Here is a 144,179-nt window from a genome sequence, read left to right on the forward strand (position 1 = left end):
ACCGATCAAATGAGTCAACAAATCAAGTTCCACACGTTTCGATCAACTAAAAACTGTTGAATGCTATATAATAAGATTTTTTAAATGATATATTATTAATTGTAGATTGAACCCTAAGAAAGGCCAAGTCTAAGATCTTTTCTGTAAGGTTTTAGATGTTAGGGGATTTTGTTATAGATGCGTACTCGGCTATTAGCGGGTACATTGCAAATTGATAAAAAATATGTGTCGAGATAAACGGGCGTCGCTCGCACCGCTGCGCGGCCAGTCATCGCCGGAGCATTAATCACGCGCGGCCGCCGGGAAATTTCATAAAACCAATTTATGGTAATGGACTGATTGATGACGAACTGGCTTCCCGCGCACTGCCTCCTCAACAAAACCCATTCATGAGCTCCGGCTTTCTTCGACTTTTCAGAAGTGCGTGGTGCTGAGGTATAAAGTCACACGTCTTCGAAACGGTATTCTTGTAAAACAGCATCCAGCCATATTAAGCTTCGAATTGCACATCTCTGAGTCCATGCACCGCTTTCAATAGAACAACACGATACGACGTCATTAATAAATTCATTCATAATTTAAAAATCTAGCCGGTGCATACATGTGCCAAAACATTTTAACGTTATAAATAAATATTTCGGTTTACCTTACCTCGTGAACATCTATACGAAGGCGCTTTCGTTATGTATTTATTAAATGAATAGGTTTGAACAACACCCAAGCTCTATTGATAAATAACAAATCACGAGTCTCCCTTGTATTTTTAAGATCGCAAAAGTTTCTTGTGCGTCAGAGCAGTTCATCAATAACTATATGAAGCCGGGCTCAATAATGTCTTCATCCATCATTCTCTGATAATGGCTCCGACACGCGACACGCGACGCGCGGCAACCCTTTCGGTTCCCCGCGCCGCCGCGCCGCCGCGCGCCCCTGTTCTTTCGCAAACTACCCGCCATTAGCCGCCAGTGCAGACCGGCACGGTACACTCGATACACACTCAACCTACATGTGCAGGTATGCACGCGACGGCGTAATTCGGGATGTTGATATCCGGCTGTAAAAAGCGAACCCCTGCTAACGAGGGATTCGTTTACTCTGTCGTAATGTTTAAGATGATATTCCGCGCGTATTGGTCAGGATGGCGGCCGGCGGGGGTTACGACAGTCCGGCGCGGAGGCGGCCGTGAAACAACAATAAAACATTTGAGCACGTCACGCCTCGCGCACATTCCGGACATAATAACCGTGGACAATATCTTACGATTTATAATGGATCTGTTTTATTGCGGCGCGCGACGGCTCTTTACGGCCCGCGGAGGAAAGCATGCGCACGCTTTATTGCCGCCATTTCATTTTTTATAATTTCACGGAGGCATAGGTGTCGAACCGACGTCGGAGTGCTCTTATTGCAAACGAAACGGACGGGCTCCGCGAGAGGCCGTTGCCGGGCGCCATTTGTAAGCAATTTACTTTGTTTACCGCGTACAAAAAACTTAACAGGTTGTACATCCGAGCCGGACAAAGGCCGCGAATTAAAAAATGCGGAGTGACGCGAATCCTTCGGTGAGTTCGTCACAATAGGCATCCGCGCGGCGAGCCTCGGCGGCTCTCGAAAAACATTTCGCACGCACGTCTTGCTCCCATATCAATTGGAATGTGACAATCAAAAACATAACAAAGGACCTCGTCTTCCACAGACACGCGGTTACAGAGATCGGCCACTTACACGGTTGCAAAAAACTTTACTGAATCAAATATTACGTTTGTAATATTTTAACGATATATTTGAACTCACACAACTGTAACGAACCATTTAGGACTACCCAATAGAACTGTGGTCTCAGATATTTAGATTGAACTTATAACACCAGAAATCTCGGTTTTTCATGTAGTGAAGTTAGAAGGAACGGATATAAGGTACTTAGGTATTATATTTTCCGGTCGTTTTCCTTTCTTCTAAAATCGCCTTTGAACGACAAAATTGCGTACGACTAATGACACTGATTTTTTGGAGCCGTTTCTATACTTTTAAATCATTTTATTTGAGGCCCTCAGCGAATTTTTAGCATCTATTTCCAAAGCAATTGATACGTAAACATTTGGAATGGCAGTCACCTGTCACTCATGGCTTAAAGTTTTTGTATTCCTTTACAATTACAGAATACCGGAGGCGTGTCCGTGTCAGCGTGTGCGTTTTGCATCAGATTATCGCTTCATCTGTTGCGATCGCCGATAATGATTCAATAAGCGACGAACAAACCGGCGAACGTACGCAATAAATATTCTGTGCTCGGACATCAGCCTGCGCACGCCGGGAACAGGTGACGCGGTGCAGCTAAACATATCAAATGACTGGAATTACAAACGAGCTAGGTTTCGGTAACAGCGGGCAGCCGCGAGCCGGCGGTCATTACGTTGTTACGCGCTCGTTAGTGCGCGGGGCAGTTCGGAGGCTTTATGTGGCCGCGGGTAACGCCCGCACTAAAATCATCTTAATATCGCATAAAGCTCCGGCCCGCGGGACAATAACCGGAAATATGGCGCAGATACCTGTAAAGGCGGAAATGACCGCGGAGCTTTTGAGACGTCAATAAAACCTATTCGGATGACGGCACGGCTAATCCGTAAAATGTAAAAGGTCGCTTCCGCAATTTTAAATGAAGTATTGTCGGTGAATGGGCCGGTCCGCGGGCGACACATGCGCGCGTAGAACTCAATTATTGTGGGCGGTTTCAGTTTAAATCGCCGCTCGAACCCCCGCGGCCGCAATAAAAACATTTTTTCTCCCGACGCACCCTCGGCGGAGCGTTTGTTGCGCGCGAGTAAAGCTCCTCCGTCGACAGCGGAGCACAATTCTGTTCACACGCGCGGCGGCTCGTCACGCCGCTGGCTCGCCTAACCTGTCGCCGATTACACTCCGCGCGTTTTTCCTCGTTAACGATGCACTCGCACCCGCTGTCGCCGCTCCGGACTCCGACGTAATTACCCTAATTAAACTACCTCGCCCACGAAACTCTACAATTTGCCATCGCATAATGTTGTTCAGGAAAAGGTTTTCCGAAACAAAACGCTAGTAAGTGAATACCAATTACTACTAACTAAAGTAAGCGAGGGTAGCCGTGCCGCCGGCCGCGACAAAGCCGCTCAAATTGCGCTGACTGCGGCGCGGCGCAGGGGCGGGTGATGTGAAAATTTAAAGCAAATCCCCGGCGCGGAGCCCCGGCCGCGAGCCCGGGGCACAATTACATTTTTTTCGGTTGCACGGAGCTTTCCGCGGCGGCGGGCGACCGTCCGTAATGGTCACCGTATTAGCGATTGTTAGCTCTCAATAAAGTATTTTCATGTTTTTTGCCACGAGCGCATTATCGAGCCGTGGGAGCGGAGTTGTGTAGGGTACTTTGAAATGATTTGGTGGCAAGTGTTATTGGAAGAATGACTGTTATTACGTGCGCGCGGTCGTTACTCGTGCTGCGCGCTAGACGAGCGTCGTTAAGGCGGCGGCGCGTTCCGCTCCGAACTATTTCATTAATACATTATTAACTGAACCTTCAACACGTCACCCCGGCGTGCTGCGTGCGATCCTACAGAGCTTTACTTATTTAGTTATTATTTATTTAATGCTGTCGCTAAATCGTGCTGAAATGCGACGCCGCTAACCTTTCAGGCTTTTACATCTGAAATTACCCTGAATACTGCCCCAGGGCTCGCGGGTCCGTAATCCGTTGAGCTTAAGCAGATGAATTTTAACATCCACACATACATACATCCACACATAGGAGTACATTACGACATCTGTGCCCCGACGCCGTCACAATCGACATTTTCAAAATTATTTTCGTCCGTATTTCAGTTCAGATTTATTCATATTATAATCCACACGAGATCATTTAAAGCCATCGCTCGTTAAGGCCATGAGAAGAATGCCAGGAGAGTCCAATTTATATTTGCATACTATACTACATTCTAAGGCGTACTTCAACTTAATGCTGCGAGAGGTCCAAACGCACCCTGATCTGAGTAGAGACTACAACAAACTCAAGCGCGTTCTTTATGGTCACTCTTACAATATTATTAATATCATCTAATCAGAGCAATTCAATCGCAGGCTCCATTATCACTTAAAATTGTTCACACTGTAATTGGATCTTTTCACAAGTCTTTGTTTAAAAAACTTCATTAATTTAGAGACATAGAGAGACATAGAGAATAGAGAGACATACGGTCGTTTTAGCCCACAGACGTTCACTGCCAGACATAGGTCTCTCTCAAAGATATCTATGAGGGGATATACTGTAATCGCCACGCTTGGCAGGCGGGTTGGCGATCGCAGTGTAGGGTTATGGTACGCAGAGGACGCTGCTACCCTTCCTTTAAAAACTTGTTTGTGAGTTGCGCCAATCCTATATAATCAATGCACAAAGTATCAATTGTATATAAGACTATATTCCGAGAATTGAACTCGCGACCTACGATCGCAAGTCTCAGTCCCCTACCGCTGGACTGCCGCTGCCCACAACACGGTCGTGTATTGTTGCCGCGAACACAGTCGCCCCGGAAAAGAATTGTTTATTTTATAAAGTTTATTCCTGGCGCTGACCTTATGTACATCCCTCTGTCTTCGCAAATTTGAAGAACAACAATATAATTTTTATATGGTCAGCCTCAACCTAAGAATAATCACGTAAAACAGTTAAATGGCACACTTAAATATGTTTCAACTGAGCGACTTTATATTCTTTTGTTTTAATATCATTTCGAGTTGATAAGGTAACAAAGTATAAAGAGGCTATTTACGATCGCCGGCGGCACTTACTGCGCATAAGTACTAACTAAGTGTACGAAGTGGCGGTGACCGCACCGGACAAGTTTATTTTTATTTGCACTCTGTATTTGCACAGGCTATCTCGACCGATTTTAAATATCATAAACGCAACGCGCACGGCGTGTTTGTGTTATAATTATGAGTTTGATTAAATAATAACGTTAGAGTCGATAGCGTCGCGCGGCGATTGCCGGCACTTGTGCTGTTTGCACATGTTTATCTAACAACAGAGGCGCGGCCGGCGCGGGCGGTCGCGCGATAAGCAGGGGGCTCCGGCATCGCCGCACACCTCCGCAAATCGTAATCCTCTCAGAAAACATTTCCAATTTAAAAAGAATTCCGTCCTCTATCCCTCCGCGGAGGGCACGCGCAAAAAATAAAAGGAAAAACTCAGCGACACGCGACTATACGTATACAGCTCCGACGGACCCTTCGATTCCTTACAGGTCGCCTCCTCCGAGAAAGCATCCATTGAAACTCCACTCGGGCCGTGTTAGCTATCTATTTAGTATAAAAAGGGTCGAGAATTTCTTAAGATCCTTTTTTATCCGGAGGTGGACTCCCATCCCCGGCCCCCACCCCCGGGTCCCCGCGCCGCGTACCTACAAGCCGCGCCCGACACTTGCCACATTTATATTTAAATGCACGACGTCAAATACAATCCATCGACATATGTACCGCGCCAATAGGTATCCATCAAAGCTGACACGCGGGACGCATTTAGTATTCAAAACCTACCTTGCTCTTTCTCTAAATTCAACTTTGTCGTAAAACAACCTTTCGACTGGCGCGGAAGGTGAAGAATATAATCGTTAAAAAGAACTTAACGTTACATTAGGTAAAGGACAAGTTAATTAAAGTTGGAACAAGTTAGTTGTGAATTTAAATTTATTAATTTTTAATCTGTTCTATATCATTAATATTCTATGTATGTTTAAAATTATGTGTTGCCAGTACAAAAATGTGAAATTAATAATCAACGAATAGAATAAAAAGTAAATAAGTTTAAAAGTGACGCAACAAGCTCTTGATAAAATTTCAGAATAATATTTCAATGAATAAACAAGGCGCGGACGAGTGCAAGGCACACAGCGCGGCCGCGAGCACCCACTTATGCGATATGCGGTGAATTCATTTTCATAATACACTTCTTACACCAAAATAACCTTCTGTTCGCGATAAAGATGTCCTTGATTTATGAATTAGATTTTGTTTTTACGCCGCGAAGAAACATAAATGCGCAAATATTAAATTTAAACAACTCGACACATAGCATCATGTATTATCATTAAAAAAAATAACTTAACATTCAGCAAGATTCAGTATAATTATAATTTAAGAAGGCGACACAAACGGACAAAAAACTATATTGAGTAGATTTGAAGAAATATAGTTACTGTAATATTTAAAAACAAACTTAGAAAAACATTAGCAGGTTTTAACAACGGTTAATAAATATAATACAATTTGTATGCTTTTAAGTAAATAAACTTTATGTGAGAAAATTCTTCAGGCCCAAGTCCCGACTCGTAATCGATTTTTGAATGAGAAATTGTGTGAGCGATTTCGGTTGGATCGGTTTTACAAAATAAAGTTCCAGCGATTGCAAAGGAAGGGAGCGCAGCGCAAATATTGCGGGGGCGGCCGGGCCGGCACCGCAATTGGATGACACGAGCGGCCGCGGGCGCCCGCGCGCTATTTCACTGGAATCAAGTTACCCAGGCAAATTCGATTTGAAGCCCTAAATAAACTTCAATCGGTATCAATTCCGCCCGACGATCAGCTTCAAGAATTCTGCGCAGCCCGGCCAACTTTCTACTTTCACATTATTACATTCAAACAGTTACTTTTCCTTTATTTTTTATCTATTAATGCAGGGGACGATGACATTTTGTTAACGGAAATGTGGCCCGCGCTCGCGCTTGTCACAATGACGTGGCGCGCTATTGCCTTTACGACGTCAGGTACGTGTCCTAATCCGAAACACCTGTGTACGGATTAGTGATAAGTTATGGTAATAGAAGCCCATTGTGGTCATCGAACATCCGGACGATGCGCACTCGGACAGTTGAGACAGCTTGGCTGCGAAATATAACGTTAACTGGTGATGAGGAATACGTTAATTAAACGCACTACGATAATGATGTTCATCACCGTAATTCGCCCTTTTTGAAACAAACACTCTTTGAAATTGTAAAATTCGTTAGCTCACACAGTAACTTCTTATATTATATCTATCTACAAATATACAATCAAACTTAAACTTGAAGGCGTCAACTGTGAAACTTATCAGATTATTTTCGGTCTCTTTTTAGTTTTTAATCATTTTAAATTTTAATTTTATAGTATGCTTGCTTACTATCTATTTTTCTAGGTAATGCACGCTGTGTCTATTTATACTTAAACATTTTGACCACCCTTCTGAAGTAAAATTTTGATTATTTCTAATGTAATCTTTTTTAGAGGAATCAAATTAAAAAAATATATCTTTAACCACACGTCTAATGGCATCTATGTCCACTGAGGATTTTGACATAACATCCAGATCATGCCTTTACTACCTTATAAATGACACAATGATTCGTTCAGAAACCGAAGATAGACGTACATCATTGAAATTGGCAGATTTATGTAAAGAACTCACTGTAAGTTGTACATACGCATACGTACATAGAAAAAAAATTCCTCCATCACATCTCGACGTTGGATTGAGAGATAGAAAAAATAGCACAATCCTCGCAAGCGGAGGGCGCGCCTGGGGATCGGTTAACCCACGTTACGCGGCGCCGCTCCCGGCGGACGATTGCGAATTTCCACAAAGAAAATAGCAATCAAAATTTGATTTACCGCCACCCGCGGCCGTACATCAAACCCCTCTAATCCGCGAAGAGAGAGCCGACACTCCGAGGGGATCCGGCGCGCTGCCGAATTGAAAATCCTAGCGGCACGAGCCGCCTTAAATATTTATGACCGGACAGAACTACACCCGGCCTATGAATAAATACGGAGCTCCGCGCACGCCCAGCGCTGGGCGGCCTCTCGGCACCCGCGCCTATTTGTTAAACACAACTTCGTGCTATCCTTACGTGCACCTTGACATCCCACAGTCTCTTGTGCATAGGCATTGGTTCGCTGTTTGGCATTAAAAACTAACCTAGAAAGAAAAATTATCACCTAGCCGAAACAGTCCTCAAACATGTGTACAAAGACTAGGCAGCACAGCGGCCGCAACGATCAGTTGATATTATGTGGAAAGCGACGCCGCGTATCGACGTAAGCCGAATGGAGTTTAAATAACCTTTTTGTATTTATAGCAATGAGGTTCTGCTCTTCATGAGAGTCAGAGGTAAGCGCCTCACCCCCACCCGCCCCCCTCCCCCGAGCCATCTCCGCAAAATATGTATCATAAGAGCGGCCGCCGCTCAATATTCAGTGGCATATAAAACCGGATTGGAGTTTTTGATCAGCAGCCGAATATTCAGTGAGCCGGCCATGTTACCTATAAATAAATAATGAATTCCGAGCTCGGATGTGATGCTATCGCTGTGAGCCGCGACTGATGGGTGTCCGCGCGCGGAGCTGTGTGCGTGCGCGCGGCCGTGTGCGGCCCGCATTCTTATACTCTCTTCCACGCGAAATGCTTCGCTAGCAGACCTGTCGCGTAATTATTTTTACAGCTTTGTTACAGAACAATAAACTCCTTCAAAAGCTGTCACCGACATCTCACTTTCCGTTTCTCTCAAATTCTTTCAACTTCAAATATTTTTATCATACCATCAATATACCGAAGATTATGTTATTAGCGTCAGAATGAGCCTAACAACTGTTCGGATAGCAAATGTGACAGACTTGAAAAGTACAGAAGAAAAACCTCGCCGACACTTTACATGTATATTATATATATTTATATAATCGTCGTCGTTTCAACCCATAGGCACCCACGAGCATAGGCCTAACTCAAAGACAGCACAACCGCCACGCTTGACAGGCGAGTTGGCGATCGCAATGTGGTATTGTGGTACGCTGGGGACGCTGCTGACCATCCTCTGGAAACTTGTTTGAGAACAGTGCACATCCGATATAATTAATGCATAATGTATGTATTATATATGGGACTATATTCAGGGAATCGAACCCGCGACCAACGATCACAATCACTGAGCTACCGCGGCTCGATATATTTACAGACATTATAAATTTTATAAACATTGAAATCTAAACGATCACATTACCAAGTGGTACTATCTTCTATGAAGTGATTTACAATGTAGCGTTGGCAACAGCGTGCGAATATTATCTGAGATCTCATTGTAAGAGCGTACACACGGCCCATAGAAAGATGTGCTAACTCGGTCAAATCAAACCTTATGCGCATGAAATTTTTATTCTTCTAGTGTTTACTGTGCATATTTCATATATATATTACCTCCTACCCTCTTGTATGCTGTTCAATTTTCTTCTATTTAGCATTATCCTGGTGTTATTTAGCATTTTATTTATTACACAGGTTGATTGGTTAGTTGTAAACGCTTGAAAAGGGTGAATGTATAGCTCAGTTCTCATGTTTGAATACGACAGGTTTTTTCTGCCAAAACAAAGTCCGCAGGGAGCGATAATTAGCAATAATTAAATTTGTAATGTGGTAATCCGAATTTTGAATACGCTTTTTACTGACTTTTAATGTGTAAAACCGTTGATTCTGCACAGGGTGTGAAATATGTTAACTAACAGCAAATACTCGTATGTTATATAGCGCTTCATACCTAAATTAGTTTAATTACAGTTTTAAGTATAATGTATATTACCCGTGCACTTGTGTGGCATTAAATCTTATCTGTAATGGTGTATTACACAAACGCACACAGCGACCGCGCCGCGTGGAAGAAACCACTTCGCCGTTCGTTGTGACGAATGAATTAATTAGCGAGGCAGCGGAGGCTCCGCGGGCGACACAAAGCGATGCGTCTGATCGTTTGACGCGTTCAATGAAACGATCGCTAATGATGATGAGTCGATGAAAATAAAAATCGTAGCTCGGCCTCAGAGAATATCTGCAGTAGGCGTTCTATTTTCAAAATTTGTTTTTTTTTTTTTAGTATATGTATGCTTTGCTAAGCAAAACATTGATATATGTAAAAATTCAAATATGTATTTATAGAAGGCAGTAGACGCGGCGTGAGCAGACCCTCCACAAGGAGGACCGACAACATTGTTAAAGCCGCGGGAAACCGTCGGATGCGGGCAGCGCGGGAACAGATATCGTGGCGATCTTTAAGGGAGGCTTATGCCTTGCAGAGGACGCCTATCTTCTGCCACGACACGTTGACACGACGATGGTAATGACATAGACCACTGCCAGGATCGGGCCGTTAATTTTATCGAGAAAAACCTGTCAAAAACCTCAATAATTATTCTTTCACCTCTAGTTTCACAATGTGTTCGTCACAAATCGTATATTCTTCACCAGGCATACGTATCTTCTATACAATCTTTAACACAATGATAAGCATTATTAATTAATCTTGCATTAACATGAGCTTTGAATTTTTACGCGGTTCAATTTAAAATCACTGCAGCGATTACAAAATTGTAATCGGAAGGTTATTCGCGTAACCCCGACGATTTATCTCCTCGGATGTAATATCTCCGTGCTTGTCCGGCTCACCAGGGACCCTATTAAGAACATAAATACCGCATCCAATTTTAATAATGTCGTCCACATATTCATGACACAAAACTTTGTCTCTAGATTTAAGTAAAAAACCTTTAAAGAATACATAAAGAAAAGTGGGAATAAAAGGGCACATGTCGGAGCGGTGCCGGGGCGGCATGTGTGCAGATACACAGCAATAAAATGATAACGGGCGAGAAACAAAACTCGCATCCCCCGCGCCGGAACTTTGCATCGAGATCGATCGGCGGAGGGTCGGGCGGCCGTGAGGAATGTCACATTAGGGAGTTTGCATGGGGTCACCGTAAGCCGTTTCCGATAAGGCCCCCGGCGCGCGGACCCCGGCGTCCCGGCTCACGTATTGAGCGCCGCTTATCTGCGAGGCGCACTCGCCGGCCTGCACGCGCCCTGAATAATGCATCGAGCGCTCGCCCCCGAATTGAAATTATTTTTCCATAACCCGCCTACACCTGTTAACTACGCCGCGCGATTGACTTTTAAATTAATATACTGACATTTTCGAATCGATTAGCTTATTCTGTTTGATTGACCGTAAAAACTGAAGTAGCCCTTTGCGCGGCGCAAATGGCACGGAATGCAAACGATAACTGCGACCGACGTGCATCCCCATATATCGTCGACAAGGGCCACTGCGGACCGGTGGCGTCAGGGAAACGCTGTGAAAGCAGTAAGTGGCCAGTCCGCTGCCAATAACATACCGCACGTCCAGGTGGGACGCTTCGACTTATTTCCATCATTTCTTTGAAATAAATATTAGTCGTTAACGATCTGTTAGAGCTGAGAACCGAGATGGGATGCGCGCCGGCCGGCAATCTTCTCGGAATACCTTATCAACTTTACAATAAGACATTTCACGACGACCGTCATCAATAAGTAATTACTAGTAATAAAACTGTTATCGCGGATCGCGTGCACTCGCGGCCGCCCGCGCGCGAAGTTTTCCGCGCCGCTATCGCCATCTATTGCAGAACAGCTAAAACCATTAAAGAACCATTTAAAAAGGTTCAAGTTAAATCCAGCGTGTCTGGAAATTAACTTACATAGGTAGAAGTAAATAGCTATGGCTGTTATTGTGAAACAGTGTTTACATTTTTAACACATTTTTATGTGATGAAACGTCGCAGCATTGTCTCCTGTATCTACAGCAAAACTGTACAACACGGAAATTTTAAAATTCAAATCATGCACAGCATTAACATTGTTATGTTAAACAAAAATACAAGCTGTCTGCTTCGGCTTACTGCAATGTAATGATGGTTTCGCGATACTTAGCTGTTACATTTATTGTCAATGAAAATCAATCGCACTGAAGTTTCCTTGAAGTTTAACAGATTCAAATTCCGAAGTAAAAATTGTGCACAATTGTTATTCAATTAATCAGTAAAAACCACAATTAAAGTCCAGTGAGTTGAGGGTTCCATAAAAAAGTGTAAAAAGCGATGTAAACATCAATTTGACGGCGAGTTTTGGGCAAAGTGTATGATCGAGGCGGGAGCGCGTCGTGTAGCGGCACCTGCACTGCCCCAATCGATTAGGGCGCGCAAAAACCCTCTCGCCGTCGCAAGATTGAGATCTCCGGACGCGTCTCCGCATGATAAATAATGGCTCCCCGCTCTTTGCGCGTCGAGGGTGTCACGCAAAAAAATGAATAAGGAAATTTACCTAATGGCTGCGATTCTTTATACTCTGTCTCCATTGTCAGAGTACAATGCCGTAATGGAGGGATGTCGTGAGTGGACGGCGCCGTAACGGAGGACTTTTCATTTCGTGCGCCGCATTGTTGGAAATGATATGCCGCGACACATGCGAGATGCGCGCGGGTGCCGGGCGACCTCCCCTTTATTTATTTATTTATTTAATCACACACACACACACTTCATTTTGGATAGGTGACGGTGATCACTTGCTAACGTTATGAGAAAGTGCTGAAAGAGCGCAATTGGATAATAACTAAAACCAGATTGGATTTCCCTGTAACGGCATCATCATTATCATTTTAGCCATAGGAATTCACTACAGATTCTCAATGGGCCATCATTCAACTTCTAATTTGAGGCTCGCGCGGCCTGATCTGGTAACATCCTACAGCTAACTCAGTTTTAGTTTTGCTACAATATTAATGTAAAAGAATTTACGCTGTAACGGGTTTTCTTTTTGATAAACTTTTGAGACTTATTGCATAGTATTTACAAGAGACATATAATATTTACTGACTAAGTGAGTACCAGAAAGTTAACCTAATGAAATTGTAACATCGGATACGTTTTCATGTCAACTGACAAACATCTACTACAAGGTGTAGGCCTGATCGAAAGTTCGCCACAACCTCCTCGTGCTCGTGCCGGTAGGTTAGAAACACAGTTAAGTATAATTATGGCCTAGAGAATGCAGGTTCCTTTGAAGATGATTAGACCATGTGTAACTCTACTTCGAAATGTTACGAAATAGTAAAAAAAAAACATTTCTTGTGGGGTAGAATGAAAAAATACTGGCCAAACGGTCATTGTAAATCAGGTTGTGTAAATGTGGCAACGTGGCAAGACCCGACTAGTACAATATTTTTGACGTTGATACGATTTGTCAACGATTGGTGAATTCAAGAAATCCGAGCGGAATTCACAAATTCTTCGTATGCCCACAAGCAGCTCTTCAAAATTAGTAAATCTTTTGGGCCAAACGTGTACTGTTTTACAGTTCACTGTTTGCATGTATAATCTCTAATTTATCAAGCAATGATTTATTGTATAATATTTACTGAAATTGAAAAAAAACTTGTAAAAAACCTATAACACTGTGAAGAATTTTTAAATGATAATAAATCTTGGAAAAGAACTGCTATTATGCTATTTGGAACCCCGAAGCTTAAAATTGACGGGCGCCACTATGTTCTCTAAATCCAATTTGATTCTGATTTCTATGAAATTGCGTTCTATTGGTATTCTTCTGATAACGTGAACAAATGGTCACGGCTAATGATTCTCAGTGGATAATAACATGAACAGGTTACTTTAAAGGTTAAACGAAATAATCGTTAAAAACACGCATATTGTAGGACTAAAAAATCCGCAAAATATGTTTTATCCGCCGCACACAACATTTTGTGAATCCGGCAACTGCCACCGCGCGGCAGGCGGAGGGCCCGGGTACAATGCTCAAGGGAGGTTTCTAGAGGCCTCTTTGCCATGTATTATTGTTCAACTTCAAAATATCTTTGATCAAGTAGCCGTTTACACGCACTTTTGAATCGTCAATTATTTTAGCATTATAAGTAGTAAGCCGGAATTCCGACCTGCACAGAAGAGCCGGTCAGAAGCTCAACAACTGTTTTTCTTTAAAACTTAACGTTTGATTTACACATACATGGGCATGATTAATTATTATATTAATCATGTACGCATACTCAGATCGATTAAGGATTTTTTTCAACAAATATCGCATCCGCATACAAATTCACTGTTAATTTATTCCTTTACTAAGTAATTTCTGTGCTAGTTTTGTCTTTATTATATTTGTTTTAGTAGTAAATTAGTCCTATGTTTCCAAAGGTGGACGTTGAAATCGAACAACGAAATTATCACTAACACTATGGATACAATGAATCAAAGCGTTTTAATACTAATTTAAACGAGCATAGAGACTAATGCTGACAAAATTAAAAAACGATTCAAAAAAGTCATTTAAAAAAAGCGATACGTACTCCGAGCCAGCGGTAGCTTACTGCTTATAATGTTAAAACGACGATTTAAAAGTCCGTGTAAATAATATCGACTTGAATAAAGATATTCTGAATTTAATTGAAAAAGGGAAGGCTAAAGCTGTCCCCGTGATGTCCCCTTCAGAAACATCGATGTCGTCTCAATGTAAGCAAGCCCTTTGCAATTACAAAGTTACAAGGCAAATACAGTTTCACCAGCTTTTCTCAAAATCCTGTACAGCGCCGCGGTTGCTTTCCCGCCTTGGTTATTTCTTGTATAGGACCATTTAAAGAGGTTTACATAGTTATTTTTATTTGTAGATTTATGTATAACCAAAGCCATCAAAAAGCTGTCCATGTCTACAACGTAATTGCAATATACCGTATTTTTCTTAAATCTATGTCTGTCCGCTTACATGTCTATGGAAGAAATAAACAGGGTTGTGTACATAAAACTATATTAATACCTTTTTATTATTTATTAATTACTGTAACATCTGAAATCACGTTACTTTGACCGTTTGCGTTTTGCGAAAATCCTTGACGACACTAGTTCTTCAAAGAACTAGAAATAAAACTAGAAATTCTTGAGATTTAAGATGTCGAGAAGAAAAATGTGGCTGTATGAAGAATAATATTTGGAATATCAGGGACAGTAATTCATCAGATACTGAAAGTGGGCCTTGTAAACCCTCATCAACTTAACGGAATTTTATAGTCACTATATATATTTATTGATATTTTACATATATGTGTATATATATATATATATATATATATATATATATATATATATATATATATAAGTATGTATATATATTACACTTATTGTTACTCTCAAGTGTCTGCAATAGAATAAAATATCTTTTGTTTTTTATAATGATAGATTAGCAGATTATTTATATTCTATAACTATTTTTAGGCATAAAATATAGGACCATTACCACAATGTTAATTACAAGTTTTATATAAAATACATAAAGTTTTTTTAATAACAAAAATGTTATAGCATTTAATAATAAAGTATGAGGAATAAATATAGGTGTCAAAAACCAAAAATATCTAACTTCCTCTCCCTGTGTAATATTTTGTTTTTTCAATGTTTTTTTTTTTTTAAATAATACCTAAGGCTATGTAAGCAATAACTATATATCAAGATTCATTTTCAACATTATAACAACAAAACCAATTTTTCCTTTTATAAAAAATTTTATTCAATTATTAATTATGTAACATGGCAGTGTGATGTTTTTTGATTTATGAATTTCTCTAAGGTATTAAGAAAATTTAAAATGTCAGTCAAATTGAATTACAACACAAACATTTAAATCAATCAACTTACCATGAACAACATCCAATATGAATCAATCCAACACTGCACCATCCAAAGTGAACACTATTCCAAAACATAACTTGCCGAATAAAGTTACACAAAACATTTTAATGCAGAACAAATAAAGAGCAAAAACCATGGTTCCGTTCATAGATCTCATTTGAATAATGCAAACAGGTTACTGCAATGAAATTCAGAAGGGCACTGCGGAGAGTCGGTGAGCACACAGCCCACCGAGCGGAGGATGAACACTTCTCAGGACGAATAAAATCAGAAATTCACAAACTCTATGCTGCTATTGGATAACAAACCGCGTACCCCTTTGCGCCTGTGCTAAAAAACGAAAGGGTTCAAAAACTCACCCCTTTTTTAAGCTCCCCTATGTTTTGCATCTCTTTCATTGAATTGGGCACCCTCTAAGGACCGATACAAGTAACTAAACAATTATTAACTTTATCACAATAATTAATTACATCAATTGAATCATTTATAAGAATATATGAAATATTAATATTATTATTGATATGCATATACAAAATATACACTATATCTACATATTTTGGAAAATCAAAAAAACATAGTTGAGCCTACCTTGAGCTTCTTAAAAATATATGTATAGTACGTCCAAATAACAATTAAAACTTATTAATACATACAATCTAATAAAAGTTGTTATTTATTTTAATAAAACAAATTGGAAGTATTCTCCCGCTGCTTTCAAAAGTATTATTTCGTATTACGCATGCCTTTTTTGACAGTTTCTCTAAAACTTGTTAACTGCCTCTAACTTTATTTTTAAGACTCCAAGTTATAATATGTAGTTTTGCAGAGAACTTTAAGTTTATTTTGCTATGATTACCCAGAAACAAATTAACTTTGTATTTATTTATATAACTATTATTATTTGTTAAGCTATAAACCGAAACGTTGTTATGTTCCTGCAAAATACAAAAGTTCATTGCGTATAGAAGTTTAATGAGCTAATAGTTCATAAAACAAAGTAGTAAGCAAATGTCCGTTATTAATATAGTTTTTTTTACAAATTACACTGAACTAAATATTTACCTACTTCATTAAAGACTTAAAATCATCACCAGCTCAGTGTGAAACGGAACGTTTTGTGAGTCTGACATCGTTTTATCGTTGTGTTATCTGTACGATTTAGGTGAAGTTTGCTGTCATAATTGTCTTGTCTTCATGGATAACTTCGTATCGAAGCCATAGTTTATTGTATTTATATTAGATTAAAATAAAATAGGAAAACATAAATTAAAATGACCTTGTATCATTTCGGCAATTGCCTTGCCTTAGTGTACGCGCCGTATCATATGGCCTACAAGTTTTCTGGCATGTACGTATTAACCTAATGTTTTAATATCAATATTAATGTTAAAAATTAGAACACCACACGTGATTCCCTTTCAGATCAGAATACGCAACGTTTTCGAAATGTGTCTACGCCGGAGGCCTGTACATATTCACACAGTTGTGCAAAATGTTATTACTTGCTACGTTCTTTCCCGATTCAGATAGCGGCCAAGTCAATGGGGAATATGATGTTTTACTGGTAAGTTAGTATCGTAAGGCGTACAATTGCCAACTTCTCACATACACATACAGCGTAATTTTTTTAAAAAAGTTATAAGCTATTTTTAACATTTAGAACTAGGAAATTATCAACTTATTTGATATTTTCAGGAAATCTTGAAAGCTACAGTAGATTTTGCAGATCTTTTGGGATTGTATTTTGCACTGAACTCAGTGCCAGGGAAGGGCCATGCAAAAATTCTCACGTCAGCCATTGGATGGGCGAGTGCAGAGGTGAGTTGTCCTGTTTACACTTATATGAGACTCATCTAAATTATTGTTTAGACTCGAATATATCTTATTAAATTGTTAAATAGACCAACATTCAAAAGGTCATTTAAAAAATTTCCCAAATTAAAAAGATACATACACTGTTAAAAATCATACACTGTTGATGTGTGTGTTATTATTACATAAAAATTTGATTTCAAAGTTGAATGCAGCTGCACATGTATATACGCTGGAAATAATAATAATTAAATTAAGTTTATATATAAAGGTGCTTATGATGCAAATGTATTTTGTATTAAAACAACTGCAAGTCATGTTTGTCAGAAGGTCATAAGTTTAATATAAGGCGGGAAAAAAGGCACTGAATTAATTGTAAAACATTGTCTCTGTGTACTAATGTTACAGTAATGTTATAGAACAGGGAATGGAATGACAAAAACATAATTACTGTCCTTACAGGTTGTAGTGACACGCAGTGTTCTGCTGTGGGTGGGAGCACGTGGATCAGAGTTCGACTGGCGTTATGTGCGGTCTTGTGCCGAATCTAACGTGGCTCTGCTGCAACATGCTGCCACTGCAGCCCTTGTATGGTTGTGGACAAGGAGTGATTTACCAAAGAAACATACACCCATAGTTATTTCTCTACTTGCCTTGTCTCCCTACAGAATGCTTTTAGAAGATGCTGTGGCCAGTGTTCTATCCTTAAGCGCATGGTCCTTGTTGGCTTTGCGGGCTGTTCATGCCTCTGCCATTGGACTTACAGCACTAGCAATGTATGCTGTGCTGGCACAACAAATTGGCATATAAAGCATAATCTAAACTCATTTTGCTTTCTGCATTGTGTGAAGAATGATTTAGATATACATTTTTATCAGTATGGTGAATGTTTTGAATGATAAATTATACATAATAAAATTATTGTTTTATCAACATTTGTTTACAATTATATCCCTCTTATACCTGTGAAGTTAATGTCCACATATTCACCAACCGTCCATTTTTTTATAAATATTTTTAGCAGGAACATATGTTTCTAATAAAAGCCTTTCTGTTCCTACTATCTATAATTAAATGGAGTCTGATAAGTCTATGAATTTTCTTTTTTAACTACTTGATAATAAAAAGAATCATGAATTGTTAATCTCAGAGCATTGAAATTGTTATCGATGATGTATTGATTTTGGTATTTTTGTTAACATAATGTTACTGTCCTGAAGCCAGTATAAGTCCCCTATGCCCGAAGCAAGATGTATCAGAAGAAGATTAAATATTTTACTTGCCTCTTTTCAAGGCAGTAGTGTTAAAAATTCCTTTACCTAATACAATATTTCTTCAATCTGAGTGTCACCATTATCCAGTGATTGTTAAATTTAATCCAATACAGGGAGTTGAACACCGATTGCTACTTATTTATTTCATCTTCTGGACTATAAGCATACAAACACATATTGGGTGATGCGCCATCTATCCGCTTACATCACAATCACTATTAAATTTTCGATTTGAACAAGTGTGTTTAAATTCGATAAAAAAATTAAATGTTTCGGTATTCAGAAAAATCAACAAAAATTATTGAAAGTAATGTTTGTTGTTGCCAAATATTCTCTTTACACAACTTTACACTTGTACAATAAACAATAATGATAAGTAAAAGATTAAAGAATATTTTAGAATACTATTAGGTGTTCTATTTACCTATAAACAAATGAGTATCCGATGCTATATCTTATTATTGTTTAATTCCTAAAGAGGTGATTTTTTTTAATTAAAATTAAATTTAAGCTTAATATGGCCTAAATATAAAAATGATGATTCCTAGTATACCAGTGGAATATTTTTTTTGGAATGGATTAAAAGAAAATTAATCTCCAAAAATGTACCTATGAAGCTAAATACATTGACAAATAAATGTTCATTTTATTCGAAGTTCTTCGTTATTCTGACATAATACCGACAAGAACGTGACCGATTTGACATTTCGAGATTTTTTTAACATTTACATTTTTTCTAACATGAAAGCAAGTTAGCAACAATCAATTTTAAAAATTAGTAAAAAATTCTAAATAATTAAAGAAAAACCAACCTGAAAATTAAATTTTTAATAATAAATTTAAAACTATATGTATGACCTCAAGGTTTTAATAAACATGTCAAATTATCATCTAAAACCACCAAATCTATTAAAAAAAGCTAAGTATTAATTTAGAAAATTTAAATGTTTTTGATGTATTCACCAATTAATTATAAAAAACCTTATATATTTTTAGTTCTTGTACTTATGATCTAATGTTTAATCGACTTTTAATTTATTTTTAAATATCGATTTGAACAGCTATCGCGTGTATGTTAAATAATCGATTCTATTACACATTCCTGCCATCGCATCGTTATCTATTATTGTATATTTATTTCGTTTCTCCACAGCGTTTGAGCGTATTTTTTGTTTATACGCTAGCTAAACACCGTTATCGGCTGTACACCGATTGAATACACACGACTGTCATTATCTATTGCAGCAACTTATTTACATTTGTGAAAGTAAATTGTGGAGTGGTAATTTACGATGGCAATGTGATACTTTTATGTGTTGTGGTGGTGCGAATGCGCGTCGTGGGGCTCGGGGCTCGCGAACTTTTAGTCGTGGACACGGATGATTCCCGCGTTTTCCTGTCTTGATAACCCCGAGTTGTTTACGCGAGGACGATTGATCTAAGTTTTCGTCATGCCAGTCATACGTTTGTCTTAGTCCGTGAACGCTATGTTATACTTGGCGTTTTGCTCTTATTTGTTGGTCAGTTGTGTGAGCGCGGCTTACAACGTGAGATGCGCTAACAGCTCCGAGACCGGAGCCTCTTTACAGCCCTCCTCAGATGGAGTGCAGGGTCGGTACACACTACTATGGTGCACGGAGGCGGACCAGAACGTTACCGAGTGGGACCTCTTCGTTCAGTTCTATGAGTCGCGGAAACCCGAAAAATGTCAGCATTACGATTTGAAGCACCCGCCGCCTCTCGGTAGACGACATTCTCATATAAGACAAGATGTACATATAGGCTCTAATTGTACAAACGTGAGTACTATTTAGTATAAACCACGTATTTCTAGTCCCGCATGCAGTAGTGTGTTTTATTTAAATAATGATTATGCAGAGGGTATTTGTTTACAAGTTTGTATTATTGCTTCAATTAGTCAAATAAACAAGACATAGTATTCAAATTTGCATGATTAGTAACTGCCATGTAATTATTTATTATGTTAAGTATAGAATTATATGTTATACAATTTATAATTGAGAATATTTCATTTTAATGAAAATAAAACTCTTAAGGTGTGCTTCTCGACATCCTTGGATCTGATATTCAAAGCTTGTTATGCTGTGAAGAGCACCCTCTTCCGAGGGCTGCGCAGCTCCGAGAGCCATGACTCCTTCCACTATATCACAAACAACTTCACAACCTTTAAGGATTTGCAGGCCAGTGTGCCTGCTGTCAAGATCTTCAACTATGAGTAAGTAAATATTTGCTCTACACTATCATTTGATTGCTAACCAAATATTTGTATGAGGAACATTAATACTAAAAATGGTATTTTCCTTTATTCTTATTTAATTATGTTAATTTACTTCTTATAAGCAGTAACCAACAGATGACACATAAGGTTTTAGTTATTCTGCCATAAGCCACATCTTTTTTTAATGCAAGTAACACTTTAGTTTTACACTATTTATTTAAATAAATACTTAATATTAAATGCTTATATAAATATTAATTACTGGTGTAACGATAGACCTCATTGCTAAAAGTGGTCCACAATAGATCATATAACCAGGAAAATATGTTTTGAATTTCTTCAGGTAGCCTTACATCACTATATAGATCTTGGTGTTGTCTACAATATTTTTTTGCTTTATTTTACTATCACCAACATGGTGTACATAATAAAATTTTAATTATCGATTATTAATTCCATTAAGCATATTTTATTAGTCTACCCAAGATGGTGCAGACAAATATTATAAAAATTTATTGGTTTTACAAACATGGTATTACTATAAATACTATACTTATAATAATTACATAAATAGTTACTTTCAAACATAAATTTAAATAGAACGATATAATATATAAGCACATGCATAGAATATACTGACTACATATAAACATTTTTTTATTGTTGATGTTTATGACAATTCTCTTTCTTCTATTTATGTAATTTTCTGATGTGTATAATAAAATGTTTTAAATAAAAATCTGTCTTATCTTATAATCTGTTTTATCCTATATTTCATTAATTGTTTGTGACTTACATTATAGTCTACTTTATTTTATGTTTCATCACTTTGCTTCTTGTCGTCTGTTTTGTCAGTGAACATAAGGTAGCCCAAGTTGACCAATTGACAAAATGGCCAAAATACCAAAGAGCAAAATTGAGTTGATTATTTTTTCAGTTGCCTGTAATTTATTTTCATAAAATTTAATAGAGTAGCACTTATCAATATCAAGGCATATTTTCATGTATAGCACACCAAATAACTAAACTTGTTTTGATTTTAAATGAAATATAGAATTTGTGTCGTAAAAATTTATTACTGTAAATATGTTGAATAAAATAGAGCCTATATGAGAATCTTGGAGTAAATCTAATTTCCCAATAAAAGAATGAGATGTATGCCCATTATGTATGTATGCCCACTACAAAACTGTATTCCTGTAAAAAGATTTTTAACCAGTTGAACAGGTTGGAAGTGTTATAACTAAATGATAAAGCTTCATACAAATGTATGTCATGAAGAAAAGTACCAATTTAGGTTTGCAAGTGATAGTATATGTAACTTGTCAGCTAACCAAGGTCTCATGGTATAATAATAAATTTATAATAGTCTACACTAGTATTTTCAAAACTTTTAGTGTCCATGTCTGATCTTAGCCTTCTTAAAATTCTTACGCCTCCCTATGTAACATATATAATTTTTATATTAAAGTGAAAGGAAGTCCACATTCAAATTGCACTCGTTAACAATTAAATTGTTCCTCTGTGGGTTGTGGGTATAATATGGGTATAGAGTTTATAAACCCATGTTGTTTCTCTCTGATTGTAAGCAAAAGGGACAACAAGTTTCCAAAAACCTTCAAAATCCATATTGTTCTATAGTTATTCTACCAGGATCAATGGTTTTGGGTATTTTATTTACTCATTATTAAGTCTATCATCTAACATTATGTTTTCAGTATAAGTTTAATTTATTTAAATTTACATTGTTGTTTTGTTGTTAATGTAATAGTCGCCTGACACAAGCTTCTTCCATCCTGATCCAGAGATCTCTTTCTCTGGCTGACCTTGAATCCTCCTAACTTTCATGATATCATCACTCAGTGTTTTGGCCAGTCCACCTCTAGGTTTGTTCTTGGAAAAAGGAATTCAGACAGCAGTAATTTTTGACAACCTATCTCTATGCTATTTGTGGTTTTAGTTATTGGGACAGTAAATGACAATTTTATATTGTAGGAAAAATACTGCATATCAGCACTAAGTTGCGAATTAGAGTTAATTGGTGCGGTAAACACTTTGTACAAGATTCGAACTAGTGTTATTGTAATATTTAGAACATTTACTTACTTCATATGTTAGATATGTTTAAATGTGAAATATGTTGTGTGTGGACAATGTGAAGCGGAAGATCCTTGGGTACAGGCAGGTTATGCTGAGGTCAAATGAGTGTAATTTGATGAGACGTGACTCGCGTCTTTTGTGTGCAACTATTTATGTTTAGCTGAAATTTCAAGTCGGCACCGAACCCATTGGACGGCGTCGCGCAGTACAAACACTTTGCGTTACTTCCGCAATTCATTTTAGGCTACGTGCAAGTCAAAAATTATTTGTCTGTCAAGATGAACAAATTCGCGTCGCGGTATTTGATTTGGTATTTATTGACCGTAATGTCACGTCATTTAATTCAACTTAGAATTGCACAATCACTACCGCGCTGCGTTTTGCAATCTTGACTTGATATATAATTTGCTTACAGCCGTTAGAAAGCCTATCAGCCTTGTCGGAATCGAAGTCGATTCGTGTATCACAGGAGACGCCAACCTCAATCATAACAACGTTAAAACTGAAACAATTACTCATCGGTCGGAATCTACGCATATCATGCGTTACGCGCTTAAATTTATTTTTATTCATCATCGGGAACTAGACAATATGAGAAAACGAAAGCGTTTTAATAAACCTGTTAGTAACCTTACGTCCACCTTATTCCAGTGATTACGTGAAAGCCACCTGGTTCCTGGGCCCCGTGCCGGCCGGCAGCTTCTCAATGTACATCTGCAGGCGCAACACCACACTGCCGCAAGAGGTAACCTATCTTATCTTCGAGTGGGGAATTGACTTTTACTAAAACAATTTCTGATTATTGATTATACTTGTGAGATTCTTTCTAGAGTTGGTAGGTCTTGAAGATAGTGACGACACGAGTACCGCAGTAGAAACACTTAAAGCTATGAAAATAATATTTAGCCAATAAAACAACAGAAAATTGTCAGCCAATCACAAGACGAGAAATATTGTAGAGCGCTGTCTTTTTCGTACAAATCAAAATGAGCAGTGTTTAATGCGCCGCTGACGACGACGTATGCTACTCCCGTATACTCGTATAGCGGCGCTTCTCGATACGATACTCAAAAAAGTCCCAGAGGAAAGTTTAGATTCCTCAACTACGTGTGATAGAAATACGTGATCACTTCGTATGCCGGTTCTTCCGCCACTTCGCCCGACGTTTTTCGAAATAGAAGTAATGTTGGTCATGTATAAGCAATAGTGGTCTAAGTTCGGCTTTTTCAGGCGCTCCTGAGTCGAGTTGGTTTGTCTGAGGGAGTCCATGGACTGAGTCATATATATATATATATATATATATATATATATATATATATATATATATATATATATATACAATTGCTATAAATGTGCTGTAAAGAAACTGTAGCTGAAAGCCAACCCTGTTCCACGAGGTGCGCGTTTTCCTGCACCATGATATACTCTTGTGGGGCTTGTGGCTCACATCACAATATAATAATTAGAGCTTCGATCGCCGGCAGATTCTTTAATGGTCGATAAGTACGCCATTAAGTCAATAATAAGCACGTCAGAAGCGACAATAGAACTTACACTTAGACAATAGAACAAAGCAATAAAACTTTATGTTGCGCACGCGGCGTCTATTGTGAACCCGTAAGGAGAGCCTTCCGTAACAAAGAGGTTTTACACTGAGCGTTCTCGAATCCAAGGTATATAGAATGATACTCAGGTAGAAGTGTAAGTCAGGTAAAAGAAATCGATGTGTGCACATTTAGCGGACAATAAGCTGCACCCCCGTACAGTGCACGATGGACCGGAACAGAACTGGTGACCGTCAGCCGGTGATATCCTCGTGAGAAGTCCGAGATTATCTCCTATTCACACGTGGAAACTCAAATTATGACAGCAATGAGAATCTTATAAACGCTAGCTATTAATTGAACGATATAATGTATTATATAAAGCTAGACGTCGACGCTTTTGTCCCACGTAGCTCGGATGATTTCTGTTCAGTGGCACATGAGCCGTAAGATCCCCCCTGCCGCCGCCGCCGCCCCCTCCCCCCGCACTAGCGGTACCGATGACATATGTGAGGGCACAGGCAGTCGCCAGATGCGGACAGTGACAATCTTTGGGGAAATCTTATGCCTTGCAGTGGGCTTTGAAAGTGCTCAGAGACTTATTATAATTCATCTAAGTTATTAAAAATCTTAAATGTAATGTTACTTGAACCAAATGTTATGTCTTAACTGAGATTACTGCTTTCTTTAACTGAACACTTATACTTTTGCTACTATTGTAAAGTAGTAAATGTATGTTTTACATAATCAATAAGATAAACAAAAAAATAATGTCATCCATAACGCGCGCTGGTTATCTCATGCAAATTACAATTTTCACGCTGTCGATGAATTGCGCAACAACAGATTAGACATAAAAACAAAGCCGCGTCAGCGATATGTTGGCTTCGCGGCCGGGTCCGAGACAACCTATCTGCTCACGATACTTAACACGTTGAACGCCATGGCGGACACCATGTGTCCGACAGCATACTGTCCCCTGGGGCCACACCATTTAATCGAAAATCGTCAAAAAATCGCCAAGGTGTTTTTTTTGTAAATATTGTCAGTAAAACCCTTAAAACTAATGGGCGACTTACGGAAACAGCGATTTACCCATTATTTTACTACGGGGCCGCGCGGGTCACGTGCCTTGGTAAAAACAGACGAAACACTGTCCGTTGGCTCTCTAGAGGCTTCTGAAGTGATCGAGGGCATGCGGACACATGGTGTCCGACGCGGCCTCTTGGACCCAACATGATGGCAGTCACATAGTGTCCGTCGCGGCCCACTGAACTAAACATGGTTTTTAGTCTGGCGTTCAACGTATTAAGGACCAGGCAGATATTTTTACACATTAATGACCGCAAAGAAATCCGCAAGATATACCCTTGGACACGCGTTTTGGGCAAATTTATACGTTGTAAAAACATCATAACTTTGTTATTTATGAAGGAATGTCTTCTGAAACTTTCAGAAATTGTGTAAAAAAATACATTTTAGGTATTTTTTTACTTTAAAAACACTTTGTACAAAATTGTAAGATAAGATTCAATTTAGGTGTTATGAAAAAAAATGTTTTGAAATACGATGTTTTTAAAGTATGACACTTCGAATTTCACCAATGAGATCGTTTCCTTCGAAGGCGGTCCACCGGTGGGACTTGTTAGACTCTTGGCAGGCCAACGATTTGACCATCAAGTTTAATGCAATGGCTGATGGTGTTAACACTTAAATACAGCAGGTAGGATACAATGTATTAAAGTAGATGACATAAAGACACGCGTTATTTCGTGACGGACGGAACGCGGAACACGAGAAAACTCGCGCGGTTCTTCATGTGTTAAGGAGCACACAGACAGACAGACATAGGGACACAGACTAAAGTTTTGTATGAGAAATGTTTTGCAAATTTGCTTTAGGCCTTGGCACGTGTATGGGCCTTTGCTCTACCGAGCTGGGTCAGTTGAAACTCGCGCGGTTTTTCATGTGTTAAGGAGCACACAGACAAACGTAGGGACACAGACTAAAGTTTTCTATAAGAAATGTTTTGCTTGAGCACGCTGTGCAACGACTCTTAGTAATGGGACGCATTTACATTTTAAAATATTAAAACAATCGTTTTAAAATGAGCCCAAAATAGTTTGAAATGGTTTACGTGTTGCAATTTTGTTTATTCGTATACGACATAAATATGTTTTGTGAACGCGTGACGCAATGTGACATTTCAAAGCTTATCATGATGGTATCTTAGGATGTAATTAATTCTGAAGTCAATCCATCATTAGATAATTATGTTTTTGGGCGATTACGTTGATTAGTGGTGACATGCGGCGCAGATATGTGGCAAAGAGCAAGGTGTGCTCGGGATTGCTCGTGATCCATGAGATGTTCGAGCAGCAGTAATCTGGCCACATAGCGTAGATCGATATATTTCGCGGCTCTTATATAGTCTTTAGAATTTAAATTTTAATTGAATACTTTTAAACACGCCTTTGATTGCACGCCAGAGAAAACATTTTCAAACTATGATCATTTTTTGTATCTAAAGCCGTAAGCCAGATGTCTTCTATTACGCGAGATCGTTTTTCTCTTAATTTTTTTTTATTTGACGTGGTCTGATCTTTCTATAATGTTCTATAGAGCAAAATTTTAATGTCGTGTTATTTATAAAGGAACATTACAGAACCTTTACTTATACGATGATTTTGAATGTGCATTTAACTTACGTGTACTGCTGGTGTACCTAAATGAATATATAGATGGTACCTAGAACCTTAAAGTTCTAGAGTGAAGACCTCGAACCGATAAAGTGAAAAGGTGACCTTGTAAAAGTATTCGGAAGACTCTCGTCGAAATGCAGATAAATATCTGCGGTTGGTTTCTGTGTGCATTACTCATTTGGACCTAATTTGTGGGTTGGATCTTGTATATTGTACTACTGGTATATATAATGAGCAGATTAAATGTAAGACAGTGCCAAAAGATCGTTAGTATGTTCGGTAATACTATGCAATGATGACGTCACATAACTGAAAATGTTTTGTGACGTCATTGCTCGTAGATGATATAGAATAACTTCAAAATTTAAAGAGCTATGTATTCACCAAATCGCAATAGACTAATGCAAGCGATGACCATTGGAGTCGAAAAGTTCTCGTGTGGCGAACACGAGACGCGGCGCGAGTAGACACAGGTCACAGGCGACAGCGATTTTCGAGGGAGGCTTTGCTCTGCGAAAGGCTCGCGTGTGGCGGGAAGCGCTCGCTTGTGTGCCTGTAACTTGAAAAAATTCTTGGAATACCTCATGACCTTGAGTGGATGGTTTAACGACACTCAAAAATTTTTTTATGGAGCGCCCTTCGTTTGTAGCTCGACAAACGAAGGCACAACAAAGTTTTGTCTTAGAATCTGGTTATGCCATGGACTTATTTATCATCTATGTGTTCTCCCGTCCCTGGTGGCGATCTGTTCGTGTACACTTTGCCTGAGGGAATCTCAAACGCTGTTCGTCAGAATATAAATGAACGATAATCGCGCCGACGGAATCTGGTCAACGCGACCCCGAGGCAAGAGGGCAAGCGATGCCCAACAAAACAAACTAAAAGATTAAATCGTAGCGTACGCAAATTCTATAAGGAAAAACTATGTTATTGCTTTGCTCTTTTGTAATTATTGATTGTACTCGTGTATAGATAAGGCGACGTGGGAAATTAACTGTATTTTCACTCGTCATCATCAGCTTATTTACGCCCAGTACAAGGCATAGGCCTCCCCCAAAATGTCGCCATGATGACCGGTCTTGCACCGCCCACATCACCGATCCACCTAGTGAAGGACCTTCAGCTCGTACTTCTGGAATACGGGCTCTGTTGTAGTTGTAACACCATTGAAGACTGTGATAATGGAGCAAACAGTGATCTAGGAACGGAGATGAGGGAAGAAAGATGATGCATAGGAAACAATATGAATGAGAATATAGATGATGGTGGAGGAGAGAAGGAGAAAGTGAAAAATAAAAGAATAAAATGAACAAAAATATTTTATCCGAATTGTAGCGTTCACACATGGCAAAGGGGAAGGAGATATCTCCAAAAAGAGAAACCATTTGTAAAAACCAAGGCACTTTCACATCATGACATTACTTTTGCGCCACTAGTCATATCTTATAATAATGTGTGATACACTCAATCTAAAATTAAAAGGTTTCACAAATGTTAAAATAGTAAGAAAACTTGTTTAATTAATTTGTAATGTTACATATTTAAAATGAATTATTGTTTTTACCTGTCCCTGCAGAGTTTTTACTGGCACAAGCTATTGGCATCTATTTTAATATAATAGAAAAAATAAATTAATGTAACATACTTCATTTTGATTGGATATAGGTGAATAAGCTTTAAAGTTTTTTTGTTGTTAAATGTGCCGTACATTTATCTCTTAAAAGCAGGGGTGACCAACTCGAGGCCCGATGAACACTTGCAGGGCAGTCAATATATCCATTGAGTCAATTTTGAAAGCAGTCTCGACCAATATAATTTTAAAAAGAAAAGATCAGAGAAAGAGATGTCAAATATCAGGACATGAACTAAGTTTATACACATATCAAAATATTTTTTTATATGAACATTGATTATTTTTTCGTAGTTCACCTAAAGTTAAACATTGTAATTAATCACCTGTATAATAGATGAATATAACAAATTTTATTTTTAGATGACTTGATCGTAACAAAGTATGTTGCAAGTTGCAGATGTGCATGGAGGTGACAGAGAACTGCACGCGCGGCCTGTACGAGATCTCGTGCCAGCTGCAGCTGCCGCACGGCCTGTACAGCATCCAGCTGGTGCACCAGGCGCCCTGGGTGTACGGCCGCGTCGTCGACGAGAGCGCCGACTACGAGTTCAGTGAGTTCCCGCCCATTTTAACGCCGATCACCTATAGACAGGTGGCCAAAGTATAGGTCTCCTCCAACGATATCTATGAGGGATATACTATATCGCCATGCTTGGCGTGGGAATTGGCGATCGCAACGTAATATTACGGCGCGTAGAGGACGCTGCTGTCTTAATTTGGAATTGTTTGTGAGCAGTCAATATAATCAACCTTTAAAATAATTTTCTAAATTTTAACAAACAAATGCTTGACCTATGCTACAGACAGTTCTACCAACCTGGTGAAAAAATAATGGTCGGTAGTTTTAAATGACAATTACATCTTACTTTTCGATCACATTAGTTAGTGCCCGTCTCTGTTAAACATTATTTTTTTTAATGGAATCAGGCGTTACCTTGCGGAAGTCCATCCTAAGTAAGAAAAGGACCAATATTTAGCCACTTCCGCACATGCAGTGGTAGTCGTGCAACAAAGTGCACCGCCCGCCAGTCCGCTGATAAATGCGTTAAATCACTCAACACGTGTTTCACCCCTCCACGGGTCATCTTCAGAAGTTATGTTACACCGATTAGTGCCAAACACAGGGTGAGCTCATTCCGTCACCGCTTTGTTATTTATATGCCAACTCTGCGGAAATCGCTAAATATTAGTCCTTTTCTTACTTAAACATCTTTTTGTTTTAAGAACTAACTAATATAGTATATATATAATCTTACAACACTCCCATGTGTTGAATCTAAATCATGTTGTAATTAAGAAGTTCATTAAACATAAACTAGTATAAAAGATCCTGTTATATTGCGAAGGCTTTTAAAGTGATAAAGCCTAGGAATAAATTGCTCTACCATTGTATTATCAATATTGTAAAACTATACGACAAAGAAACACCCGCCAGAGATTTTAGTTGGCTTTAGATCATCCAAGAATGCAATGGGGGGTGTTCTCAATGCTTGTACAGGTTTTATAAGTATTGTGTTTTGTATAAGTATCGTGTATGTACAGAGCACTTCGGGCTGGCGGTGGTGGAAGTGCCAGTGAGCACCGGTGACGAGGTGGGCGTGGGCGCTGCACGATGGGCGGCGGTGGGCGCGGGTGCAGCGCTGGTCCTGGCCGCGGCGAGCACGCTGCTGCGAAGGCGAGCTCGTCAAAAGTCACGCGCACAACCGACATCAGAGACGTACGTACATATATAATATATAACGATAGGAGAACCTTACTCTTGGCATAAGTCTCTACTAAAAATCGCTGGGAAGAGCGATGTTGCGATAGACGTGTCCAATGTTAATTATGTCTTCGGTCTACCTGGGGGGGGGGGGGCTGCACCGCGTCTACCGGGTCGTGGTAAATGGAGTCGAATGGTGAAACTTTCGGCAACACCACTTCCTTCGCAATTTCTATTTTCTGTGATCTTGGTTCTTCTGCGGTTATTCTCATTATTGTTTGCATAGTATCAAATAGATAACTTGTTTTGGTTGTGTGCAATCATTATTTATTATTACAACAGTAAATCAATGAATATGTAAAGTAATTATTTATTCTTGAACTGCATTAGACTGCATACTCTATAGATTTAACTACAATAGTCTATCATATCATCACCGCTATCATTTTAGTAGTAGGACATGGACCTCCTCCAGTAACATCCGCCGAATCGCTATTTTAGCAATCGGCTGGTGCTACCAGCTTCGCATCTTTAAAAGTGGTTTTATGTTAAGAGTCCATTGCGCACTGCCACCTCGAACACGCGGATACCGCAAATGCCACTTGAACAGCAGTGAGCGCCGGGTCAAAAATAGTATTTCCGGTTTAAGCAAGGAATAAAGAGGAATAAAAATTACTATTGATGGCCACGGGGAATTGCCTTCAAACGAATCGCTAAATGGAGTATTCGAGGTTATAATCGTAGAAGTTATGAATTTCTGATTGACATTTTCGTGTACACAGCTCTATATGATGTTTCAGGGAGGCGCCGGAGGGCGCGGAGGGCGGAGCCGGCATTCGCGTGCTGCTGCTGTACGCGAGGGACTGCGCGCGCCTCACGCACACCGCGCGCTGCTTGGCGGCGCTGCTGCAGCGCGTGGCGCCTTCCAGGGTACGCGCATTTACCCCCCGCCACCTCTATTTAGTACCTGCACCTGCTACCGACCTATTTATATTTACCAGTACTACACATAAGCTTAAAACACGAAGAGCAAAGTAGTTGCATATAAGAGGAAACATCTGTCTTATGTCTTTAGACATCAAAATAGCTGAAATATTAAATGTTTCCTCAAGCATGCAATCTTAAAAATGCTTAACTAAAAATTTGTTATTAATATGGTTCCAGGAGCCTGTAAGAGCCTAGGAAGAAGATATTGTTCTTTTCTTAATTCTTAGTAAGAGGCTGGACATTAACTAAACCCTGAGAGCGTCTTCGGCGGTTTCAGCTCGGGCCATCACGTTTCTCATTTCCTTTTATACACAGTAGTTTTATTCCCTTGAAATCGTGTGAAAAGTACTTTATTAGAGAGAGAGAAGTGAAGATTCTATCGCGAATAGGTCTCGAACCTTCTCTTTAGACATGTACGATAAGTGTGCGTGGTGTTGGTGCAGGTGTACGACCTGTACTCGGCGGAGGTGTGCGCGCAGGCGGCGGGCGCGCCGGCGGAGTGGGTGCGCGCGCTGGTGGCGCGGCCGGACGCGCGCGTCGTGCTGCTGCAGACCCCGGCCGCCGCCTGCCTCTACGCCTCGCAGCTGCGCCAGCGCGGGCACGCGCTCGCACGTGAGTACACGCACACACACTGACAACCGTACAACGGTCAGGCACGGCTTCGAGTGCCGGTCTGGCGTTGAAATCAGGGAGGAGACAATACCCTCCTTGATAGGCGGAGATGACAAACAGGCATTAATATCCCTTTGTAAAGAGATCGCCAAAAGGGCGATAGAAAGAAATAAAGCAAACAGAGTATAAAAAGATAAATAGATTAAATATGTAAAAAAAATAATTATAGAATAAGTAACAATGTAAAATTAAAATACAAATCGAAAAATGTAAAAAGAAAAAGTAGAAATGTAGCATGAAAGATAGAAAACGGACCGAAAAAGAATGTGAAGAATGAAAGAAGAGAGAGAAAATAAAAGATAATGTGAAAAAATTAAATGCTAATAAAATCTCTATCCCACCACAAATAGGGGAACGAAAGGTCCCCAATAGCGGGGGTCATTAAAAAAAAAACGGTTGTTACAAATAAGAATTAATAATAAATATAAAATTGTAGAATCCAGCAAAACCGTGAGAAGCGTGGCGATGTGTGGAAAGGAATGAGGCATTGTTGGCGAGCGTGCGGACTGTATAAACGGATAAAATAAATTCAAATGATGAGATGTTGGTAACTCATTAATAATTTTACAAAACTAGGTAACAGTAAAATAATATGCAGCAATAGATAAAACAAACGAACAAGCAAAACTGCCTCACGACACGAACTGTCAATATAAAAAGTAAATGTAAGTTTAATTTAAAAAACTAGACATTAATAGCAATTTGATAAAATAGCAGTGGCGTAGCTATGGTATTTGGGGCCTGGGGCAGATTGGGGTTTGGTGCCCCCCCCCCCACCCCTAAAGAGTCTAAATTCTATATTTTTATATTTTTCACATTTTGGTACAGTTTTTTATTTTTTGCCCATAAAATAGTGAAAAATCCGAAGCTCAATTTTGTTTTTTTCTTTAAAATATTAAAGAAATCAAAATATTTTTTTTCTTAAAGGGACATGATCCTCGCCCTTTGTGTATAAAACAAAAATGTGTTTCCAGAATTTTTTGAACCCTTTATGAACCCATCTTTCTGGTTTATACATTCATGTCCTTAAATATTGAACACATATATCTTCTTCTACATCTCATGAACACAGATATATGTTTTGTGATTTAGGGCCCTTTTAAAAAACACTTTGTGTTTTGCGAATGAAAGGCTTAAACACTGTGTATATTATAATTTGTAACCGTTTACTTTTTTTTTAATGTTCATATTATTTAACAACTTTTTTAGCACAAAAATAGTAAAATTTGATATTCTTTTTATATTATTTACTTTAAATAATGGTTTTGATTATTCTTTTAACATTTCATTATTATTCAAAAAAAAAATCAAAAAAATTATTTTCAACTTTGGTGCCCCCCCTGCTTGTGGTGCCTGGTGCGGCCGCCCCGCTCGCCACCCCCTAGCTACGCCACTGTAAAATAGTATATACTAAGTAAATACTGTGTACGTGTAAAAACGTGAGTGAAAAATAAACGTATAAAGCAGGGCTTCTTAAACTATGGGTCGCGACCCCAAATGGGGTCGCGTAGCAAAATTCTGGGGTCGAGAGATTTTAACGTGAAATATTTATATATACCATTTTATAACATCACTAGAGTTGGAGGAATACAGTGGACTTGCAGCGTCTAGACACGCGCATTTGTTGAGGGTTTCAAACTAATATAAATACAATTTTATAATTTTTTGTGCATAATTTTAATTTTAGATTTTTGCATGTTTCAAAACGAGTTCTAAAACTATATATTTTCATAAGTATATATATATTGTTACCTAATAAATTATCGTAAAATATTAATTTATTTTTCTTTTATATTTATATGGGGTCGTCAAGATACTCTGCAATCATAAATGGGGTCGTGAAGGACAAAAGTTTAAGAAGCCCTGGTATAGAGGTTTCAAACCGCCAACGGACATTTTGAAGGAAATTAGAGGAAAGAATGAAAGATATTGAGAAATAACAAATATGTCGAATACAATGTAAAAAACACCCTGTCCTGAAACGGGTTGAATGGGAGGCCACAAAAACGGAGCCATAAAAATATACCATGGTAAGAAAGTCAAGAGAAGTATGACAAACTCAACTATCTCATTGAAAGGTTCTATATTATAATGTGCTTGTAGGCTCTCAAACGGACAAGTAATGCATTGATTTGTTGTCAAAGAGCAATTGCTTTAACATAACAATCTTATTTATTATTATTTAACGTATTATAATTTCAAATATTAACTCAATGCCTTTTTACTTTGGTATCGATGCACCTCTAAATGCCTCTTTTGTCAAAGTTTGCCATCTTAATAGATTCCTAAAAGTATTGCCATATGTATTCATTTATAAATAGCCACTGTTGAGTTTCTGTCTGGAGGGTCAGCATTCCGAGCCAGTGGTAGCTAGGATGGACTGTCTAAACTAGACCTTTTTATATTTAAAGTATTGGAAAATTAAAACGCGTGTACATACCGTGCCTAATTGAATAAAGATATACTAAATTTGAATCTGCAAGTTTTATATTTAATTCAAATAAATACATTTAAAAAACTTTTAAGTTAAACGGTTTTTTGATACCCATATTGTGGTGGTTGTGGAGAAATATGTACCTAGTCCGCCATATTGGAACGGCGTCCATCTTGAATTTTAAATTTTGACATAATCATCGTGTTTTACTAGTGTAGCCCTTTCATTTGATACCCATATTGAGGGGGTTAAGGAAAAATATGTAATCCGCCATTTTATATCGGCGGCCATCTTAGATTTATAATGTTATTGATTTTATTATATTGTATTGTCATCTAAATTAAATGTGCGTACCAAATTTCAGATCAATCTGACAACGGGAAGGTGCTTAAATTTCAATTTCTTATTTTGACCCAAATAAATAAACAAATTCCGTACGGGTCGAACTAAATAAAACCGTTTAAAATATGTTTTCTCCATAGACGTCCAATAGGATGGGTTGATCCAAAGTGTGTTTGATAAAGAAGGGCCTGTAGCCATTTACAATGTTATGGTAAGGTAAGGTTGTTAATTAACTGCTGTGGTGGTTACAGTGGAGCAGCCGCTGCTGGGCGGGCGCGTGCTGCCCCGCAGCCCGCACTGCTCCGACGCGCTGCTGCAGCTCGCGCTGCGCCTCATGTGCGAGGGCGCCGCGCGCGCCGCCTACGCCCCTGACTGCTACCCCTACCGCAAATACTTTGTCGCCGAGTGAGTTGCAGCCCAGTATTATTTGCACTTAAATATATTACGGCACCAGAAAGTAATGTCATTTCTGTTGACATATCTTTCAGAAAAACCGATTGACTTGTTACTGCTCCGGCATTGATTTGTATACTAGATGGCAAAAGGTTATTGATAACGAAGGTGAATATATTATTAATTCGAAATAAAAACTTATTATAATAGTCGTGTGTGTAACATACGAAAGCGACATTACTTTCCGGTCTCCTAAAACATTGTATTATTTTACCTTACTGTCAATTGGCTAAAGGGACTATCCCTTTGGTGAGTGAGCAATCGATTAAAAATTTAAAAACACTTCAGTCTGTTTTTATTGTTTTTTGGTTATATCTACATATAACACTTTATTTAAAATCGCGGCATTTTAAATTGATTCGATATTGATTTCAAAGCAGAAATCAAAATAAATAAATAGCATTAATAGCCAGAGAAGACACTATGATAAAGAAATGAAACATGTTCACAGAATAACTGGCATCGAAGCGGACATGGTGCCGCTGGTGACGCCGCAGCGAAGGTACGCGCTGCCAGCAGCCACCGAGCTGCTTCTGCGCGACCTGGCCGCCGACACCGATGTGCAGCTGCAGCGAGAAGACTTGGAAGAACCACTACAACAATTCTCACAGTCAGTGGAAGAACTTCTGGACTATGTCAGGAAGAACCCGGACTACCTCAATGATGAACTGCTCTTCTTATAAGTGGTACACACCAGGAAATTGTGAACTTGACTGTGAAGTCTGGACAAATTCACGGCGCCGACTTTGTCACGAGGAGAATCTATACAAGGGATATGCATTATATTTTTAGTAAAATAGTTTTAAGTTGTAAATGATGATATTTTTAATTTTAAAAATAGAATTTAAAGTCGTTACAGTCTGACGTGACTATTGTCAGTGGTGGGGGCAAGATCTGTATGTGACTGAGAAGTACCCGCAAGATGACTCTCGGGGAATCCCCGGAGGTTCTTCCCGGAACCTTTCAGTGTTGAATATTTATAATTAGAAACATACTTGCATTAAACAAAAAGTTGACAATACAATTAGTAAATTTGTCCTGTTATGGTGACCCGTTTGTTCTGTTATGGTGACTTTCTACCATCCATATGGTATGTTCAAACGGTCATCTACATTTAAAGTGATATGCGTGCCTTCCGGATATGTTATCCTATTACCATTATATATTGTTGTTTTTGTCATCGACGCACTCGTCTCAAGTGGCACATTGACACTGACACATTGCTCGTGCAACCTGTGGCTGTTGGTGCCGAAAGGTTGTGGTGACCACGGTCCGGTAGACATGGTATGTGCTGGCCTAGTTGAAGGAGGGTCCGTACCTTGCAGCGGGCGACGATCGGTTGACATGAATGACTGAATTGTTATACAAAATTGCCGTTAAATTTATTTATAACTCTAAACCATGTTAAATTTGTTTAAATTATATCGATCTTCGTGATCCAACGCGGCAGCTTAGCACTAATGCAACAAACAGGGTGAAAACTTGTTTTACGGGCGACAAATGACCCGCATGGGGTCAAGGCTAATTTCAAATGAGAAACTTAAAACCCGTGAGACTTATTTAAGGGTCATAGTTGATACAGTTGTCCGCGTGTTAAGTTCTAGATGAGTTTTTTACTGTGTACAATCTTATTGATTTTATACTGTATACATTAGTGGAGACATTATAATAAAATATTTTTGACTACAGATTTTATGTTTACATACTATATATTGAATAATCAATGTTGTTGTACTATAATTAAGGGTAATTGTTAGAGAGAGAGAAAAAAATAAAAAGTATAGACTTTTCTATATTTCATTGCATTCAAAAAGGTTTTATTTACATTTTCAACAATCCAACCAATTTATGCAACAAATACAGTTTCCTAAAAATAAAATAACAGATTATCATAGTTTATATTATCTGTATAAAGTATATTTTAATCAAAGTTAAATAATTAAATATGTTTAATTTAAAAGTGATTTAATTTTTTAACGAGCACTGAATGTGGACAGATAAGTTTGTCAGTCGTTAGAAGACTGGGTGAGGCTCATGTCCAGCTGTGGACGTCCCACGGCTGAAATGATTATAATATATACAGTTATGGTATAGTTGTTGACTACAAAAATTCCGGCCATTATCATAGAATATATTCGAATACAAAGTAACCTAAAGTTGTTAAGCTAAGAAAATATAGAGGCGGCTTCAATTGATAAATTAACACAATCAACTCTATTCTGTTTTGTCACTCACACACTTCGCACATTTTAATGATACGCTTGTAAAGTGCTTCTCTTACGCCAGCTGTTGATGTTATATATTAAAATAGAATTTATATGCTACGTGTGTGTTATGACGAATTTATCCAAATGAATTTTGTACGTTACGTGCACAGATCGAAATAGTACACTTATAGTTTTTATGGCGATATCAAAACATGGCTTTCTTGTATACAAATTAAACATTAAATTGTTATTTTAGTAAACCAAATAACCATATAAATCTCTTGAATTATAGTCATATATGTGGAAAAATAATAATGAAAACAATGGTCAAATAACAAACTACTAAAGAAAATATGTATGTATGTCTATATATGTAAATATATATTAATGAATAAATATATGTGATGCCATCAGTTATTTTAGATTCAATGCTATTTAATGGTCACAACTTTATTTATTAAGAATGGCCAACAAAATCAACAATGACATTAATGACAGGCATCCATGCACTAGTTAATGAAAAACGAAAGAATTTTTGAAAATAAAAATCATATCAATAAATCTATTAACGTAAATATCTTTATCATATGTTGTAAATGTAAGCCATTAAAAGTATGACAGATGGTAATAATTCTGAATTTAAAGGCATGTCCTATTTTAATCAACCTAGAGGTACCTGCTAGTGTGTATTTGTACAGCTGCAAGAAACATTGCAGAGCTTAGATATAGAACAGGATAACTATATATCGGTAAACAAACCCTTTATTCACTTTTTGAGATGTAAATTGTGTAATGTGTCTAATGTAAGTACAATGTTAAAATAATAAATAGGAAGGAATCTTTGGGCTTAATATTACGTTTGGCAAAGTTCATTCTCCGAAGGCAATTGGCAAAGGATTTAACATGTGGACAGTGCACACTGACTTAGATGCAACCTGCTGTGCTAAGGAGTGTTATTGGTGTCATCTATATCTTTATCGATTCAATTACTTTGCTAATACTTTGCAGTAAAATAAAAAATAATTCATAAAATGTAATATGACTCTATACACATGACTAATCGCTATGATCTTTGGGTGTTTGACAGTTTGCAGAGAACTATGCCCGTTTGATAGTTTATACGATACAAATTTAAATTGACATAAACAGCTGTATCAATCAGTCCTAAAATATGTGCAAAGTAAGTTCAAACCGCAAACGCAGGAATCTCTCTCTCCGATAGTGTGTTAAGAAATCTTTTTATATGTAACGGAATCAAACAATTGCATTTTATGTAGTATATCTACCAGACAAGTTTGAATATCCCATGATCCTAAACCGTTTATATAATAGTACTTAGTGGTCCTAATCTGCAAATGACACTTAAGCAGCAGCAAGGGTCTGGTGCAAAAACAATTGGTGAAAATTTAAATCTTCTTACATTCTGTTTCCATGTGTCTTAATAATAATGTAATTAATGTGATTTGGGCAAAAGTTTTACAACTCTAAAAACACCAGACTTTTTGTATTATATGTAATTGAGCATTCAAGAATAGCCAAATTGATTTTTTAAAATTGACCAGGTGTTGGAAATTCAAGGAAATGCTAGAAATCGACTAGCGATGATAGTAATAAGAAGAAAATTTTAATTCACATAGCAACCTTCTGCTGGCTCTAAATGATCTGTTGAAAAACAAATTGAAACTATTCACATAACTTCGTTGTAATTTTCAAATAATTTTTAAAAAAATGTTTGTGTGCAAAAGGAGTTGAGTTCCTTTCGCCTATCCTCAGGACTTGTAACTTCGAATTTAAAGACTTATATTCAGCAGTGAACGTTTTACAGTTTAAATGATGAATAAAATGTGCCTTACAATGGCTAATTAGTTGAACATTGACCTGGAGTGTCGGGGGTGTTGCCTAAATACAAGAACCTCCCAGAGTCTTGTAAACGCTTGAGTTGCTTATGCAATTTGTGTAGAATTCTCTGAAACGTGTACACATATGTGTTGATTGCACTTGTAGTTTAAGAACTGGTACAGTCAGTGCTGATGATGCTTGTCTTGTAATTGGGCAATGTATTCGTCAGCAAAACTGCAGCTGACTGTACCTATGTAGAACGAAGGTGCCTCGAATTTTAAATTGTTATAAGATTCGCTTTTGGACGTACTTATACATAAAGCCTTTTCCTGCACGGCCTTTGTGAACATATGTTAAGTTTTATAATAAATGTTATATTTTAATTTGTTTTTTTGTATCTCCCCACTCCTAAAAATCCTGTTTCTGTTTACATTCTATTGTAAGTGTAAGTTTGAATATACAAAGAGACGAAAAAGTTATTTTAATCATGGAAAATTATCATTTACTTGACATCTATTGGCTGACATGACGATGATGTCAGAATTTACAACTGCCCAGGGTTTGGAATAGCATAGTGCCACAGGGAACTCTATGTGGGCCGCTACTTCTTCGCCAGCTTAAAACAATGCTTAGATCACATAAGTGTTGCCCATGCCATGTCTGTTTACTTAGTTTTGTTACTTGTTTCAGGATTAAATTAGTTGTGTGAATTATACAGGCTGTTGGGAAATGAATGTAAAAGCTTTTATACGGTTGCTCATTGGTTGCCAATTAACATCCTATGCAAAAATCTATTGTTTTAAAAATAATAACGTAATGATAATATAGGAAGAAACATGTTTTACAAAATTCGGATTACTAAATGTTGAAGTTAATTATTGTGTACTATCTGTACTGCCAGAAGTCATTGACCATTCGCATTCAAATAGAAAAAATTATTGTTTAACATATTTTATAGCAATTACTTCACCGATTGGAATTACAAATGAGCGATACATTCATCGCTTTGCACCCTGTAGAACAACCACGATGTGCTTGGTGAAGAAATTTTGAAAATAACTAGATCCTTCATCTCATTCGATAACCGCGGCACGGGAAAATTCATCTTTCAATTTGCCAAAGCAAGAGACGGTGTCGCTCTTAGATAGTTCATGCGAAAGCTTTGTGTAACGGCGTGGGTGTATTTCGACTACAGCGCGGTCGGACTTAGAGAACAAGTCGAACTGATGCTCCGGCACGCGAGTGTCTTGTGAGTGTCTTGGAGTAAATCGATTTGCGACGAGGCCGGCGTCGCGCGCGTACTGATAACAAAGGAGCAGCCGTTTAAAGTTGGCGCGCAACGCCGGCCCGCTGCGCGGCTGCCGCGCCGCGCTGCGATTTGATTCGAGCCTTTGTTTACTCAAACGGAGCGCGCCGGCCGCAGTTGAATCAACACACGAATTGCAAAGCACTCCCGTAACACAGGTTATTAATAGTATAACCTATTCTTTACAGTTTAACCCAAGTTACAGCCGGTCTATAAATATACGTGCACATGCACCGGCCGGGCGGCCGGCGTGGCGGTGCGGTGTAATGAGCGGTTTTCCTCACGTTTCGTTATCAAAGGTCCGTAGACAATCGTACGTGGCGTCGGGTGCCCGCGGCGGCGCGGCTGTGCGCTGCGCAACTTTTTATCAGCTACAGTATCGGGCCGCGGTTATGTAACCGGAGCGTTGGCGCCGTCCCGTTCGCGCGCGTCGCGGGCGCCCGGCGAGCGAGCGGGACGCGGCACGTTGCATTACATTTCGATCCTATTCTGTAATGTTTGGTCCAATCGCGTCGGATCTCGGCGTGTTCCGGTTCTTTGTCATCAATGGGGGCGCGCGTCGAAAGGGTTCTCCTCTCTGGCTAGAGCGGAGTCCGGCCGGCCGGCGGCGCTGGGGAGCCGAGCGCACGGCCGCGGCGCCAGTAGCGGTCGGGCGTCGGCGGGCGGCGGTCGGTGCCGGTGCGCGAGTGACATGCAGATATGGTCTTCGGGCGCGAGACGTGCTGCGAGCGCCTGCCGTAGGCGCGGCGCGTGCGGTGGCTGCAGCGGGGGCGGGTCGCGGGCGGCGCGGCGCGAGCCGGCGCTCAATAATGCTCAAGTTTCTGACGCACAAGCTGCGGACGCATTCCTTGAATGAGGAGAACGTTTCCGAGAAGGTGGGTGTCGGCGGCCGGGCCGCAGCGCCGGCAAATGGCCGCCCGCTCCGAGAACAAAGGAGCGGAACGGGCGGCCCGCGATCTATCCGGCGCCGGCATCGATCGCTGAGCCGCTGTGTTGGTGTTGCAGGTGGAGGAGCACGACTCCGGCACCGAGTCCGACGACGAGGCGGAGCGCGCCGGCGGCGCCGACACCGGTGAGTGGCAGCCGCGCGCTGGCCGGCTCTGTTTATCCGCCGCTCCTTTGTTCCTCCCCCGTGACCTTGACGCGACCTTCAACCCGGCAGCTGTCGCCCGCCGCCGCGCCCGCAGCGCAGAACTTTCGGGAAGCAACCGCGCCGGCACGTAAACACTAGCTCCGCACCGGTCCCGACGATACGTTTTCTAAACCGAGGTGTCGCGATTGCAGTCTCGAGCCCTGAGGTTCTCTTCTTGAAAATTTCGATCGGGTTCTCCGGGTCTGTCGGTCGGGCTTCGTAATTTTCCGTGAAAATTTTTTACCGGTAATATTTTGTAAGTCGGTTACATATTAACAATAGACGCACGTACATACGCGCGGGTCGCGGGATGACGTTAGGCAAGGATGCTGTGAATGAATCTTTGATAGAGTGGCCCCGCCCGCGTGGGGCGCACCACCCGGCGTGTGGACACGTAGTCTACGTCTCCGTGAACGTACTACGTGCCATTGATACGTAACACTCGCGGCGCACTCGATCGCTCTGCGGCCACACAATTGTAGGAACCGAACACGGCTCCGTGCACGCCGGCAAATACGAGTACACTTAGGTACTTTAATGGTCGGTGTCTGTCCTTTGTTTGTGAGATAGATGTGCTTGTTCTCTTTGGCAGTTATAGCTTACGATTTAAAAAGGCTGGCCGAGCGTTAGTGGCGTTTAGTTTAGATCTCTTTGCAATAACTTGGAAGGGTTTTTCGAATGCTTCGATTTAGGAACGTCTCCACGGATTGACGGGATTCGTGGCCTCTGAGAAAGGCCTTTGGGTTGGACTCTACTGGGCTGATAACAGCGACGTGTAGTTACTCTTTATATATTACTATCGATGCTTTGTTTGTGCGATTGCATTTACAGCTTTTCTATTGTTGATCATAGGTGTATAGACCCTAAAGTCACTAATGTATAGCTAAATAATTAATGAATGGAATTATAAATAATTAATAATATATTAATAAAAAGCGTTTTCAAAATTTAGACGACTGCTTCTTAATTATTATTTACAATTTGTCCCTGTAGAAGTAATGCCGGAAGTTATGTGCCTGATGCAATCAAGTTTCAGAGAGATTTAAATATTCAGGATGATTGAAAATAGGTGTAAAAGCTTCAAAGCTTTATTTCCTGTATATTCCCTTTACGTATAACAAATCATCCTGTACATGTGCGTGTCTGTGGATATGCACGTGTATATCACAAGTGATCGATAACGATGACCCAGACGCGGTTTGAACAAGCGAAGTGAAATGAAGTGAATCAGCGGGTAGCGCGAAAAGATTCAATCGCTTACGCAATTATTTACAACGCACCTACGACCACCGACTCGCATGGCGGTGCAACAACTTGCGGTGCGAGTTTTCAACATCCTTTTAGTAAAGGATGTTCACTCAGGTACAATAAAGAACGTTATGAATGAACATGGAAGTAACGCTTTCTGTGGCATGAGACAGGCAGAAAAAATAGAACTAAGTTCGAATTTTTAAATTTAAAAAAAAAACCTTTTAGTTGAAGTCACTGTAACTGTGTGTTTGTAACTAATACCGTAATAGTAAGCAAAAGCTCGAGTGCCCTTGCGTCCTAATCAACATTTCAGCCGCTGACTTCCACTCTTGGATATAAGCCTTCCCCCTTGATTTCTAATTAGACCAGTATAAAACAGCCTACATCCAGCGACCTTAACAAGTTTGTCTGTCAACCTTATTCTTTGAGGTCCTACGCTGGGCTTACTCGTCTGTTTTATCCACCTCAGTACCTTAAGGTTTCTGCGGCCTTTTTTGTTATATTGCTTGCCTATTGCCACTTCGGCTTGTCAATCCGCTGGGCGATCCTGGTCGTTACGCATCATTCCTGTATCAATCTCGTACAGAAATCCCGAACAATCGCCCTGTTCACATTTTGTAGAGGGACTATAAGCCAACGAGTTCCTAAGAGACCATGTCTTAAGGCCGCAAGTGGAAACAGTAAGCGAGTATCGAGTGAAGGCCCAAACCGAGCCGAGATCCAGTGAAATAAATGTAAAGGCTGTAGTTGAAAATCCCAGAGGTGACCTTCTACGTTGTAAAGAGATCTATGGTAACAATGACTAAGGCAAACGGTGACCTTCCGTGACCAAAAAAAATGCAGCCGCGAGGGCACCAACCAGCGCCGCCCCGCCGGCTATTCCAAAATCTAGATTCAGAAATACGTAGCCTGCTGACATATTTACGTTTCGTGCTTCGCACTCATTTATTACGTTCGTTTTCAGGTTTATAAATTTCTGATATTTTAAGGCTTAAAGTAAGGCGGTGCGATAACGAAAGATTTATATTGCCTTTAAAAGAATTAACGAATTGCGTTTCATTGATACGTACAACTCGGACAATTGATTTATTATCACCCAGTTATACGAATGAGATGTCGCGGACCTCCCGCCGGAATTTACTGTAAAATTATACAATTGGTAAGGTTCGTTACGACAATAGTTTAGGAGAATGAATTGCTCTGACTACTCGAAAAAAAGCAATACCTTATTGAGTTTCTTGTGGTCTCAAATGTGTTTGGAACTCATGTAGCCGTAAGTTGGCAGATGTCATTTCACGGGAACTTCAATACAGATATCTCTCACCGTATCCAACTCGGAAGGGCTCCGCTGAAACATCATCTCGTCCAAAACACCTCAATGTGTGAAGACGAAGGTCTCTGACCAGATTGTGTTGCCGGTGATTGGTTTTAGATCTGTAACGTGGCCGTTTACAAAGAGCTTTATAACAAGGATCAAGGTGACACATAGAGTAGTGCAGGGGGCTGTGTTCGGGGCTTCGCTACGAGGTGGTCAGAAATGAGGAGATCCGTAGAAGAACCAAAGTCACCGACGTAGCTCCAAGGGTTGCTAGTTTGGAGTAGCAGTGGGTGAAGCTGACCGCTGGGACCACCGATGGCCGTGGGCTTGAAAGGTTCTGTAGTGACGACGAGCCGGTAGAAGCGGCGCGGTCAGGCCACCAACGACATGATTAAGGTCGCGGGAAATCACAAGACCGGCCATCGTGGCGATGTTTGTGGGCGATTTATGCTTAACAATGGACGTCTGTCAGCTAATGTGACAATGAGGATTTGAGAGGAGCTCAGTTGAGTCTAATTTTATCACATCATAAAAGCACATTTGTAAGTTTTACTGATGTAAGCGTCAACACGGTACATAAGTGCCTTGTGCCGGTGCACGCTGTCAAGTGTCAGTCGCTTTGTCACAGTTATACGGACCGTGACAATCATTACAGGCAAATACAGGCAGCAGCTGTGCAAATACGAGCGAGGACACGGCCCTCGATATAACAAAGAGGAGATTGTTATAGATAAGACCATGTACTCCTTTGTATATTATTCTAAACGATATTTTACACAAATATAATTCTAGCCAGTTCAGCTCCTGCAAGATGCATAGTGTCTCGTTATATCGTATCTATGGGCGGATATACTATAATCGCCACGCTTGGCAGAAGGATAGGCGATCGCGTGGTATTATGGTACTCAGAGGACGCTGCTGTCCATCCTCTGGAAACCTATTTGCAGTGACTTTGAAAATTTTCATCTACGCTTTTACTTCACCTTAGTGAAGACTTAGACTCCGACTGATGCGATCTGAGAGCTCGTCGGCCTCCCGATCTGGTAAAATGTTAGTATGTAACGGCCTCAGCACGTCGGGAGCCCTGAACCTTTGCTATCTTAAAAGATTTGGGCTAATTGGCCTTAGTGCCATGACACTTCGAACCTGCGGAATCTGCAAATGCCATTTGGGCAGCGGGCTGCAGCGTGCGTGGCGAGAAATTACAAGCACAGTGATCGAGTGTTTGCCGGCACTCGGTTGACTCCGTGTTATCAGTTGCCATTCCGACCCCCCCCCTGTTCCCTGGCCCCCTCCCGCGCAGTCCCCTCCACTCATGTGACCTAATAAAAGTTGTTTTTAATCTTATAATATTATTATGTATGTACAGTGTTAATGTTTTTGTTTATTCACACGCACGGACCGCGACCGCCGGCTGAAGTAGTCCACCGCTGCGTTAGGCAACCGCTGCCGATAAACGCGATCCAGATAAAAACAATTGAAATAATAATTAGTGTAATAATAAATAATTATCAAGTATTTAAATTAAAAATAGATAACTTGTTTTTTTCCATGCGAGACGTGTTTTGATACGTACGACATACATATGTAGAAATGATGTGCGCACGCGCATATCTACAGACACGAAACTTGTCCAGTTTATATTTGCGTGTGTGTGAGAGCGATCTGCGTCCAACATTGGCACTGCCTTAGTATTAAAAATTAGAAATAAAAATTATTTGATTTTGGGGTGGAAATCTTCAGGGTCTAGGTTCAGGATCTGGGGTCCATGTCCTCCTCAGCGGCTCGGATATCTTAGTTCTAAACACATGCAGCCTCTCTGTTGTTCGTAAAATGATGAGTGTCTCCAGGATTATCCGTTATTTACTTAGAGTAACATTAACATACTTACCTTCAGCACCCTAGCTGTGCTAAAAAACCTTAATAATTCATTTACCCGAAATGTAACGTCACTGCCCCACACCTGCCAGTGGAAAAGAGAGGTCCCATTTGGAGCCATTGTTAAAAAATATATCCGTTATATACAAGACCACGTCCTAGTATTTACCTGTTGAAAATCACACACACACACACCTCATTTTATTTTATTTGGGACCAAATCGAATATGTAATAAGAATTAATCAAATAACAATGACATAGAAACTCAACATTGCACAACCATACACTAAGTAATATTTAAAAAAGGGGTACAGTGTAAAAAAAATAGAGCTGTTACTAATTTATAAACAGATAAACCTTATTATATTATAAAAATATTAGAAGGCAGACGAAACATTTACTTAGGAGATAGTTTGTTTAAGATTTTTTAAATTTATCTGAGTAAGTTTTCGTAATATGGCGTAAAGGAGCATCCACGTTCTACAGCACTGGTTCTGCATTGTTTGAAAGCGAATGTTTGCGACGCGCGACCTTACCCGTGTCGTTGCTCCCCCTAGTGGGGGCCGGCCCGCGCTGTGCCTGTATCGGCTCGTGGACCACTCCAGAACCTAAGAGACGAGCAATTCTTCGGGCTACGTCGGTGATCTTGGTTCTCTTGCGGATTTCCTCATATATATTTGATTTAATTTCGCTGCATTTCGATGTGTTATGTAGATATTTACATAATGACATATAAAAAGTTGATTTGGCACAAAGAAAGTATTAAATGCGAATGATTTTATTTCTTAGTCTAAACAAAACGAATAGCGGTCATATATATCTGATAAGTCGTATACTCAATATTTCTTAAGTGGGACGCCCTTGACAGATTATGGTTATCATTTTACCTTAGCAGCGTTCTCTCTTGCACATTGGAGAATATCTATTGCTCCATCGACTTGGTCCGTAAAGACTCCACGAACAATTATGATATCAGTTAATTACACTGGTAATAGTAACATTAGTCTCTCGGCAGCCCTCGTGTCAGAATTCAAAACGGGTGTTATCGACGAATGACAGCCCAAGCCAAGGTTCCCCCTCAAGGGACCCTTGATTTTAGTTACCCCATGGAACGTTCTCGGCGGCCTTCCATATCCAGTAAAATAGTATTATCCAGCGGCACGTGCCGAGGTTCTCCCTGGAAGCCTACGAGCTTCGCTACTTTAAAAGATATCTTCGGCTAAGCGTCAACTGCAAGCAGTAAAAGTTCGGTCCAATAAAAAAAATGCTTACACCACGCGCTGTGAACATTACAGAATGTTTCGTGAAAAGACAGTGGAAGTGGTACCAATGGTCATTGCTGACCAGTCACACCAGACATTTCGAGTTACAAACTCTCAGGCCAACTCTCTCACAGGCCCTGAGAGAAACAGGGGACAGATATAGGATCGTATATATATGGCATATAAATAACAAGCGACGACGTACTGAGCTCACTCTGTGTTTGGCACTAATCGGTTTAACATAACTCCTGAAGATGCCCCGTGGCAGGGCGAAACACGAGTTGAGTGATTTGACGGTGGTAGTTGTGTAATTCGCATTGTTTGCCGCATACACATTTATCAGCGGGCTGGCGGGCGGTGCACTTTGTTGCACGACTACCATTGCATGTGCGGAAGTGGCTAAATATTGGTCCTTTTCTTACTTTGGATGGACTTCCGCAAGGTAACGCCTGATTCAATTAAATAGATGTAGTAGTCGTCGGCCGTAGTTACTCTTTCTGGCAACTTCGAACCGGGAAACTAAAAGCGTATAGAAATAATATCCAAACCTCAATCATTTATAAAGATCTTGCGCAGAGTCAGTGAGTTCTCAAAGCAGCTAGCCCTAAGTTTCTATAAAGAGATAGCCTAAGCACGTTTAGCGCTCTCCTGTTCCTTATGATTATATTTGGCGAAAGCATTGGACCATCACATAAAAAGAATAAGTCCAGTGCTCAATTATGTCTAAGGCGGCTCTAAGGCAGATCGCAGACGGTCGCGTGCGCTGTTTCTAACAAGATTGCAGGCTGCCGGTAATCTCCGCCGGCATGTGAGTAAGCAGATGACTTCGGCTTAAACTTATTTATTTACCTGTTGCTTGCTGACTTGTTTAATATCAGTTCAGGACATTGTTATTTCAAATATTTCTACGTACAGGGCGATTTCTTGTAAGTGTAAAAATTTTTAAAGATTGAATGTTTAGCTCGTTTTCTTTTTTCATTGTCAACAATCACCCTGTAACTTAGAATATTTTTCCATAAGAATGCTAATTCTGACATTGCAGAGTCTAAAGGGACAGAAAATAAATATTAATTGATTTTAATATGTAGTAATCCGAAATTTTAAAACGCTTTTTGTTATTAATTATTTCCGAAAACATTGATTTTGTATAGGGTGTGTGATACATTAATTTACAGGAAATGAGCTAGCTATACATTTACCCTTGCTCTTACACCCATAACCAATCAATGTTCGTACATATTCGTCGTCTAACGAAAACCATAAATATCAAAAACTGTTGCTAACATTTTTTCCAATAGTTAAAGTACTTTAAATTTTATTTTTCTTGTTCAGCTTCTCCATTGATACCGTCTTTATATCCTCAATATTAGCGTAGCGTCTTCCTTTCATAGAACTCTTCAGGTGGGAGTACAAAAAGTAGTCACAAGAGACGAGGTTTCAGGAATACGGTTCATTAGTGCATATAAGCACAGACGTGTCGGCGGGGACTTTATCTTGAAACAAAAGTCAGTTTTTGTTCTTTCGCAAATCCAGATGGTTCGGCCGCAACCAGCGACTTCTACTATGATTATGTTATTGGTCCACCTAACAGGCGATCTGCCACACAGCGTTTACCTGGTCGTGGTTGCCATTGTTTCGTTTCAAGGTATTGAATCAAAATGTTCTTCCATAAAATTTTAATAATTTCTGATGCTCGCGGCACATTTATACTGAAACAGTTCGTCGGATATATCTCATTACAAAAGATAGATGGTAAACCAGTCTGTGTTGACATAACACGATAGTCGAGTAATGCTACCGCTTCCTTAAGCTTTTGCTTCAAGCATCTTCTATTCTAGCATCTCGTCGTACTCTTTTTGCTACGTCTTCTGGTAGTACTCGTGCGCTAGCTTCTTTATGTATAACAACTAGGCTAGCCTACCGTCGTATTTCTTCTGCGCCAGATTCTCGTCGTTCCTTCTGCAAATGCACGATCATGTCGCTGTTACTTCATGAGTAGTGATTCCAGCGCTTGTTCTAAATCATCCTTTTCGGACTTGACGTTTAGCACGAGAACAATAATAGATCTTTATCTGTGGGTGGATACTCAATTCAACTGACACTATCAGACTTGGTACTGTCTTCTGGTTTCGCTATTGTGATTAAGGCTATGGACTCACTTGAGCTATCTTATTTAATGTCAACTTATTAGTATTAGATTCTCTAGTGGTTCTTACCCGTAGCCAACCTAGACCCGCTTGGTTAGAATGACTTACCTTCAGACGCTCTCAGATTACTAGTCAATTTGTGTAATAGGACATGGAATGAATTAGGTACCCAAGCTATTTGCCCAGCCTTTGGAGGACCGCGGAGCCTGGTTTGTAAGAGACGCCAGACCAGTTATTCAGAAAGGCATCGACGCGCGAAAACAGCTCCAGTGTTTTGCCTATACGCGAACGCAAATGTATTAGAAAGTAAATGACCCCGTGCGAGCGGATGCACTTGCAAATTGCGGTCCAACGGCGTGCAATTTTACTGCTCATGCGTTCGACTGAGCGCTCGCGGTGCGTGTTGGGGAAACTCCATAGGCGGGATGCAGCTTTTAGCATACGCCTTGTTAGTAAATGGAACGAGTGAGAAAACCTGGTGGTGACCAGACAGTCTTACTGGCTTATGGACTTATTAACGTGGTTGATATTTTTTTTATTTTTTTTGTGCCCCTGTCTTTGGTGGGACAGGGACTTTATTGGCAATTTTATTTTTTCACATAATTTCTTATTTTCTCTCTCTTCTTTCATACTTTACCTTCTCTTTCGGTCTATTATCCATCTTTCATGCTACATTTCTGCTTCCTTTCCCTTTTGCTCTGTTCATCTATCATTCTTTCCCTCTTTTCTTTTTACATTTTCAATTTACAATTTTATTACTTATATCCTATAATTATTTTCTATCACAATTTTATGTATCATTTTGGTTCTATTATGTCTTTTTTTATCTATTTATCTACTTATTTACTGTGTTTGCTTTTTGTTTATTTCTATCGCACTTTTTGCGATTTTTTTGCAGAGGGATACGAATGACTGTTTATCTTTTCCGCCTAAACGTGGTTGATATTATAAAGTATATATTTTATTTAAAAACAAGCAACTGTTGACTTTCTAGCAAAGTTCTTCTCAGTTGATGAGCATTCTGGGCTGGTGGTAGCGTACTACATATTATCTCAAAATTCATTGTTATCTTTTAATTTGAATATAGTTATATTTTCGTATAAGGAGGATGTGTGGGTGATCGCGGGTATTACAGAGTTGTGAGGTGGGGAGGGTGGAACAGTCCAGCTGTGCACATGCAGCGTGTTTGCCCAGGTGACTGCGCGATAACGCCGCCCGCTGATAGCGTCCGCTACACGGGAGCTTCAAGGCCGGCCTTATCGGGAGCTCGCCGGAATATTCGTGTTGTTGAGTTTTCATACGACCGTGTGTAATCTCTCCGCGCCCGCGCTCCCGTGTCCTTACGGGTTATCGATGTCTATGGGTTGAAGGGAATATTCGATAAGAAATAATTAATGTACTTTATATTTTTATATCATAACATTCGCTTGTGCAACCTTCAGCCGTTGGGATCGAAACGTTACCAAGTAGAGACAGTAATAGAGGCGTGGGTAATCCTGGGAGGATGTAGTTGTCAGAAATTCGGAGCGTGAATGCAACACTGTAATTAAGCCTGATTCAAACCACGGCGCAGGTCGTTGCGTTATGACTTCCACCGGATTGTATTCAGGTTGAGACTCAATACACATTTATCCTTGCCATATAAGGGTGTTCCGACGGGACGAACATCAGATTAGTTGATATGTTTTGATTCTAAAATTGAGTAGGTGCGGGCAAAATTTCACATATTCTTCTATAGTTAATAAGGTTTCTCCTACTTGGTGCGTGGTGGCGTCGCTAGTATGCTACGAAGCTATGTAATCCGGTGTTAAGTTATTTTTATTAATACACCTGGAAGGCTTATATTGTGTTTTGGTTTCCAGTATAACACTACCTAAAAGCCTAATACTAGTTAAGGCAGACGTTTTCAATATTTTCACTCGCGACAAACTTTAACAACTTGTTCAGAAGTGTTTGCCTTGAAGAAAGAAGAGCTGAGCAAGAGCTGTCCGTCGTGTTGGTGCCGCTTCACAAAGGATGCGCTTGCAAGTGAACAGTTCAACAAGCGCGGCGTCGACGGCCGGCGGTGGCGGGGCATGTCCGTTGCAGCGCCGGCCCTTTGTTCCGACGGCTCGATAGCGGATTGTGGAGTTATCGCGCGTTACGTAAGGCGACGCCCTATCGCGTTTTATTTTCGGATCCATATCCGTTTGTTTGTCCTGTCGGCTAATCTGCGAGCGCGCGGTATCGTGACGTTGATAAGGATAAGCCAGACACAGTGACAGCGTTGTTTTTATATCAGAAAGGTGAAAAACAAGTATGCGATCCCACCACCGGCTACCAGCGCTGAGAACAAAGAGCCGTTAGTTCATAATACGATTTATATTCATGTCGGCAGTACTCCTCTGATGGAAACCCTATCGGCTTCTATTTATATTGTCCAAAATTCCGGAAACTTCGATCGAGCCTCGATGTTCAAGTGTTTGTCCCGATTTAAATGCCGCTAAGTTCTCAGATCGCTTAGATGGACACTTGAAGTAACTCACCAGTCATCAAGTCTGCAGAAGCCCCTGACTCAGGCTGGTACTCAATCGCAGATACTGGACTATCTTCTCTTCAACTTTTTCTAATCCATATCTCGTAAATGTTTGCAAGTGGAAGGACAGAAATGTCAAGACCCTTAATGAGAAGTAGGGCGACGCGACGCCGCGCCGCGAGCTCGCAGCCGCGGAGACATCGTCGCGAGTCATGAATTAATCATATCACCAAAACCGGACAAATTAATTGGCGTCGGCTTCCGCGAAACAGCGCGCGTTCATTCCTAAGGGCTGCCGTGCGCGCTTTTAATAACTCCGCGCGTTGCCCAAAAAGCGGTCAATCAGGACTTTCGGGGACAACCAGTGGAGTGACGGGAACTTCGTGGAGCTTTGCGTTTTGTAAAAAATCCGATTCACAAGACGAGGCAACCGCTCGGTGAATGAAGTCCCAGCCTTCGGCGTTTCCTTAAACGGTGCGATGCCGGTGCCGGCAAAAAGCACTGCGCCATACATCGCTCGTTGAAGCCGCCTGGCCCCCCGCCTGCCCCCCGCCTCCGAAGTAGCGGCCATGCGAACCCGGAGGCTCCGGGAACCGGTTCTTCCCTTTAACCGGGCGACGTTACATCGATAATTGATTTATGCGTCTCCGTTGCTCGACGCGTGTAGCGCTCGATCGGTTGATTTTTTTCTTGGCAACTTTTTCATATCATCACTCTGTGTGCAGTTCAACTAGATACCATTAATACTCAGATAATTGGTTACAATAATACATGCGCTCCGGTACGTGTCCAAAAGTTCAACTAGATGATGATGTTGGATTCGTTTCAAACTAGACATAGTTCTGCTTAGTTCTCTGAAATAGAGATTAGACCATCCAGTGTCCCGCATCTCGAAGTTCTTTCTGACCAATAACATAATACCTGTATATTATTAAGCCAATTATATATATATATATATGTACAAACTGGCTATCAATTTGGTCCCCCCCCACTAGATGGACACAACGACACGGTTAAGGTCGCGGCACGTCGCTGGGAGTGCTGGGCTGGGCGTGCGCAGCGCGGACGAGACCGGCCATCGTGGTGATCTTTGCGGGAGGCCTCTGCCTTGCGGCCAGCGTCTATCGGATCATATGATGATGATGATGAATCAATCTAAGATCGATGCCACCAGAACCGATTCTGACATGTCGAATCTCACCGGATGATTCTTGACATAAGCGTGCACTAATTGTTTGGTTTACCAAAAACAAACATATATGTAAGTCATGTGCGTATCATATGGTCAGACTGCACGGTGTACTTGCTGCAGTGTGAGGTAGGACAGCCGGTGAGGTCAGCTCCGATGCGAACAATGCGCTGACCCACGCGCTGACGTCTCACCCCCTCCACCCGCCGCGCCCCCTGCCGCACCCCCGCCGCACCCCCGGCCGGCCTCCGTCTGCGACGTAACGTGTTGCTGTTCGCGACCGACACGTTGCACACGCGATGCGTAATTCATACGAATAAACAAGCCGAGGCGACCCTCCTCTCTCCAGCTTCCGAACCTCTGGCCGTTGTTTCGACAAAATCAAAATATTGTTTATTCGAATAGGCACTTTCGAATCGCCAATCAACATAAATCGTCGGCGTTGTTGTACCTTCAGGAAGCCTCCGCCGGCTCGGAAGGCAGTTCTGCAGAGAAAAGCCTGCGAAGAACTCAACAGTTGCTCTTTACAAATATAGTTTTACAAAGAGCGCGCGACAATAATTAGCTTTATGAGCACCAACAACATTGTTAATTCCACGCATTAACATCAGTTTAGTTTTCTTCGATACAATAATATACTTTAAAAAAAAATAGTATTAATTTTAAATGTCTCCAGTACCAGATTTAAAATTGATTGTATAATTTTATTGCACTTACATATGCTTGCATAGATGTTTTAAGAGATTGTAAAAGTGACCACAAAAATTCGTGTGAGTTTATTTTGTGCTCTTCTTAGATCAGGGTGCATTTTGAACCCTTATAAATTGAAGTTGAAGGATGCCATTATTGGGAAATTCAAATTGATTCTAGTTTCTATCAAATTAGGCTTCACCGCCGTTCTTCTCATGAAGTATGCAAGTGGTCGCTGTAAATGATTCTACATAGCCATTGTTGTTCAGATGAAAGAAATAACTTCGTACTAATAAACAGCGATGTCCTCACCTCTCTCGGTGCCCAGCACCCCGCGTCGACCTCAAATGACAAACTTTCTTGACCATTTCGCAAGTCCGAAACTCCGCCTCGAGGTTTTGTTCCGGAAATAAACACCGCTCCCCCGAATTACGGAGCGCCGGACGAACTCCCGGGGAACTGTAACCGGTTTATTTCAGTTCCTGTTTCTAAGCATCGGTTCGGCTTCACAATCGAACTGAAATTAGAAGAAATTTCGAAAGGGTTGTCGCCGGTCGCCGGCGATTTCGTAAAGTTTTTTGTACGGATTCTCTGTACTGTGCTCGAATTTTGCCTTTGAAACGACTTCCTTACTTACTCAGAGTTTATTAGTCAATCATACATTGTAACATATTTTCAAAATTACCTTTTTTAACGACAAGCACTCTGAGATATCGCAGAGTTTGGTGACAAATCACCTGGTCAAAGGTGGAACACTGAGGATTTAAGCGAAGCGCAGCTTAGACTTCTTTGCAGTAACTAAGCCGAAGGACTCCTTTGGGAGACTGAGACTTAACAGGGAGACCAATAAGCTCTTATGTTACTTAAACGGATTTACCATAAAGTGACTGGGAGAAGTCTCTCAAGTAGGAATACCTACTTGAGCTGTCACTCGAATATGATTGGGTATACGAAGTATCTCGTATATAAAGATGATAGTCTCCCGTCATCTCTATTTAATAAATATTTAAATTAGCAATCTCCTATCCACTTCGCTTCGCCTATCTTTTGCATGTAATTTCATACATTCCATTCTTGGTGATTTTTAAGATGCTAAAAGAAATATTTTGGTGTGTTATACCTATAAGAAGCTGCCCTCTTAACCCTCCTTGCGGGGCGCTACCAGCATTATTAAAAAAATTTAAATCTCTATAATCCATAAATCTAAAAATTATACAACGAGTTAGTACATAGGTGGAAATCTGTCGGCAGTGTGTTTAGACATGCTGTGCGGGGCTTGCCGGTTCGTGGTCGCCACCTCAGATCACTATGACTTCAGTGACCATCAGTTCTGCGTGACCACCGCCACTTCTTACTTTCGCTTGCTAATCCGCTGGGCTACTATTACGTTCAATTTAGAAAAGAAAAATCCCGAGCATTGCCTGGTGTACGGCTCGCCAAGCGACTGCGAGTGTAATGTCTAAGCATGTGTATTGACCACCTGTCGTATTCCAGTCACGTGGGCAGTCGAATCTGCGACCAGTTCAGACAAGTTTGCGCAAAAGCTATACGAACTTTGTAAATTCACTTCTATACATTATTAGACGACATTATTTGCCTTATTTAGTGTTGGCTTTGCAAATAAAAAGTAGTAAAAAACGAGACAACTTGGTAAGTAGCTTATTAATTGTTCCGCTGTTAAGCATGTTTGTGAAAGTTATCACAAAACTAAACACATCGAGTTTCTTGTGGGCTCTTCTCACATCAGGGTGTGTTTGGAATCTTAAGGCATTAACAATTTGATTCTTGCGTTTGAACACTATGGATCATCATAGCAGACATGACCGCGCACCGCGTCAGTCGACAACGTCTCTGAATGAAACAGACCTGTTGTTTTGATGGACCATCTAATCAGATGACAAGGCAGGCTTCTTGAAGGCAGCGCCGACGTCGCACTTAATTACTGCGAGTGTATGTAGCAGTGTCAAAGATCATAGCAACGCGGCTGCAGAGGTTGGCGTCGGAAGGCAGTGCAATACGAGCGGGTCATTGACCCGGCGGTGCAGCGCGCGGTGGGGAGCAGGGGGGGAGGGAGCCGAGAGCGACCCGGTCACGGCCTCCGGCGTCTCACTCCCGCCTACTTGCACTTTTACATGTTGCACCGCGTATCGATGCAACTCGCAGACGACTGACTCACTTGCAGCCAACTCTGCGTTACTCGATCAACGTTGCAGCCGTATGAGCTTTAACTGATAGTGACTCGTTGCTGATTCAGCCTGGCCACGTCCCTTGACCAATCACGTTATAGTAAACTGGAAAGCTGTGTTCACTGACCACGTAAATAACAGCATCGTTTTTCACGACTACCTCTTCTGTTGTTATTAATAATATTTTATTTAACTAGGTTTTTTTTGGTGAACTATTGAAATTTATTGTATGATTATTCTGTTTATAAAAGAGTTTATGATTTTATGGACCTCAGGGTACGGTACAATAAGCTTATCTTTATTACTAATTAGCACTACTTGCTTTGTGTATTTCGCTTTTTATTATATTAATATTAATAACACACGCAGATGAGGTTTATATACAAATAGATGCTTAAGGACGTCAACAGGGAAGTACATGGTACCTACTTGGATATAACTTATTGAATTAAGTTCCTCTTTAAGACCTCCGCAACTCGTGTGCGTGCGTTGACTAATGCGTTCCTCTTGTCCGCAGGCGAGCTCTGCGCCGACGTTGTCATGAAGTGGAGTGAAGCCGCCGACGTCAGTAAGTACCGCCCTCTTTGCCTCTCATAATACACTGTGATTTAAAGTAGGTGTTTATTTGCTTTCAATTAATCTATACACACTGCATAAAGATCAATGATTTCAGTAAATGTAAATGACGTAATTAAGGTTCCAAATTTCAATAATTACATTTTTAAAATATTCAATGTTATTTATCTGTCGCATTCTAAAAGAAAAAAAATTAATGTAATATTTTTTGAAAGCAGTCACTTTATTTCGTGTGATAAGAAACGAGTAATTCATTCACCCGTTTTAAACATCTTTACATCTTTTTCAATCATCCTATATACGCATTGATAACAATATCAATGAATGTTTCTGAGATTTTAAATAATTGGTATTTATGTTAAGAGTTAAAATGTACACCGCTTTGCAGCGATTACTCGACACTGTTTCCGATTCGAATCCGAAAGATGGGACCACGTGACCCTTTGGGAAACCGTTCAGCTAACCGAACCTCTTCAAGGAAATATCTACTGCAGAATCTTTTGATGAGTTGCTCACGGAGCATTGTCTGAAACTTTAAATAAAATAATGTAGATATTAATGTATAATTTAGTAAAAGTAATAATATATATATAAAATTTAACCGTATAATTTTATATTTTAAAACACTGTCGTCTATCAAATAGACTTATATCTCCTAAACTATCAGCGCTCAGTGATATAAAAAAAAACACCTTGTGAACAAAACATCCTAGCGTTACAAATTGGAATTATTAATGAAAATAAATAACTCGAACGGAGCCTCCCGAAGGGACCCTCGACTCGCAACCTTGATATCTCTACTGAATTAAATGAGCCCTTGCCATATTACCTTTTGAATTCATTTCGGATTACGTTGAATCATTGCATACATTGATATTTATGACATACATATGACTTATGATACTTAGATTATTTTTCTTAAGTCTTATAACTTATCAATAAACAAAGTAAATTCTTAAGTAAAAAAATACTTAAAGCTGACAATGTCACAAATTTGCGACCGCGCGACCTACGGCTGTTAACAGCTTTAACCATTAATCTGTGGTGTATGTAAAACAATTTTCCTCTATTAATATATTCAAGCAATCATTATATGTTTCCTGTCAATCAGAACACTGCTATAGTATTATTAATGTTTGTTCCACGAGATCAATAGAATCCGGCTTATTATCATTTCAGCTATAACTGTTGGACACCTATTCCATAGATTTCCAATAAAACCTATTTAAAGCCGCTTGTATCCAGCGATTTCAAATATTAACAAAATCAAGGTCCTTCTGGGCTATCGTACTCTGCGCTTACCAGCCTGTCCCCGCTATAGAACCTTAAGGCCGCAGCGGCTATACTATGAGTATTGAAATTCAAGGCCAAAGGTCGCCCATTCGTAAGACACATCTTAATGAACATTTAAATACTTGTATAGAAACCGTATTGCCATTAGAAGTAGGAGGAGATCCAACACCCTGGCCAGTATATCAATTCACTTATTTTCATAAATTTGTTTTTGTCGCCAAGTTGTTGTTTTCCCTGCCAGTGGCCCGGATGCTACTCAGTATACAAACGGAATTATTTGGCAAGCGCCTTAGTTACGCACGTACTGTGGGAGTACGCGCGTAGTACAATCCACTGAGTGGCGTGGGCGTGGGCATAATCGCACGATCTCTAGTTTCACTTGTGAACAGGTGATTACGAATTTCGCATGGCATATTATTTTTTACTGTAAGGAGAGAAAATCGTACTTTCTAGAAGCTAACAATTGTTAGTATTAATGTACTACTCCTTTATAGTTATTACACTAATAACCAATCATATATATATATATATATATATATATATATGTATAACTTTAATGGGCGTGCAAGTAACAATTTGTGTATTTTTACATTTTTAAACCTTCTTTTATCGGTTGGCAAAGAAAGCCTGTCCTAGCATGAGAATACGTTACATCACGCAGACGGCTGATGCATGTAAACGCATCCTTACCTCGTTATTACTAACTAATGAGATATATTGCGTGTTTCCTAGTATTAACCATATCTGGAGAACAGTAAAGATATTTAAGTGTTTAATGACCAGTAACTTGATGAAGGCTGCGATTATGCTGCAGTCTGTGGCCAATTGTAAAGTTATTTTCACTTTAACTTGACGTTAAGATTTTATATTAGAGAAAATATAGCCTTTAAACTCGGCTAAGTGTTGTGTATTAAAAATAACGATTATTTCGCACCGCATCCAAATATAAAATAACGTTATCGCGTTTTTATTTGACCTAACGGTGTTGTAGCAACGGCTTCGACCCGCCATTAATTTTTATTACATTTATTTAAGCAAAACTTATAACTTTATGCGCTGATCAATTGACCCCGAAGGAAATGTAAATAAGAATGCATATTGTAGTTAAAACACTGCAAAATAATGTTCATATCTCTATGTCAAATTTCTGTTTAGTTAAGGACACATAAATATGGGACTAGAATCCTGTCACAGAAAGCCATCAAAGGTCTAAGGTATTTTTACGACAATAAAGCATACTTTTGATAACAAGGGAAATGATTGGGGAGATAGTGGAAGGGAACACGAGGCCGCAGTCTCATGCACTGGTCTGAACCGCGCTCGATAGCAGATTAACCAAAGCAATAAGCATCCTCGAAGATCAGCATATATTGCGTAACACGGAACGCGGCAATCTTTCGGTGCAATACGGTGAAAATGGGGTAGCATTTTATTTTAACACTATATGTACTTGAGGAAATTTGTATTAGAAGTACGAAAGAAAGTACGTAATGATAAGTAATCCAGGATATAGTGGGAGGAAAGCGACAAACTGGTAGGCGAAGGATTAGGTTAATGGCAGTGTTTCCTAACGCGGGCTCCACACTCCACAGGGAGGCAATTTGAATATGGAATCAATAACTTCTCATAGGAGGCGTAAAACTTTAGAAAAGCTTAGGTAAGACATGACAAAAAAGAATGAGAAACACTTGTCGAGGGGAATGATTTGGTATCAAGATTTCTGTGCCACGCTGCCGCTTACAAAACAACATGATCATCGCCAACATTCTAGAAAAGGTACAATCGAGAGAAGTACAATGATTTAAAAACTCTGGATACGCGTTTACGACCTATGAACTTCCAGGGCATTGGGGTGAAAGCTCGTTCTTGGGATCAATTTGCAGTACGACTAACCATTACAACTTATATACAGAAGCAGCCTTTTTTGACCGTTTTTGTACATCATCATATAGCGCAAAGAGGCGTCGGTGTTCTAAAGTGGACACCACAGACAGGCGAGCTCAGTATAGAACGTCAACCCACAAGATGGATAGACCACCATCTTAAGGTGGTAGGGCACCGGACGCAGGCTGTTTTAACTGGTCCTTTTATAAATCTACACGGGAGACCCAAGACCATCACCGGGGCATTACAACTAAAAATCTCTTCGGAGAGTTTTCCAGAAACGCATGGTTTAGCTGACCATTTACTAGCGCAAAGTTGAATGTCATGCTCACGTACTTGGACATGACGGAAGAGTTTTTACGTTAATAAACGTATTATCAGAGAATCAACGAGGTTTTAAATGGTCACCGCACTATTTCAATTCATCATCAGCATATCAGCCGATAGGCCCCTGCAAGCCAAAGGCCTCCACCCTGAACATGGACACGATGATCGGTCTTGCGCGATCCATCTAATGGTGGACGTACGCACGTGTCTACTGTCTATATGAGTTAAATAAAAATAAAAAGAAGTTTCCAGAGCTGACTGTCACCTCTGTAAATGAAGAGGAAGATGTTTTTGCTAGAACGAGTCTAAATTTCAGTCCGAGTTTGAGTTCGGGCCGTGAGGGTAGAACGAAGTGTGACGTCAGCGGCGCGCGGCTCGCTCGCATAATTTGGCGCGGGCATCAGGAAGCGAGTATTTTTACGCGTCGCCATTCATACGGAAGTGAGGGTGGGGGCGAAGTCCCCGGTGCTCCGCTGATGGATTGCGTCCAAACGCGACGCGACGCCGGCCCGCTGCCACGCGCCACGCTCTAATGCGATCAAAGCATTTGCATTTATAACGAAAATTATGTCACTTCAACTTATCTTACTACTTTTTTCTACTTTGAAGTCTGACATATACCGTCAGACTTGCACAGAATAAAAGATACATGATTCGATGTTTCGTCTGGCAGGTCTACTGAAACCCAGCCGCTTTTGTCTAAACTCTGCCCCGTTCTCTTTCACTAAAGCGGCAATTTATTTCTCGGCTACTTAATTTCTCGCTCACAATTTTAATCGATCCCATGACCTGGAAGGTAAGAGGAACCAAAATCCAATATTCGGTGTGATAACTGCCATATCTCTCTTTCGCATCCCCCATATAGTAAGTGTTTTGCGCTAAAGACAGTTCAGAACGACTATACGTCTACCTAGCACTACAATGTATCCGTGTATGTTGCTCTCTCTAACATGTCACACATGTGTGATGTGTGTATTTTCTACAGAAGATAATAAAATCCGTAGATGTTAAGTTTAAATTTAAGTTTGAATATCGAACGTCTTAGATAAGGAAGGAACCGTTGGAACGTGACGTCAGCTCGGACGCAGTGTACGGCGCTGCGATACAAAATGTCCGCGACAAACAAAGTCACAGCGCGGTGAATATATAACACTTTGTAAATCGATTCTATTTCTGAAAGCAAGCGTTGGGAAATTTCCGTACGGCGGAGCACGCGCGCCGGTCGCAGCCATAACACGCGTGCCTATTCACCGGCGGTCTGCGAGCAACCCCACGCGAGCTGGTAACGTTCAACAGCGAGACGCACAAGTGCTAGCTCACGCATTCTAGGAACACTCGGCTCGGTGTATTGCCTCAGGCGACTTGTTCAAAACTCTAGTAGCTGTAATGTATTTGTAAAAAAGAATCATATTTTTTTAATTTCATACACCTTTTTTTAAATACGTTTCCAAATATTTTGTAAAATTAGAAAAAATCATGAAAATATAAGGACTATTTAAACTTTTGACAGTTCACGAGATTTAAATTCGAGTCTATGTTGACCACGATATCAACTTATTTAATTCACGTTTGGTCAATACATAACGCGATCACTCTGAAATATGTTAAAATGATTATTTTTTTTTTCTATTAGAATGCGTCAGGGTCAATAACAATTGAAGCAAAGGTCCCCTTTCGAGAGCTCTTACACAAACTCACTCTACGGAACGTCCTTTGACGCGACCTTGAAATTTGACAGATTTCCTATCCAGTGGAATAGGAAAGGAACCTTAGTGCTGTTAAAAAGTCTAGACAGAATGCTTTTACGGCTCCATAAATTGGCAAAGCTGTAAAAGTCCAACGGGAAAATAATTCGCAACAAAAATAAACCTCTTTAGTATACATGTTATCTGTGAGCTTGACGTGGCTGTATAAAACAATATAAAGAGAGGAAACGAAACCGGTGTAGCGCAGCGTGTGTGTGCGTGTGCGTGTAGTGTAAAGCCAAACGATTGATTGTTTTGCGGTGCTCACAGATCTGTCGTGAGAACGAACACGCAACATTTGGAAACTGAAATCGTCTTAAGGAAATTCAAAAACATTCACCATCAAAGCGCGCCACCCCGTGACCCGAATACCAACTGGCCCATTGACTTAACAATAAACAAATTCGTTCGTATGTCTTCTTTCTATTTTTAATATAGCACGAAACCACACAAAAGAACCTCTAGTTTAACTGTTATAAAATTTACATTTAATCGTTTTAATTTTGTGTCATCATTGTTGACGTGCTAAAACAAGTTATAGAATAAATTAATTTTAACTCTCCGTTTTAACATTATTTACTTTTCGTTCTAAACATTTGTTGTGTTTCAATCTGGTAGTGAGTTGAACTAATTAGTTCATTTAGCAAATACCTCAATCGCGAGTCTGACGAAGAACTTCACACAACACTCAAAATATATTTACGATAACATTATATATGTACATAAAAATTCTTATAAAATTATACACGTTGCGATCTACACCAAAATAATTTAAATAGTAAAAATAAACTTGCCGTACCCGGCATAATGTCTCACGTATTCGTAGTCAATATACACGACACGGGACTAACAAACTACCAAACGACGCGGTATATTTATCTCTAAGTAAATTCAAGAAATTAACTAAGCACAGGCTCTTTCAAAAGGAATATAACTCTATTTCAGAATATCTTCACGAATAAGATGTTTCAAAATTAATTGTTCTAATTTTAAAAAAAAAAAATTACAAATCCTACAAAGTTTATTGTTGTTCATAATAGATGGCGCGCTACGAACCAACGTAAATTCGATTTTAAGCTGACGATTATAGATAATATTATATAATATAATAAATCTATTTCTACTTTGTAGATATAAAAACTCAACAGCAATCGAATTATTATCAACATCGCTTCGCTCCCTTTTACAACAACTAATTAATGTATGTTTTTGTTAATAATAAAAATGTGGTCACAAAACTGTTAATACTTCTAAAAATGAATATCCGTAGGTTGGACAAAAGATGACACTTCTTTGGGTACTTACGTATTAAAACCACTGCGTAAAGTTAGATTCGTTATAATTTTGATTAGTTTTATTAAAAAAAAGTATTTTATCGCAAATTCATTAAGTGTAAGTTGGCATTTAAAAGCCGCTAAATCTGTAGCTACGACGGAGTCAACATATAACGTATCTTTATATTAAATTTGATAGAAGCCTGGTAACAAATATTGTCATTATACCCGGCCGCTGTGACCCGTATAAATTACTGCAAAGGAACAGTTTGAGTCTATATTAAACTCGAAGTGTTGCAGAAAGCGAGGCAGTCAACCTTTGCATTCGCGTCGGCGGTGTTGACAAACAATGGCGTGTTGTTGTAAAAGGCGTTGTTTATCGGCAGCCATGTTGCGGCGTTGCCGCTGCGCGCGCGCCGAATTTCGGATTACATCATGGCGCAAAAAAGCGTATGCCCGTAATGGTGGGACGCGGGGCGAGAGGTAGGGGAGGTGGGCGCGGGAGGGGCGACCTTGGCCTTGCGGGCGGCCAAGGTGAGTGGTGAGGCGGTCACACACGCGCGACGCACAACGCCTACCTTTTGGAAACACTGTGGTCGGCCACTGGTTTATACAAATCATGGATTTATGTTTGTAATTTTGACCTCTGTGACTACTTTACTAACCTAATTCTCGTATAGTGTATGTTAAGTTAATAGCAATATTACACGACTATAGTAGATTAGTAAAACCTTTTGAACATATCAGCGTTATACCTACGATAATATCTGCTCCGATCACTTCTTGTACTACATTTTCGTATAAAATTACCGCCGCTTGATTAATTAAAATAATTGTAGCGACTTATAAGTTTGCAGCGTGCATTAGAACGCGATGAATTATTCTCTTAGCAAATATTGTATTATTGTGTTGTAATTGATTTAATGATTATTACCTATCTCCGTGCGCTCGCGCTGCCAACGCGACGCGATATCTCGTCTATAACTAGAATGTTTAGTGCAGTGTCGCTGCCGTCGCTCGGCTCACACGACCACGTGGCCAGTTTGTACTTTCTAGAAAATTCTCTTTTACCACTACAATATTAAACTTAACCTATAGCATCTTAATTTCCGACAATTATCTTAACCAAACATGTTAAATCACTTTTCCGGTTTTGTTTAGATATGTGTTAAAAACATATAAGTGGACTTAATTAAACATGTGATATTTAATATAAACTATAAAGTTAAATGCAATATGGCCGCCCACAAATAAATATATGTATAAAATATGCCAGCTGCCGTTATCATTTCTATTTGATTTTCAAATATTCGCAATATTAGATTTTTAATACAGTGTGTTGGAAATCGTATATTGTGTCAATTTTTTTTCATAATTTTGTTTTCAAAATAGGCGGATATACAAGAATCTTAAAGAAAAAACCTTTGAGTGTTTATTTTGACTCAAATAGAAAACTTAAAAAAAAGTTTCAATTACGGATTTATCATTTTATTCGGCGGAAACGGCGATATATCCATCTTCCTGGTTTTATCTAAGTTGTATCACATACAATGCGTATGAAATAGGTTTAAATTTCCCAATAATTAAGCCTGCGAAAATCAGATTTATATTTTATGAAAGCTCACTGTTCCCGCAAAGGTTTCCCTAAAGTAGTAGAATGCAGACATTTTGAGTAGCACGGCTCCAGAGATTCCTCCACAGATTTGGCGGATGGATGGGATCTCAACAAAGTTAATCGGGTCTCATTTACCTATTTTATCTTGAACAATAAATCTGTAGGAAGCCTCGTATTTATACACAGCCATAGTATTTTACAAAATAAGACACATTAATATGAATTTTATTAACTTATTTTATCACTTGAACACCATGAAAAGAATGTCAAATTGATAGAAACTAGAAACAAATTGAACTCCTTTGTAATGACGTCATTCAACTTAAATTATACACTACGAAGGCTCCAATCGCACTATGATCTACATTGTTCTATTACTTAAACAAAAGTTTCATTTTTATTGTTATTGGACGCCTTGCTCTACTCTAAAGCGGTAGAGACAATACACAACCGGTTTTTGATCAAATATAATTCTATTTGGTTCTGTTCCCGCACGTGAGGCTTCTATTTACAAAGATCACAGATATCCGCAACCACTGTCGAATATTAACTTTTGGATTTGGCATTTGCAATGCGGGCGGGTGCTCACGGTGCGAAATCGTGCGTGCTATCTTTAAACATAAGCGTCTTGAATAGATGTAACATTGACTTGAAGTGATTGCTTATGGTTGCAAAGGCTTTAAATGTATTTACATCTATTTCGTTACATTAGTTTATTTTTTCTATTTGTAGCCAACAGCTTCTGGCAGTATAAAGTCTGCATATAGTAGACAATAATAAATTTTAATATGTAGTAATCCGAATTTCGAAAATTCTTTTTCTATCTAATTATTTCGTTAATTGTTATTTCTGAAAACACTGATTTCCGAATAGCGTGTAACACCAATTAACACCAAATAAGCTATAAATTCACCCTTTAAAAGTTTTTACTTTGGAAGTGTTTTTAGAATCTGTGACGACTTTTTTGCTTGCTTAACATTGAACACTCAATATTATAGTTCATTATAATTTGATTTTATTGTGGATCTATATAACATATGTTTCGTGTAGCACCATACGAGCCATCGTCAACTATACTGGTTCACACATGTTCGTAACGGAGCCTGAATTCACAGGCCGCACTATGGGGCGGACTTGTTTTTAGTGCTCGATCTCATCGGGCGAAATTCACACAAAGGAATGATTATGTTTATAGACATGTAATTAAATTTTTTAATTACAATAATAACCTTTTCATTAAATTGACACCGGCGTGTACCATCGGTATGTACCACCGGCGGCTCACCCCGTCCCAAACGACAGACAAGAATGTACCACCAATGGTACATTACATCGCAAACGTGTTACCAAAGCATAAGACAATATCCCATACAATGTTTAAACACTCTTCGCAAATAATTTTCATTTTAACTATTTTCACTGTTAAGAAATTATAAAATCTTATCTATAATTAAACACAATAGATTATTCATGTTATTTTTTATTATTTAAGGATCTGTTTCAAATTCTCTTTTTGTTTTATTCAGGTAACTTTTAGAAATAAGCTAAGACAATAGGTGAACATATTTAATTTTGTACATACGTTGTTATTAAACTAATATAAACCTATATATTTGTGAACGTTATTAGAAAAATGCCAGAATAGCCCAAATTGATTGAAGCTACAATCAGATTGAAGCCTCCCCTATAGAGCACCCTTCAACTTGAAGAAACTAGGGTTACAAACTGGCTCGGATTTGACAATAGGCTGCAAGAAACTCCAACAGGTTTATTTTTTTTGACAAGTTTTTGTTTGATGAACTTCTCGTTTTGCTGTTTGCGTGTATGTTTGAAATAAATAAACCCAACATACTATGGATTGACTAGTGTTATGTGTGTGTACAATATATGTAATAAAATTGAATAAGTAAAGGAAAGCGCGGCGGGGCGAGCGTGAATCCGCGAGCCGTTTCAAGGCCGCGCCGGTGTAATTCTATGTAAGTGGATTCAATTCACACCGGTCGCTGGTGCTCCGTACGGTTTGCATTTTAAACAATATGCCGCGTCCAACGCGCAGTGGATTTAATGAGAAATCACACAATAATACGACGCGGCCATCCACAGTGTGCGATGTACGCGCGGCAAAATCCAACGGGTTAAATGTTATAACACGAAATTTGGGAAAGTAATTAAAAAAAAACTCTACTGATTTTGTTGCGAGCACTTCTAGGATTACTTATGTATATATGTTTATATATATGTATATGTACACGTTAACACGCCTTTATTTATATTTCTACAGATCTCACACTATGATTGCCTGAAAGAAATTACCTGTTATACGAGACGTTATTTCTTATTTCTGAATAGCGTATACATTGACAGCAAATGAGCTGTACATTCACTCCTTTAAAGCCTTTACACCTATATCCAATCTCCCTGTATAACATCGCCTCCGATAAGAAACGTTAGAGTAACATCGCGATGAAATATTCCAGAATATAAAAACGTGTGCCATTCACAAATCGACAATAGCTCGTAATAAGACCTTTCCCTAAGAGAATACTTGTGTTACAATAATTTTTAAACTAATGACGTTCTTCGTATCTTATATCAATAAAATAAAAAGTCTTTGTTTGGAACTCACAAGGCAATGAAATTAAAAATAACTCAACTATATTTATGGCAATAATAACACGCTAATACTAGCATGCTATATTTTACTTTATCGAATTATTGGTGTTATAAGTTATATTTATAAAGCAGCGAATAGCATGCTAATATGAGCATGCTATTTTTGCCATAATAATAAAGACAAGGTAACATGGTTGATGTATAGACCATTTATTTTTATATACGATTTCTCTTATAGAGATGGGAGAGTGACTACTCACATTTGTTCAACAACGTGAGATGCTTTGTTATGTCTGATAATGTATGACAAATATCTTCTTTTAAATCTGTCTGTGAGGTCTTTATTTGTACATGTGATCGAGTGATCAAGTTTCATAGGAAAATTTCGCGAACACGTGACAAAGACGTATTGCACCGTTTGTTAAGCAAAACCACGGGGTCCCTTAGGGATCTCTCAGGGGTTCCTCAAAAGCTACTTGCTTTTTTATAACATTGACGAAATGTGAAAAAGGTTAAAAATAATAATGGCACAACTAAATTCTGTCTGTCTGCTTTTTACTATAATTATTTTCTACGGTAATTTAATCGGAGAATCATTGGAATCAAATAAATAAAAATCTATTTGTAATTTTCAGCAATTGTTGGTTAAAAAATTATTTTAAATATTACACGAATAACCAAAAAATATATGATGTTTAAAAATTTAAACATTAAATGTCTTAAATGTTTTTAATTAATTATGTATTTTCTATTGTTTATCTAAAGCTGTAATGGTTCCTGTTTAGTCCTAATCTATGAGAAAAGTTTTTTTAGTTGCGATCTCTAGTAAAATTTGCTTTGAAGACACCTGAACCAAGACGTGAGATGGTTTTTTTGTGTTCCCTGTTTTGGGTTCCTCTTGTACTTCCTTCCCCTGCTTTGAATATACAGGGATTGTTTTAATTTTTTTCTCACAGATCTTACTGTTTGCATTCTCATCTTTTTTTCTACTCATTTATGTCATTTATTCATTCATCTTTTATTCTTAACTAATTCTTTCGGCGCTAGTTGGCATTACCGGATATAGAAAATGCCGTGCTAGTCTGCAAGCCGGCCTGTTAGCTGACGTTGCAGAAACTGCAGTTGGAATGCGCGCCCGATCGATTAGTATGGAGCGGCTTAAATCGATTTTACTTTAATAATAATATTATTGGTAGCGGACATTACCAACTCCCATCCGCGAATACTAAAACCGCGCTTATATACAAGATGATTGATTATAGATACAAATATAATGATATATTTAAATGAAACCATTGATATATAAGGAATGTAGGGGTGTTAAGAGGAAGTCTGAAGAAAATGCAAAGAATTTAGGATGATTAACAAAAGATAATATAAAGAATAAAATAAAATAAAAATCATTTACCCTTGTAAACATGTCCGTTTATCTTACTTGATTACCTGGAGTGAAAGAGAGGTCCTCAAAAAAGGGAGACAAAAAATTAGTGAATATGTGGCGCGTTTGCTGCCAATTATTGTGTAATACCCTTTATTTAAAATCAATAGTATCAGAAATAATTAATAACTTAAAAATAATATACTTAGAACAAGCGTTTATGGATTACATATTAAAATTATTATTTTTTTTACTATCTGTCCCTGCAAACGTTACACTGCCAGAAATTATTAGCATGTCGTAATCTTATACAAAAACCTGATATAAATATAAATGATATGTATGTCTATATACATAGGAACTATGTAGTTCTATGTATATAGTCATGTATAACTATATGTATATAGTATGTATAACTATATGTAGTCTAAGCCGGCGCGGCGCGAGACATGTCGCGGCGTGTTCCGGCGCTCCACGCGGCTGCAGCGCGGACCGGTCCGGCCGATCCTTTTTGCTTCTAACGCTCTGTTGACTCATATATAAGTAAAAAGACTTAAATGCGCACACGGTACAGTCGCGTACAAAGTAAATTCGCGTATTCTTTTACCACCAATATTTTAAAATATTTATGAACCTGGCAAGCTATGTCACTATGCTACAGATAACCCTTTTAAACTAGGGTCGCCATCATCGCTATCGATGGGTAAGACTATATATACTCGGACACGACACAACGTACAATAGCGTACAGGTTATGATTGCGTATATGGTACAGTCGGGTAAATAACACAGTTACTTTCAAAGTACAGTCCCTCGCAAAATATAATTACGTTGGTATAAAGTACAGTATTATACAAGGTACAGTCGCGAACACATTACTGTTACTTATAAGGTACAGTCACGTACTCCATCGCCGCACATTCAATAGAATAATTAAGACTAAGTTCGACCAGGGGAGTCATAACTATGATAGAAATAGTCGACTTGCGTTGACGATACAACGTACAATAGCGTTCAGGGTATACACGTGTATATGACCGTGTATCGGGTACAGTCGTATAAATAACATAATTACGTTCTTAGTACAGTCAAGCACAAAGTGCAGTCGCATGCACAATACAGCCGCGTGTATATAATAGTAAAAGGATACTGGGGCTTTCCCCTATGTAATAATAATATAATATAACGAGCTGATCCCGCAAACGATGTTTTGCAAAAAAAATTAAAGTATTTAATTAACAAATGTAAGATAAGGGTTGATCGTAGAGGGGTGAAAATTTAGGTTTGTATGTATTTTTGTATGCTGTATCATAATAAAATAAAAACCAAATAAATTGTCTAAAAAATTAAAAATAAAATTTAGGGGTGGACCACCCTTATTACTTAGGGGTATGGAAAATAGATAGTAGCCGATTCTCAGACATACTGAATACGCATGTAAAATTTGGTAAAAATCGGTCAAGCCGTTTCGGAGGAGTTCAAGTTCGAACACAGTGACACGAGAATTTTATATGTTAGATATGCAGGCAAAGGACAGTGGACAGTCGAGTCGTAAGGTTATCGGAAGACACTTGATGCAGTCTGCAGCAGTGTTGTTGGAAATTAATGGAGGGTGGCTATATCCAGCTGTGGACATCTTACGGCAGAAATGACGATAATCATCGTAGATTCTTTTCAATTAAGCAAAGGAATGATATTCTCCTGTTCGACAATCTTTAACGATTACTTTTAAGTATAAATTCCAAAATATAAGACATGATTATACTACTAGAAATTACACTATATGTATATTATGAACCATTATTTCTAGTAGCGTGGATATGAATTTGTTACTGCACTCAGCTAACACCGACCCGCGCGGTCTCTCTCGCGGCATCATACAATGAAGGCGCGAAATTTTTCTGTCTATTGTTCACGATGTGTCCGATAAAATGTTGGCAAGTGCTGCGCCCCCGGCTTCGATGCGGGGGGGAACGTGAAGGTGACGCTAATAAGTTATATTTCAACCGATACACAGGGCTTAAGACTGATCTGTTTCCCAACAGATGGCAACGGAATGCTGCCACATGTTAAAGCCACTGATTTTTTGATACAGTCTACAAACCTACGCTCAAAATAAACGCATATTTTTAACAAAATGTAATTAAACACTTCTATGTAACAATTACAATGTCACTTCTTGTTTATATTTTTTAAAAGTTAAACGATTCTAGTAAAAAAAATGTTTATGATTTGAAAAACAAAATTGTTTTTCTCTCTCCTTTATTTCACAGACAGTGTCTTGTTTGTCCCCTGTTTGTTAATAACATTTTCTTTTATTTCCGAATATCTTTTTGCTTGCGTTTCTGCGTGTCAGTGTTTACTAAGTATTTTAAAGTGTTTATGTATCATTATGTGCCAGTACTACCCTAGGCCCTGCTCCTGAAGGGTCCGCCAGTAGTAATGAGCTGAAGCGTGGTTTTTGCGATACCTGAGGTCCTTGTTGACTAGCTGGTCTTCCGAAACCACTTCTCTTAAAGACACTTTGACTCGTGATCTTTATAATCAAACTATATTGGCAGAGCTGCCGTCGATGGGGATGATAGAACAGCCTTTCTCACAATCCTCCACCATCTCTTTTTCTCCGAGGTTCTTCGAACTCATAGATTCAGGGACGATTCGTAAAGCTGGGAAAACTCTAATTCTTGAGCCATTTACCCTGGTATACAAGTCCCAAATTGTCACTTGATTTTTGAGAATATTAACACGTTTTGAGCCACCACCACACGTTTTTTGATAAATAACCTTCCTCGACTAAAACTTTACCAACAAATACCAAGTTGTCCGGTAAAGCTATATAAAGCTTTTTTTCGTAGCTTTTGAACCGCACAGAACGTTCTGGTGCGGAGAGGTACAGTGCCGCGCCGTCTCCGGCCCCGGTCTGCCCACGCCCCGCGAGGGTGACCACGCGTCCGTAAGGACAGAGTTTTTCAACACAAATATCTAGAAGTTAAATATTCATCCATTGAGGGGTGTGGCGTAATAATACATGCACATCTTTACTGGACAATTATATCCGTAATTTATTTTCTACTTTAGATTATGTATAATTATCATTTGCAGCGTGTACGCCGTGAGACATGAATATGTCGAAACCCATTAAAAATAGATATGAAATTTAAAATAATGAAACTTTTAAGAGAACTCGTATTAATCGCTGACTAGTTTTTTAATCTATTTTCTTTTTGACTCTATTCTGCTTCGTAAGGTTTTGTAGTTGTGGAGAAGAAACAGGAAGAAACTACACTAATATAGTTCACAATGATATCTTTTAACCTAAAGACACAAGGGTTTCCAGCGCGTCTTGGTATGCGAAGAGCTAAAACAAACTCAATCGAAATTTTTTGTGACACTCGCAGGCGCTCACATAGTAGCAGTTACAGGAATTGTTATATATTCATTCTTGTAAACAGGTGGTAGTCCATAAAAGATTAGGATCGTTTGTTCCAGAATAATGATAGCTTTGTTTAACGTCGCTGTTAAGTCCAGTCTTTTTACAAGCAAAGACAATTTAACGCCAGAAAAAAAACACAAATAATGTGAACGAGTGTAATGTAGGTAATTAAGTTATTTTACTATTGTGCATCTAAAAACCAGCCCCTCTATAGAGTGCTCAGCGAGCCCTGTCGAGAGGGACAGCCGTTCGCACCACGTTTACCTTAATAGAGCTCGCCTCGCGCGAGTGCGTTCTAGGTGCTTGCATTATTAAATATCTAGCACCTCATACACTGGAGCTAAGTCCAGTGTATAGAGTGCCTGTTATTTGTACGCACCTTATAACTCCTCCACAATTCGACTAGATAACCAGTAAACGATAGATTGCTCTTCTCTAGTGACATTGGGCTGGAAACGTCGTTATAGAACTGACGGCAGTTAGGCACGGCGTGGGTAAGTCTCCCACTAGTTGGACCAAAGATATAGTGAAATTTGCGAGAAATCACTGGATACGGGCAGAGTATAATGAGGCTATCTTTGAGGACATCCTTGGCTTCACAGTGAGCATCTATCAGTTAACATAATGATTAATCGATAAATGTTGTGATCACTCCAATAAGTTTTAATTATATTACTAGCTATCCCAACAGACTTTGTACAGCCAGAACTAATGGACGTATCTTATTCCTATATAAATTAATATATTTTAATCTCACCACTTTATTTATTATTTAAACAATCACCGGTACAGCAGTTAAACGACAATACAAATTTACAGCGAGTGAACGCGCGATGTTCATATCGTACTGTCAAACGCGCGAAGTTCATAGCAAACTGTCAAATGTATTAGGAAACAAAAAAAAAGGGAAGAATGCAATCGATGAAGTCATTCTAATTGTTTTAAAGGAAAATGGGAATAATTTTTTATACACAAGATGATAGGTTATAAGTGTAGAAGCTTGTCAGGGGCAAATTTATAGCTGATTTGCTTGCAATGGTTTTAATAATCATAACTAACGTAATAGTGTTTACAAAATTTGTATTATTACTAAATATTTAAATTAATTATTGTTCACTCTTCGTCTCTGCTGACTTTGTACTGCCAGAAGTTATTTTTCTGTCGCATTCCAATGAGGTTCCACAGTGATCACATTATAAATAGTGATTGGATTTAGGTGTAAAAAGCTTAAAAGTTTTTCCTGATATATAAGCTGTGAGTTCAGACCTATAAGTCCTGTATAGATTTTCTATAAGACTGCCACATGTGTAACAGTATACTGTGCGATGCTATACCGGCTTGATTTGTATGAATACACATTGTGAATTCACCTTGACTTGTTTTGTTCGGCCAGCGCTGTGTGTCGGCTGAACGATTTGACTAAATCATAGCGCAACGAGCTCATTAACATGTACACGTCGCTGCGACGCAATCTATTCAATTATCTACAGCAGGGCTGTCCAACTGAAAAGATAGCTCGGGCCAAATAAACAACTTTGTAATTTTAGCGGGCCGCAAAAAAATAATTTTTATAGAAACATTTATTTTTGACCTGACACTCGTGTCTCATCTCTGATATTACACCTCTTTTTTACACTGTAGATACGTTCTTAAAAAAAGCATTACTTATAGTAAAGTATATGTTTCACAGATTTTAAAATCATGAAAGTTGTAAAAGTCTCGGATATATTTCCAAAAAAAAACGTAAAAGAGTAAATAATGAAATCAATATTACATAGAGTATTTATAATACAAAAACAAATAATAATATTATTACCAAAAAAAATGAAATTAGTGTACAGTGAAAATTCAGAGCTTAAATAAAAATCATATAAAAATTCAAATTAATATTAGAAATTAAAATAAATAATGCTAATGCATCGCTACTTTATCTTTACAACAAGCGTGCACGCTTATTTTGTTGTTATATAAATAAATTTCTATAAATCACTGTCAAAATTAGAAAAAAAAGATTAGGGATTCATGCTAGAACCAAAAATTATATAAAAAGTATATTTATTCTTATTGATGAACCGTATTTTTTTCAAAATTGTGTAAAAACGGAGTCGGGTGTATTTTCCTATTTGAAAGAAATTAGCTAATCGTTTATATGACAGAGACGCAAAACATTGATCTCGGGTCATGAGTTTGACACCCCTGATGTACAACATGGCCGCAGTGAGTCATTTGTTTGTGACGATTCGTGCTTTACATTCTTTGTATACAATCGACATCGGCCGCCGGCTTCAAGAAGGAATATTTACATAAATGTTGCTGTTTAATATTATATAAGGTACTTAGATTTGCCAATAGATGGCGCTGTCTCTAAATTTGCATAACTAATAAAATCGTAGATCCACTAAACAGACGGACGATATAGTCAAGGTCGGAAAAAGTAGTTCGACACGGGCACCGTGACGATCTTTGGGGAAGGCTTATGCCTTACAGTAGACATCTGTCAGCTGAAATAAGTTTTACTTCCACTGCCTATATAATAATTTTATATATACATTTATATACATTTTTATACATTATATACATTTTTATACATTCAATTGTGATTCATCCAAACGTATATTTTCAAACTTTTCGTCGTTTCCGCTGCAAGATACAGGTCTCCCCTAAATATATCTAAGAGGGATATACCATAATCGCTATTCTTGGCAGACGGGTTGGCAATCGCAGTGTGGTATTATGGTACTCAGAGGTTGCTGCTGCCTATCTTCTTGAAACTTATTTGGGAGCACTGGCAATCCTATATAATTACTACACAAAGTGTGAAAGATGTACAATTGTAACCTACGATCGCAAGTCTCAATCCTCTGCCGCTATGGTAAGCGGTGACAAGAATTGTAATCGTCCTAATATATAAAGCAATTATGATAATCATTTCAGTCATCAAAATGTCCACAGCTGGGCATTGGTCTTGAGACTTCTAGTGGGATCGGTTGAAAGCAGCGCCTACATACAACTTCTTCCCACGACCTTAACAACGTCGTCACCTTGTAGATGGACATCCAGGGATACCCTAGCTAATCTGTGCTCGCCACTCAAGAACCTTAAAACCCAAGCGGCCTTCAGCAATATAGCAATGTTTACTTAAACTGAGACCCTATTATAAATCTTCTTTTATAGTATACCTATTTCTTAGCTGATGAATGCCTGTTTGATCACAAAAAACCCAACTGAGTTTATTCTGGTCGAACCTTCGTAGCTTAAAGACGAAGGATGCTTTACGATAAGATTGCTTACAGCGTAGATTATTTTTATCCTAGTTTCTATCAAATTAGGCTTTTCGGCCATTTTTCTCCTTATCTCTGGAAATTATCCATAGTTGATTATGATATTAATTATTAGTATTAATGAATATGTGTCGTGTTGAAGACTTCGTTGTTAATATCGATCCTACCGCGCGATGCCCTTTTTATACATTTATCCGAAAAGTTACGAACGCCATCTATTGACGCCGCTTGAAACTACAGAGTTCCGACATATATAAATAAAAAAAATTGACAAAATTTCGTCTTTGGACATCAATACGGATTCTTCTGGGATTCTAACACCACGACGTTGAAACCTTATATAAGTTGCCTTTAATTCAACAATATATCGTATTTTATATTTTTATGTGTAATAAAGTACCGTGAACCGTTACAGCGGCGTGTTGCGAAACGTTCTATAAAATTCTTCACATATGTTGCGCAAAAGTAATTTAATGTTTACGCTGAATCAATTGAAATCAACTACTGCATAACGAACCGGACTGTCCGCTGCTCGGGAAAAATTTATGGTCACCGCACAGCTCGTGACTTGCTGGCGTCAACGGTGCATTGGATCTCGATCTAGGGCTCGCCGCGTTATCGCTCGCGACGCGGGGCTGTCTGAATTGGAACCTTATTGCGCGGCGACAGGCTGCAATTTCCAGTGATCGTATTTTAAATCTCGCGTCGGGCGAAGTGGAGGCTTTCAATTATTCAACAAACGCTGTGATTAGAGAGGCGGCGCTCACGCAGCGCGCACGACGGGTGAGAGGTCACACGCACGCGGCGAGACCGGAGGCTTCGCAGCGTCGGAGCTTCTTCCACAACCATACAATGTAGCTAGCTCTACTTAAATACAAACTTCAGGCTAGACTATGTACTCTCCTAAAGCAACAACAACCAATGCAACTTATGTTCTGTACACTTGAATCTATACAGAATGATTGCTAGGTGTAAAAAGCTTTAAAGGGGTGAATCTTTTGTTCATTTGCTGCCAATTAATGTATGAACCACCCTTTCGCAAATAAAAAACGTATTGATATTATAGCAAGAAAAAGCGTTTTCAAAATTCGCATTACAACATATTAAAATTAGTTATCATTTTCTGCCTGTCTTTGCAGACTTTATACTGCGAAAAGTTATTGACCTGTAACATAAAGAAACAATGTAACATATTTGAAAGTGATCACTTTATGGTGATTGGAAAGAAGTGTAATAGTTATACATTCACTACTTAGAAGCTTTTATATCTATAAGCAATCATCCTGTAGATAAGTCGTATTGTGCAAATAAACTGTTAAATTGTAAATGAAATAAAAATGTTCAAAAAGCCCTGCCAGGTTCTTCTCCAGAGAATCATACATATTTAAATATTTCTTATTAATGTCTCCACTTTACGAAATTGCGTAGTTGCGTTCTTCTTTGTTTAATTAAAGAATAAACATTTGTTTCATTACCGTGTGATGGCTGGGAATTTTTAGGTGCGAATTAAAATTAAAAAATCATCCTTTAGACGATCGCACTGAGATGGAGCGATGGAGTTGATCACCTGGAACACGAACTGATGTACGTTGCCTTAAAGTAATTTAGATATGTTGTGCCAGTGAGAGTTTATAGACAGAACCGGTGAGGGGGCCGCGGGGAGCGCGGGAGAAAAATATCTGTTGAACCTTCGAGGGGCAACGACCGCTGGCGACCTAATTCGAGGCCCGCGCCCTCCCCCCCCGCGCCGCCAGCGCCTCTGCCCCTCCCCCTGCTCGCTGCACCGAGCACGGGCCTACGCCGGTGCATCGCGGCTTCAACATTACGTCAATATTTATCACGATTTTTTTTGACGTGTAGTCACTGTTTGCTGTTACTGACATTAACAATACACGGACTAAACCTACTTGAAGCTTGAGGATTTTGGCAAAAACCTCTGTTTTCACTGGACCCTGTTACGTTATACCCGATAGATGTTGCCGGAAGGTTTTGAAGTGGGTAAGCCCTACACTAGGTGGACGATCTATATCGATCGACGCGGGAAGTCGTTGGGTAGAGTTACAAGAGCAGTCGTCGTGGTGACCTTTGGTTCATATCTGTGCCTTGCAGTGGGACTATCCGCTGACACGGTAGTGATGATAAGCTGTAAATGCTTCAATCACAAGTGAATATAAACATTGCAACGTTCAAATATTGTACGTATTAGACTAACTTTGCAAATAATTTACCTTGCTTAATTTAAATAATTCTAATACTCATAGAGTCAGTGATGGAAATGTTTTTACGTTAATAAAACGTAATTTAGTTTCGATAGCGCTACAATTGTAGCCCATGCTCTGAAATTACCTTACAAAGTAGTATTAATCTCAATTTTTTTCCTTTTTCTTACTATGTTATTACATTATTTATTATTTCTTTCACCCGTTTTAAGCATTTACACCTTACAGATACTATATTATAGAAACGCATCAATGCATAAAAGATGTACACTATTTATTATTATCCTGGAATAATAGATAATTATTCTTTGTTTTTATACAAATAACTAAAGTCTATAGGTAGAAAATACACATAAAAATAGAAGTAAAAACCGGACTCAGGACTATACAGTAATACCCCGCTTTACGCGAGGGATACGTTCCAAAAAAAATCGCGTTAACTGAAATTCGCGTATAACGAGGTTAATGATTAAACATAGTCAAAATTATTACAAAAAATACAAATCATTTTAATCAATCACTTAAATTCTAGGAACACTTTATGCAACACATACTCTTATTTTTTACGGAAAAATACATCTATTGTATTTTGGGTAACGTTTTGTTTACGTTCTTGTAAAATACGTTCATAACACCCAACACTGTTTTTAATTATTTGACAGATGGTCAAGACACCATAGAGAAGTTGATGACTACATTATATTTATACGCACTCTTTCGCGTAATTCGAGGCATTTGAGCGCGAAATTTGCAATTCGCGTTATAGTAAAACCGCGTATAACGGGGTCGCGTAAAGCGGAGTATTACTGTATTTTCATATGGTATTGTTTAGAGGTAGATCGACAAGATGTCCTTCAGAAAGCAAGTTTGAATATAAACAACAATCCTGTTGATGTCACGCTATTTATATAAACAAAATATATTTCTGTGATTATTATTATTTAATTATTTAACAGTTTTCTTTTGTTGGATGTATTTGACGCACTCCAACGGACAGCTGTCGCGACCGTTAAAGTTAGTTTTTTGCATGAATGGCAGAGTTTAATTGAAAACGTTGTTTATTTTGTGATTAAAAGGAATTGATAAAATACGTAATCTTTAGATATCAATAATTTGTTGTCTGGTAAGATGTGATACCGTTTCGGTTTAAATATTGTAATTATTGCCGTTTGCATGTAAGTTAAAATAAAGACTGTTCATGATAAGTTTTGAGAGATTGCCTATGTCATATATTTATGCCTACAGCCTTCTCTATTATAAGGTGAATTAAAAATTACTTCTCTTTTTACGTTCTTTCATGCTAAAGGCGTTTCGCTACTTTGTAAAGAGTGAGGCCACAAGATCTTTCAAGAGTGCTGTAGGCATTGTAATAATAATCACAACAGTAATAAAATGATATAAAAATAAGTAATAGATAGTAAAAATAATGAACATGAGACAAAACTTAAATAAATAAACTGTAAAATAAAGATTAAAATTATAATTTTTGAACCGTTACAGGATTCTGGAAGGAAAGCGAATGAACGGAGACGATGTATGAAAGGTAACAAAATATGGAAAGGAGTAAGAATGAGAAGGACAGCAGAGGAATGAATGAAAGATCTAAAGAATGACATAATAGGAGCACAGAAATAATAGAATTTAATAAAAAATATTGTAAATAGTAAGAAAAGGACCAATATTTAGTCACTTCCGCACGTGCAGTCGTGCAAGAAACATTGCACTGCATGTGCGGAAGTGGCTAAATATTGGTCCTTTTCTTACTTAGGATGGACTTCCGTAAGGTAGCGCCTGATTCCATTAAATATTGTAAATGGTGTTCCTGCTTACACATGCCAGGAGGACGAGCAGGCCCCAAAAATGGGAGCCATAAAAAACATTCTGTATAAAATGATCACTCTGTTTATCTTTCTATCAGAATGCAACAGCCTAATTACTTCTGCCAGTACAAAGCTTGCAGGGACGGATTGTAAATAATCAATTTTATACGAAATACGAATTTTAAAAACGCTTTTTTATTATATTTTCATTACGTTATTGATTTTTAATATAATACTATACACATGGCACGGGAGGGCAGGAAGTCACTAAAAATATTCCATTTTCATTAACGCATAAATATATCACAATAATCAAAAAAACTATAATATTAAATATAATATTTACATTTTTTTTCATTTTGCATAATCCATTTGCATTGAATTAACAATGTTATAAAAATAAATAAAGAAACCAGAGTAAAGTTGTGTACTTGTCTTTTATAAACAAAGAGTATGGAAAAATATATTGATGTTTAAATAAAATTGATTGTGTTCCGAAGTAGACAGTTGGTTCCAATGGCAAGTATAGGATTACTTAACCGAATAAGGCATTTCGCAGTCAATATTCTGGCAGCGCGTAGATATCGGAATAGCATTTAACTATATAAGTTAGTGCTGTATTTAACTGAACAGGTAACTCGCAACAGCGGCCGGACCGGCTCCCGAACAATAAGGCCGGCTATGAATCATTTGCATAATACGTTTTGTGTACACGTTTGTTTGTGTGGCGGCGCCGCGCGGGCTGAGCTTCGCAAGTTCAAGACCATGCCCCCCCGCTCCGACGTCCCCGACGCCGCACGCCCCCCGTCCGGACCCCGGCGCTCCCCCGCGGCGTCCCGCGGGTTCCCTCGGGTGCTTAGCCGTCGCTGCATCGCTAATTTCATACATCGCCATGCGTTTCAGGTCGCGAACTCGCTCTCTTACCCCCCGTATCCCCCTACCGCATCCAGCGAGTAATCGGTGTTACGTCGCCGTCATTATGTGCTCTTTTAAACATCCGCTTCCGTTTAAATCGACGCGCAGCCAATATTTTTAATAGCACGTCAGTAAAGATTCACATTGGTTCAGTACATAGATGCCGATAATAACTCAACTGTCCCATTTTCAACTAGCAAAACCAGTTTTGATAATCATTCAGGTGATCAGGTTTATTTATATTATTTTTCTCTTTAATTCTTCACACACATCTTCTATTTTTTTACCACAGAGCATTTAAAAAGCTGCTAGTTGAAGTAAACTAGATGTTTTGGTTTCGTACATTAAACCCAGAACGTATACCTCAAAACTAAACGACGCCATCATCACAACCAGGCCGTCCAGTGTGTAACAACATTTAAATACTTCGCTCACATGGCTAGTTAGAATCCATAGATAGCTAGCTCTAAAGGTGTCAATGTATAGTTCACTAGTCAGCAAAATGCTTTAATTATTGCTATTACACCTATTTACAATCAACCTGTATAAAGATCGCTTTGAAACTAATGGAACGCGATAGGGCAATAACTTCCGGCAGTGCAATAATTTGCTGTCAATTAATGTTTGGTACACCATGTACAAAAAATAATGATTTAGAGATACAATAATTAACGTAATGATAATTTAGTAATAAAATGCGTTTTCATAATATTAATTATTGTTTACCTTCTGTCCCTGCACACTTTGAACTACCAGAAGCTATTAGACATCTTATAGAAAAAATAAAGTAATGAAATGATATCTTTACTAATGGTTGCGATAGAAATAATAAATATTTATAGGCTCATTATTTTATGCAATGGGATTTCAAATAAGTGTAAAATCTATTTTTTTTTCTTACTAATGAACTATACAATAAACCATTTAAAAATTTTACACCAAGAACGAATCATACTGTATAAGAGAAGCACATGGAACATAACACCATGATGCTTTTTATATCAAAGTTTTTGGACGCGAACACCATGCCAAGACTTGCAGATCTTTCTCCAATTTAAATCGCTTATACTGAATCCTGGTGTCCGACAAAAGATTGATGTCGTTGGATAGAAACTATATCCTTCAGTTCTTAAATAATGACATTCGCCTTAAAATATATCATGTTGCTGGCAACTTTTTTTTACTTTTTAAATCATGATATATAAACTCTTTGCTACAATGACATTCAATGATAAATCGACAGTGCTGGGAACATATGAATTTGGACAATAAAATCTGTTTTGCTCCTTGACTATATACGCGTTATGTATGTGTGAGAGAGACCACATATACGTATTAGTTTTCTTAGATAGGAAAATGAGAGCCACGTGATCGAGGATGTGTTTTAACATCATATCAACCGAGAGACGCTCCCTGCAAGACAAAGGCCTCCATCTATGTTCACCACGATGACTAGTCTCTTATCCAAAATCAGTGACTTATTGATATCTTAAGTATGTAGCCGGTCCACCAAAATAATAGTCTGCAATCATGTAACAATAACAAACTTACAATTTTGACCCAATCACAAATGGCGTTCAAAATTCAATTCGAACGCGCAACAACAATTTGACTTTTAACCCTTAATTAGGCGCATGAGGTCAGGGCCAGTTGAAATTCAAAAAATTATGGCTTACAGTCTTCAGAGCATACTAACGCTCTTTCTAGCTTCCTCACTCCCCGCGGGGTACGCAAATTAGTCGCATCCAGAACATTAACTCCTGCGCAAACATCGCTATCCTTTAGGGAGCTGACCCCATGCGCCCAGTTACGTCCCATTTTTTGGCGCAGGTAAGTTTTTACTTTTGTGATTTTTTTTGTGTTTATATTAGTATATTGTTTACTATTTATCTTTGTATGTGTGTATTTTGATAGGGTATGATTTCTTTATGTATTTTTGAGTTTTTTCTATGCTTTTTCTTTTTTTTGAATTGAAATGCCTAACGACAAACAAGTATTGCAATGGCTGGATGAAGTGCTTGATGAAGAGCAAGATGTTGCTGCTTCGGATTTGCTAGACGAAACTTTAAACGATGCTGTCATTGATAGTGCTCATAATTCAGAAAGCGAAATTGAGGAGTCTGAACATATCCAAGACATCAAGTTACGTTTAAACCATTAAGTTTTATTCCTTTTTGATACTCCTTTCCCAATGTTTTTTTGGGGTCATTTAAGACCCCATGCGCCTAATTGAGTGATTTTCTTAATGCGCCTAATTAAGGGTTAAAAGTATTGTAGCCGTAGTGGCCAGTGATATGGATGTCGTGTGAGCGATACATCTACATATAGTACACATATTTATTATGTAATCATTTTCCGCGTAAATATAAATATACAAGTATATGTGTGTGTATATATAAGTATTTTTGTATATATATATGTATATAGTAATGTATATACACAGCCTTCTCCTTCATGTCTCACAATTCGATCCAAAGGTTGTCTGATAGAGATCGCGTTGAGCGATAACATTGCCTCTTGTACCTATATACGTTTTTTCATTTTTTAAGTTATCTATAGTGTACAATAAAATATATTTAAAATAACACGCGTTAATATTAGTGTTTTGACGCAGGCGGTGGCGGAGAGGCAGCGGCACGTCCGCGCGGGGCCCCAGAGCCGGATCAGCTCTATGATCACCATTCGTCGGAGGAGGAGCTCGAGGTAAGATACGGGAATTAACAGACATTTATTTTATTATGTTTACTTACAGTCTTATCATCATGTCAGCTGACGCCCACTGAAAGGCACAGGTCTCTCCCAAAGATCGCCACTTCCTACTTCTTCCACTTCCACTTTCCTTCCGCTACATCCCGTGACTTGGACCGTGTCACAGGTTCATCTATTGAGGACCTACATGCACTGCGTCTACCTACGAGTGGTTACTACTCAAGAACCTTTCGTCCCCAACAGCCATCGCTTACAAGTCCCAAGTGGCCCCGCCTACTGCCATTTCAGACTTCTTACAGTCTTGCTTTGTAGTTCTTGATACTTAGAAAGAGATCAAAGCTAAGCGCTATCTGTGGTCGGTCGCCTAAAATTTTACAAAATATGTAAACAAGCAACCTTCTGTCAAAAAAAAACTGCGATCTTCAACAATTACATTCTAGGATAGATTCGACTAGTGACAGATATGACTAGTACCTGTGCATTATATTTATACTTTAAAACTCAAGTTACCTACCGGTTTTCTATAGAATACTTCAATTTCGCCAATTGTTTAACCTCGGTGAATAGACTAAAATTGAATAATGGCCTTTATATTCTTTATTTACTTTATTATTTTGTATTTTATTTCGAAATTTCACATTTTATTGTGGTTGCACGAACTAACAGCCGACTATGGAATATAAAAAGTTAGATCCTAACTAAAAATCAGCACTAAAATACGGGTTTAGCTGTACTGCAGTACGTAACTGAGGAACTAAACCAAGAACAAAAATCTCTCTCTCACTCTCTCTCCTATTTAAGAAGGGTCCGCCGTAGCGATCTAAGAGTTTGGCGACCTCACCAAACGAGTGAAATAGTAATATGCTTCCTTACCGTCTATGGGTCTTAGACTAGGCGTTCTCTGTGCACTGCCACCTCGAACCAACGGAATCTGAAAATAGCATCTGCACAGCAGTGAGAATCCGGTCCCAATAAAAAAGAAATCCTTTCGTTGTTCGTATCTAGGCGTTAAGCGTATTGAAACGTTTTGAATAGACAATAAAACAATAGCTAGTGAGTGTTCATTAATGTTACCATATATCAGAGAAAACGTGGACATTCCCAATGTGACTATCTTTATTTTAGTCATATAGGCAGACGTTATTAATAAATATAGAAGTTTCTAAATCAATTCCTTTTCTGCCATTAAATGTTAATAAAATTACAGGTTAAACGCCTTTGAATTTGCTTGATTAAGAAAAACAAACACATTCTCTTTTAACCACTCTTTATAAAGTAATTGGTTATAGATGTAAAAGCTTTAAAAATTTCATTGCATATCACATTTGCTGTAAGGTTTACTACTTACTACTGTAAGGTACACTTTCAACAAAAATCAATAGTTTTAGAAATAATTTAAACCATAATGAAAAATTAGTTATTATGTATAATACAAAGAGATAATTTCGCCCTGAAGATTGTTCGCACCTATTAAGTCTGTCGCATTTCAATAAAATTAATGAATTAATTTAATATATTTTAGAATAATAACATTATACAGGTGTTTAAAAATAGATGTAAGAGTTTTAAAAGTATTTTGCTGACGAATGAACTATACATTTATCTCTTTAAACTTTTACATCTATAACCATACATTGTCTATATAAACATAATAGTCAGAATAGCAATTTAAAATTTTATAGCAATAGTAAATATGTCAGTACCTTATTATCTAAACACTGTTTTGCTGTGGACAAAAATTTCATCTTCGTAATTATATTACGCTATAGGTTAAACATGGCGGAGCGGTTCAATGCCCTCCGGCGAATGGCGCGAAAATTACGAACGCTCAGGAATAGTTTATAATAAAAATGGCGGTCGCGGGCGAATTATATGAAACGTCGATATAACTTGCAAATGATTGCAGCTGTGTTTTGTGTGGTGACGAATGGTGATGACAGTTTCATCTCAAGTTACACACTTTTGCTTTAACTGTAATACAAAAAAATCTAACCTAAAAAAATATTATAATGAATATTGTTCCGTTGTCGACGAACGCGTAAATTTAAATAGGTAATGGCATTTTAATTGATATTTGCTTTAAATTTAAATGTTTAGTGCAAAAAAACAGTGATAGGTTATGTAAAAAATAGATTAATAATCTGCTTTTCAGGCAAATTAAAGGTATAAATTTATTGTTGAATTGGCGAGTGTCATATTTTTCTTCGATTTTGTGTATACGAATGATTTTAATAATAATAAGGATAATTAGTTGGACAAACACAACAATCAACTTTTATTGTTGGGAGTGGGCGTGGGATCGACTGCAGATCCGCAGTTTGCTTGTTGTGCTCCGAGCAGTTAAAATGGAAATTATGTCGTATAGGAGGATAGATAGAGCGCGACATCGGCCGACCATTGTCGCCAGGAGGCGCGTCGGCCCACGCGACTGTCGCCCATATCCCCCAGCAATAAGGCCGGTTCTCGTGCGCCGCTCGCGCCGGGTAGATGTGCTTTCGACAGTTTTTTTTCCGCTATAATTAGCGCGAGTAATTTTGGATCCAAGTAATTAAATTTCACGAGTCGACGGCGAATGTTTTTTGTACGGAATTAAAAATGTTTAATTCCGCCAAAAGCGGGATCGAAGAAATACTTTTTATTGAATTAAGCAGAGCCCCGCATAGCGCAGAAACACTAATGACAAATAAATGAGAGATATTTCTGAATCACTCTCATTGTGTGGGAGGAAACAAAGATCCCGAGATCCAACAATTTTAATTTATCTCAATATGTAAATTAATCGATAACTATAAAATCGATTTTTATGGAACGCCGTTAAAATTATTGCCGAAATGCTAACATACTGGAGTGATTTTGATCCTTGGCATATCAAGGATCAAGATCAAATAGATACGAGCGATGCCATAAAATAGAGAACCTCACACACTACACGTCTTGACAGCAAGCCTGTTCATAGCACCGACTGCAGTCCTGGACAATTAATTTTATTAGAGACGTATTTATGTTACATAATTAGATAAAACTTCAGATCAGAGATCACATCAGATGATATTTCGTTTATAAAAACAATGATTATCGTAGCCAAGAGGACGTTTTGTTAATGTCGTACACAACGTACAGTGCCGGAGGTATGCGCTGGACTACCTTACTAAAAGAAACATTGTTCTCCTGTACTATAATTCCGAGATAACAATGCGTGTCCGTTCTCTTACCTTTACAAAAAAAGTCTGTAACAACTGAAAACACTACAAGGATCTAAAAAGACCAGATTTAGTTGCTTTCGAATACACGTTACCCGACTAATAAAGAGCGAATGGCAAGCAGAGCGTAAAATACATTAAAATGGTTGAATAAAGGAAGGTAGTTACAGAACGGTCCTTGCGTTACTAAGGTGGAAGCAAAAAATAAGGCGAGTGGAGCGGCGGGCGCCGGATCACTTTTTAGTTTATTATTCTGACAGCCGACTCGGTATGGGGCTGGAATTGAGAGGGGAGGAGTGAGAGGAGTGAGGGATAAGTACGCAAAACTTCTACAGCTCTTGCTAAACTTTTAGTGTACTACATCGTCTTTGTTACTGTGCCCACATGCGTTAGAGCAGAAATCATACCTTGTTTAACAACATTCAGATCCTGCGAAGTAACCATGATCATGACTGAAAACACTAATTATGTTATAAAATAGCAGTGAGATCAAAAATACCTTCCTTTGGAACCAATATGTCACAAATATTGTACAAGTTCCATATTGTTAGCTAAAACAAATATTAACAAATTTAAACTCAAAGATAAGGAGGAGCCTTAACGAATATTATTGATAGTGATTTCTATAATGCAGTGCGCTTAATACAAATCGGAAAGTTCATAAGTAAATGGACATATCGAAAGGTAAAACTCTAAAAAAAATGTATACCAAAATCCACTCCATGTTCGTACTGAATATGTACAATATTGTGGTACTCTCTGACAGAAAGCGTTTGTGCTTTTAGTTGGAAATAATATGAATAAAGTAAAATTAATAAAAAAGAAGGTGGGGTACATTCGATGTTAGTACTCAAGGAAAATTTCCTTTCCTTATAAGTCAAATTGTACAAATAAATACTGTTTTCGTATGAAGATCTAAAATTGCAATCAGAAATCTAGAGGTCACCACTAATGCACTGTCGTTCAGTCATAAAGTTTTGTTAAATTCCGTTTTTGGATTATCTGAACATGTTAGTTTAAAAATTTCAGCTGTCAATTCAGATCATAATGCTTCACATTAATTATTTCCAGGACAACAAATTCAACAAGGTTTTGATCAGATATCTTCATACAAATGGAACATAAAGGATCTTGTAATAATCATTTCGTAATGCAAGATGTCGTGTAAGACCGTGCGAGTGACGCGTGCGTGTTTAACTTCGACGGGAGCACCTCCCTCGTTTTGTTTGCAAGGAACAATCCGTCTCGGGCCGTGTCCTTTTTTAGCGTCTCCTCCTTATGTAACATTTGTTTATTTTCGCCCGACTGCAAATTAGAAGCTGCGTTGTCCTTGTCATTTTTTAATTATAAGGAGCGACTGTCGGGGGCCGATGGGCGCCATCTTGTTACACTTCGCCGCTCCCCGTCTGCATTGTTGTCAGAGCGAATCTTCGTAGCTCCTTTATTCTATATCCGACGCAGCCTCGCTCGTGGTGTTTATTTAACATATTATCGAGAGTGTTCAATTTGTCATTGTTTTTGTCTTAGGACACCACGTCCTCCGCTGGACATAAGTTTTGCTCACAGATTTCCAACAAAATCAAAATCAGTATGAAACGTCTATTGGAGCCTTGTTGACAGCGTCCTACGCTGTCCTAGGATGGGAAAACTTATGGTCTCCATTCCAGAACCTTAAGGGATCAATACATTAGATGCAAATTTAAGTATGGATGAACATTTTGGTTATGCGATCAAGATTACTTTGAGATTGCCAGATCGTTTGTGTAAGATCATAATCGAAAACAAATTTCCCAGCAAGAATACCTGACATATATCTTCAGAACGGTCGCGTCGGAGCCGCCGCGTGAATGCACGAGACGCGATCCTTCGGGCGAGTCCTGCCGCGTAAGGCGTAAGTAATTCCCCGGCGGCTCTTTGTGCGCCGGCGGAGCGTGAAATCCGCAGCCCGGCGTCTCGCAGCGCGGGCCGGCTTTATTGCAAATTAATAAAGTTTCCGACACAGTCTTTACCCTTCGTCGTGTGCGAGCTATTCGATCTATCCTCGCTCCCTTGCTGCCATACGTGGTTTCAAAAATGTAGGAAGTTTCTTGTCGCTGTAATTTATTTCTACATAGTGCAAAAACCCAGATGGCCACTCCTGCTGCAGTTTGCAAGTACCTCCAGTGTCATGAGATATATACTCTACTAACTTTTGAACCCGAGCCGAAACGTGGCATTTATTTAGCCTTGTAACCTAACGTGGCTAATAATTTTTGCTGTTCCTTGCTTAGTTACCAGTAACTCTTGAAGTTTAAAACTAGTGCTACTTAAATTAGATATTTTCAAAGTCACTGACGTAGCTAGTAGAACTGCTAGCTTAAAGTGGAAGGGCACATTGCACGTGCAACCTATGGCTGATGGTCAAAAGGTTGGAAGGTCATCGTGAAAATCCTTGAGCTTGGCCTATGCCTTGCAGTGCATCTATCGTGTGGTATAATGATGGTGGATTATCAACATTTAATTTGTACTCTTTGGATAGTAGGTATCTAGCAATAAACAGAGTCTCTGGAGCTTCCGTTGTTATGTAGTTACTCAATCCACAAATGCCACTAACCAATAGCCGAACACAGAACACCGACGCTAGCTTTAATGTTGTTAGCTTTTATATCGCTAAGTTGGTGCCTTTTTGTAATAATGATACCACGTAATTTCTTGGTGTGTGCTTATTCTTTTTAAATTTTCAAGATAACTTTCATCTTCAAAAAGTTAGCAATTCGAATATAATAGATCGTCAGATGTTTTCGTGGTGGTCTTTATACAAGCCCTTTGTTTGGAAAATTTCTCGATTCTTTTTCAACTCCTTGGTCTAACTTGATGGTCTCTGGAGTAATTTAGAATACCGGGATTATGCATTAGACAAAGAGATTCACTTTCAAAACGGTTTTAAATTCAAATACAATTAACCGCCAGATATTTCCGTGGTACATGATATTAGTTCTATCAGTTTGACTTGTATAAGAACATCATTTGCGAGTTTTCACGATCTTTTTCTGCTTTTTGATTCGTCTTGATTATCCCACGAACGATCGCTGCAGCGATGGCGGATTCAATCGGGCTTAACTTGCCTTCATCTGTAAGTAATTCAGACGACGTAAGACCTAAACCAGGGTTGTCTAATTTAGGTTTCACATTTTCCTAGATTTTTTAAATTTGTTATCATGAAGTCTATGGTGTAAGAATTTTATATCTTCGGAAATTCAGTATGTTTGAGTTTATCATACCTGCTCCACCTCATTTCGTTGAATCAATCACTACAGATGATCGTGATCCTTTTTGGTAACTTTATATTACGTCACCTATTCCTGTTTCTGCTGCTTCAGTCGTTACCTGCTACTACTGCCACCTGCTTCGGCTACTGTGGTATCAGGCGTGGTTCGGACTTGATCACATCAGCTATACTACCGGATATGTTAACCCTACTCTTGTTGTTGGGAGACGAGAATAGTGTAGATTGGAGATCCGACATGTGATTCTAGTTTGTGCAATTGTAAATATCGGGGCCATAGAGAGGGATGTCTTCAGTTTTATTTAGGAAATCGAATGAGGAAATTCGTAGACGAACTTAAGTTACCTATATAGCCTAGCGCATTGGTAAATGAAATGGTTTTGGGCATATTGCAAGCAGCTGCTGTGCCCATGGGTTCTGCTTGGAGACCAATATGAAAAAATAAGTACAGAACATTGTTTACATACACAGGGAGATGAGAATTAGGCTAGACAAATAAATTTTGCCATCAATACGAAGAGACAGAAGACACATAGAAAGAACTTAATTCCAGACACGTGAATATGAGCGAGAATATGAGCTTTGTTCTAGAATTTTATTAATTGAACTATTACATGCTGTACTCCCATATTTTGACGAGACCTTTCTGTCGTCTTAAAATACATCGATTGTTTTCCCATTCAAAATAGTTTTTACTAAAACACTTCAATTGCGTACCTGACCGACCCTATTTCAAGTACCCCACGAGTCGTGAGGTCAACATACGCCCTGTAATCTTACAAAGTATGAATGTAATTGAAATCGATCGGCGATTGTTAGGGACGGCACGACTTCATTCGCCAGCGGCTGACCGGACTTGGGTACCTCAGGATTTCTTAACGATTTTAGATCTAAAAGGGAATCTTATAAATCAGAAAACGGAAGGATAGGTGAGGGTGATCATCCGATTTAATATACAGGGATTAGTTACAGAACAGCTCCATTAAGCTTGATGATCGCACTTGACTCTTGTCGTTTCAGCCCAAAACGCTCACCACAAGATATAGGCCTCCTCAAAAGATGTTTTTGGGGACATATACCATGATTACCGCACTTGGTAGGCGGGGGACGCTGCAGCCCAACCTCTGGAAACTTGTTATTGTGCACTGGCAATCCTGTATAATTAATGCACAAAGAGTGAATTGTATAAGATTGCATTCCGGGAATTGAATCCGCGACCTACGACGCAAGTCTCAGTCCTGTACCGCTAGGCAACTAATGCACTTAGTAAAGTGTCTAATATATTAAAATATTTATTATTTCCACTGGCGTTTACATAGAATCTCGAGTACATTATATGAAGAGATGTGTCAGGACTTAAGACAATAACAGCCAGAAACAAAACGCTTGCAATGAAATTAACATACAGGATGAATGGTTATAGGTGTCAAACCTTTAAAGGAACGAATGTACATCTCATTTGTTAGTAAAATCTATCTACGTTTTACATCTATTTCCCATCATCCTGTATAAAGTGATTACTGTGAAACTATTGCAATTGCAGTAACTTCGGACAGTGCACTCTGCAGGCAGATATAGTAATAAAAATAAACCTACTATATCATCATTACATTACATTTGTACAAAAAAACGAATCGATAATACAAATGACTTCAGGAAATTATGTACAGAGAGTGATTGGTTGCAAGTAACAACATTACACCTATCTCTAAACATAGATTTTTTTTCTGTTGGAATGCGACAGACAAATGACTTCCTGCTTTACGAAATTTGTAAACGCGATCTAATTTTGAAAACGTATTAATTGTATTATAGTAACTTTATTTATTATTTCTGAAATCTACAGAATTTTGAATACAACTATTTAATTATTTTACCAATTACATCGTATTTACATTTACGCATCTTATAAACCGCAAACGTTTGTAAATAAGGCAGCCTCACGTTTAATTCCAACAGACAATAAAATCCAAACTGCGCGTATTTCCAGCGCTGCACCGCTGCGTTCCCACATCACCACAGGCTGGGGGCGGCGCGGCTAAGTGGGCACGCTCTCTAATTCATGGTAATTGGCGCACAAGCGGTTACAGGTTCTCCGCTCGTCGTCATCCGACTTCCCTTTGTGCCCCCGCCGGCGGGTAATCCCCGCGCTCGCTTTTTAAAATGTTTTCTAACAATGCGCGCTCCATCGCTGTTTAGAAGGGTAGGTGTGAATTTCTAAACGAACGCGTGGTAACGCTAAAGTACCGTATTGCTGTAGTCTGTCTGTTGCGCAACTACGTTCGTTGTAATTATTTTTTAACTTGGTTTTTACTCTAAAATACAACAATTTCTCGGCTGATATGACGATATTACGTCATATCATCGTCGGTCCGTCTAGTGGGGGCCAATCCACGGCGCGTCTACCGGCTAGTGGTCCCAACAGCCATAGGTTACACGAGCAATGTACCCCGCCCGTTGTCACTTCCATTAAAACTACATTTATTTTACAGGCATGATGAATACAGAATTGCTGTGTGACAGACAACTTTTATGGTTTCATTATTTTAAATGAAGATATCTGTAAAGACCTTGAGATTAGAAAGTTGACTTTTTTAACCTCAGAGCATATCAGATAGATAGTGCACATTAAAATGATAAATTCGCGCACCGCCAGCCCTGTCCGTGGCTCTCGGGTAGAACTGAAGACGTCCAGATTTTTTCCTTTGCTCTCGCTTCCATAATAAATGAGCGGACGGCCGCAGAGTTAGGCATTTTCGCCGGCTATTCGTCGCGGCTTTTTTTCTCGCAGCGCACCGGGGATGGGGCGAGGGGGAGCGAGGAGGCTAGGGGGCGAGGGGGGCACTTCGTCCATTAATTCAAGCGTGTAATGATGCGACGCTCTGACGGAAGGGAATCGCAAGTTGTGCAATCACGAGCTGAAATATTTAGCGGCGCTCGCGTCGCCGACTTTTTCTTTTCTTACGCCGTCGCACCGGCTCATTCACGTGCGCTGCCAGGGCTGGCGAGCGATACAACCTTCGGCAGGTCCCATGGGGCGTCGTCAAGCTTTTTTGTGAATGTTTGTTAGTAACAGAAATTTTTGTTTTGGTTACGCGGGGGAAATCTCCTATAATGATCAAAAACCCCCCATCTAAAGGATGGATAGGTTTACGTTTTACGTGATCACCTGTCCTGTGTGATAGACTCCGGTATCTTCACAAGGAAGATCCACAGTCCTCCACGCTATGTTATTCTGGATAACGCGTCCCGGGGTACGCGATGTTTCCGCTCCCACTGACATCATCGTGGCCGTCCACCTCAGCGTCGAAAGGCAGAATCACCCAAACCAAGTAAATATCCAACCGATGACGCTCTAGAAATTTCCAAGCCAAACTTAATCTCCAATATAATCGCAGTCTAAGCGCCGACCCGTTTCTGGTCGATTAGGTCGGTCTTTGATCGTCCGAGCGTGGCTAGTTTAGTTTAACAGTGAATACACATCATGTCTTCGTGGATATCTCGGCATGTGCTGGCAGCCCTGTGAGGGAGCTTGTTTTTGTGCGTGCGCCGTTATAGCGACTTCCTGTGCCGCCGGACATAGCGACGGCGGGCCGGCGCGTTTTTGCCCGGGGAAAATGTCGCCGGTAATTGCCCGCCGGCGTACGTACGTACTCACAACGCTTGTTAATCTGCTCACCCTGTTCATATAACACGAAAGTTCCTAAACTAGTCCAGGGACTGCCAGATGTCTACGGGAGACTATGATATCGAGCCAAAAAATGTCGGTTCAGTTTGTAAGCGGGATACCACGGAACTTTGTTTTCTTTTACTAGTGAAGAATTAAAAAGTTGTCTCTACTTCACCTATAAACGCAAACAGATAAAATTTTAAAACGCTCGGCGACTGTCATTGTTAAAAAGATATAGATTTAATAAAATAAATTAAAACCCTCATTCATAACTTTAACAACTACTATTTTATTATTATATTGACGTCAGCTTCTGATCTGTTAGGTTGTCTCGAAGACAGGTCTTCACTCAAACCTTTCATTCTTGTCAATACTTCAACAAGTACTTCTCGTCTTGCCCTTATTTCATTTACCATCCCGGGGGCCTTTCATATATCCTTTGTCAACTTATCATATCCAAATATATATCTCCTGGTGGCTTTTCCTAGTACCTGTTGCAATCATTTAATATCTCAACTACTGCGACTCTTACAAATAGCAAAAATGACGTAAATTCATTGGAAGAATGTTGGTAGGTGATCAACGGAGGGCCCAGCGGTGCAGGCGTCAGCGGGGTGGCGGCGTGCGCGGGTGTTGTGCGTGCGGAGGGCCGACGGCGCGGTGCCTCCTCCCCCGCCCGCGCAGCTCCGGAGAAGCGGCGCTGGGCTGCCTTGCCCTATCTGGACGACGATCTGGCCGCAAGAGCTCCTTCCTCCGATGACGATGACACTAAGGTAGACCTCACCGGGGATTAAAGGAGCTGGTTATGAATATAGTTTAAAAATAGAAAAGTAAAAATTAAGTTATAAATGATTCTAAATATAAGAATAAAACAAATAAAGAAATAAGAATAAAGCAAAAAGAACAAAATGTAGAAATGTAGCATTCTGTTGGGAAGGCAAAGAAATACGAGGAGATGAATGAAAGGATTAGGAAAAAAATAAAGTAATGAAAGCATTTGTGCAGAATAAAAGATGACATTCTGACAAATCAGACAAAATCAGTGAAAAAAAAAATTGTTTTGTAAAAATAGTCTCTCTCCACCCAAGACAGAGGAAGTAAGACAGACCCCCATAACGGGAGTCAGTAAAAAAAACACAGCCGCTCACAAGAGTTACTAATTTATAAAGAATAGAGATAGATATAACATGCTTTCATTTAATCAAATTGGGCCGCCATTTTGAATTCGGACGCCATTAGTAATGTTGTGTCTGTCATTGCATTCGGGTCTAAATTGTAAATATTACATATTTGCAGATAAATATGTTATATGGGGAATCTAGTCCATTACTTGACATCATCTTTCTCGCCATAGAAGGAGAGAAGAGAGAAGGTGGAGTCACTTCCACCCTCTAACGCGTATATATGTTTTTTAAGAAGATATAAATCAAAATTGATCACTTTTCACACATTTTTACATTATGCTAATTGGCAGTAAATTACTATATTCTTATAAGGGGAAAAGCGTTAAAATATTTTTTTTTCTTGTCGTTCAAAACCCTAGAACCGGCCGTGGTAAATTTATTCACAGTTCAGAATATTGATGAAACTTAATGGAAACTTGGCGTTGTATAAGAAGCAATGTATTCATAGAAAACTGCCTTTGCCTTTATATGTTATAGAACATATAAATTTATATGTGCCTCGTATGCCATGAGCAAGAAGAATCATATCGGTCAACTTACCTTCAGACCTCCTCTTAAAATCATTAAGAAAATAGTAGTCATTCATTCCTAATAGAACGTCGTAAGACAGAGGATTAAGATATAAAAGTAAAAAAAAATAAACTTGGAGGGTTGTTCTGTAGGGCGGATGTATAGAAGTACCAAATGACGTTTCCAGGTGGAGACGCCGGTGCGTTTCCGCACATCGCCACCGCTGGAGGCATTGAAGCCGAGGCGCGCGGGAGGCGTGGGGGCAACGCTCGGGGCGGGGGCGGGGGGCGCAGAGGGTTGCGCCTCCCCCCGCCGTCGCCGCGTAGCTCTACCGCCTCCGCGACGACACCGTCCCGCGCTGGACTTCGACAAAATGCAACAGGTGAGTGATACGTAGCCCAGACTTCTAGTTATTGAATTTTTTAAACCTGGTTTACACTGTTATTCAAGTGATATTGAATATCCTTCGGGTCCCAACGATGGAGGAGGCTCTCGAGGTTTTAGATCGCTCAAGCAGGCGCTCCGTGGAGTGACCAGGCAACACCATAGACATAGCTTTTGACTTTACACCTACAACTTACTCAAAGGCAGATTAGCCTTAAATGACTAATCTCTTGCGCGTTTAATTTGTGAGTCTACGCTCTTACTGGAAGTCAACTGAGATCAGCTCGACTACTACCCCGAGGCACTTCCCCTCTGACCTCATATTGACTCTATCTTTGTACAGCAGCTTAATATGCATTAGCCCAGAAATATCACTAGCCGAAACCAAATCGTCATCATGCTAACCGGAGCCCGCTAAAGATCGCCATGATGAGCACTCTTGCGCTGCATCCAGCGAATTTCCACGACTTTGACTATGACTTCGGTCTACCTAGAGGGGCTTAAGAAATGATTTGTAGACTACTGATTTAAACGCGTAGTAACAAGTATAGATAGATAGCTTTATCCTTGGTATTCGAAAAAACTTTTTGATAATAATTAAAGAAACTGTTTATAAAGAAATTTAATTGTCTGAAAAGTGCTTCGATTTATTGCCTATTTAAAATGTTATTATAATGATTTAGTGAAGGCCAATACACTCTCGCAACACTGTACCAAAAATTTCATTTGAACGTGGTGCAAAAGTAATATCATAATTAGAACTAGCAGCTATTTTGTTATTCAATGAAAAGAGCTCTGTTGTTGTTGTGAAAAGTTTATTAGAATGTGTAAGATTGATGATATTAATTGGACAAAATGATATAGCTCAAGTGGCTATCTTCCGAATTGATGAATAATTGCGCTCGCTTTTGTGGCATTTTAAAATGTTGCTCGCAGTCATCTGGCTACAAATTGGCGCTATCTTCATCAATGCTTGTAAGGTGCGTGGTTAGTTGCGGTAAGGGCGAGATTTTAAAGAGCCCCAAGGAAAGAAGTCTGGTGCTGTGTGATCTAGCGATCTTGGGAGCTAGTTCAAGACATTAAAACGGGAAATTGCCTTACCTGGATATTTATCAAATAAGCTGTAACAATCATTACACCTTGAGGCGTGTATCGCTCCATTGCATCTTGACAGCTAATTCTCTATATGTCTTTATCATAAGTATCAAAGTACAGTGGCATATGGAGCTATATAAAAAAAATTAAGGCACGTTCACATCATGCCATTACTTTTGCGCCACCTGTTACATTTTTGAATATTTATATCAATATGATCGCTTGTGATTCCGAGTTTTCTGTTGTGCGGAATTCTTGTGTCAGATCTGTACAATTTTAAGACCTAGGTTTACAATTTTAGTCGTCAAGAATACCTGAATAGATTTGCGAAAAGCTGTACTGACTTTAAACCGGTAGAATTCAACCATAGACCACGTCAAAGCTACCGGCTTTATTTTGAACGGCTTATCTTTGAGCTATCATCAAATAGCTTATCTGCAATAAAACGCAGCTCGTTATCAGCTCGGCTTTATCACTTGCCACACTGATACGCGCGTGGATGTGGTTTCAAGATAAAAACAGGTTAATGACCTAACGAAATGTGCATTCGATACATCCGTATTGGTAGAGAACGTTGAACTTTTAATAAAAACAACTTCTAGAAACGTGCTCGCGGCAGCGCCTGCGCACACGCACTCGGCTGGACACTACCGGTGCGCTCGCTTAATCTAGTTACAAAGTAACTTGCGGCGCTGCCATCTTAACCGCGTTACAGAGCGAAAGGAAAAGAAAGAAGAATTGAGGCAAGAATGAAAAGAACGAAAGATCGTACGATGTATGAAAGACGATAATGAAAAAAAAAATATGTCAACAAATTAAATAATGTTGAATAGTCCCTGTCCCATACAAGATAGGGGGTACGAGAGGCTCCTAATAGTGGGGGCCAAAAAAAAACCGCGTTTCAAGTGATCATTTAATATCCTGTAGTCTCTTTCGAGATCTTTGTGACATTACAATGAACCAAGATGATTAATAATTGATGATGTTTATCATTAATCACTGCTAGATCGAATCAGAAATGATGAGATCCGCAAAATAACCAACATTCCCGACATAGCTCGACGAATCGCACATCTGAACTAGCAATGGGCGAAGCGTACCGTTCTTGGCGATCTCGAGCCGGTTCAAGAGTTGTAGGCAAATATATTTTATGGCACGGTTTTTGGACCCTCACTTTCAGCTCTCATCCTTTATATGCAAATAATTTTAAATAATTTCTCTAGACCTTAACACTATCTTTCATTCCTTTCTATACTTTCCTCCTATGGTGCATGTATGAAACAAGTATAACACACGTAACGGTGTTTGGGAGAGGCTTATGCCTTGTAGTGGACATCTATCACCTGAAACGATGTGATAATGATGACCCTTAATAGGATGCAGTCAAATTACGTTACTAGTTTAGTCAGAACAGCAAGTCTGAAATTTTCTGCAACACCAAAATAACCCTGAAAATAAAAATAGGTTTACGTGGGATTTTTTGTCCGCTTTGCAACTCCAAATCGTCCTTTACAGACATCCTTTAATCATGCCTCCACCAAAGTGATCTAAGGGCTCGGAGGCCTCCCAATCCGATGAATCCTAAGGAATTCCCTAGCTTTGCTACCTTAAAAGAGGTGCTAGTCTAATCCTACTTGCACTCACGGAATTTGCAAATTGCCATTTGGACAGCATAGCAAAAGAGTAAATAGATCTACGAAAATGTCATATACGTTTATAGTGATGAGCTAAAATAATGGCTTGGCTTCACCTATCAATGTAGGTAGATAGATATATTTCAAGAAGCGATTTGTAGAAACAACATATTCATTACAATGTGATGCCCTAAATTCTCTTTTTTTTTCTAAAATTATTGTTTTGTGTTCACAACTCCGCAACGCAAGTGTACATAATTTAATCTAATCCTAATATTATTGACGAATTTTAGAAATACGATAGAAATGTAGGAGGGGATCCAAAGGTACCAGATATATTTTGAAAATGGTGTAGGAGAAAAAATCTGAAAACCAGTTTTATAAATGATCCTAAATGGGTATTAAAATTAAAAAAATAGGTAGGAATGAATGTGGCGATAGCTTTTAAGCTGAGTCTACATATATCGACATCGATACGGCCGCGGGCGGGTGCGTGCCTGCGAGCACATGTGTGCGCATAATTAGCGGGCTCACGCGGCTGCCGCTCCCACGCCTCCCTCCTTCCCTCTTCCCTCTTCCCTCCGGGAGAACCCCGTCGCTCAGCCCTCTCGGCACCACTCCACAAATGCACTCGGTTTGCACCGACGCACTTGTTTTTGATATACTCCGAAACACAGTACACGGGAACCGTACTTTACCGAGTTTCTTAGACTTATCTAAGATATATTCTAATTTAGTAAAACTGGTAAAAAACTCTCGTTGCTAAATCATTTAAAAGTGATAATACATTTTGTATATCAACATAAATGCCCACTGCAAGGCAGAAGGAATAATCAGATGTAACCAGAGGTAATTGATGAGATTATCGTCATACGCGTGTATACAGGGTGATTGGTTATAAATGTAAAAGCTTGGTATGTACAGCTCATTTGGTGTCAATTAATGTATACACCTTATCCAAGAAATCAAAGGTTTAAGAAATAATAAACAACGTAATGATAATATACAAAATATAAAAAATATTTTCAAAATTCGTATTGCTACATATTAAAATTAATCATTGTTTACCATCTGTCCCTGCAGACTTTGTACTACTAGAAGTTACTGGCACGTCGCATTTAAATAGAAAAAGTTAATTAATGTAACATTTCATAGTGATCACTTTATAGAAGGTTTACCGAAAAATGATTTAGAGCTTTTACATTGTAGTCACACAGTCTATATTGCAATAAAACCTTTTTGACAAATTTAAATAGGAAAGAAATAACAAAAGAACACGTCGAAAATTAAAGGAAAGTATGGGAAAATAAAAAGCAATCGCTGCACAATTTTTGGTTGCCGCTTGACTCACAGCTCTATATATATATTTAGCTAAATCGCATACGATTCGCTAAAATATGTATAAGCAATCAGCCTGTATAGTATAAAAGAATGATCAGTTACGACCAGAGATGATTAATGAGTTAATCTAATGCATTGCCTTAAATATTTTTTTTTTCGAAGCCGTGTCGAAAATTAAAAAAAAAGCAGGTACCGTTGTCGATCTCAAAAGCTCATTCTCATTTTGGGATTATTTATACAAAAGTGGATTCCATATTAAACTAACAGATAAGCTTTAAATAAATATGGATCCTAATAGCAGCTCTATAGTTATAATACTCGTAGAATGGAAGCAGTGTGCACCGACGAGCGCGGCCGGAAGCCGCGGTGGCGCGTTCCTTTGATCCCGTTCAAGTTAAACTGCGTCTAGTTGGAGGTTTCGCGATCAAACCGCTGGAAAATCGTATCCGCGGCTCTTTAGTGGTCTGCTAGACCCAAGTAATGTAAAACGAAACTTGTACATCTTGGTATAAAGTTTATATTTATGCGTCCCTAAGGAAAACGTAAGTAGATTCGAAGTATCTTTACTCAAATAGGCTTTTACAGGCACCTTTGAATGAGTCAGTGGTCAGGATATCTTCAGAAAGTCCGTGAATAAGCCAGTGGATGCTCAGAATTGTAATCTTCCAAGAGTCGACCAGAAACTCGGCTCAAATTTCAACCTTGTTTGATATCAATGTCTAATTATTATTTAAAAAAAAGAACTGCTGAATGATATAAAAAATGCACGAAATTGTTTTAGTTTACAGAAGAACAAGAGAAAAAAACAAAAAAAAATATTAACTGTGATTTTAAATACAAAATACACGGATGTTGTTCGATGTAATTAAAAAAAATGAACAATCTTTGATGTGCACATTATAATGTCAACTAACCAAGTTATATATAATTATGTTGAACATGAAAGACCGCAATGACGCAATATGCCAAGTCAAGACATGCAAAATAACCTTAGCATGACTTTTTTGTCTCATGGGAAAATCTTATATGGGTTACTTTACCACTATGAACACAAGGCGAGCGTTAATATTAGTATACTCTTTCTTGTTCCACTATCTCAAACACATGGCACGGGAACTCATGTTATAGTTCGAGCAGAAGTAACTTGCTCCATCACGAAGTCTTTACACAGCAAAAGGTTAAAGGTGTTATAATTAATTGTCTGTTTTGCAGACATTGTTCTGCCAGGTGTTGTTGGTTTGTCGCATTTCGATAGAAAAAATAAAGTAATATATCATATTTCTGTATCATATTTATCAGTAAATACAGGGATATTAGAAATATGTCTCCTTTAAAGATTAGCTGGCAAATGAGGCTATACATTCACCCTTTAAACCTTTTATATTTATAATTGATAACTCTGTTTACAAGCGGCGGATCTTCCTAAATCATGTTATGGAGATTAGTGAAGGCAGTGGTATAACCATATCTGACGTCCAGGTGCAGATTAAGATCTCTGATTCTCTCTCCTTTTGTAACTTCACTAGACATAAGTAGAACCCAACTCAATCTTTGATAAGAGAGCTATTAGATAGAAGAGAGACTTTGTTACTTCTTGATACATCATTTGCTATGTTTCTCTATCAATAAAAGAAGACAACGTAATGAATTTAACCGAAGATGGAGAAAAAAGTGAACTTTGTGAATTAAGTAAGCATTATTTTCGCCTCGAAAGACTTGATAAGTACGTTGGAGGCTCCGCACCATCAATACGAATAGATAAGAAGTGATTTAATTAGTTCTTATTCTAGTAATGAAAGAGTGACGCGATGTCTGATTTGAAAGCTATTTATATTATGTTATTATTTATATACAGCTGTCCAACTGTTTCAAATAAAACTAATAAAACATTTGTAAGGTTTTATTTAAAAACATTTTTTCTTAAAATCTTTCAATGGTTACATAGAGTAGGGTGACCCCGTGTATTGAAATTTTATTAAATATTTTTTATTAGTAAACATTTTAACATAATTTTTTTCATCGTATGTATTTTCTTAAATGCTAGGGACTTTAAGGAGATAGACTACATTTATCTATTTATTGAAATAGGCATTACTACAGCTAAACATAAAAAATAAGTTTCATAACAATATATAAATTTAAATGACTTTACACAACTTTGCCCGTAATTTATTAGCTGATATATAAACATAATGAAATGAATTAATTACAAAAATAACAATAAAAGGGCATATAATATACAAAACGTGTTTCAGCGCTTCATTTATATAAATACCCATAAATAGATTCATTATTTGTTTTAGTGTTCTACGAAAGCATTATTTTTTAAACTACAAAAGTATGGATTTTGTTTAGTAAATTTGAAAATAAACACACCAGAATTATGAATCTTAAGTTATTGTTTTTTTTTGGGCTTTTTATCTTGATTTTTATTACCATAATCATATTGTTATATAATCTCGTATCAACTACTTTTAATATTTATAATAAATTATCGATATTTTTGAATCTTCTGTTTATCAGTATCAACTTTGCCTGTATATTTACCTTGAGAGTTATCTGATTTTGTTGAAACTTGATATATAAGTGTATATCGCACTGATCTAGCGGATGCTTGTACAATCTTTTGTTATGTTTGCTCGTCACCGCCGCGTGTGGGCCGGTAGTCGTATCGTGCCATCTGCAGCTTATCGCGACGGTCATGCGGGCCGCCGCGCGCCTCAAACAACTGAACCCACCGCACAGCGCTTGTGTATTCATGTGCAGAATGCAAACTGCGCCAGCTGTAATACCACTCAATATTATTTGCCAACCATTCTATTTACTAAACTTGAGCTACTTGCTACTTGCTCTAAAGTTAAGTACACTTTACAACCTCTCTTATCCCAAAACTGTTGGTTGGTGCATTCATTAATTCATTCATATCAGTCGATAGATGTCTACTTCAAGGTATACGAACTTATGTTAATAAGAAACGAAAATATTTAAGAACTTCACCTAAAGTACAATGAAGTATGACATAGGAAATTGGTGTAGTTAGGTTAAAATGATACCAGCAAGTTAAAATTCCATCAATAAGTGTCTGAATTGAGAAGTCTGAAAAAATCTGACCAGTCATAAATACTTAAAAATTGAGAAACTATTTCTTTTTCTCAAGATTCAAAATATTCCGCAACCTTAGAGTCGAGTTAAGTGAAAACGTAGGGAACTAGTATGTGAGCATCAATGCAACTATAAATACATCCAAGTTCTAAATTAGTTTTCATCTAGTCAATCTAAATATGTAAACAAATGTGTATGCAAGTTCTTCTTTAATATTGAAAACTTAAAGTTACTTTTTACGTGCAAAAACACTGTAAAATGTAGAAACGAAATAAAAAAGGTACGACGAAAATGTATTTCACCGCGGCCCCACATAAAGCATAGTAAAGTGTAAACGCAGAGAAGTTTGCTGAGATGAAGTTCTGACTACAGCGTATTGAGTATGCACACGGGAGCGTCGCGTGGGACGCGAACAGTGTATCTCGTCCTTATTTTTAGTTCGAGACGTTCCTTGAGAGTTGTTGTACTAAAAAAACTAAATAACGACGTTCCAAATCGAGAGACGGTTCCACATGCGCGATGTTATACTAAAAGCATTTGACATTTCTTTAAACAAATTTACAGAAAGAATAGTCCTTGATCTATATAATTAGTTTTATTTATTATATTCATCATTATGAGCAATGAATTTAGAAGATAATTAAGGAAAAACTAATTAACATTTAGTGTCGGGTATGAATTATAAACATAGAATATGATAAAAGGGGAATATCCATAAAAATCATGGTGCATCTACACGTAGCGCTCGAAGTCCCCGGAGCGAGTGAATGGCGGTCGGCGGCGGTCATTGAGCGCGGCTGAATGGAGCGCGTCCGTTGCGCGCGCAGCCCGCCGCCGCGCCGCGCCCCGCCACGCGACGCGACTTGGAACTCGAACGATGTTTTTGTATCGGCCGCTTGTACTACATGTAACTCGTTACCGTACTTCGCATAGTAGCGGGACGTGCGGCGGCCATGTACATGCCGGGAGCGCTGTTTATACATCGCTCGCCGTGTACGCAAAACGGTGGACAGCTCTTACGCTATATTTACTGCACAGAATTAATATAGCATTTCTGGAATAGCTACATTCTTAGCAAGTGAATGTCGACTGATGACGTTCGTGGACCTCATTATTAATTTCACATTATTTGTCATTTAAATTTGTTTATTGTTAATTAAAACACAAGCATGAGAGCTTCGTGCAAATACAGATAGATACATACAAGCTAATGAGATAAGCTATTTTCTATCATTGATCATGCGAGATAAATACATTAATCCATTTCAGAATTTTTGGGCTACATGTGTGTTTATATCAACAGGGAATACACCAAATATACACATACAACATATAAGTTCATATACTCTCAATAGTTATTTTGTCGCTGCAACGCTACATACAATTATAGAAGGACACAATATGAAAAAGCTATATCTTAAATATATATTAAATTGAGCTTCTATTCAGATATTTAGGAAAAGTTTTTAAAAAATAAATAAAAATTTAAATGCCTATATGCCGCGTTTACGCTCTCTTTATATACAACCAAACTTGTTATTGTAATGAACAACTATAGCAACCTCCTTAAAGAAATTGTTAACCTCCTCGGTGTCGCGTGATTTGAATATTTAGAACGAAAATGTCAAAAAAAAGTAATTTCGAATTCAGAACGTCGAGACTGAATTAATAGCAACATTAAATAATTCTTATTCGACCGACCATCCGCAACTAGTTTGATTAAAAACATTTCAGCACAAAACAATAAACAAACAGTATAATTTAAGATGCAAATAATCTATTAGTTCAATAATGTATACATTTTTGTGTTAAGATACGTTATGTTGCACGTACAGCGCCATCTCTTGGTGTAATTCTGCAACATAAAATATTTTGTAACAACACATTAAAACTAAAGGAATGTCTTTGCTCACATTAGTGATGGTAAGTTTCTATTGTAAGATGCTGCCTAAATGGCTTTTGTGCTTATTTGTCGATTAATGGAACCAAAACAAACTGTTGAACAAACTAGTTTGTATTATTTTGAAATTTATTGCATTGCTAATAAATGCATAGGTCCTGAACTGGTCATAGCGTTATAAGAATTGCTTGTTGCTAAATAAATTTTATTTCAATACTATGTTTTATTATATTTTTTTATTTAACTTTATAAATATATTTATGTAAAATAAAACTAACTATTAACGAAAAATCTATGTAATTAGTTTTGCAGCACCCATGGCAACACTCGAAATAATGATTATATATAATCTGTGAAAAATTTGTTTATTTTGACACCTGTCATAGGGCATTAATGACTGGATTTCCTATAGCCTCCTCGTCGATGTTAGCTATATTTTTGCCGCCTGTCTTTTGAGGCAGCAAGTTTGTCGCATGAACTAAATGCAAAGTGATCTGTCCACAGCTGAAGGTGGGCGGCGGACTGCGCTCATGGCGCGCAGTGGGGGCGGCGCACGGCGGGGAGCTCTCCGTTTTCTGCTGGTGATCGCGCGCGCGCGTGAGTATCACAAACATTCCCCATTGGAACCTAATCTTCTTAACTGGTAGATCTCTAACAGCATCAAATATTGTAGAAAAAGAAGCCAATTGTCCCAGCTAGCAAATTAATATATTAGAACCGAGTGTTATAAACAGTTCATAGTTAGTGGTATTGGACGGTAGAACTTGTGGCTCGACGTGCCTAGAGACAAAAGACATCAGTCAAACAAGACTTTACATTACTTGGACTAATCCGTTCGCTACCGTTGTCCGATTATAATTAGTTTTGTCTGTTTTCAGGGAGTCCAATGTGAGGAGCGCTCCTGTGGTACCATTGGTCGACGCATCGCGCGCGAGCTGCGACGCCGCAGTGCGTCTTAGAGCCGACCGCAAGGGCCCGCACTCGGCAGATGCTGCCGGAAACCCGGCTCTCGGACCTCCGGGAGGGCCACGTGACGTCACGGCACGCGGTGTCGACCGTACCCTCCGTGTCGGTGTTTGTGATTGTTTGTACGTGAAGTGGGACTGTCCGCGACATCGCCGCAGTGGAGGCACCCTAGTTCGGGGGACACTACAGTCCGCGTAGCCCAGTGTTCGAGTTCCTCTGCACTCAAATGATCAAAGTACAAAGTGTGGGCTGCGACGCCGACACGCAACACAAGTAGTTTTTTGATATATTTACTGGCTCCGGCGGCGGCGGTCGCGCCGTCGGCTCCCGGGCGACGCGGACTTCTCCGCTCCCCCTCGCCGCAGCCAAGTCTGCCGCCGGCACGAGTTGCGTTCCTTTCTATTACGATTCAACTTTATTAAATACGCGTATTAGTCGCTTTCTACGAACTGTGCGTGGAGTTTCGCAGTAATATTTCGCGGAGATAGTGTTTAATGTGTGTATCGATTTGTAACTAAAGTAATTAGCGGTAACCTCGGCCGGCGGGCGGCGTCGTCCGCTAGCTCGTTAAGATGCACTAAACCTAACGTAAGGAGGGACATTTGATAACTTCACATTAGAGAAACAAATCATGTATGTACTCGTATTGTAACTCTTAGACGCGCGGTCTTGGCGGAATGAAGCGTAAAACGCAGACATTTAGGGAGAGGCTGCAGCGTGGCGGACGGGGAAGTCCGCATGGCGTCTGACGTTTTTCGATTAAACTTTTTGATCTCGTATCGCAGCCGCTGGCTCTCCGCGATTGTTTAGGGGTCCATGAGCAGGCGAGTGGCCGCGTGCTTTTGTGCGTACGTCGCCGTGCGATATTCACGGGGGTTTACATTTCGTTGGTCTCGCTACCTGCTGCGAGATGGCGCGGTGAACGCATCCCGGGGAACCCCGCCCTGCCTCCCTCCAAACCATCGGAAATCCGACTTGACTAACATTAAGAGCAGTGTAGCTCCGAAGACATCTGGATTTATGACATTCTAAATTCTATCATAAGGGCCAAATTGATCTATTTGTTAGTCTGTTCCCAACTAACATTTTTGAAATAACTTTTATATTTAAATAAGTAAGGTTTTCCATTTTGACAGTCTGGTCGCGTTCCCATTCGTTTGGAGGGTAGCCGGGGATCGCGCATCTAGTTGTAACTTAAGGATCAGCTGGACCTACAACACTTTTGTTAATCTTATTGTGTTAAAAAACGAAACGGAAAAAATGTAAAAAAAAAATACGAAAAAAAGGACTTAGTGTCGCGAGTGGAGTCAGTGAACTGGAGGACATTTAACAAATTTTTTGGAAATGAATACGTTAAGTAAGTGGACATTTTTTAAGATGAAACGTCGCTTGATACAGATGTATGTACAGAGGTAAACTAAGTGTAAGCAGGTTAGATGTAGTAGGTATAACAAATTGTGCGGGCGCTCGCGCCGTCTTAACTACCTTCCCTTTGTGTTTATACGAGCCCCGCCGCCTTCCGATACTCACACGTGCCGACCCTTACCCTGGCTGGTGGCTGCAAACTCTCTGCGGCCCCATCTCTGTATTTCACTTCGGACGCCGGTGATAAGGAAACCTATCAGCTCTCGCAAACCTTATGTTCGGTTTCTGAAAGGTCAATCAATTTCAATTTATGTTTAATCTCTTGTTAATTATCCTTTAATATGATTTGGATGCTAGAACAGCTGAACACAGCATTAATTTTAATTTGCTATTGATCACCGATTAACTGACGATCAACTAGGTCCATAACTCTGATTAGCTAATCAGTTGATTATACATGCCTTTCTCCTCGGATCTCTATCTATACTAACTAGCTGTGACCGCCACTTCGTCCACGTGGACTCTAACAAAAATAATATTCAGTTTATTAAGTTATTTCTTTTATTTTTCTAAAACAAAAGTAATTTCAGTTACTCCTTATTACATCAGCTACTTGTCAGAATAAGTCCTGTCAAAATCGATGTAGCCATTTCAGAGATTAGTCTGAACAAATAGACACAAAAATTTAAATATGTAATTTTGGTATTTGAAAGGTTCACATGCATGTAGTGAAAAGCGTTTATTTTAAATTTTCAAACTGACACTCTCTCACTGACACTTTTATTTGTATAGATAATAAACATATTTTCACTAATTAACTTAGTTATTCAAAAAATTACAATGCATGTGCAACTAATATAATATTTCGTGCGACATTTTGAATAATTATGTTTCATAGTGACAGACATAAATATTTAATTTAAATTGACATTTTAATATTTAGTAAACAGAGAAATGAATATTAGAAAGAGAAGTAATATTCATTGACGCAATGAGAGACCATGTTTGATCAAGTGTTATACAATAATTAGCTAATTATGCATGAAATAAATTCAGAAACCATAGGCAGATTAACAAGAGTTCAACAGGACATCGTTTTTGACATATTTTCACGTGGTTACTGATTTGATTGACCTTCCAGAACATTCGCGAATGTGGAGAAATATTTAAAATAAAGCGATTCCTCTCTGCCGGCCTGCGGAGTTCGCGGGGCTCACCACCACGCACCATCTCAGTGGTGATATTGTACAAGATAATTTATGTTATGTTTTTATATACGGAATTAACATGCGTAATAAAGAGTGAGCAATGGCACATCTCATGGTGGTTGTTTTATTGTTTCCGGTTATTCCCCTCGAATACATTTCTTCGTAAAATTCATGCTTTAACATAATTACAATACCTATTACAAAGGAGTGACAGTCCAGCGGCAGGGGACTGAGACTTCGATCGCTGGTTCGATTCCCGGGAGACGACAATCTTATACAATTCACACTTTGTGAATTAATTACATGTTACTGAAAGATGGGCAACAGCGACTCTCCTTGAGGTTGAACCTATGCAGGTACTCCGAGAATCCCCCGTGCCCCGTGTCTAGCTGAATTTTCCACAGAACGCGGAAGATTATAGACTAGGTAAATAGCTACAGGTTATGTACAACACAAATATATTACGAGTCGAGGTTATCTGAAAAGTTTTTGAGTGGTGACCACGAGCTTGTACAAAGTGAGGGTAGACCCCAAATAGATGAACTGACGACATAAAGTCGCGGGAAGTAGGCAGCCAGACCAGTCACGGCGATCTTTACGGGAGGCCGATGCCCTGTGGTGGGCATTTATACGCTGATAAGTTGATGATTCAATGTTACCAAGGAAATGAGTCAACACTTGTTTAAGGAACCTGCGGAACAATGTACGAAAGATACCGCGACCAGGTGACTAACTGTGTGGCATTACATTGGATTTAGAAATACTTTATAAATTTCATTTGAAGTTCAGAAGATAATAAAAGACCGTAGAGAAACAGCATGTTTTTTAAAAAAGGTCTCAAATAAATGATCTTTTGGTATTACTAACTTGAAATAATAAAATTAAAAAAATTATATTAGTAAGTTAGTTTCCAATACGAAGGTGCTTATAACAGCGATAAAGTAAACAAAGTACACAAACATTGTTTTTTCTAACTTCATTTTAAACATCCATAAATATGCGGGATTCTTACCAAAGCAGGTAGGTCTTACAAACAACACAAGTCCGAAGTGGAAGTTGTATATTCAATAAAGCTTAGTCCTTATTTCTACCGATTTAAAACTACGAAAGCAATGGTCAACCTACAAAAATCGTCACCTAATCAAAATTCAAATTAATCGAGTATTGTAGCGCGCTCTCTTTTGCCCGATGTACATAAAAAGTTAGTGGGATTCCCCTTTTCGATTCACTGTTGACGATGACGTGATATATGACATGTACAGCCTTATTAACTTGATTCTTTTCATTGACGTGAAATATTCGAAAGCCAGGAACGAATGTTTTAATTTACTATGTGGTTTGTATGAGAAAAAAGTGTTGATTTTACTTTAGATTTTTTTAAATTCTTTTCGCTCGTATCTGTTCGTTTAACAGCATGTATGGTGATTTATATTTATTGAAATAGGTTATAATAAGAATTGAAACATAATTTCTTAGTATTCCATAGATTCACTGTCCCCCTGCCGGGTCCATCACGTTGCAGGGAGATGGGCATGGTGCCGGCTGGCGCTCGGAGCAGGCGTCCCGAGTAGCAGATTAATAAAAGCCTCCTGACAATGAATTGGCGTTCTTCTTCACCAACCAGAATGATTCTACTTATGTTGGTTTAGAAGCACGTTCTAGAAATGAGTTGATATCTCTCCTAACAGGCCTGAATTTTTTAGCGTTATAGAGATTTCTCTGTTATAGCTCTCGCTATTTTCTCTACCGTGTACAAAGCCACTGTGTATTTGTTCCTAGTAATTTTGTTGAATAGGTCGTAGTACTTATTCATTGTGTGGTCTTTGAGTAAAGTTGTTTCGCAGGAAACAGTAATGTATATTAATACTACGCATTTAGATTGTATTTAATAAAAAAAAAAAAAATATATATATATATATATATATATATATATATATATATATATATATATATAATAGTTATGTTTTACTTCTACCCTCGCTTACGTATTAAAGAAAATCCAGAGACATGTAAGTGAGGGTAGATGTAAAAATTATTTTATGTCCGACTAAATGATTCATCAATGCTTGTAGTACAAACAACCACTTTGTTGTCCAAAAGACCTAGATATCAATGACAGGTTCTCGGATGGCGCCACACGTCACACAGATCCCGAAACAATCAATTTACAGCCAACAAAATTACCTTATTGTTGATTTATCGCTCCATTATACGATGTAATACACTCGAAGATAGGATTATAGGGCCAATTACATTGCACTTTGAAGTTAAAATACGCGATGAAAGAAAAAAAAACTTCATTTTGTCTAAATGTGATTGTTTTGATCAAAAATGACGACTTCGGTGCGGTATCTATATTTATTATAGTTGCAAAACTCTACTGTTTCTCTTTTAAATACAATAAAAAGGCAAACAACTTTATATATTTTAAATTTTATCTTTTCATTTTTTTTTAACAAAGTTATTTATGAAAAACTTCTTACCATCATACTAGGTTTGTTTATGGCAGAACCACAGTAATCAAAGTGGTATTTGTTATTTGAGAAAAATTAATGTATACGTTCGTTACAAAAAACTTATTTACGTGCTTTGAACGGTGTTTTATTTGTACTATTTTAATGAATTTTGACAGCACATTCTGCAGACATTTTTATCTCAGTTGCAGCCTTGACAGAGTTCAACGGAACCAACCTACAAACTACATTACGCAATAACGGATGAACTATTACAAAGATGTAATACACAAGCAATAGCCTCCACTGAGAGGACTTCAACTCCGCAAACTAAATAAGTCGAAACTTCATTGTAAAACAGGAAAACTAGCAGAGGTATTTTTTAAAAAAAGAATATGCGATGGTAACAGCTGTCACTATCAATACATTGCAATTTCGAAGAATCTCCTTATATTAGACTGAGAGAGTAAGTCTTGAGAGATCTGAAAAAGTTAACACTGGCGCCGAGGTACTTTTTATTCGTCTACCCTCAAAAATTATTGTTCAATATTTAAGTCTATCCTACAGAGAATTACTAATTATTAATTTCGAATAATTTATTTAATTTAAGATATGGAAAATATAGAGCAATAGAGACTTTGAGCTAACAGTAAAAGTTTAGTCTGAGCGCCTTCAGCAATTTTGAGACAAGTCTTGAACACTCCTGGGTTGTTAAAAAAACACAAACGAACTAAGATTGTGAGGTTGTATGTGTCCGGCGAAAAGGCATTTGTGTTATCAACTACTTAGTTATCACGGCAGGTGATTAGACCGCAGCTGATAAAACTATTGATTATAAGTACAATAAATCAAACGGCGCAATGCTCACTGAATATTTATTTATTCAAAGTATACAATCATTACGGAGAATTATTTAAAAAAATAACGGCATTCAATAAGTATGACACAAGAGAAACAATATTCAAAATTTAAATTCACGCTTATATTGTAGGGTGTTAATAAAATGTAAATGAAACAATAGCTTAACTTACTTGCTTACTTCTAAACGCATTGTTGTGATGAGGGGAAGAACCTTAAAAGTAATTAACGGTAAAAGCAAACAAACATCGAGCCTGGAGATTCGTCACCTTACGAATTAGCATGCACGTTCACGCCGTATGGAAATTTTAGTATGATTATGTGATCGAAACAAGTGGAGCGAATTTCGGCGACAAAACTTCTAAACGTATACACTAACATGGACGTGCCTGCGAAAACATCGACATTGCGATAAATACCGGAACATATAAAAAGGCGTATCCATGTCATGACTTAACAGTTCAAATACCAAAAATCGGTCCACCTAGCCCGATCACCTAATAAAGTGTCATCTCTATATCTAATTCAGTCAAATATTTAACAATATTAATAATTTATTCCGTATAATATCAAAATACTCGGTGCAGGTAGGGTAGTTACCAAATGTTTTGTACTTAAATGTTAAAGTACCCTACTTTTTTTTCTCTTTGACTGCGACGTTGAAATATTTGAGCAGAGTTCTCGTCTTGGCGGGGGGCTTCGATGTCTTTTCGGCGTTGGAGTTCCTCCGAACGGGGGCGCCTTCCTTAGGGCTGGAGGGCGTAGCGGGGGTGGTCCTATCGGTCTTCTCACGTACGATGAGCGTCAGCCAGTCAATGGTGTCCTTCTTCTTAGCTGGTGACATAAGCCTCAGATGAGGCGCTTCGCCGTCAAGCACGAAGTTTGGCAAGTTTTTAGTCGGCGTCGAGAAGGAAATTATCCTGACTTTGGTAGGCGACACTTTCACAGGACACGTGGCGGGCGGTGAGATCGGCAAGATAGATTTAGGGCTCTTTGGTGAGAGCAACTTGCAATTTTTCCTCTCGTAGTTCTTAGTGGGTGTCATGAAGGAGGAGCCCGCTTTCGGCAGGTACCCCCAATCGGACGTCGCGGAGCTGCAAGGGACCGAGTCAATGCAATGCTTTTTGCTGGGCGGCGTCCTCTCCCTGCTGTCGCTGCGACGTTTACGTCCAGCCGGAATCAACTTGGGCTCGTCGCTCTCCGGTATCGAAGGTAAATCCAGTTTGAGTCTCTTCACCAACACTTCCGATTCGTCTGCGTCGCTCTGCTTGGAGGCGATCATCAGATCTGTGAGACATCTCTTTGTTTTCCTGACGGTGTTGTTCTCTTGTGACTTAAGCCGTGAACGTTTCGCGCTGTACGAGCTAGGCGTGGTGTCGAATTTCCGTTTGAGAGAGTTAGGTGTTCTATCCAAAGCACCCCACTTGGGTAAACTTGTGATGTCCGTTCGAGGGATTATTTCTGCCCGGCCTTTCAACTCTTCGTCGGCATCTGAGAACTCTTTGCCGATTCTCCAAATCTTGTGCCGCGCATCGTCGCTGCACGTGACGATCTTTGTGTCCCCTTTTTGGCACCAAGTGGCGCAAGTGACCTCTGCCCAGTGGCCGCCAAGTTTCACGATCGGTTCGGAGTACTTGACGTTCCAGATGTATGCGTTCTTGTCGCTGCTGCCGCTAACGAGGTACATGCTGTCGGGGCTGAGGCTCGTCTTGATGTAGAAGGTGCTGTTCTCGTGCCCGATGTACCTCTGCTCGGGCACGGCGTTGTACGTCGACACGTTGAAACAGTAAATCACGTTGTCCATACAACTCGCGTACAACCTGACCCTCGCGTCGTCTATAATCAAGTTCGTGTAGCCATTTTTAGCGGAGCTGCCACAATACGGAATGGAATGTTTTGGTAGGGGTTCTCTTTTGTAGATGTTATAATTTTTGCGCAAGTCCCAAACTTTTATGTTACCGTCGCACTCGCCGCACGATATGAGGGTTAGATCGTCTTGGAAAACGAGACCTGTGATGCTTGTGGCTCTGTGGTTGTCTAAACGTGGCCTTTTGCCGTGAGATCCCGGGGTTTTGGGTGTGAAACTGGAATGGCAATTCATAAGGCAATTGTCTGGCTTCAATATGACGTTGGGTTGGTTACTGGCACGGATGTCCCAAAGTAAAATATGTCCATCTCTAGCACCGGTGGCGAAAACTGAAGGGTTGGTTGGGGGGAACACTGCTGTCTTGACGGATCGAGTGTGGTTCGAGAACACTAAAACTCTTTTCGGAGCACCTTCGGCTATGTCCCACAGGCAAGCGGTGTGATCACCTGTAAGCAAGTACATTTACATTTTTATACAGTAAATTTAAACAAATCACCAACTAATTATAACAGAGAAGTTCGTTTTTTGTTTCTACTCTAAGTGTACCTGAAACGGTGACGAAGTTCATGTGAGACGGCATCCATGCTAAATCAAACACGGCGTTATGGTGACATTGGAAGCTCTCCAGTTCGGTGGCTCTGCTGGGTTTTGATGTGTTCTACGGATAATATACACATCTGTTAAAATTACCTAACAAAAATCTATGAAAAATGGCAACATCAAAAGCAAATTTACATGGTGGAAAAACAATGTTGCCATTTATAGCGTGATGCTACCAGGTTGGTAAAAATTTTGTTCAAGGGGTATTAATTAGAGAGCATTGGGGACGAATAGTGGGTGAATTTGGTAAACCTACTCGGACAGCAAAAAGACAATCGAGCATACAAAACACTAAGGTTTACCAATGGTTTGTCCATCTTTTTTTAACTGCGTTAAAGAGCGAAGTGATTAGATTACATAAGCTTCATATCATTATTCTGTACTGAAAGTATTTAATGTACTATTTATCGTCTTTTGTTCACACCTCAAACCATATGCAATACGTTGGTGACATTGAAAATTGTTACAACTGGCCATAAAAATAATGGAAAAAAAAGAATATTCAAAATTGGAACCCTTTACTAAATTTTCACGTACATCGTATCTCATCAATAAATTTTGCTAATTAGCGGTAACTTTACAATTACGTTTCAGCCTCATTACAGTTATTTGATTTTATACTTTTTTTCCGTTAGCATCGAAGTCACCATACACGTCTGGCAAACGAACAAACGAGTTTGACTATCACAAGTGTGAAATTAATGAGTCATACAGTACCAACCTTTCCAGAAATACCACAGCCTCCCTTTCCAAATATAAAAGAAAACAATTAAAGATGAAAATAAAATTTTCATAACGTCATGGAAAAGACCCTCAACGGGAAGTTAGCAAGTAGTGTTACTTCTCACAATGGCTTTACAAAAAGCAATGATGGAACAGGAACAATGAAACATTTATAAGGTAATGCTCCGTTTTTTATTTCTCGCCAACAACATTCACAAAAGATTATCTTTCAGATTACACTTTTCGATTATACATTTCAAAAATTTATCTAAACAAACACATTTCCCTAACGTTGATATCATCGAAAAAACCAGTTGTTTACGTTATCATAAATGTCCATTGATTTCATCGACTGATATCAACAAAGTGCCAAGTACTTAGTTTTATCAGCTTCATCGATGATGATAGACTCAACGAAAATAGCGGAAGGTTACGGGTCTGAGAAATTAGATGTCCTGTGGACCGAGGGCAATGTATCTTTTAATTCGTGAAAGGAAAAATCATACAACGTTGTACCTTAAATTATTAAATATATTTAATAGCAAAAATTAACAAAATGTAAATAGAAAATATTCTAGTTGTCTTTATCGTCCTTTTCCTCTTCGCCCATAGCCTCCCAGTAGGAGGGGGGAGGTTCGAGGAGGTTGCTAACGGCAGTATCACCAACTTGAATGGGAATTTGCAACTTGGAGTCAAAATGCGGGAACGGCAGCTCCACGGTGATCTGAACGTAGTAATCTCGTGCCACCAATTCTGAGAAATCCAGAGACTTGTTATCCAAGGGCACGTCGATCTCCACGCTCATCGTCTGACTGTCGTCGGACTTGACTGATCCGGTTTTGCACTCCGTCTGCGGCACGTCGCGGCATTCCGTCACAGTTTTAGACTTGGTCTTAAATGTGAGAACTTCCAGCAGCTTGGTCTCCACAGCTTTCACTATTACATTACTGTCGTTTACCACCTCGTATTCAAACTCGACCTTATCACCGGGCGCGATGACAGATTTCGCAATACCAGCTTTAATGGTGATTGCACTGTTCTTGCGGGTGAAGAGTCGACTTAGTTTCTTTTGTTTGCCGTAGATAATGGATTCGAGGGGAAGCCTCGGTTGTATTCCGGAGTCGATGGTAATTTCCTTTTTGTACTTTTTATCGAGCTTCCAGAAGCCGGGCCTTTGGAACTTGATACTGAGGTAGTATCGGATGTTACAATTGACAGCGTACTGGATGTTGCTGCTGCTGTGGCGGAAGGTAGGTGGAATGTTACGCGGCAACCTGAAGGTGAAAGGAATTTCATACGATCCTTTCGTTATCACTATATTCTTCCCCGATTCCACAACCACGTTGTTGAGATCCAGGTACTGCTCGCTGCGACGGTATGTTACCTCCTTGCTCTTATCGTTGTGTTTTCGTTTCAAGCATAAAACTCCTTTGCCTTTCAGCGACACAACAATTTCACCGAAAGTTGTTTCCTCGTCAACAGCATATCTTATCGCTCCTTTGACAGTGCTTCCAGCTACAAATACGCCATCACGTGATTTGAATAAATTAATTTCGCAGAATACACCCATTTCAGTACGAGATGCCTTCAAATACTCCGCTGATTTAATATGAACTGTGTTAAAATGAACGCCCCGTCTCGCTGGGATGATCTTCGATTAGGAGTAAATAAATAAGATATATATTCGAATATAAATGAATATCTTTATTATATTCGCATAGGTATATCACAGATCACTTCACGACGACGCTATCGAGGAGATTATCGAGTGGCGGTTAGAGCTTAGATATTAAGGGACCGAGTACATGAGCAGTAGAGCAGTCAAAAACATCGCGACCGTCCGTCGCCCGCGCACGCAAGTTTGCATCTGACGTGTGAGCGCTGGCGGCGGGCGCATATCTACCGCGCACGCGGCGCCCCTCCCACCACTGCTGAATATCTTAATCTCCATTCAACTGGATTCGTTCCCATTACAAGCGTATCAACAAAAATATATTTAATCTTCACATCACATCGCAAAACGTATCGATGTCGCAAATTTGTGTTCCGAAACAATCCATCAGTCTATATTTAGATTAAGATTTCGTTATCTGTATTTCGCGTTCAAAACATGTTGTTCCAGATTCTTACATATTAATTTAATTTTTAGCACATCAGGTAATTAGTTTATCTAATCATCTTTCAGTCCACCAACATTGCGAGTTGGTGGGCAATCAAAATTGGCATTGTGCATAATAACCCAATTATTTTTATACTAAGTGTATGTCACTGTCTTGTGGCAACATAAAATGCGTCTTAATCAACCTAACCCATCTATTGCTTACGAACTTGGTCCTCCCAAGTTCGTAAGCAATAGATGGGTTAGGTTAGGTTAGGTACCACCTAGTATTCAATGTGATTATATATTCAATGTGACCTTACCGCACGTATTACGGGCCTAAGGAAGAGCAGCGTGCCGTCATACAAAAAGCATAAATGTTGACAGGACAGGGTTAAGAATAGTAAATTGGGTCCAAAAGTGTACATTTAAAATATAATATCTCATTTAGCATCTTTTTATAGGCCTATTTTTGGCCTCTCATACCCCCATATTGAGAACAGGGACTATGTGTTAAATATCTTTTATATTTTGTATTTCCTTATCAATCTCCTCTTCCGTTGCTCACAATCTCTATTACTCTTCTACCATCCTTCAAATTTACTTTCGTTCTCCTACATTTCTTTTCAATCCATTAACATCTCGCCTAATCCTTCAGCACATCTATTTAATATCACTGTACATTTTTAATTTTGAATCATGTGTTTCAAGATTCTATTGTATGATGGCCAAAAACTAAACAAACTGCAAAGTTAGACCAGCTTGACTCCAGTGGCCATGACAGCTCCACTCATAGGACAATGTGTCAATCTATTCATTATATACATTAATATTAAGTTAACTTGACTTTAAATAAATTAGCATAAGTTATATATCGAAACTGGAGGCTGTGCCGTAGTACTCATTTAAGCATTCCAGCAACCAGGCCTACTAAACTACATTAATTTTTTAAAAAAAATTAACTCTAGTCCCCAGACATAAATCACTACCTAATGAAACTTGCTTATCTTCCAGTAAACGAGGACAATTCTGTTGTTACTGAGAGAAAGGCATCTACATCTAATTAAACTTCGATTCGGTTTTGTTAATTATCTTTGTATGTTTGGTTTAACGAATTGTCTGTTGCATCAATTAATAGTTACAATCGGTGAGGGGGAATGTCCCATGCCCATTTTAGCTTAATCGTTTAGACACAGCATTCTCCAATTTAGTCAGTTTCTTTAAGTCCTATGGTCTTTTCTTATCCAATTTTGAGTATCTAAGCATGCCGGCCTTATCTCTATTGATTGGATTTAGCAACCAAGCACCAATCCAATTTCTTGAGAAATCTCAGAATACTAATGATTTCAGGTAGGGACCTCAGTGGACTGAGATGGGCAGCCATGTAGGGTGCAACCCTAGTACACCAAAAATTTATATGGGCACTAGTCTTCTTCCAAGCATGCTTTTCATAGATCATTTGATAAGTTATTGGAGGTGTTTATTGTTTGTCACCAAAAGAATCAAGTTTGAAAAAAGCAAATGATGAGTGTACACAGTCCACCACTATATGGAGTTATAAGAGGCTACATATTAAGATAAAGAGGCAGGCCCTACAGACTGTAGTCTTTGTGAACATGTTTGGCTCAAGAATGGAGCAGATGGAAGAAATTGGAGGCCTACTTGACTGAAGTTTCTCTAGTGTAAAAATAATATATAGGCAAAATAAATAAACAAATAGGAGTGGGTTAAGCACACAAAAGGTTTACCTTGAAAACAATAACCATTTTTCAATTTACTATTTCACGACAGATTTTATTACATGTGGTTATTAACCCTTCGACATACAAATAAAATGTGCATCAATGCATTCAAAGAATACCTGTTAATTTGGCTTGTCTGGTGCACCAGTGAACAAGCAAGAATCATTGCATTGTATAGCATACTTATATAGCTGTATAAAATTTGACAGTGTTCATGTATTATATTCCTAGTTTACAATTAAAGTCTACAAGGGCACATAAAATGCACATTGAGTCTGAGCTATCATTGTAAGTCGAGGAGTTAGTCTATTCTGATGATTAAAAGGGGGATACAAACATTAGATTGGAATGTCCAGTGAAGTATCTATGGATTATTAAAAGTAAATTTAAGATCCACAATTTTTCATTGCTGACTTGATTCAAGACATTTAATCTCATCCATAAGTAAAAGAACATGCTGTACATAAGCAATAAATTATCAAGAGTAGTGTTGAAAGTATTTGATATCATCACAATATTTAAAAATATTACAATAACAAACAGAGATTACAAATACATAAAATTATTGCCCATGTTTAATGATTGACCCATTGCAACTGTGTATAGCCTCCGCATGCATAATTAAGACATATATACCTGAATAGCAATTTTCCCATCTTCATTAGCAAGGGCTAGGATGTGTTCATAGCCAGAGGCTTCCGAAAACCGACAAGCGAAAATTGGTGGGTCCTGGTCAAAGTTAGGTGCCAGGCCAGAACTCTGGAGACCATAGAACGATTCTTCGCCATTTACCACCAAACGTTTCAGGATATTGTCGTAATTAAAGCGGCAAACTGGAAAAACAAACAATTTTATGGATAATGTTTTGTGTATACTTGTTTAATGACATGTGTAGTACACTTACATATGCCTAATTGGCGGTCAATCAAATTCTGTAAGTCGTTCATGTTGTTTTACTTGAAAATAATCATCGCAAATAATGAAATAATGGTAATCAAACAGAACAACCAGTTTTACCCGCAAAAATTACGAATGACAGTGACAGTCACAGATAACCACCCGCTTATTCTAAGCTTTTGGTAATACAGTATAAACATTATTTAAAATAAGTATTTACTGGTAGATTAATCCAGTATATTCTAGAAAAAAATCTGTACAGATAGGAATAAATAATCAATTAAAAACAAAATTTTTGGAAACTTATATAATTGTTTCATAACTTATAAATATTAATGTTTATCCCAAATAAATGTTAATACTGATTAAACTAAAAAAAGTTACTTCATTGTTTACTAGATAATTTAACCTACAAATAATAAAGTTAAAAAAACTTTATTTCTTTTTTTTAATTTTCACATTAGAGGTAGTCCGAAATTAAAGAGAAAATTATAACTTAAAAGTTTTATCATTTTAAATTTAAGTAAAGCTTGAAAATTTCGGCCCGTTACAGAAAGACTTTAGTAATGACCAAAACATTTTCTTAATTAAAAATTCTATGAATCATAACAATATTAAATATCCATTTATTCAATTAATGTGAATTATTTATAAAATTTTTGAATTGTTTAAAAGTTATCTTAACGACCGAAATTATAATGGCAATATTAATGCTTCTTTTTTCTCTGAGGCGAGTTTACCACTCTACTTCTTTTGATTTTGTATTTGTTGTATCGTAAAACTTCTTAAAAACGTATCAATTAAATAATTTAAATGAATTTTAAGTTTGTAAAGTGTAAGTTACATTTCCGGGATTTACATTTTTGCACTAAGGTAAATTATTTGTGGTTAATAGTGAGCCGTTATATAGATTTCGGCGTGATGCGTTTCATACGTAATTTAAGAGTGCTGCTATAGGTGTTTCTCGAAAAATAATCTGTTAGATATCTAGTATTCACTAATCATTAGAGCTGTTGTTAGGGTTTGCATCGTCGTGCGTCTCGCAGCGTTCGTTTGCTTGGCTGCTAGTTGTCAAACTATAACATTTTGTGGATGCATTTTTCCAACGACTTATCGCGAGGGAGGGTCGTCTGTGAAATAATTTCTACCTATTGTTTCTTTTAATGGAACTTAGCCGTAAGTTTTTAACGGGAAATATCAAATGTTTCAGGTGTATGGAATGTAAAGACGATGGAATACCTTGTTCCGAAGCGGTGCCCGCTGACAGCAGCATCGGAGTCAAGCGACGGCGACATGCTGCTGAGAGCGACTTGCAACTGGATGTCCCCATTGCAGTGCATTTTGCATCTCATCGGAAGCCAGTGCACATCTTTATGGTCCCACCTCGTGAAAACAACTGCCACCAAATCACACCTGCTCACTCTCCCTTTATGAGCAACATGGAAGAGATTTCCTACTGGGTGCACACTAAGCGGGCACCATGCCTCTACAATTATGACCAGATCACCAAACAGGAGCAAGCCCACTGCTCTAAGTTCAAAAGTAAGAATAATGTTCATAAGGAAGTGCCTTTGCCTAAAAAAAAAAACAAAAGAAAACTTGTGGCGGTTGATGAAGATACCATTTCCACCGAGCAAGAGAAGAGTGCAAACTTTTTCACTACAGACAGCCGTCAGAAAGCTAAAAACAATGGCAAGGCAATTTCTATCGGTTCTGATTTAGACTTTATAATCAAAGAGTCATCTACAAAGGTGAAACCGAAAAGGATGAGACTAGAAAGAAAGAGTAAAACAAAATTGGTGCAGAAAAACATGAATAACATAGTGTCTTCAACACCTAAAGCCAGTGCTCCAAGACGCAGCCTTAGAAAGTTACATAAAACCTTGAACAGCACTCAATTGGAGAGCTCCATTGAAGTTCCTGATACCAATATGATGATTGATGCTGTCCCACCAAACATTCAAGAGAGTAAACACAATGAATCACCATCACATGAAAAAGTAATTGATACAAATGATGTTACTGGTCAAGTGTGCAACAATGATAATGAGAAACCAAAACATGAAAAAGTACTTAATGGTCAGTTTGAAGATGTGAGTGATGTTTCAGGTTTCACTGCAAATTATATTCGCTCCACTAAGATAGTTTCTACAAAGTCTCCCAGGAATGCCAGGAATAAATTAAATAGGAGCTATATAAAAGAATCACAAGAAACCCCACAGAAAGAGGACAATACTATGGTTATGTGCGTTAATAAGTCTGTTAACACTGGCTTGCCCAATTCTACAGTTTTGAACTGTAGCACAGATTCATCTCAGAATGTTATTAATGTTGTCACATTAAAGTCTAATGAGAAATCCACGAGGGTCAGTAGAGCAACATCTCTATTGAAGTTCATGGACTCAAAGAAGTCTGATAGCAAAGAAAGTTTGTCTAACAATGATGTTAAAAAACAAAGTAATGTTAAGGAATCGGCTCAATCAAATGGTACATCCAGGTACCCTAAAAGAAACAAGAACTGTACAAGAGAAGAAACTGCACAGAATTCCAGAACTAATACAAGATCAAGGAGTACATCAGACAAAAGAAAGAAAACATGTAAAAGTTCAACCAAGTTTAACAACTCAGACCGAAAGGAGAATCCAGAGGAAGAATTTGTATCAAGGACACGGAGTGGTCGTAAAATTGGCCTTAAAGTTCGTCAACCGGAGAACTCTGTTCTTGTTCTTAGTAATTCAACGGAACAGTTAAGTTCCTTGGACGCAGTGAATGTAGCAGGACCTGCGCAGGACATTGCTTTGGACAGTTCAGTAAAAAAGCGACGTTCCGGCAGAGGTGCGCAGGTACGGAAATCTGACAGCAAGAGTAGACAATTAGAGAAGAAAGACTCATTGAGAGATAAAAGTGGTTTTGCAGCATGTTTTTCTGAAAGTGATGATGAAAGTGCACTGGTGAAGCAGGGAAAATTTTTCTGTTAGCTTCAAACTATATTTGTGAGGACTTCATATAAAAGATGATAGCAAAATTTTTTTCACTGTTACTTGTGTATACTCCATTTTGAGTGACTGTTCAGTGGTTTACAAATATTGAACATTACATGTGACATTCTGTTTATATATAATATCCTTGATACTTGCCAGATGATGTACAAAGTGATGGATTCTACATCATTGTGCATTGTATACCAATTTTGTTCTATAAAGCTGATGACAAATTGTTAAGATTTACAGAACAATTCTTTTCAGAGAGCCTGTGTATGACATAATTATTTTAGCCTATAGAAGCCCATTGCAAAGCATAGGTCTCCCCTGAAGATTGTCATGTTGTTCTTGAACTGCCCGCAGGGATTTATTACTGCCCGCGCCGCATACAGGGATTTCCTGAAACCTTCACTAAGTTGTCATCCGACCTGGTGGGGGGCCTACCATTGATGGATTTTGGTCAAGAACCTTTTTAACCAGATGCCAAATCCATGCATATTTTCATTCTCGCCATTGCAAATTTGCTGTGAATTTGGTATCTGCTTTGCATTGATTAATGTAAATATATAAGATATAACTGACCCATACGCCTCTAGAAATGTGACAAGTATGAATATAATAGAAAATAAAATTGTATAGCCTTTATATATTACAAGTTTAAATATTTGGACTAGGCAATGACCCTTGATTATATGATACTGTCTCCTAGCATTTCAATTTAGGTTATTTTTTTTATTTTTATTTATTAACATTTTTGTAGCCGTTGCATGCATGTTGGAAACGCAAATGAGATTTGTGTCCTAAATTGTATTATGAAGTGCCATTTTAAGAGTATTTGTAACAGACATGCCACATTCTCCGGGATTAGAGCATATATTAGTTAAGGGTTAGTCCACATGTAGCATGATCTGGTATAAAAATTTTGTGTATAATGTTGCTTTTGTCTAAAATTACACAGTAAAGTTAATGTTATCTTTTTAATATGAGTTTTTTGATCAAATATTTGTAACTTTGTTCCTAGCTGGGGCACAATAAGTTCATTTGTTGATTGTTTGCCCATATTTGTCCATTCTTCTTTTTGTCAGCCGATAACCGCCGACTAAGTCTTAGGCCTCCAAGATTGCCACGTTGACCGCGCTGCTCGTCTTTAGTGACTTCCTTTGACCTTAACGATGTAGTTCCACCAAGCATGGGGTCTTGGCGCGCCACGTGGTACCGTTCATGGTCGGCGCTCCAGTACCCTGTTGGCCACAAACTTAAACGGATCGACAAATTCAGAAGCCTTAGCAATTTAATCTGGAGACTAATACAACGCAAGCAGATATTAATTGTGGAATCCGTAGTAATTAGTTTGATAATTACAAACAGTGCCCTCTACATTGAAACATGAAAGCTAGTTTTATTACTGCTGAACACTGAAAGATGGCGTTGTTAAATGTTATGTTATGTAGATTGCATTCCTTTTACATAGAGCTTTTATTTCGGCTATCAGCTTTATGCCTGTGGATTACAAAAGAATATTTTTTAAAAAAATTCCGTCATTATTTTAGCGGTAGGACGTTCATTGTTATGCAATATTCTTTAAATTTTGATTTGTTTGTCTTAAAGTCGCTTGTTACAACAAGGATTGCTTGCTGATATACGGCTTATTAGCTTTCGCGCTTTTGTAACTCTGTAGAAAACAGAATTAAACTTGAAACATAGATGGCGTTGTATTAACTTGTTTCAGATATATTTTCAATGTGTAGTTTATGCTATTGCTATCTGACACAAGATGGCGCTAGATGAAAACAACCTATTCAATATTAATTATAATATTTCTTTCGGGCATCAGATGTCGCTATTAGTAGATAAATTTGTTATCTGGATTGTGTTGGCGATATTAATAATTATTTTTTTTTAAAATAAAAATATAGTACTAGTGAAAAACTAAAGAAATTTAAATAAACATTGCGTGAGTTATTGTACAATTGCGCAAAAGAAAACAGGGAGTTGTTTTGCAGACTTCTATATTTTTTTGAATTTCAATAATACTCTCAATAAATCAATAAAGGTAGGAAAAAAACTAGGGACAGTGTAGCTCGAAGAATTGCTCATCTGAAGTTGCAGTTGGCAGGGCACATCGATCTTGCGACCGATAGCCGTTGAGGTCGAAGGATTCTAGAGAGGAGACCACGAGCTGGTAGACGCGGCGTGGCTAGGCCCCCCAATAGGTAGACCGATGACATAGTTAAGGTCGCGGGAAGTCACTGGAGGGGGGCAGCGTAAGACCGGCCATTGTGGCGACCTTTGGAAGGGGGTGGGGGGTCTAAATCTTGCAATGGGCGTCTTTCAGCTTACATTACACAACTATATGTAAATATAAAAACAAATTTGCTATATACGACTATTGATTATTTTTTTACATTGTGTTATTATAAAAACTAAAAATTACAAACGCTGGTCCTTCATTTCGACATGTGGTGACCGTTGCCTGTGGACAATCAGAAACACCGTATCCATTGTATTATTTAAATACTTAATCTGATCGGTTCTCATAACGCGCACCGAACAATATCAAGCACAAAAGTCGTATAGTAGCCATGTGATCTTGAAGCGTTTTTACGTATTGTTATTTTTTGCAAAAGGATTGTATCTTAACAAATCAAAGTCAAATCGCAGAAAGGGGACACTAGAAATGTCAACGAGTCGTTCGGATTATTCCGGTCCGGCGCTTTCGTGAAATGGCAGAACGCACTTTGATGCCTTTTACACTCCGCCACGTGACGTGGGAACTCGCGTTCCCGCCAAAACGGCTGTCAAACTGCATTGTGACGTCCGAAATGGAATCACTTACGGAATGTTTTCATCTATTCAAATAATCGTTAAGTCAGGTGTAACGGACAGACTAAATAAAGAAAAATCCGATCGACACGTTAGATAAATGTCACTGGTGTGCTTGTGTTAAGAAAATATTGATTCATAGCTGTCACTCAGGTGAGCCACGCCTTTTGATCAATAAATGATTAGTAATTTCACACATTGATAAAATACATGTTTGTACCTTGTGTAGAGCTTAGTTTAATTGGTTATTGTGAACACGGCTTTCTAATTTACTTTGGTCTAATCGAGTGATAACGTAAGTTACTGTTTTCTTAACATAAATGCGTTATGTTCACAATCTGACTTACTCAGTATCTGAAAGCATTTATTAATAGTTAATTCTGTGTTGGATTATTTATTTACCAAAATAATTGGCTTATAAAATGTATTTCAGAGTGTTTACTGTTTTGATTTAGTCGTAATATTGAACGAAGATCACGTACAGAAAGATATTTTCTATGACGTATTTTTCAAGTACATAGCGACGTTTCAAATTTAATTTGATTTACCATAGATTATCCCAATGCCCCTTTTGTTTAGTTTTGAATGAAATGTCAAACGTTTGACAGAAAAATATTTGAACTATTTATTATCTATGCCTTCTGTGTGTGGTTGTCCATACATCGCGTTGCGCTAAATTTGTTTGCATGCATTTTTAATACGTGGAAACTTTGGTATGATATTTTAATATAAAAATATTCTTTCGATTTCGTTTTGTTTCACTTTGAACAGTGTTAATGTTATGTTTCAGAGAATGCGTCCGCGCAACGAAGCTGCTTGTACGATACAGTTCTAACCACTAGACCGCCATCGCTTGATATTTTATTACTTGTAAATCACTGGGACATATCATTTGCCCTTAACGATAACTTAAGTTGAAAATAAATCTGTTTTTATTTCCCATGAGACAATTTTATGATCGGGTCGACTCACTTTGAGATAAACAGACCCTAAATTAAATGTTAATAAACCATCTTAAACCAGCTTCAACTTTTATTATTACTTGATTTAGATTCGTTATAATTATCATTTGTGTACGAGAGAATAATGCCGTGTGAGTCTACTTTAAGTAAAGCAGTCAAATAAAACTAATCTATGATATTTTTTCGGGCGAAATAAACATAGTTTAAGGAATATAAAGAATGATTGTATTTAGGTGTGAAAGCTTTAAAGGGGTAAATGGGTAGTTCATAAATATTGCACGTCGACCTTTGGAAAGAGACAATCGGCTAATTTTGGCTTCGTACAGCGTTATCTCTGTCGCGCTAAATACAAACAGTCCGGTATCTATTAGGAGCTGTTAAAACAAGTATCATTTGCTTTTTTTTATAATTATTTTTATTCTATGTGTAAAATACACAAATTTTTCTATAAATGGTCGCTTTAGGTTGGGTAAAAAAAACATGTTCACATTATGTTTACGTATTTATTTATGAAAATTACAACTGTACGTAACAAACACAATTATACCAATTGTTAAAATGAGACACTATCTGTAGTGACAGTGATATTGACCTCTTTGAGAGCACATATATTTCAGAGTGAAAACTATAACAGGGTGATTGGAAATAGATGTAAAAGCTTTGGAGCTTTTTGTCAATAAATGAGCTTCACATTCAGATCTTAAATGCTTTTTCACCTACATCACATCACTCTGTATTTACTCACGTGAGAAATAGCAATGAAAATAGAATTTATTTCGGGCTCGCAATTTAATAGAATTAAAAATAATTTAGTGCAAATAATCTAAGATAGTCGGCGATCACCTTCATCCATTGCCGATACGTAATCATCATATTGTATAAAAAAATTAGAGAATGCAAAAAATTTCAGACTGATCACTATACGGTGATAAAAGCCTTAAATAAGTCAATTTGCCAGCAAATGACTACATATATAACATATTCACTCCTTTAATGCATTTACAACTATTTTCAATATATTTTTTACTATCTGTTTCCGTTTTTTAAGTTTGTGTTGACAGAATTATTGATTTGTTGCTTCGTTATTTCAAGAAATTAAAAATGTTATGAATCAATTAGATGTTAGGTGTTTTGTCTATTTGTAACTTCAAACGAGACGTAAGAAAAGTCGGAAGTCAAAACTAACAAGGGAGCGCCTTGTAACAGAAATATTAGAATTCAGAAGCTGTCAAATGTAACTGAGCCTTAGTAAATACGTGCGGCTTTTTAACCGGTGTTTCCAAAAACATCGATGATAGTTCCAAAACGTATCGCGTTGCATAGTTAGCTGCAGTGATTGAACGCATACGGTGATCAGGAAACGCACCCGTTCTATGAATAAAATTTAATGTTTTTTTTTTTATTTATTTATTTTCCACATATACAATTGACATAAAAATAAGTTCATTCAACTACGCACACGCAAAGTTTTTTTGGCTAAAATAGTTTTTCTTACAAATTACATTATTAAAACTAGTTATTTATTTATGGGTGGATTATTTTCATCAATAATTTGTAAATAAAAGGCGCCTTTTAAGTTTGTTGTTCAAGATCCTATCGCTAAAATGATTGTAATAATATTTCTATTGTTGTGACATTAAGAAGAGAGGTTACGTTACTGCATGCTATATAAATGAATAATTGAACAGAAAAATTATTTAATTCATTTTGTACATAGCGTGCAGAACCGATAGCCGCTGGAACTTCAAGGTTCTGGAATGTGGACCAGACATGCGGAGTGTGAGATCTCCGAGGTGGACAGATGATCTAGTTCAGGTCAATAGATGCTGTAACAAATATAAATGTGGCAGTGATAACTTTTTAGGTTTAAATATTATTTTATTTTTTACTTCCATTCTTAGAATTTCTTCTTCTAATCTTCATCAATCTTACTTCACAAATTCAAACATTCTGTATTTTTTTATATTTTTTTGTTTAAGATATTTTCATTCTTTTCTCACCGACATTCCTAAAGTATCACAGAAGCTTCCGTGTACTACTTCAGTTTACTAGGGTAGTATCCTTCAGAGTCCCGGTTCACAGGAGTGCCTATCCAAGTTCGGCTACATCAAGGGTTTGCTAGGATAAAAGCCAATTTAAACACAAAATTATTGCACTTGATTGTGGAAAATATTCCGTTGATTCAAAACAAACAATAGATGTCGCTGTAATCGATATAAAGTACAAACACCGCTAATTTAATAGTCCACCCCTCAGTCTGAGTCGTCAATCAAAGGCGCGCTGTTTCATCGCCTAAAAAGCTAATGAGAATCGAACTGGAAACAGTTGTACAAACAGACGTATCGCGTTACAGTTACGCGCTGACGTGTGGGGCTGGAGAGAGATTATCAAAACTGTAGTTTAGGAATAGATCATACTGCTACAACAACTGTACTGTCCGATATATGCAAATGAATCCATGTCTAGAGTTCTTTTATGTTATTAACACTGCTGATGATTACAAGTTTAAAAGATAGTTTGATTCGATGATATTTAATCCAAGTAAAATTAGTACAGTACCTGGCGATTAATATTGCACATCGACATTTGGAAAGAGACAATTGGCTAATTTCGGCTTTGTAGAGCGTTATCTCTGTCGCACGAAATATAGGTAGTGTGGGATAGAGATAGTGCTCTATGAGGTCGAAACTAGCCGATTGTCTCTTTCCAAAGGTCGATGTGTAATGTCTTGTTTTTGGCTTTGTCAACGTCTCATTACAGATCTATGCAGAGTAAGAGCATATATAAATTAGACAAGACAAATACCTCCCTAAACGATTTGTAGCCAAACAAAAACCTAAAGAAGATACAAAGATCGGTCATTCTTGATACATGCATTTCTGGAGTTTATTCTACTACTTCTTCTGGCGTTTTTGAAGTTGGTATTGATTTAAGCCAGGTAACAGAAATCAACTAGAAGTTTGCGTATTGAATGACAGCCCACGATGAGGTCCTTGATATGGTACTTCTTAAAGCTGTCGACGAAGTAATCTAAGATTTCAGCGGCCTCGCAGTCTGTAATATTGCATGTAACTAACGACTCGAGCCGAGGTACAGAAAGACCTTTAGCTAACTTACGTAAACAAGATTTAGGTTACGCGCCTTCTACCCAGGTCATTCTCAAGTCCGCGAAATCAATAAATGTCAATGAAGCAACAGCGGACATTCATACCGAAAAATATCAAACAATCGCAATGGCAATAAAATATAACAACATGAAGATCCTAACAAATTTCTAAACACTCGTAATTTCAATTCATTCGAGGCATGTTTAAAATGGAGCAGTAATATTGTGGAAATTTCCTCAATGATATGTAATTAGTGCCTGGTTCATGTATGTTATTTAAAATCAACTTAATGATATTGTCGCTGATAGGCAACTTTGATCAGCTTGTCTGGAACTAACCTTGAGACATTAGGAATCTAGTGTTCAATTTCTGCGGGCTTGTAATGATGGAGAAGAGATACACTAAGACTCAAGACAAAGGTATGTAACAGCTTAAATAACTGTTAATGAACATCACAGAATGCGTCTCTAATTATAAAATTACTCCGAACATGCCAGAGAAAGAGCAACGGAATGTACAATTGAAGTTTTCTGAATAATGAGAACAATGGAGTATCAGGTGACCCTCTCTGCAGAGGCTGGGAGGTGCCGGAACCCGACACCGGGGCTCGCTCAAAGGGCAAACGCGGCAAACCCCTTTCTTGATTTGCGGCGGGGAAACGTTTTGACGTACAGAGCGAGGTGCTCTCTTGTTCGAGATGATACGATTGTGATGTGGATTGAGATTCTTCACTTTCAGCTGGATATCCTGACCTTCAAAAATATCTAATAATTTTTTTTAGTGTTTCCTTTAGTTTACCATTGCAATGATAGGAGTTAAGTCGTTTAACTTAATGAGGTAATGCCTGAATTTGTAATACAAAAACGTGTTGTATCGAGTAGAAGCTAGTTGGTTTTTATCTCAATAACATCTGTAGTTTAAGCTGAAGTCAAGTAATTAAACATTTTTTTTCCAACATACGAAGGTTTACGAAGGTTTATATAATGTTTACCAGCTGTTGCCTTATATATGAGAAGAACCAGCGAAAAAAACTCAGCGGGTTTTTATATATTTTAATTAAATAATATTAGCTTTGTCCGTGACTTTGTCTGCGTGGAATTTAACAAAATATTTAGTTTTTTTTTGTAAAAGAACTTTTTCTGAAATCAAAATGCCCAAGTTACTCCTTATTACATTAGCTACCTACCAGTGTAAGTCACGTCAAAATCGGTTCAGCCATATTAGAGATTAGCCGTAATAAACAGACAGACACCAAGCAAAAATTAAAAAAAAATGGTGTATGTACCGTATACATATTTGTGTTATAAAAAGCGATTATTTTATTATTACAAATAGACATTCCTATTTTATTTATATGTGCGGATAAATACGTTGAACATTGTAGAAGTAAATAGCTAAGGAAATTGGTTTTAATAAACCAAATTACGTATGGCTAACTAACTAGCCAATAACTAAATTAAAAATGGCGTACAGCGAACCAATTAAGACTAATTACAAATATTTAATAAAAATATGTAAGTGTATTTTAATTACATTTGCGTGTACGCTATGTGCACGTGAGTGCCTTTATCAACATTGTATATACAGTTTTATGTAAAGATATAAATATATATATATATATATATATATATTATATATATATATATATATAGTTCTTGAAAGCTCACAGCCGCTTAACATACAATGTAGGACAGGGCTTCTTAAACTATGGGTCGCGACCCTAAATCGGGTCGCGCAGCAAAATTCTGGGGTCGAGAGATTTTAATGTCAAATGTTTATATATACCATTTTATAACATCACTAGAGTTGACGCAATACACTGTACTTGCAGCGTCTAGACACCCGCATTCGTTTAAGGTTTTAAACTAATATAAATACAATTTGTATGATTTTTTGTGCAATTTTTAATTTTAGATTTTTGTATGTTTCAAAACGAATTCCAAAACTATATTTTTATATGTATATGTTTATTGTTACCTAATAAATCAATTATCAAAAAATGTTAATTTATATTTCTTTTATGTTTGTATGGGGTCGTCAAGAAACTGGTGACCATAATTGGGGTCGTGAATGACAAAAGTTTAAGAAGCCCTGCTCTAGGAGACCGAATAAGAAATGAGGAGATACATAAATGAACGAAAGCATTTGATAAAGCGCCGCCGATTGGTAAGTTGGAGTGGCGATTGTCAGGCCATGCGGCATGCTGAACCGATGTCCCCTGGGGCCTGAAGATTCTGAAGTGGAGATTACGGGCTGGTCGGCATAGCCTAGGATTTTTACTCATAAGTTGGATATACAGAGAATTTCTCGTCTCTGAGGAATCCTTATGTGTTACGATTGAAATGATGATTATGATATTTATTTACTAAATACAATGCTTTGACCTTTTTAGTGTTCACAGGGTTTAAGGTGGTGGAGATCTAAAGGCACTTATCTCAAATCTCCTGACAGAAACTAAACTCGAAGTACTGCAAGGAACTGAACTTGGGCCGTTATATTATTTCTTTTACTGGAGCGGCAAGCCAAGCTGAGGTGATAGCGGTATGTGATATATTACGTAAAAACTGATTGTTTTAATATAATTAATAGCATGTCTGCTATTAACCTGCGTTCAGCGATTTACCGCGATCATAATTTCAGTATAACTAATAGGAGGGCTACCCGCCCACGCCATGTATACTGGCTGGTGGTCGCCACCCGTGATCCTTTTCGCCCACAACAGCCATCGGTTGCACAAGTGATGGGCGCCGCCCACGGTCACATATAAGACGTGTAGTTTTATGAGATATGATGTATTGCTTAATCTCTTTTTTAAGATTTTCATTCCGTAGACATTAGCGTCTTTATTTTTACAATTACGTTTAATATTTCCATGTTTTTATTTGCTCACTTTTCTGCACGTGTTTACTAAACTAAGTTACTTTAGTCTCTTGAACTATTTCCTAACTAAATCATAAACTATTTAAAATTAAATTAAAGTCAACATATTATTATTATTAATTTTCTTTTTTAAATCATTGGTGTTTTGTTTGTTTGTTCACGACGCCCTAATAATGTGCAACATAATATTATAAACATTACATTTTACGTTTCGTGTGAAACACAACAACTTCCTCGTCCCTACTGCACATTGGCATCCTCAGGCTATGCGCCGGTGTCTGTGCGGCGGTTGCCGTATTCACATGGATGACTCTAATCTAGGTATTGTATTCTTTAAACTATGGTGTCTTCTGCTCGTAGAAATATTATAGTGACACACACATTATTTTATTTCCTTGCATTCTTCTCCATGACGTATTCCAGTGATAGATCCTTTATAGATAATAGCAAGAATTATGATATATTTGATATATTATTTACTATTGTATTAGACAATGTTTCCATATGGACGTTGGTTTGACAAGTAGATCTAAACTACATTGAAGTTGATAAGAGAAAATTAAGTATTTATTCCGGCCGAATATTGAATTTATTATTCAAAAGGTTTACGTGTAATGTTGTCAATTGATGCCAAAAGACATGAATGTTTGTTTTTATTTTCATAATGAATGTCGATACATTCATTATGAAAATATTTTGTCATTCGACCTGTTGAATTTAGGTAAAGTAATCGATGACATTCTTCGAGTACTGTTTCTGTGTATAATTCACTTTGAATATTTCTATAAGTTACAACTCGCTTGTAGACCTACGTGAAAATATTAGTGTTCATCTTGCTTGAAAATATTAAAGTGTTCATAATCTTTATTTCTATTGATATCCGTACAAAAATATGTAAAACTCCGGCTTGTGAACTAGCTCACCGTATAACAGAAATAGTCTTCTAATTTTAATCTAAATCTAGGTTAGAATAAAAAAGTAACTGCGCTACAATTAAAAATTGCATAGAGAATACAGTACAATAATACTTTGGTCGCTTGTAAGTGTTACTTTATGTATGTGTTAATAATAATATGTATTGTGTGTTGTTAATAAAAGTGAACACAAGCGGTGCCTTGAGATAGCAGTCCGTGTGTGACCGGTGCGATCTGGCGTCGCATACCTACGCGCCGCGACCCTCGAGGCTGTCGCGGTGGGCGTGTCGCGCGGCGCGATTGATGTCCGCCCTCCCCCTCCTCTTTCCCCCCTCCCTCCACACTCCTCTCCCCTCCCCTCTCAGGCCGCCGGAAGCGGCTCAGGTTGCACCGCATCCTCCGGCCTCGTCACCCGACGGGAACTCTGTTACCCCTCGTCCTGCGGGACTAATCCGTCATTTTACTATATTGTGGACATAACCACACAAACCTTGATTTACCTGCTTCTATATGCCTTATTTTAATTTCGTGAAGTGTCCAAAAAGCCTTGTCTAGTTAGTCTGTATACTAATCAACCCATTTCTCATCCCCGCAGACGTTCTGCATGTGTGTTTTATGAACCATTGTAACAAATATTTTATCTTTTAATTAGGCTTTGTTAGAGTCAATACATTAATACAACGTAAATATAAATATTTATTGATATATTGATTACTGCCTGGTTAATTGTTTATAATTTACTGAAATAATCGTCCTAAATCTGTATTACATAAATGTATTGTATGTATTGTATTGTACTATGTAATGTAAAGATTACAAAACTGAGTAAAAGATAGGTCTCGCATCTCTTCGTATCATACAAGTTAAAAATATACACTTGTTTTAAAATATGCAACAATGTTTTTTATCTATATTTTTAGGTTATAGTTTTATCTGTGTTTGGACATATAAACCATATTGTGACCATCGTAAATATAAACCATATTGTGACCATCGTAAATATAAACCATATTGTGACCATCGTAAATATCAGCAAAATCGTTCAGATACTTCCGACTTAACTTCCGACAAAATAGATTGCGCAGTGATGACATAGTACGGACTCTTTTTTTATTAGGATCTATATTTCATAGACATTAGTATACGTGCCTTTTTTACATATACGTTTAATATTTACAAAATTTATTTTTAACTATTTAATTATTGACCACTTGTATTATAAACTACTTAAATTAAAGTTGAAGTCAATAAACTACTATGAACAGTTTTTTAAAAATCATTGTTGTACACACTGTTACACCGTATGGACTAAATTTTAATAGCCATAACAGTGATTTTCTGTTACTTCGATTCTTGGCATATTCCATTAACATGATGCGCGAAATGGAGAAGAATCGACGCCATACAAAGCATTCTTCATATCACACAAACTAGAATGAGGAGGGTCCGATTTTTACTATATCTCCACTACTCTTGTAATCAAACCACGGCACACGAAGCGGCTTTAGCTGTAATGTCTTATAGCGAATCCATGTAATGTTTTATGGCTCATTAAAATTTTCTTTCCGCACACCATTCATATTGAAATGTATGTACATCCTGTTTTTGACAATTAATCTTCATCCAGTAACGAATACCTGATATGCCACTATGAGCTGGAACCCTTTGCACTCTTAAGCTGTGATTTTGGTTCATTAACTGATATATTATTTTGTAGTATGGACTAGGTCAGTGTTTTCCCACGCGTGGAACTGAAGGGTCCGTGAACTTAGCTCCGAAGAAGCTGTGAAAGTCCTCCGGGCTAGTAGCACCGTCTGCAGTAGAAATAATACCAGAGGACGTTCACAGCTGGACATACGCTTCACTTATAGACTTCCAATAGATTGAAAGCGACAGTAAAGATCGACTGGGAGTTTGAGTTTGTAGAGTAATAATGTCTTTATCGCACAACACTCCGGGATGTTTGTAATTGTGATTGTTATAACGTTTTATAAATTTAAACCTAAGCAAATAAATCGATCTTGTTTTCTGTGTGCCAAATCATATGCCGGGACTAGTTATAAAGACTGAAGTCTCTCTGAGTGTCGGTGCGCTGGGTCCAGCGCTGGGCATCCGCCTGGGCACTGGCAGCGCGCCGACAGCTCAAAATAAGCGGCGTGACAAGTAAATTAGTCGGACGCCGCGTGAGATGACTTATTCGTTTTGCAATCCGCGACCGGCTGCCGTCGCCGCCGCCTTCGTTGCAATTTAAACCCTAAAATTACTCACGGTAATGTTAAAAATTAATCATATCATTACCTCGGTCACTTTGTTGAAAGAAACTAATCCTTGTTATAACTTTACTAAGGTTCGAAATGTGTTAGCAGCGGCCTCGCGACGGGCAAGGAATCTTTCCTTAAATAAATTGTCTCCGATATATCCCCAAGTGTATTTTATAAAGCGTTTACACCTTTATAGGCTCGACGCACACTGGTCCTATTATTCGTACTTTCTGTCTAATTAAAAAAAATGGAAACTTTTTAATTTTTGTTTTTTTGTGCATCTTTGGTTTAATAATTTCTTTCTAGTCATAGATATTCTAGAGATGTAACTTCTTAGTATTACAAGGGTTCAACGTACGGGTGCTGGGCAATTGCGGTGTAGTAGATAACGCGCCCAGATTTTAAGAGGCTTCCTTGCCTAAACTAAACTTAAAATGATCCTGGTAATGTTGTTTTAAAACCACGTTTTCAGATGTGAGTTGATCTGAGAGAGAGATATATATGTCGTACAAATTCATTATGAATTCTATTTCATAATTATAAATCCCTTTTTACAATCTATATACATTACATGTTTAACGTGGTCTTAATTTTTTTAGTAACCGAACTTTACATGTATATATAAAATTTTAAATTGATAATTTAATGAGTCTTATTATCGATTTTAAAAACTTGTAACTCTATTGTGTGAACACAATAGTGATACAAAGCGATTTTTTGGCATTTTCAATAAGTCGTTAAAGAAAATAGAGATTAGTCGAAATGACATTAAAAGTTCTGGAAACAAAACAAAGCTTCCAGTTACTGTTTTAATCTTTTGAAAATAATGGAATGCGTGTATTTCTTACAATTTTGCTGCTGATGCGGCGTGGTCTTTATAATAAAATAAAAGGCTGTGTGAGTTCTTAATTGTTTGCGGTTGTCATGAATGAACAATAACGAGGTGTTCAAAATATTTTCCGTTAAACAATAACTAAATTACAATAACCAAGATAAAGGATGATAAATGTACATTATTAGTATTTTTCTAAGTATTTTTTATAAACCGCTATAAATAGCTTCTAGATATTAGTGTTTCAGATTCATGTAATTTCATTAACAAGGACAGGCTATTTTTACGAATGTCGATGGGCGCTGTTAGACGTTTTGGCTTTTATAAGGACAACGGACCGGCATCCCATGTGGTGGATTGACCATTTTAAAAGCGTCGACAGATACTGGATAAATGCCGCTTCCAAAAGGTATTATCGCAAATCTGTAAAGAATATCTAAGTCTAGCAGAGAAAGTTTTTCGGAAGAAGTTGAAATATTAAAGATATTAATGATATTCATTTATATTTTTATAAAAACACATAAAAGTCTTATATTTGTTTATAAAAAGAGGTAAGAATATAATCTAAGTTGAAAGGATTCTCTTTTTTTTCGTTTATAGGTACATTTGACCTCTGTCGCGTCTGATGTTAAGCGACGAGGTCTGCGATGCTACTTGCTTGCCTAGAACAAACCTATACACACATGTCTTGAAGACTCCTAAGTTAAAGTTGGTTGAAAATAATTGGGTAGGTTGTTCTTTGACTGTTTACACTATAAAAGTATAACCAAAACGCTCTGTGCGGGTTGAAGGGACTTCAATAGTGTACATTTAGTGAATCCGTCCATATTGTTGTCCGATGGAAGAAAGCAATTGGGGGAATTATTTGGTGCAATTCCGACACACACTCTCCAAAATGTCTGTAGAGTATCAATAAATTGGCAACTTCGCTGTTACACAAGTTGAAAAAGTAATGTTAATATTAATAGTAAAATTCCGTCAGCGCGGTTTTTAAATGAACGTGTTTTCGTTCCAGTGCGCGTCGTACCTATTCGGACCTTAAGCGGCGTATCGAAAAGGATTATTCGAGCGCTATAAATATGGCGGGCGAGATTATAACAACGCGGATAATAACATTAAAATAATAATAAAGCGTGCGATGCGCCGCCGCCGATGGAGTTGTCATCTCTTAATAGATTTATCTTCGGCCATACATCAAAATTACTCGGCGCTAGTGTTGCGCCGAGCTCGATCGGTATCGATTCATTAGCGATGGGCATCGATACGCGCCGGCCCGCGCCTCCGCGCCCACCGCTCAATGGGCACAATTGCTTTTTTTAATTTTACATTGAAAGCTTATATCCCACTGTTGAACGTCGAGATTACACTGCGACAGATTATAAATGTGAAATATATAAAGTTAAATAACATCACCCTTATATTTTTAACGATCTGCTATAATGTATTATTTAAAAAACATCATGCAGATGTGTATTTCTTAACAAGTCGATAGTAATAAATATTTATTATTTATATATCTCTAGCATGTCGTTGTCGGGGTAGCGGTAGACGAGTGAGGCGAGATCGCAGATCGCGGGTTCAATTCCCCAAATACAATATTATATAATTCACACTTTGTGATTTGATTATATAGTATTGTCACTGCTCATATGTTTCCAGGGTATATGCAATGGCATCTTCTGCATGCCATAATACCAAACTGCGGTCGATAACCCGCTTGCCAAGCGTGGCGATTATGTAATGTTTCCCCCAGATATCTCTGGAGATGTCTGAGCCTTGCAGTGGGCGTCAATGGTCTAAAACGACCAGTATGCCGTTGGCAGCTTTAAGAAACGTGTGTAATAAAAAAAATCATTTTAAAAAGGAATTACCCAATACGAATTAATTTTTTAAAGGATTCATTTTGGAGAATGCACTGCAGAACCCCAAAATCTTATCCCTCCATCCCCGTTTCTTTATAGAAAGAGTAGGAGGTTGAACCACTACCACATTTGGTAGTTCCCATTCCCCTCACGATTAAGTTCCTTTGAAGGCGTACATCAGCGTTTCGATACATCGTTTCTGATCCGAACAACCTGAGTGTGGAACAATCTACTGGCTTCATCATTTCCTGAGAAACATAACCCAGGTTTCTTTAAAGTAACATCCAATTACTGGGTTTGCGTGTTTGAACTTCAATCACATAGTCGCTTTCAAAGAGTCGAGTCGGTGGTCAAAGGCGGACTAGTAACAGATACAAAAACGAACATTTAATTAATTGCCTATGTATTTCTTATCATTAAAACATTAATAAGTTTTAATACAAGTTAAATAACTTATAAATACAATAGAATACCTTGGAGTTTTTATAGAAAAAAATGATATAGATACAGTTTATATATACCAAGATGGCGTCGTTTGAAAGCGTTCAAAAAGCACTATAATAATGTCTTGATATTTATTATCTGTCGCAAAATTAAAATTATATATATTATCTAGATAATGGTATGTCATTATTTTTTAAAATGCGTAGGATGATTATCTATATCAATCATTTTACAAAATTACTCTTCGCTATCTTATAAATTAGCTTATCACGCCCCGCTATTTTTTCTTTCTCCTTTATTTCATCATTGCGAAGAAGGATTCTTCTTTCTTCTAAGAAAACGTACATCTTAGTACATATTTAAAAAATATTGATAGAGGTAAACAGCCTTTTGTTTTTTTTTGTACGCTATTGTTTTATTGACATGAAAAAATTCCGCGGTTTTGAAAGCCTTAACTCGAATGGTCGAAAGGATCCTCGACGGGACGTTACATTACGTGCAATATTACAGGATTTCGAAGCTCGATGTTCGCAATTTTACAAGAGATCCTAGGCTAGGTACCCTGTGCGCCTTGCCACTTTAAACCTGCGGAATCTACAAATGCCATTTGGGTAGCAGTGAAAACCATTAAAAAAATGTCGGTTACTTTAGTTTTAAATCAATATGTCGACATATAAATGTATTTTTATTTACAACAGAAAGATGTTTCTAGAAAATTAATCTACGCTACTATGTGACAATAGCACACTAAAGTTCAAATGATGAAGACATCGATTCTGATATCATTGGTTATTTCCACGTCAACGAATTACAATTAATGATTTAAAGTGAAAACATCATCGTAATAGCAATCTTTATATGATCTCAGTGAGATAGTTATAAGGTAACAACTGTAACTAATTTTATATTTCTAAGCTTCTAAGTTTGTACATTCTTACTGCCTTTTGTTACTGTCTATCTCCAATAAAGTAAATAAAAGTAAAGTAAAATGCAGTAAAGTGAGGTTGTTTAAATTGGTGGTTCCAAAGTGAACAACAAACCCACAGAAGAAACCACTAATGTCGCTTTCTGAAACCATTCGAGGGTGTATAAAAACTAACTGTACACTAGTTTAGAGTATATTAAATATATTTCGTAATATTACTGGCTTGCAATCTTGTATAACTCACACTTTGTGCATTAATTATTCAGGATTAACACCGCCCGCATACAAGTTTCCACAGGATGCGCAGTAGAGTTCTCTGTGTACCATAATACCACACTGCGATCGCTTTCCCGCCTGCCAAACGTGGCGATTATGGTATATCCACCCATAGACATCTTGGGGAGGCCTATTGTCTATTGTCTCATATGAAGTTTTAGCTGTTAGTCTTGGCTTTTACAGGTTCATCGGAAACTAGTTCACGGAACGGAGGGGTCCGTGAACTAAGAGAGGTCTATGCAGAGCAATTGGCATCTATAAGCTGCGATTACTACGAATAAATAAAAATAAAACTAAAAAGTGACAATTTCGTAGTATTATTGTATTTGAATTGAAAATTAAACAATTAATCGTAAGTAAAATTAAATAAAGTTACTTTAAAAAAAATAACTTCATTTTTTTTATTAATGTGTATTTTTATACTATGCATTTATGTATAGTTACTTATCTGTAGGCGAATTTTTATTATCTAATCTAAAGTTTAAATAATTTTAAAAAAGCAATGTACATGATTTAATCACTATTAGATTATTTAATTTAATATTATTTATTTAAAGACCACGTGGTAAAAACTGCCTTAAGCCTCCCAGAATTCCCAAGAGGGAGAGGGCGTCCACAAGCTACGTGGTGGTCTAATATCAGAAAGGAACTGGAAACCCTTCAACTTGATGCAGAGATAACCCAGGATAGAATGACCTGGCGCAAATTGATAAGGAGACCCGACCCCAAATAAAGGGAAAAGGGAAGGAAGAAGAAGAATTTAATATTATTTATTGTACACGTTAAGATACATTTAATAAGTTTTACAATAATACACAAAAAAGTACAATGGGCGGTCTTATCACAAAAGGCAATCTCTTACAGGCAGCCATAGTATGGAAAAGGTAAGAGTAGTAATAATGAATATGTAATTATATTTATTGTAATGTTTTGACAGTGACGTAAATTTTGGCGCTCTGTAACGCGGGTCCGCCATGTTGCCGATGCGTTCAGAATTCGTGCGACACGGGAGGTGCGTCCGCCGGCGGGTGGTTTATTGTTTTACAACGCTCCGCGTACCCCGTCAACGTTTACGGCGCACAATGATGCGACGAATCGAAGAAACTCGACGTCACAGCCGTTGATAGAGTGCCATAATCTTTCTTCCTGTCACGCGTACATTTTACAACGCGCCCATTGTATATATGACTGGCTTGTAATGCGACAAACTGTGAAAGGGATGGATCTATCGAGTTTACAATATTTATAATGGGAATATAGAATTTTGACTATAGCACACCTATTATAGCAATCAAACATATATATAACCTCTTTTTAAAATATAGTAAACTGTATTCTCAATAATTATGCCTGGTGATTGTTTATAAAGGTAAATATGCAGCAGTGCATCGACAAAAATACAAAAAACGTCATCAGCTGACGTGATGTCATTAGACATTCACTGCTAGGCATAAGACTTCATAAAAATGGCCACGATCTACGCTTTACAATGGTGGGCCTAACAAAGTTGCGTTCACTGGCCCGCGGTGGTCACTCAAGAACTTCTCTCTCGCCTACTGCCAGTTCAGACTAGCAATTCTTCGAACTACTTCAGTGACATTGCTTCTTCTGCGGATCTTTTGATTCGATACCTAAGCTTTTTTAGTTGCTTTTTGTCTAAACTTGAGCTTTCTTGTTAGGTCCATCGTAACCAATGTGTAGGTACAAAAATCGTAGCTTTAGAAATAATAAATATCGTAATTATAATATTGTATCGGTGTTAAAAATTTGTATTACTACATATTAAAATGAATTATTGTTTACTATCTGTCTCAGCATACTTTGTTCTGTCAGAATTTATTCGCTTGTCAAATTCAAAGAGAATAAAAATAATTATAGTAACATATTTCATAGTGCAAGAAAAGGAACAATATTTAGCCATTTTCGCATATGCAGTGGTAGTCATGCAATAAAATGCACCGCCCGCCAGCCCGCTGATAAATGCGTATGCGGCAAACAATGCGAATCACACAACCGCCACCGCCAAATCACTCAACACGTGTTTCACCCCTCCACGGAGCATCTTCAGGAGTTATGTTACACCGATTAGTGCCAAAATATCATATATCATCATATAAATAGTGATCACTTTATATAAGGATTGGAAATGTGTGTAAGAATTCTAAAGTTTTTTTCTGATAGATGACCTCTTCATTTCACATCTTTAAAGCCTTTCGATGTATAACCTATCATCCTGTATATATAATGCGTATTATGACACCTTACATTTTGATTTCTTTGTTTAAATAAATTAAAAGAGACAAATGCCATAATGAAGTCACGTGGTTTCTCTTTAATGTTCTAACTACTGTGATCTCGAAGAAAAATATTGGGGTGATGAGTGAGAAGTTCGCTATGCTATGGAACTGATAATGATTACAATGCAGTGAGATATGTTTACAAGTATTTGTTTTATATTGATTACATGATAATGCCGAGACATCAGAGGTGTTAAACTCGAGGTCCGCGGGATGTATACCGGCCTTTAATTTATCATGAAGTACGAAAGATGGTGTCAAAGAACAGATTTCAAGTATCAGAACGTAAACAATCATTTATTACGTAAATATAAAAATATAAGCTGCGATGTATTGTGGTTATCAAAAATGAAAAGCTGTGATATCTTAGGAATGATGGTAAGGGATGTATTTAGATGTCTGAAAGATATATAAAGAATGTTGGAATTTGTGAACCAACAATGATGAAGTATAGGAGAAGGAATTGTAAAATTGAAAGAATAAATTAAATAAATATTTTAACTTGAAAAAATAATTAAACTACTGTAAACGAAGCCACTGTACCGAATGTAGTGGTGAACGAGGGATGTAAAAGAAATAATTTAACTTTATATTTAATAACTAACTTATAAAAGTACACACAGAGAGGCAAAACAAAAATATTATACTAATAATAATTACGTACTTAAAAACATCTATCACTTATTCCGAACGGAATGGTATTCGTATATGTTACATATTTATATGCATTACAATGTAATAGAAAAACAATAATATTTGTTTCTATGAACATATATTTCTTGTGTTCTCATCTAAAGTTAATCATTGTTTATTTGGCCCAAATTAGCTTTTCAGTTTGACACCCCTGCACCAAATGATTACTTCAGAGATTTAAGTTTGATTTAGGATAAGTTTACGCTAAGTTAAGGTTTTATTTCGTCAGTATCATCAAAAAAAGAACTGTCTATAATGACATAGTATATCGAAATGATTTTGAAACAGTTCAGTAAGAGTTTTAATTGTTATTAACGAGCGAATTGTTTCGCTAAACGATTTAGGAACCTTATTGTTCAGTAGAGAGTCGGACATAAATAACCTGTTACAATTCCGGGGGTGTGACAGGAGGCCGGGGCCGCGCGTTGGGTTCCGTGAAGAGTGCTCTTTGTGCGAGGCGCGGCGCTGCGCTTTGTCTTAGGTGCCCGCTGGTTGTTTTTGTGCAGTTTCAAGAAACGGTGCGCAGTTCGAGCAGCGAGCTGGCAGCGCGCGGTGGGAGCTACTGCGCGGTTGCGCGCTGCGACGTTAAGCTGCGCTAAGAAGGCATTGTTTACTTAGAATGTTTACTTGCGTTTGTACAGCCTGTCATGTTTTTTTTTGATCGATTCCTGTTACAATGAAATGTGTACCGGTATTTGCATTTGCACATCAATTATATATTTTGTTTTTTTCTTTGTCCATCACTGCGTTTGAATCTTATTTTTATTAATGTTTTGGACGACTGTTATTCATTTGTGATTACTAAAATGACTTTAAATACTTCTAATATATAAAATTCTCGTGTCACGGTGTTCGAACTTGAACTCCTCCGAAACAGCTTGACCGATTTTTACCAAATTTTACATGCGTATTCAGTAGGTCTGAGAATCGGCTACTATCTATTTTCCATACCCCTAAGTGATAAGGGTGGCCCACCCCTAAATTTTATTTTTAATATTTTAGACAATTTTTTTAGTTTTTAATTTATTATGATACAGCATACAAAAATACATACAAACCTAAATTTTCACCCCCCCTACGATCAACCCTTATCTTACATTTGTTAATTAAAAACTTTAATTTTTTTTGCAAAACAACGTTTGCGGGATCAGCTAGTTATGTTATAAATTTCCTGAATGCGGGCAGTGTAAGGCCCGCTATCGTGGTGATTTTTGGGGGAGCGCTATATCTTATAGTGAGGCGTCTGTTGATTGAAATGATAATGATGATTGTAAATTTTATTTGGCAATATTTAATAAAAAAAAATCGAAAATAAAACCTAACATCTGTAGTGAAACTTGATCGGATACTTTATAAAGTACAAGATGTAATAGGCTCCAAAGGAATTGTCAGAATAATTCCTTTCTTTGTTGTGTTGATG

At 38.3% G+C, this 144,179-nt stretch overlaps 6 protein-coding genes across 6 annotated transcripts; 4 read left to right on the plus strand and 2 right to left on the minus strand.

Moving 5' to 3' along the window:
• The first annotated feature begins 16,711 nt into the window (after window positions 1-16,711).
• LOC137932978 (BOS complex subunit TMEM147) lies at window positions 16,712-18,258 on the plus strand. The gene is made up of 4 exons (XM_068776673.1): window positions 16,712-16,891; window positions 16,966-17,107; window positions 17,239-17,361; window positions 17,818-18,258. Exons 1-4 carry the CDS (start codon window positions 16,815-16,817, stop codon window positions 18,163-18,165), a joined length of 690 nt encoding a protein of 229 aa, XP_068632774.1. The 5' UTR covers window positions 16,712-16,814; the 3' UTR covers window positions 18,166-18,258.
• A 1,486-nt stretch (window positions 18,259-19,744) lies between these two features.
• Window positions 19,745-39,866, plus strand: LOC137932763 (uncharacterized). The gene is made up of 9 exons (XM_068776432.1): window positions 19,745-20,428; window positions 20,687-20,865; window positions 23,620-23,713; window positions 29,245-29,398; window positions 30,390-30,564; window positions 31,350-31,479; window positions 31,980-32,148; window positions 35,236-35,389; window positions 35,889-39,866. Exons 1-9 carry the CDS (start codon window positions 20,117-20,119, stop codon window positions 36,118-36,120), a joined length of 1,599 nt encoding a protein of 532 aa, XP_068632533.1. The 5' UTR covers window positions 19,745-20,116; the 3' UTR covers window positions 36,121-39,866.
• Window positions 39,867-41,108: 1,242 nt separating this feature from the next.
• Window positions 41,109-108,377, plus strand: Reph (Regulator of eph expression). The gene is made up of 8 exons (XM_068776415.1): window positions 41,109-41,664; window positions 41,795-41,861; window positions 56,876-56,926; window positions 83,346-83,434; window positions 94,151-94,348; window positions 95,457-95,651; window positions 105,230-105,322; window positions 105,604-108,377. The coding sequence occupies exons 1-7, from the start codon at window positions 41,284-41,286 to the stop codon at window positions 105,308-105,310; spliced, it is 1,062 nt and encodes a 353-aa protein (XP_068632516.1). The 5' UTR covers window positions 41,109-41,283; the 3' UTR covers window positions 105,311-105,322; window positions 105,604-108,377.
• Window positions 108,378-111,578: 3,201 nt separating this feature from the next.
• On the minus strand, window positions 111,579-119,627 carry l(2)dtl (lethal-(2)-denticleless). Its single transcript, XM_068776514.1, has 4 exons — window positions 119,510-119,627; window positions 119,242-119,438; window positions 113,989-114,100; window positions 111,579-113,888 (listed from the first exon to the last, which is right to left on the minus strand). The coding sequence occupies exons 1-4, from the start codon at window positions 119,550-119,552 to the stop codon at window positions 112,207-112,209; spliced, it is 2,034 nt and encodes a 677-aa protein (XP_068632615.1). The 5' UTR covers window positions 119,553-119,627; the 3' UTR covers window positions 111,579-112,206.
• Window positions 115,276-116,612, minus strand: LOC137932840 (arrestin domain-containing protein 17-like). The gene has a single exon (XM_068776515.1). The coding sequence runs from the start codon at window positions 116,333-116,335 to the stop codon at window positions 115,340-115,342; it is 996 nt and encodes a 331-aa protein (XP_068632616.1). The 5' UTR covers window positions 116,336-116,612; the 3' UTR covers window positions 115,276-115,339.
• A 617-nt stretch (window positions 119,628-120,244) lies between the features above and the next one.
• LOC137932734 (micronuclear linker histone polyprotein-like) lies at window positions 120,245-123,464 on the plus strand. The gene is made up of 2 exons (XM_068776392.1): window positions 120,245-120,375; window positions 120,713-123,464. The coding sequence occupies exon 2, from the start codon at window positions 120,717-120,719 to the stop codon at window positions 122,478-122,480; it is 1,764 nt and encodes a 587-aa protein (XP_068632493.1). The 5' UTR covers window positions 120,245-120,375; window positions 120,713-120,716; the 3' UTR covers window positions 122,481-123,464.
• Window positions 123,465-144,179: the final 20,715 nt, after the last annotated feature.

This window comes from Battus philenor, unplaced genomic scaffold, assembly GCF_028537555.1.
Source record: "Battus philenor isolate CCGP_79_NKW_IND1 unplaced genomic scaffold, ilBatPhil1.0.hap1 SCAF_12, whole genome shotgun sequence".
Taxonomy (NCBI): Eukaryota; Metazoa; Arthropoda; class Insecta; order Lepidoptera; family Papilionidae; genus Battus; species Battus philenor.

Bases quoted from the DNA above. Each gene is read 5' to 3' on its own strand.
- LOC137932978 (XM_068776673.1), top strand. From the start codon at position 16,815: ATGACCTTGTATCATTTCGGCAATTGCCTTGCCTTAGTGTACGCGCCG. The intron at 16,892-16,965 runs GTACGTATTAAC...ATTCCCTTTCAG, and splicing joins GCCTACAAGTTTTCTGGCAT to ATCAGAATACGCAACGTTTT. The intron at 17,108-17,238 runs GTAAGTTAGTAT...TGATATTTTCAG, and splicing joins GGGAATATGATGTTTTACTG to GAAATCTTGAAAGCTACAGT.
- LOC137932763 (XM_068776432.1), top strand. From the start codon at position 20,117: ATGTTATACTTGGCGTTTTGCTCTTATTTGTTGGTCAGTTGTGTGAGC. The intron at 23,714-29,244 runs GTAACCTATCTT...TGCAAGTTGCAG, and splicing joins ACACCACACTGCCGCAAGAG to ATGTGCATGGAGGTGACAGA. The intron at 35,390-35,888 runs GTGAGTTGCAGC...ACATGTTCACAG, and splicing joins CGCAAATACTTTGTCGCCGA to AATAACTGGCATCGAAGCGG.
- Reph (XM_068776415.1), top strand. From the start codon at position 41,284: ATGTTTGGTCCAATCGCGTCGGATCTCGGCGTGTTCCGGTTCTTTGTC. The intron at 83,435-94,150 runs GTAAGATACGGG...GAATGTTGGTAG, and splicing joins CGTCGGAGGAGGAGCTCGAG to GTGATCAACGGAGGGCCCAG. The intron at 95,652-105,229 runs GTGAGTGATACG...ATCTGTCCACAG, and splicing joins ACTTCGACAAAATGCAACAG to CTGAAGGTGGGCGGCGGACT.
- LOC137932840 (XM_068776515.1), bottom strand. From the start codon at position 116,335: ATGGGTGTATTCTGCGAAATTAATTTATTCAAATCACGTGATGGCGTA.
- LOC137932734 (XM_068776392.1), top strand. From the start codon at position 120,717: ATGGAATGTAAAGACGATGGAATACCTTGTTCCGAAGCGGTGCCCGCT.